A 119,901-nucleotide genomic window follows, 5' to 3' on the forward strand; every position below is an offset into this window, starting at 1 on the left:
GGTAATTGAGATGATAGTTGAATAATAACATAAGAACAGGTGAAGTCTAAAGAAATTTTAGAAAACCTGATAAAGTAAGAAAACATCTGTTTGCTGGCATCTGAATGTTAGAGAGACACCAAGACATGTGGGCCAAGTTCTGGAGAGAAGGGAAACACAGACACAAGTTTGACATTTGGTGCAGTTTTCTCCTTGGGGCATTTGCTGATTGAAATCTTACAGCCTAGCAGCTGAAAAGCCAAGGGGTTCAAAAGACTCTAACGACAAAAGCCAAACGTCAAGAGCCATTTTACATTGATAAAAAGCATTTTAACGATGTAGAAGCAGAAAATGAAAAGAAAGAACTTTGCATTAAAAGTTTAGGGAGATCTTTGTGGTATATTAGTGAACTTATTTGTGGAAATTTACCCATGTACATTGTGTTGGAGAGGCACCGAGAGTTCAAGAATTCTCACAATTTGAGTACACAATTGCCTGACATGTAGGCATGGTGGCAGTCATTTACATAGCAATGATTTGGAGGATGTTGTGTTAGTCAGCTCTTGCTGTGATAATGCTTTGGAACAACTTGCACTAAACTCAGTTACATAAACAAGAATTTATTTTTCTTGGACCTATGGGCTAGCTGCAGTGGCTCTCTTTTAGACCTCTAGATGGCTGGTTCTGCTCCGTGTTGTGGGTCAGTTTGAGGTCTGTCACACACATCTGCTTCTGGAGCCCAAGTGTGAGGCTGCAGCTCCCAGGCCCTGTCTTCTCACAAAGTTCACTGAAACATAAGTGGTGAGTCCAACCGCACCAGCCCATTTAAGGCCTCTGCTGCTCATTTAAGGCCATCATGTCTTCTCACACTTCATTGGCCAAAACATGTTACAGATCTAAGCTGTATTGAGAATATGTGTATTTGTTTAAAGTTGGGTGCTCTCACAGAAGAATATTGCATTTTGGATAGTGTTACCTGAGCATTTTCATTGGCATTTGCAAACGTGATAAACGTTGTGTGCCCGTTTTCACCTTTGAGAACTTTTTGAATTTGTGGGACCATTTCTATGGGAAAAGAGGAAGGTACACTTTAGAACTCAACGCTAGTTATGGTATTGTTGGGAGAAGAATTAATGAGATAAGGTCAATACAAATGAAAGATTTGGGATTCACATATTCATCATTAACATTAGCATTCTACAGAACATTCCTGGAGAATTGTGATGCTTGCTTTATGTGATTTCTATCATAAATCGTTATAATTTGACCAAGCCACTTCAGTAAAACATACATCATACAGTACATCGCATTTTAGTTTTTCCTACCACTCCACAACTTATCATCAATACTGTACCATAACACAGAAACAGAAACAGAAACTGAGTGAATTCATTGTTAGCAGACGGGCTTCACAAGCAATACTAGTGGAAGTTCTTCAAATGATAGCAGACAGTAACTCAAGCCATAAAAACAAAAAAAAGAATGCTGACTAGAGCAGTTGTGTAGGGAATTATAAAAGGTAATGTAATTTCAAATTTCTTCTCCTTTCTTCTCTTAACTAAGTTAAAAAGTAAGTGCATAAACAATATGACTATATTTGGATTGTTCTGTGTATAACATAAAGAAATATCATATATTTGATGATATGGCAGAAAGAACGCAGTGAGAACAAAGCTGTATTAGAATAAAAATGACAGTAGATCATAAGCTGAATCCGCAGGAAGAAAGGAAGAGAACCAGAATTGGTAAATAGATTAACCCAACAAACTCAAAAATATTTATTTGCTCTACTTTCTTCTCTAAGCTCCTTTAAAAAATAAGCTTGTGAGAAGTAATCATTATGATAATATGTTGTAAAGTATGTAACATGTATAAATGGAATGGAAAACAAAAAAGAGGGGAAGGCATACAGCTCTCTAAAAGTACAGTTTCTGTTTCTCACTGAAATGAAGCTAGTAAAAATCTGAAGAGATTCTGAGATGTATTACATAAGCCCTAGCGCAGCCATTACTCAAGCAATGTGGTTAAAAATCATTAAAGGAATTACATATGACAGTAGAAAATATCTACTTACTATAAAAGGAAAATGGAGGAACAACAATAACAAAAAAACAAAAACATGAGACGTAGAAAACCAAAGGTAAAATGATAGACATAAATAAATCCTACCATATCAATAATAAAAACTAAATGTAAATGAGTAGCAAATCGTAGAGACAGGAAGTAGATTAGTGGTTGCCTAGAGCTGAGAGGGTTGAGGAGAATGAAAAAACCTTGTTAATGTGTAATGGGATTTTTGTGAGGGGACAGAAATCTAAAATTGGATTGTTGTGATGGTTACACAAGTCTTTTAGTGGTTACACTGAGACCCACTGAATTGTATACATTAGAGTGTTGAAATTATGGTATGTAAATTACATCCCAATAAAGCTGTTAAAATTATGATGATTTTATATTTATAAATTTGAAAATTCATCCAAAATGACAAATTCTTTAAAAATGCAAGCTAACAAGACTAACCCAAGAAAGAGAAAATATCTAAAAAACCTATATCTACTCCAAAAGTTGTTTGTACAATTAAGTACCTTTACAGAAAATGATTTCCAGGGATAAATGGCTTTCCAATAAATTCTTCCAAATATTTAGGGAAGAAATATTGGTAATCTTACATAAAAATCTTCCAGGAAACAGAAAAGTATATATTGCTCAAAATATTTATAAGGCCAACATAAGCTTCAGATCAAAACTAAAAAGAATATTACAAGAATAGAATCACAGGCCAGTTTCTCTTTTGAACATGCATACAAAATGTGTAAACAGAAGCACAAACTGTATCCATGATATGTAAAACAATCATATATCACAATCATAGTAGTTTTATTCTTGTAATGCAAGGTTGGTTTAATATTCAAACATGAAGCTGATCCCAAGAATGAATTAGATTGGAAGAAAAAGTCATTTAGAACAGAAGTCTTGGGAATTCCCTGCTGGTCCAGTGGTTAGAACTTGGCGCTTTCACTGCTGGGGCCCTGGGATCCAATTCCCGGTCAGGGAACTAAGATCCTGCAAGTCATGAGGCAGAGCCCCGAAAACAAACAAAAAGTAAAAAAGAAGTTTTAACCAGGAGAAGCACAAGATCGAATAAGCATAACAGATAACACCTTATGAAAAGTAGGTGAAAATGACGGAATATTCTAAAATTTTAAAACAAAAAGAAAGTTTTAAAGATTCAAGAGGATGTGACAAATATTGTACGTAGGAAAAATATAAAATAAAATAAAATATACAGATGATGGGACCCCAAAAGTCCAGATGCCCATGTGCTGTCTCTGAAGATTCTCATTCAATGGGTGCTAGATTTCCTCTATGTTTAAAAACCTACAGGTGTTTTAAAGCAGAAACTTAACACATCATTGTAAAGCAATTATACTCCAATAAAGATGTTAAAAAACAACAAAACAAACCCACTGGTGATTCTGATACGATTCACAGACAATGTGAAGCTTCTGCTTTACAGGAAATAATACCAGATTATTTTGTTATTTTATAGTTCTATTAACAGGTTGTACTATTGATGGATATGTCTGATGTCAAAATGCACTCCCCACTAGGGAGAAAAAAGGAACTAATAGTCTCTACTGCTACTTGGTGGCAGCATGCATGTATTGCAAGGGCAATTATTGTAGGAATCCAAATTAGTGGAAGATTTTAGAATTGGAAGACTACATACAGATCACCTAGTCAAGCTTCCAACTATTATAGTTGTAAAAACTAAGGCCCATATAAATGAAATGATTTATCTCCAAAGAGCGTTAGTGAAAGAGTCTGAAATAAAAAAATCTCTGAACTTTTAATTTAGTGCTGTTTTTATTAATCTCAAGTATTAGCTTAAACTTCAGTGTGACAGATTTGGGACTGAATTCTTGCTCAGATTTACTGATTACGTGCCTTTTAGTAAGTTCCTAAAACACTTTAAAAAAATAGATTTATTTATTTTTGGCTGCGTGCCTCTTCCTTGCTAGGCGCGGGCTTTCTCTAGTTGGGGTGAGTGGGGGCTACTCTTTGTTACGGTGCACGGGCTTCTCATTGTGGTGGCTTCTCTTTGTTGCTGAGCACAGGGTCTAGGTGTGTGGACTTCAGTAGTTGTGGTTCATGGACTCTAGAGCACAGGCTCAGTAGTTGTGGCACATGATCTTAGTTGCTCCGTGGCATGTGGGATCTTCCTGGACTAGGGCTCAAACCCGTGTCCCCCGCACTGGCAGGCAGATTCTGAACCACTGCGCCACCAGGGAAGCCCTACTCAAACACTTTTAACTTCGCTTTTCACATATGTAAAATGGTGAGCCTTGACTGATATAGAATATGAGATAACCTAGAACTGTTCTTAACACATACATGTAGTTAAAATTTGGGGGCTCTCATTCCTCTTAAACAGCCTCTATCCTCTTACAATGAAAGTGTCTTTCAGCTAGCAAAGCACCCCAGAGCTGACCACATTCGCCCAAGAGATATAGGATTCTTTTTCTTACTGGGGTTCTTTATACCTGATATTTGAACTGCACTGAAAACATGAACATCTCTTGTTTATACTGTATTAATGGATTTCATAGATGAATTTTAAAAAGTAGTATGCAGGAATTCAGCTGCCTTACTCTCAAGAAATATAATTCGATAGGGATGGCTAGAATGATAAACAGTGTTTGGACAGGGAGTCCATATTGGATGTGATCTACCTGTACTCCCGTTCGTCTATTAAGAATAAATAGAATCCTTTCAAAATCTCTTTTAAAGGGCAGTTATTTCCTTCTGACTCATTGAAGTTACCTGCAAGAAAAAGACAGTCTCCTGAATCCTTGTTTAAAAGGCTTTTAAGATAAAGCAGATAATTTTTTGCAACATTTCCCAAACTTTTCATAATCCAATTGGCTGAGGCTTCTCAACGATTATCGTTTCACAACAATATCTCCATTTTCACCTTCTTTAAATGAATTGGCCTCATAGATGTGCCATTAAAACAGAGCTTCACTCTCAACACTTTTTTTTTTTTTTTTTTTTTTTGCGGTACGCGGGCCTCTCACTGTTGTGGCCTCTCCCGTTGCGGAGCACAGGCTCCGGAGGCGCAGGCTCAGCGGCCATGGCTCACGGGCCCAGCCGCTCCGCAGCATGTGGGACCTTCCCGGGCCAGGACAGGAACCCGTGTCCCCTGCATCGGCAGGCAGACTCTCAACCACTGCGCCACCAGGAAAGCCCTCAACATATTTTAAATTTTGTATTCAAACAGTATGAAGAAAACAGGATCAGAGAATTCAGCCATAAAAGTGAATGGATTACTGATACATGCTACATCATGGATGCAACTAAGTGAAAGAAGTTGGCACGAAAGGCTTCACATTGTATGGTTCCATTTATACAAAATGTCCAGCAGTGGCAAATCCATACACACGGAAAATATTATACATTAGTGTTTGCCAGGGGTTTGGAACAGAGGGAAACAGGGAATGACTCCTTAAAATGGGTGTATGTTTCCTCCTTGGGGTGATGAAAATGTGTTGCAGCTAGGCAGTGGTGACAGTTTCACAGCATCGTGACAGTACTAACTTCCCCTGAATGGTACAGTGAATTGTAAAATGATCAAAATGGTGAATTTTGTGTTATGTTCATTTTACTCCAATAAAAAGGAGAGTTAGGGAAAGACTTCGAGTTTGGGAAAGTAAGGTGAACTGGTCCAGAAGAAGACAGCTCTACTATTCAGTTTTCTCTCAGCTCTCCCAGTGCATTAATCCTCAGCAAAAAGTAGCCTGAACTTGTAGATGACAGTCATTCAACAGAGTCCAGGGAAAAGTAAATAAACTAAAACCCAGCTCTTCTTCTTTAGGACATCTATGACAGGTTACCTTCCTGCTCAGCCACATGGACATTCATGAGGACGTTTCCATTTAGGTGTCCTCTACTCCAGTACTTTACTCACAGCACATTCACACACGTAGGCAACAACATCCCTTAATTCGATGGAATCTGCTGTGCTGGTTATGATCAGTCTCATGAAAAGAAAAGGGAAAGAGGAAAAAGCCTCCACATTGACTTGGTGGTCTTGACGAAATGGATGCAGAAGACAGCTTGAGTGTCAAACTGGAAACTTTTATTTTCCTTTTCCTTTTCTTTTTATCTTTCCTCTCAGGTCTTCTGCCCACTTCCCACCCCCTTCTTTCCAACAGGAAAGACACTAATCAGATGCAGTTTTTTGTTTTTCGTAAAACAACTATTGCTTTGGCTTTCTGGTTGTTTGGTGAACATTATTGTTTTTACTGCCAAATGAGCTTCGGTGGTTGATGTAGGGGGTATCTTGGGAACTTAACTTTTTCAAGTTTAGGAGGATAGTCTTTTTTGTTTGAATTGGCTTTTACTGAGTGCTTCAAGGTTTGCTCTTGGCTCTGATGGGGGACTGAAGAGCACTGTGTTTCCTTTGAGGTTGCAATAAATAAAGGATCCCATGTCCTCCTGGGCACTTTTTGTTGATTTTGCTGTGTCTGCTCTCTAATAGCCAAATGCAGATTCCAGGAAAATGACATATAAATGAATATAAGCAATCTAATATTTTTAGAATTTTCTTTTGCCATACTCTTGGTCTTATTCTACTTGTAGCAGATGGCTTTAAAGAGCACTAGCTATGTATATATTAAATATAATATGAATATACCAATATTAAATATTATAATGATGTATAAAGGTAATATACTAATATATATATTAATGTATAACAATTATGTATTATATTCATATATATTTTTGTCTAGCATATATTATATACAAAATTTTGAGTAATGAAATGTAATTATATGATTAATATGTTTATAATATTAATATGATATATCCTGTAATATTGATTATAAAACAATTCTATCATAATATATAAATATATAATAATTATTGTCTGATATACTACACTAGTTAATATATTCTATGTAACACAATATATAATGTATTAGTATAAGACAATTGTATTATGTAATATAAATATAATAACATATATAAAACTATATATATTTTAATGATACATTACACATACGAGTATGTATAGCTATTTATAATTATATTTACGTAGGAATCTGTTCATCTTAACAACTGATGTAAAAATATGCCATATTTTCTTTTTTTTGAGTTGTCCAACTTTATTTTTTTAACATCTTTATTGGAGTATAACTGTTTTACAATGGTGTGTTAGTTTCTCCTTTACAACAAAGTGAATCAGTTATACATATACATATGTTCCCATATCTCTTCCCTCTTGCGTCACCCTCCCTCCCACCCTCCCTATCCCATCCCTCTAGGTGGTCACAAAGCACAGAGGTGAACTCCCTGTGCTATGCGGCAGCTTCCCACTAGCTATCTAATTTACATTTGGTAGTGTATATATGTCCATGCCACTCTCTCACTTCGTCACAGCTTACCCTTTCCCCTCCCCATATCCTCAAATCCATGCTCTAGTAGGTCTGTGTTTTATTCCAGTCCTATCACTAATCTCTTCATGACACTTTTTTTCTTAGATTCCATATATATGTGTTAGCATACGGTATTTGTTTTTCTCCTTCTGACTTCACTCTGTATGACAGACTCCAGGTCTATCCAACTCATTATAAATAACTCAGATTCATTTCTTTTTATGGCTGAGTAATATTCCATTGTATATATGTGCCACATCTTTATCCATTCGTCTGTTGATGGACACTTAGGTTGCTTCCATGTCCTCGCTATCGTAAATAGAGCTGCAGTGAACATTTTGGTACATGACTCTTTTTGAATTATGGTTTTCTCAGGGTATATGCCCAGTAGTGGGATTGCGGGGTCGTATGGTTGTTCTATTTGTAGTTTTTTAAGGAACCTCCATACTGTTCTCCATAGTGGCTGTATCAGTGTACATTCCCACCAGCAGTGCAAGAGTGTTCCCTTTTCTCCACACCCTCTCCAGCATTTATTTATTTATTTATTTATTTTTGCATTATGCAGGCGTCTCACTGTTGTGGCCTCTCCCTCTGCAGAGCAACAGGCACTGGATGCGCAGGCTCAGCGGCCATGGCTCACAGGCCTAGCCGCTCTGCGGCATGTGGGATCTTCCCGGATTGGGGCACGAACACACGTCCCCTGCATCGTCAGGCGGACTCTCAACCACTGCGCCACCAGGGAAGCCCTGCATTTATTTTTTCTAGAGTTTTTCATGATGGCCATTCTGACTGGTGTGAGATGATACCTCATTGTAGTTTTGATTTGCATTTCTCTAATTATTAATGATGTTGAGCATTCTTTCATGTGTTTGTTGGCAATCTGTATATCTTCTTCGGAGAAATGTCTATTTAGTTCTGCCCATTTTTGGATTGGGTTGTTTGTTTTTTTGTTGTTATTGAGCTGCATGAGTTGCTTATAAATTTTGGATATTAATCTTTTGTCAGTTGCTTCATTTGCAAATATTTTCTCCCATTCTGAGGGTTGTCTTTTGGTCTTGTTTATGATATCTTTTGCTGTGCAAAAGCTTTTAAGTTTCATTAGGTGCCATTTGTTTATTTTTGTTTTTATTTCCATTTCTGTAGGAGATGGGTCAAAAAGGATCTTGCTGTGATTTATGTCATAGAGTGTTCTGCCTATGTTTTCCTCTAAGAGTTTGATAGTGTCTGGCCTTACATTTAGGTCTTTAACGCATTTTGCGTTTATTTTTGTGTATGGTGTTAGGGAGTGTTCTAAATTCATACTTCTACAGGTACCTGTCCAGTTTTCCCAGCACCACTTATTGGTGTCTTTTCTCCACTGTATATCCTTCCATCCTTTATCAAAGATAAGGTGACCATATGTGTGTGGGTTTATCTCTGGGCTTTCTATCCTGTTACGTTGATCTATATCTCTGTTTTTGTGCCAGTACCATACTGTCTTGATTATTGTAGCCTTGTAGTCTAGTCTGAACTCAGGGATCCTGATTCCTCCAGCTCCATTTTTCGGTCTCAAGATTGCTTTGGCAATTCGGGGTCTTTTGTTTTTCCATACAAACTGTGAAATTTTTTGTTCTAGTTCTGTAAAAAATGCCAGTGGTAATTTGATAGGGATTGCATTGAATCTGTAGATTGCTTTGGGTAGTAGAGTCATTTTCACAATGTTGATTCTTCCAATCCAAGAACATGGTATATTTCTCCACCTATTTGTATCATCTTTAATTTCTTTCATCAGTGTCTTATAATTTTCTGCATACAAGTCTTTTGTCTCCTTAGGTAGGTTTATTCCTAGATATTTTATTCCCTTTGTTGCAATGGTAAATGGGAGTGTTTTCTTAATTTCACTCTCAGATTTTTCATCATTAGTGTATAAGAATGCCAGAGATTTCTGTGCATTAATTTTGTATCCTGCTACTTTACCAAATTCATTGATTACCTCTAGTACTTTACTGGTAGCATCCTTAGTATTCTCTATGTATAATATCATGTCATCTGCAAACAGTGACAGCTTTACTTCTTCTTTTCCTATTTGGATTCCTTTTATTTCTTTATTTTCTCTGATTGCTGTGGCTCGAACTTGCAAAACTAGGTTGAATAAGAGTGGTGAGAGTGGGCAACCTTGTCTTGTTCCTGATCTTAGTGGAAATGGTTTCAGTTTTTCACCATTGAGAACAATGCTGGCTGTGGGTTTGTCATATATGGCCTTTATTATGTTGAGGAAAGTTCCCTCTATGCCTACTTTCTGCAGGTTTTTTATCATAAATGGGTGTTGAATTTTGTCAAAAGCTTTCTCTGCATCTATTGAGATGATCATTTGGTTTTTCTCCTTCAGTTTGTTGATATGGTGTCTCACATTGATTGATTTGCATATATTGAAGAATCCTTGCATTCCTGGAATAAACCCCACTTGTTCATGGTGTATGATCCTTTTACTGTGCTGTTGGATTCTGTTTGCTAGTATTTTGTTGAGGATTTTTGCATCTACGTTCATCAGTGATATTGGCCTGTAGTTTTCTTTCTTTGTGACGTGTTTGTCTGGTTTTGGTATCAGGCTGATGGTGGCCTCATAGAATGAGTTTGGGAGTGTTCCTCCCTCTGCTATCTTTTGGAAGAGTGTGAGAAGGATAGCTGTTAGCTCTTCTCTATGTGTTTGAGAGAATTCACTTGTGAAGCCATGTGGTCCTGGGCTTTTGTTTGTTGGAAGATTTTTAATCACAGTTTCAATTTCAGTGCTTCTGATTGGTCTGTTCATATTTTCTATTTCTTCCTGGTTCAGTCTCGGCAGCTCGTACATTTCTAAGAATTTGTCTATTTCTTCCAGGTTGTCCATTTTATTGGCATACGGTTGCTTGTAGTAATCTCTAATACTCTTTTGTATTTCTGCAGTGTCAGTTGTTACATCTCCTTTTTCATTTCTAATTCTATTGATTTGAGTCTTCTCCCTTTTTTTCTTGATGAGTCTGGCTAATGGTTTATCAATTTTATTTATCTTCTCAAAGAACTAGCTTTTAGTTTGATTGATCTTTGCTATTGTTTCCTTCACTTCTTTTTCATTTATTTCTGATCTGATCTTTATGATTTCTTTCCTTCTGCTAAATTTGGGGGTTTTTTGTTCTTCTTTCTCTAATTGCTTTAGGTGCAAAGTTAGGTTGTTTATTCGAGATGTTTCCTGTTTCTTAAGGTAGGATTGTATTGCTATAAACTTCCCTTAGAACTGCTTTTGCTGTATCCCATAGGTTTTGGGTTGTTGTGTCTCCATTGTCATTTGTTTCTAAGTATTTTTGATTTCCTCTTTGATTTCTTCAGTGATCACTTCGTTATTAAGTAGTGTATTGTTTAGCCTCCATGTGTTTGTATTTTTTACAGATCTTTTCCCTTAATTGATATCTAGTCTCATAGCATTGTGGTCGGAAAATATACTTGATACGATTTCAGTTTTCTTAAATTTACCAAGGCTAGCTTTGTGACCCAATACATGATCTATCCTGGAGAATGTTCCATGAGCACTTGAGAGAAATGTGTATTCTGTTGTTTTGGGATGCTATGTCCTATAAATATCAATTAAGTCCATCTTGTGTAATGTATCATTTAAAGCTTGTGTTTCCTTATTTATTTTCATTTTGGATGATCTGTCCATTGGTGACAGTGGGGTGTTAAAGTCCCCTACTATGATTGTGTTACTGTCGATTTCCCCTTTTATGGCTGTTAGTATTTGCCTTATCTACTGAGGTGCTCCTATGTTGGGTGCATAAATATTTACAATTGTTATATCTTCTTCATGGATCGATCCCTTGATCATTATGTAGTGTCCTTCTTTGTCTCTTGTAATGGTTTTTATTTTAAAGTCTATTTTGTCTGATATGATAATTGCTACTCCAGCTTTCTTCTGATTTCCATTTGCATGGAATATCTTTTTCCATCCCCTCACTTTCAGTCTGTATGTGTCCCTAGGTCTAAAGTGGGTCTTTTGTAGACAGCATATATATGAGTCTTGTTCTTGTATCCATGCAGCCACTCTGTGTCTTTTGGTGGGAGCATTTATCCATTTACACTTAAGGTAATTATCGATATGTATGTTCCTATTCCCATTTTCTTTATTTTTTTGGATCTTTTCCTTCTCTTGTGTTTGTTGCCTAGAGAAGTTCCTTTAGCATTTGCTGTAAAGCGGTTTGGTGGTGCTGAACTCTCTCAGCTTTTGCTTGTTTGTTAAGGTTTTAATTTCTCCATCAAATCTGAATGAGATTCTTGCTGGGTAGAGTAATGTTGGTTGCAGTTTTTTTTTCCTTCATCACTTTAAATATATCCTGCAACTCCCTTCTGGCTTGTAGAGTTTCTGCTGAAAGATCAGATGTTAACCTTATGGGGTTTCCCTTGTGTGTTATTTGTTGTTTTTCCCTTGCTGCTTTTTATATGTTTCCTTTGTATTTAATTTTTGACAGTTTGATTATTATGTGTCTTGGCGTGTTTATCCTTGGGTTTATCCTGTATGGGACTCTCTGTGCTTCCTGGACTTGATTGACTATATCCTTTCCTGTACTAGGGAAGTTTTCAACTATAATCACTTCAAATATTTTCTCAGTCCCTTTCTTTCTCTCTTCTTCTTCTGGGACCCCTATAATTCGAATGTTGGTGCATTTAATGTTGTCCAAGAGGTCTCTGAGACTCTCCTCAGTTCTTTTCATTCTTTTTTCTTTATTCTGCCATGCAGTAGTTATTTCCACTATTTTATCTTCCAGGTCACTTATCCATTCTTCTGCCTCAGTTATTCTGCTCTTGATCCCATCTAGAGTATTTTTAATTTCATTTATTGTGTTGCTCATCATTGCTTGCTTCCTCTTTATTTCTTCTAGGTCCTTGTTAAATGTTTCTTGAAATTTGTCTATTCTATTTCCAAGATTTTGGATCGTCTTTACTATCATTATTCTGAATTCTTTTTCAGGTAGACTGCGTATTTCCTCTTCATTTGTTAGGTCTGCTGGGTTTTTACCTTGCTCCTTCATCTGCTATGTGTTTTTCTGTCTTCTCATTTTGCTTATCTTACTGTGTTTGGGGTCTCCTTTTTGCAGGCTGCAGGCTCGTAGTTCCCATTGTTTTTGGTGGCTGTCCCCAGTGGCTAAGGTTGGTTCAGTGGGTTGAGTAGGTTTCCTGGTTGGGGGGACTAGTGGCTCTGTTCTGGTGAATGAGCCTGGATCTTGTCTTTTGGGTGGGCAGGTCCATGTCTGGTGGTGTGTTTGGGGATGTTGGTAGCCTTATTATGATTTTAGGCAGCCTCTCTGCTAACGGATGGGGCTGTAGGCTTGTCTTGCTTTTTGTTGGGCATAGGGTGTCCAGCACTGTTCGTTGCTGGTCCTTGAGTGAAGCTGGGTCTTGGTGTTGAGATGGAGATCTCTGGGAGATTTTCGCCATTTGACATTGCGTGGAGCTGGGAGGTCTCTTGTGGACCAGTGTTCTGAGGTTGGTTCTCCCACTTCAGAGACACAGCCCTGATGCCTGCCTGGAGCACCAAGAGCCTTTAATCCACATGGCTCAAAATAAAAGGGAGAAGAAATAGAAAGGAAAGAAAGAAAGGAAGGAAGGAAGAAAGGAGGGAAGAAAGAAAGGAAGGGAGGAAGAAAGGAAGGAAGGGAGAAAGGAAGAAAGCAAGAAAGGAAGGAAGAGAGGAAGAAAGGGAGGAAGAGAGGAAGGAAGGGAGGAAGAAAGGGAGGAAGGAAGAGAGGAAGGAAGGAAGAAAGGAGGGAAGAAAGGAAGCAAGACAGGAAGAAGACAAAATAAAGTAGGATAAAATATAGTTATTAAAATAAAAAATACTTATTATGAAGAAAAATTTCTATTAAAAAAAAACAGGTCGGTTTAACCCTAGGACAAATGGTGAAAGCAAAGCTATACGGACAAAATCTCACACAGCAGCACACACATACACACTCACAAAAAGAAAAAAGGGGAAAATAATAGTATATCTTGCTCCCAAAGTCCACCTCCTCAACGTGGGCTATTTCGCTGTCTATTCAGGTTTTCCACAGATGCAGGGCACTTCAAGTTGATTGTGGAGTTTTATCCGCTGCTTCTGAGGCTGCTGGGAGAGACCTCCCCCTCTCCTCTGTGTTCGCACAGCTCCTGGGGTTCCGCTTTGGACGTGGCCCCCGCCTCGGCCCGTAGGTCGTCCGAGGGCGTCTGCCCTTTGCTTAGACAGGACGGGGTTAAAGGAGCAGCTGATTCGGGGGCTCTGGCACAGGCCGGGGGGGAGGGAGGGGCACGGATGCGGGGCGAGCCCGCGGCGGCAGAGACCGGCGTGACGCTGCACCGGCCCGAGGCGCGCCGCGCGTCCTGCCGGGAAAGCTGTCCCTGGATCCCGGGACCCTCGCAGTGGCGGGCTGCATGGGATCCCGGGAGGGGTGGTGTGCAGAGTGACCTGTGCTCGCACACAGGCCTCTTGGTGGCGGGAGCAGCAACCCTAGCGTCCCACACCCGTCTCTGTTGTCCGTGCCGACAGCCGCCGCTCGCGCCCGTTTCTGGAGCTCCTTTACGCGGTGCCCTTAATCCCCTCTCCTCTCGCACCAGGAAACAAAGAGGCAAGAAAAAGTCTCTTTTCTCTTTGGTAGCTCCGCGCCAGTTTCTGGAGCTCCTTTAAGAGGCGTGCTTAAACCCCTCTCCTTGCGCCCCAGGAAGCAAAGAGGCAAGAAAAGGTCTCTTGTCTCTTCGGCAGCTCCAGACTTCAACCGGACTCCCCCCCGGCCAGCCGTGGCGCACTAACCCCTTCAGGCTGTCTTCACTCTGCCAACTCCAGACCTTTCCCTGGGATCCGACTGAAGCCCGAGCCTCAGCTCCCAGCCCCCGCCCGCCCCGGCGGGTGAGCAGACAAGTCTCTCAGGCTGGTGAGTGCCGGTCGGCATCGATCCTCTGTGCGGGAATCTCCCCGCTTTGCCCTCCGCACCCTGTGGCTGCGCTCTCCTCCGCGGCTCCGGAGCTTCCCCCTCAGCCACCCGCAGTCTCCGCCCGCAAAGGGGCTTCTAGTGTGTGGAAACCTTTCCTCCTTCACGGCTCCCTCCCACTGGTGCAGGTCCCGTCCCTATTCTTTGTCTCTGTTTGTTCTTTTTTTCTTTTGCCCTACCCAGGTAGGTGGAGACTTTCTTGCCTCTTGGGAGGTCTGAGGTCTTCTGCCAGCGTTCGGTGGGTGTTCTATAGGAGAAGTTCCACGTGTAGATGTATTTCTGATGTATCTGTGAGGAGGAAAGTGATGTCTGCATCTTACTCTTCCGCCATCTTCTCGCACCCCTGCAATATTTTCAATCAAATGGGCCTTAACCTCACTACCTACACATAACTACTTTTATAATCTTGAACCCTAACTCATGCTTACATATCTCTCAACCTGCTTTTCTACACATGCATGTATACACACATTTATACACGATATATATGTATACTACCAGTTTTCAGTTCAATGTATATAAATATATAATATATACAATTGTATTCCTGTGTATGTATACAAATATAAATCAGAGGTATGTGTATAGGTATGTATTTCATATGTTTATATAAATATATCATACATATAATGTATGTGTAAATAAATACATGACTATATACATACATACACAGAAATATACTTATATAAACAAAAGGGACCTAAATAAACATAGTTCTCTGAGAATAAAACTAGTTATGTCTCACTGTCTCAATAACAGTTTATAGTTTTCTACTGTATGTGCTTCTATAATTGTTATGAACTATTCCCATTTGTTGAATGTTAAGTTGTTTTATTTTTTTTGCCATTATTAATGAAGCTTTGAAGAATACGGTGGTCAAGATTACTTGAAAAACTCTCCTAAAAGAAAAGGGTTAGGTATGCGAGGTTAAATGTACACAACATATTTTTAAGTGTGTGGTTGATTTTTGAAGTGTGCAGTAGAAATTTCCAGGACCCATGAAAGAAGGGTGGTACATGTGTGAGAGTTCTAGCTATATTAAGAGTGGATTGAAGATCTTGATAGCTTACAACAGAAGCTGAAAATCCTGTTTTTATGGAGCCCAATGGCAAATATTTTAGGCTGTGTGGACCCAAGAGGCAAAATTGAGGATATTATTTAGGTACTTAGGTAACCATTTAAAATGTTACCAGTTAAAATGTGAAAATAATTCATAGCTCATAGGCCATAAAAAATAGGCAGCTGTCTGGATTTGGAATACAGGCCATAGTTTAATGACACACCTGACACAGAGACTTGTTTTTAAATGGCCATGACCACATGGGAGGCAGGAGATAAGACTCCATCCCTACTAGATGGGATGTTAGAACTAAACCTATCTATCCCTAGCTTCACCTTTAATGAAAGGGTGTGCTGGGAGAAAAAATATCTGCTTGCAAAGGGAGACTAAGACCAAATTCTCTTGGCCTCCGCTCTGGGTAGGAAACAGGTAGGAAATCTTGAGAATTCTGAACCCCAGATCTGTGTTCACAGTGTTTGGGTTGCAAATTTATTTGCGGTCTTGTGAGCAAAAGCTAAGAAGTTAACTTAAAATGCTCCCAAATCAGTGGTATTCCAAACACAAAACTAAACCCTTTCTGGAGAGGTAGACCTTCAACACAGGCCTATAATGTTCCCACAGATAAAGTTTAGCTCAAGGTGAGCTCATGATCTAAATGTACACAATAATGAAGAAATCAGCTACAATGGGAGAGAATCAGCAAAAGCAATCAATACCAGAATTAGATTCCCAAGGCCATCCATCAGATGTTGGAATCATCAGGTGCAAGTCAGAAAATATACATACAACTAGAACTGAAACAAGGAACAAGGATCGAAGGTCGTGTAATACAGCAGATTAATCATGGAGAGGAGTGCTGTTTTTTAATATATGGTAGATTAGATTTTCTGCCTAATTATATAAGTACATTTATCTTAAAAAACACATTATTTTGAAGTCTTATTGGCTGTAAAATAAGTTAAGGGTATTTCAAAGGGCTTCTCTCCAAAGAAAAGGGAGAAGTAGCAAAACACAGAAATTCTAGGGGAAAAATGTCAATAGATACATTGCTATAGGGTGAACTAAGCCTTCGGCCAGCAACAATGGGGAGGAGCTGACCCTTAGATACTTACAACTAAGCTGACATTTTCAAAAAGGTTCAACTATTTATAACTAAAAAGATTTCTTAAAATGAGTAACCAAGGGTTTCAATTGACATCACAATAGCAAAACAATAAACCCTGACAACAAAGAAAAATAGATAATAAAGATATGAGCAGAACTTAATAAAACAGAAAAGAGTATAAAATTGAGGTGATTTAGTAAGTCAAAAGAATATTCTTTGAAAAGATTTTAAAAACACACTTTGATTAAGCAAAACAAAGCATAAGTAAATAATATGCAGAAATAATCAGGAAAATGTGATAGCAGAGAGTACAAACAGAAAATCTATGAAATGTCAGTAAATTTGAACACTTCTGTAAAGTGGACAATTTCCTAGCTCCTAAAGTTTACCAAAACTGCCACAAGAGGAAATTTATAGCTGGAGTTCTTTCACCAGTAAAGCAATTAAGTCAATAGTTTACAGTCTTTCACCCAGAAAATACCAGACCCAGCCTGATCATTTGGGAGGTGAATTCTATCAAACTTCTATTAAACAGATAACATCACTAATAACAAAGAAAAACTTCTAGAGAGTAGCGAAGGAAGAATGCTCCTTTATTCATCTTATGAAGCCTATATAATCCTAATACTGAAAATACATTAGGACTGTAAGGAAAAAGAAATTTACAGGTCAAATTTACTTGTAAATATAAAAGCAAAAATTTTAGACTATGATATTAGCTACCCAAGTTCACTAGAGTAAGAAAAAGCATGAGCAAGTTAGGTCATGCAATGAATGAAAAGATAGTTTAATGTCAAGAATATATATGAATAGATTGAAATGACCACATTTTATTTCCTTCATCTGTCTCTTTAAAAGATTGATAAGTACTTATATTGACCTCTCTTGTACTAGGCACTGAGCTAAGTCACTTACATATTTACTCCTTTAAACCTTCTATCATCCCTGGGGGAAAGTTCTATTTAGCTTCCATTTCTTAGCTAAGACTCTAACCCCCAGGAAAGTAAAGCAACATTTGTAAGTTTTTGTGGATGGTCAGTGATGGGACCAGTACAGGAACATCCAAAGTCTATGCTTGGAAACAGTGCCCCATGTTGACACTCACATTACAGATGAAAGGAAAGGAACCATGCACTTGCCATATAGATTAAATCTCACATGACAGGTGAAAGGAAAGGAACCATGCACTTGTATTATAGATTAATATCCACGTAACAGGTTAAAGGACAAAGAAACATATGCTTCTCTAAAAAGTTGTCAAGAAAGCATATCCATTTGTAAATATATTTCCCAATTTCTTTTGCTTGTTTTCTGACCTTTGTAGTGCATTTTGCCATGAGGAAAAATTTAATTCTTATATAATTAAATGTATCCTTTTTTCTTTGTATCTTTTTATTTATTTATTTTGTGGTACGTGGGCCGCTCTCGTTGCGGAGCACAGGCTCCGGAGGCGCAGGCTCAGCGGCCATGGCTTCCGGGCCCAGCCGCTCCGAGGCATGTGGGATCTTCCTGGACTGGGGCACGAACCCGCATCCCCTGCATCGGCAGGCGGACTCTCAACCACTGCGCCACCAGGGAAGCCCCTCTTTATATCTTAGAAAGGTATTCCTCATGAATAATTTATTTCAAGTCTCCCAGGTTTCTGATACTTTTACAGTTTCATTATTTTTTAACTTTTAACTAGTTGCTCTATCTAGAAGTTAGTAATGATAGGCATATCTTCCCACTTGTGTTGAATAATTTTTGCTACTGATCCAAAATGTGAATTTTATTTTAATCCCAATTCCGTTATGCTCTTGCATCTAATTTTAAGATGCTTCCTATTCCACTGGTTGTTTTGTCTATCTGAAACAAAATGCTACCTTAACTATAATGTAATTATAATAAATGTAATTAGTAAACATAATACAATATATAATAAATTACATAATATAAAATAACAAAATACAATTTACCATATCACGAGGTCAAAGGAGAGCAGAACTGTACAATCACTTGAAATATCCCCCAAAAGATATTTTATAAAATTCAATATTCATTGGTAATTTAAAAGAAAGAGTAAAATAGGGATTGGTGAATGCTTCCAAAATAAGAAGAAATTATATGTCTAAAAGAGAAAGAGGTAAATGATAAACTTTAGTAACACTGGCAATAAATGCAGGACAAGATGAAGATGCCTGATATAATGTTAAAGAAAAACTATTATGTAACATTGTTTTTGCAGCACTGATGAGTTCAGTGAAAAGAGAATCTCATAGGAAAGAGTATCTCGTTCTTCTTAATGTCTGTACACTTGTCCATTGCATGAACATAACAGCTTATTTAACCAATATGTTACTGATCTGCATCTGGATTTCTAGGTTTTCATGGAATTTTATTATGCACAATTGTTTCAAACACTAGGACTTCCTCTTATGTTTATATCTTTTGAAAGAAACAATATCTCCACAGATGATTCATCTGTGCTGGCTGCTAGCTGACTTTGTGTACTTCTCAGTTCTTCCCTTTACCTTCCTAGTCAATATGAAAACGGAAGGCAAGAAGGTCTCCTGTTCAGATACTGTAAAGATAGATCTTGGTGATACAGTCTTGGTGGTAAAGGCTAAAAGTATCAACCCAGAACAAGTGTTTTTCCAGCTGTAACTATGCGTGATTCCCTTAGCTTGATTCCGTAGAGGATGTAAGACAAGACTGTAGAATCTGCCGTCAAAGTGCTTCCAGTAGGATGAGCTAAGTCAACTGTGGAGCTGTATCTAATTCAAGACAAAATATAAGGTCTCCTTTTCTCTCCTAGCAAAACTTGGTGGAGTGAATGTAGAAGTCACTGTGTGCTTTTAATTAAAGGATCACAGTAAATATTGTATTGGAAGGTGATTATTCTGGTCTCTTTGTGGAGATGAATTGGAAATTGTCTAGAAGAAGGAAAATTAGGTTAACCAAAGTGAAACTTGTAAATAATTGAGCATTAATTAAGTATCTGTGGTCTCTGTTTCTCTTTGATCATAATTTCTCCCAATTTGTAGACCTCTTTGATACCTGATTAATCGTTGTCAAAGATTCAGTTAACAATGATTATTGCTGTGTATTAGGTTTTGCCTGGGCCCTGCAGAAACTATCCTACATTACCAGCTATGGTTGTCACTTGATTTCCTCACAGAGAACAATCAGAACTCCTTGTCTTAAGTGGCTTGGAATGTGAAACTAGTTAGTCTCTTAGATATTGTTAGAGGACCCTACAGAGCCCTCTGGTGAAAGTTTGGAAAACATCGGGCTTCTTAAAATTGATTCTTGTAGTGCTTTAGGAAAGATCACTGAACCAAAAGAATGACGGTGTTTCTGGCTCTGTTGTTAGCATTCTCCATGGAAACATTGCTGAAGCTTCTGGACTCAATTTCCTTCCCCATGTGTGAATGTCACTGAAAATATCCAACTCCATTCTATCCCCATATAACTTCAGAAACTAAGCAAAATGAACACTCAAAATTCATTTCAAATAATAAAATGAATATATAACATAGAATGGAACTGGGAAAATACCTGGTTTAAATTCTGGAAAGTACCAACTATACAGTTCTGGATAAGTTGCTTAATCTTGCTTAGTCTAATTTAATGCCCATCTCAAAGGATGTTATGAAGATTAATTTAATATCTTTGTATAACGTACAGTGTTATGTAATGTCTTCTTGTTTCTCTTGAGTAAATTCATTTCCTTAAGCAACTCACCGTAAACAATAGTTACTTACTTGCTTAAATTACTCTTCTATTATCAGCTGAATTGTGTCCTGCTCAAGTAAATATGTGGAAGTCTTAACCCCCAATACCTCGTAATAGGACTGTATTTGGAGATAAGGCCCTTCAATAGGGAATTGAAAGAAAATGAGGCCAAATGGGTGGGCGCTAATCCAATATGACTGGTGTCCTTATAAAAAGACAATATTAGGACACAGCCATGCACAGAGAGAAGACCATGTGAAGACAAAAGGAAAACATGGCAACTACAAACCAAGAAGAGATAGCTCAGAAGAAATCCATCCTGTTGACACCTTATCTCAGATGTCTAGCCTCTAGACCTGTGAGTAAGTAAATTTCTGTTGTTTAACCTCCTCAGTCTCTGGTACTTTGTCATGGCAGCTCTAGGAAACGAATACAACTTTCTATGGCCTCCTTGTCTCAAGTTGAAAGTTCAATATTTGGCATCATAGCTAGGAAACAAAAATATCATCTACATTCCTTGTTATAGTCTTTCTTCCCCATTCTCATTGCTAGTAATTTCCATATTTGGGTCTGTTTTCTGTATGTTGTAAACAGAACGTTACGCTCATCTCTAGTCTTACTGCTAATATACAATAAATGTGCAGATACTGAATAGATTTTGGAGAGTGCAACCTATAGTTGGTACATGTGTGGATGTGTGTATATTTATATAATTTATACTTTTTCTCTATTTTCTTCCTTTGGTGTGAGCTAGGATTCTCTGCTTTTGTGACTAGTACTCCTGAATACTAATCCCTGAATTTAATTCACCAAAAATTGTCAAAAATAATCATAATATGGGGAAAGAGAGAGTGATAGATGGAGAAGAACAAACAATCAGGCAAGGGCAGTACTGTGAATTATTGGGGTCTTATTAATGAGATTATGTTAGTCTAGAGGAAATGACCGTAAATATCATCAGTGAGCCCAGTTGGTCTTTACTGACTGCTAGACATATCCCTGAGTTCTGTTCTTAGACTCCAACTGTATGATTACTACTGCCTGAAAGTATTATTTCAACAACTAAAGTCACTTAATGGAAAAGGAATATGCCTTTAGAGAATCAACAGTAATTTTTCTGTCTGATTAAAAAGCAATGCTGACTGTCTGGAAACCTCAGTCATATTTGTAAGCAGGAAAGCATTGGCTATTAAAAGTGGGTGGTGTAAGACTTACTAGAGCATAGACTTGAGGATATGGGGAGGGGGAAGGGTGGGCTGTGACCAACTGAGAGAGTGGCAGGGACATATATACACTATCAAATGTAAATTAGATAGCTAGTGGGAAGCTGCCGCGTAGCACAGGGAGATCACCTCTGTGCTTTGTGACCACCTAGAGGGGTGGGATAGGGAGGGTGGGAGAGAGGGTGATGCAAGAAGGAAGAGATATGGGAACATACGTATATGTATAACTGATACACTTTGTTGTAAAGGAAAAACTAACACACTATTGTAAAACAATTATACTCCAATAAAGATGTTTAAAAAAAAAAAGTGGGTGGTGTAAAGAGATGAGCAGAAACTTTGGCGATAGGTGTACTTGGATTTAATTCTCACTTCTGCCACTTGGCTGCTGGATAGCTTTAGGCAAGTTTCATACCTCCCTGAAATTCACTTAATTCAGTCTGTAAAATGGCATAATAACTTATTATAGCATCCTTTTAGGAATTTTAAATCAGTTATTGAAATAAAAGTACACAATGTATAGACAACTATGGATTCCTCACTAGGTGTTTGACCTTTCGTTTCTCCAGTATCCCACCCCCATCAAATAAAGAAAAATACTTTTTAAAATTTATGAATATTTCCTTGTTCTAAAGTTAAAGCCATAACAATAAAAATAATCAAATGGCCTACTATCATACCATTAGATGAACAAAAAAATAGGTGTTCATGAGAGTTCCAAATTAGAATACAAGTTTTCATTAGGCATCTGTTTATGTATGCTATTGTGCTCTTTACAATAAATAATTAAATTTAAAAGACTTAATTCCTCACTTTTAAGACTCTATTAGTTTACAAATTACATATTGACCTACGCTAAATTTCATACCGACCCATGCTAATGAATTCAGTACAGAAAACAAAAAACACTGCACTCAAGCAAACTACATATATATGGATGACTTCAATGCATTTCTATCCTACCGTGTCTCATACAGCATTGTGGTAACTCACCAGAATACACACAATCAAATATAATGGGAAAAGTGCATAATATAAACAGGGCCAAGGAAACATAGACAGAAGATGAAGAAAAGATGAGCGAAATGTGAACAGGAGGAAGTGTAGTTAATCGAGTTTTATGTTTTGACTTTAAGATTCTCTGTGTAGGGCTTCCCTGGTAGCGCAGTGGTTGAGAATCCGCCTGCCGATGCAGGAGACACGGGTTCGTGCCCTGGTCTGGGAAGATCCCACATGCCGCGGAGCAACTAAGCCCGTGAGCCATGGCCACTGAGCCTGTGCGTCCGGAGCCTGTGCTCCGCAACGGGAGAGGCCACAACAGTGAGAGGCCCGCATACCGCAAAAAAAAAAAAAAAAAAAAAAAAAAAAAAAAAAAAAAAAAAAGATTCTCTGTGTAGGGACTTCCCTGGTGGCACAGTGGTTGGGAATCCGCCTGCCAGTGCAGGGGACATGGGTTCAAGCCCTGGTCCGGGAAGATCCCACATGCCATGGAGCAACTAAGCGTGTGTGCCACAACTACTGAGCCTGTGCTCTAGGGCCCATGAGCCACAACTACTGAAGCCCGCGTGCCACAAGTACTGAAGCCCCAGTGCCGAGAGCCCATGCCCCACAACAAGAGAAGCCACAGCAATGAGGAGCCTGCACACCACCACGAAGAGTAACCCCTGCTCGCCCCAACTAGAGAAAGCCCGTGTGCAGCACCAAAGACCCAACACAGCCAAAAATAAATAAATTTATCTAAAAAAAGATTCTCTGTGGATAAAACAATCTGTAAATAATTGGTTACAAAGCCACATTATTTGAAGTTGCCAGGCTGCACATTAACAGTCTGATGCAAAGGGACAGCACAGGAAAACTATTCAAAGATAAAGATTTTTAAATCTTTGCAGTTTGAAACATTTTAGAGCAAGTATAATGAGCTTGACACACATTTCAACACTCAACATGTTAATCACATGGTCAATGTATGTCTCAAAGTCATTGGAAATAGTTGCTGTCTCTGTCCCTGATATCTAAAACTGATCTCTGATGTGTAAAACTCAGGAGGTATTGATATCCACTTTTTGGCATCTGAACAGGAAACAAAGCTCTTTCGCAGTGATACTACAGAATGAAGTAAATGCAAAAGGATACAAAAGACAAAGTACTGAGGGAATGTATTAACAAAAGGAATCAAACTAAATTTTGGTGACCTGAGGCCTACGATTGTACACACTCCATGGAAATACCCCAGCCTAAATACTGGTATAGGAGGAAGGGTACTGCAAAGCCCATCACAGTATAATACTTTTAAATGTCTCTTTCAAGGTTGGCTCCACTCAACACTGAGTATAGGAAATCTTCCCATCAGGCAGAAACACCAGCTGCCCAATGATTGACCAAGGAATTAACACACTAATGAATAAACGATGCTAATTTATTTCTATCCCTGACAACAGGAAACAGCACACACTCTGTGTCAATGGTATGTCCTCTTTCCCACTTCTCTAAATGGTGAATTATGTTTTTTCCTTTATTGCTTTATATCATGTGTGGCAGGCATGATGGGAAATGGCTACCAATGGTTCTGTTATTGATTTCTACCTTCATTTCACTGTGGCTAAAGAAGATACTTTGTATGATTTCCATTTCTTAAAAATGTATTGGTACTTGTATTGTGGCCTAACATATGGTCTATCCTGGAGAATGTTCCATGTGTACTTGAGAAAAATGTGTATTCTTCTGCTGTTGAGTGGAGTGATCTATATATGGCTGTTAGGTTTAGTTGGTTAAATGTGTTATTCAGTCCCCCTACCTCTCTACTGATCTTCTGTCTAGATGTGTTATCCATTATTGAAAGCAAGGTATTGATCTCCAACTATTATTTTAGAGCTATCTAGTTCTTCCTTCAATTCTGTCAATGTTTGCTTCACATATTTGGGGGTTGTTTGGTACATATATGTTTATAGTTGTTATATCTTCTTGATAGATTGAACTTGTTATCAACGTACAGTGGCCTCCTTATCCTCTGGTGATAGTTTTTGATTTAAAGTTTCTTTTGTGTGATATTAACATAGCCATCCCAGATCTGTCTTCCTTCCTTCCTTCCTTCCTTCTTTCCTTTCTCTCTCTCTCTTTCTTTCTTTCTTTTTTGTTACTATTGGCATGGGATATTTTATTCTATGCTTTAACTTTCAACCAACTTGTGTCTTTAGAAATCAAGCGAGTTTTTTGTGGACAGCATATACTTGGATTATGGTTGTTTTTAAACTCCTTTCTGCCAATGTTTATCTTTTTATTGGAGAGCTTAATCCACTTACTTTTTCAAAAATTACTGATGAGGAAGAACTTAAATCTTTCTGTTTCCTGCTTGTTTTCTGTATGTCATATGCATTTTTTGCCCCTCATTTACTCCATGACCGACTTCTTCTGTGCTTAGCCGATTTTCTTGTAGTGAACTCTTGATTCCCTTTTCATTTCTTTTTGCATATAGTCTATTGATATTTTCTTTGTGGTTATCAAGAAGACTACATTTACCATTCTAAAGTTAAAACAATATAATTTGAATTGAAACCAATTTCAATAGCACACAGAAACTCTGTTGCTCTACAGTTCCATTTCTCCTCTTTACGTTATTGTTGTCAAAAAATACACCTTTATACTTTGTGAGCCCAATAACATGGGTTTATGATTATTTTATGCATTTGTTTTCTCAATCATGTAAGAAATAAAAAGTAGAGTTACAAGCCAGTAACACAATACTGGCTTTAGTGTTTGCCCATGTATTTATCTTTACTGGAGATTTCTATTTCTTTATACAGCTTCGAGTTGCTGTCTAATGTCCTTTCATTTCAACCTGAAGGTTCAATTGAGCATTTCTCCTAGGGCAGTGGTAGGAAGTTGTAAAACAACCGTCCTCAGCTTCTGTTCATCCGGGAATATGTTAATTTCTCCCTAAGTTTTGAAACCAGTTTGACCAAATATACAATTCTTGGTGGACAGCTTTTTTCTTTCAGCACTTTAATATGTCTGGCCTTTTGCTTCTGTGGTTTCAGATAGGAAATTAGCTATTAATCTTTTTGAGGATCCCTGTTTTGCAACAAATTTCCTTTTTCTTTCTCCTCTGGGAGAAAAGATTCTTTCTCTGTCTTTTGGCTTCTGAGAGTGTGATGATACTGTTTCTTGTTGTGGGGTTCTTTGAGTTTCTCTTTGTCCTGAAATCAGCCAAAGATTTCCAGTAACCAAACACATACTGAACCAGGGAAGAGGCAATTTGAAAATGGCAGGAAAGCTTTGTGGCATTTTTATTTGCCCTTGCCCCATCCACTGTTAGTGTAGTGATGGTCTTAAAGTGGTGGAGTCTTAATGCAATGACAGTCTTAAAATAGCAGCAGACCATTCCTAGTATGGGACCCTCAATCCTGCTTCCGGAGGGAGCAGAAGAGACCGTACTCTCAGATTATTATGTGTATCTGTTCTCACCTGTCTGGGAGCTACCTGAAGGACTGACACAAGATGCTTATCTCTGTCTTACCTAACTTGGAACACAGTCTGGAAAAGCAGCGGTCATTGCTCAAAAAAAGTGCAAGGTGAACTAACAAAGCACAGATGGCTGGGGCAGAAGACCGTGCATTGAAATACAATAGACCACATAAGATCCAGGAGCAAAAGTTGGGGGAGATTCTTTGGGAAATTAGAACATACAAAAAGTACACATGTGTCCAGAGAGATTAAGAAAGCCACATGCATACTCAAGATAAGAGGCATGTTCTGAAAACACCAGAGGAGTCTCTAAGCTTTTACCATGGGCTGAGCCCTGAACTCAATGCAGGTCAGCTAAATGTTGAAGAAGTGATCCAGCAATCTGCACAATGGGAAGAGGTGTGTGCCTTTGAGTGTGCATGTGGATGTGCTTGTGTATATTTGTTTTTGTTTGTTTTAGGTGCAGGAATTCAAGGAAATCTCTGTCAAAACATTAGCTAAGCATGAACGAAAGGAACAGAGACTTCAGTGCCTACATACGATAAGGAATTCAATCATTGCAAAAATAGTTTGGAAAGGTCTCTAAACAAACAGACTACTACAGACTTCAACAATCAAAAGCCCAGAAAACCCTGGGAAAGTGGGAGAATCTGATTTCCATAGACACCACATTATAATATTTGAAAGGCAAATTTTCAACCAAAAAAATCACAAGGTATACAAAGACATGGAAAGTATAGTCCATTGAAGAAAACAAATTAATTGATGAAACCATCCCTAAGGAAGCCCAGACTTTTCTGCATTGCATATTCTTGCCTCCTTTGTCATAGATTCATTGACCATAAGTGCATGGGTTTCTTCCTGGGCTCTCTATTCTGTTCCAGTGATCAATGTTTTTGTGCCAGTACCATACTGTTTTGATTACTGTAGGTTTGTAGCACAGTCTGAAGCCAGGGAGCATGATTCCTCCAGTTGTGTTCTTCTTTCTCAAGACTGTTTTAGCTATTCAGGATCTTTTGTGTTTCCATACAAAGTTTAAAATTATTTGTTCTAGGTCTGTGGAAAATGCCCTTGATATTTTGATACAGACTGCATTGAATCCATAGATTTCCTTGGGTATGATGGTTATTTTAACAATATTAATTCTTCCAATCTGTGACCATGGTATATCTTTCCAGCTGTTAGTGTCATCTTTAATTTCTTTTATCAGTGTCGTATAGTTTCCTGGGTACAGGTCTTTTACCTCCTTAGCCAGGTTTATTCTTATGTATTTTATTCTTCTGCATGCAATTGTAAATGGGATTGTTTCCTTAATTTCTCTTTCTGATAGTTCACCGTTAGTGTATAGAAATACAGTAGATTTCTATATATTAATTTTGTATCCTGCAAATTTACCAAGTTCGTTTTTGAGCTCTAATAGTTTTTTGATGGTGTCTTTTGGATTTTTATGTATCATGCCATCTGCAAACAGTGACAGTTTTACTTTTTCCTTTTCATTTTGGAGTCCTTTAACTTATTTATTTATTTTTGTCTGATTCCTGTGGCTAGGACTTCCAAAGCTACGTTCAATAAAAGTGGTGGTGAAAAAAAAAAAAAAGTGGTGAGAGTGGGCATCCTTGACTTGTTCCTGATCTTAGGGGAAATGCTTTCAGCTTTTCACCATTGAGTATGTTAGCTATGGGCTTATCATATATGGCCTTTATTATGTTGCGGTATGTTCCCTCTATGCCCACTTTCTGGAGAGTTTTTACCATGAATGGATATGGAATTTTTTTTCAAAAGCATTTTCTGCATCTATTGAGATGATCATATGGTTTTCAGTCTTCCATTTGTTACTGTGATGATAAGAGACCTAAGACAGCTACACAGGCTAAGTGACCTTTCCTTCCCTGAATGGGTAGGTATCCTTGTTCTACCTTCTAATTGAGTTAGTATCTAAGTAAAGAACTGCCAGGTGTCATTTAGTTCACACTACACTGCTGTGGCAATATAGAAATGAATTTGCCTAAATCATTTGGCTTTTCTAAATTATAGTAAATGAATATACTGAATGAATACTTCAACTTAAGGCAATGTTCTTAAAAACATATTAATGTAGGCACTTCAGCGAAGAATTGAAAACTAAACAAAAAATTCAGGTAAAGGTTGAAACAAAAGTACACTCAGTTGTATCCAGTTTCCTCTTGTAAATCTCTCTTTTTAATTTGTTTTTTATCTGTTTTGATTTTGGTGGTTTTTTTTGGTTTTTTTGCGTTACATGGGCCTCTCGATGTTGTGGCCTCTCCTGTGGCAGAGCACAGGCTCCAGACGCACAGGCTCAGTGGCCATGGCTCACGGGTCCAGCCGCTCCACGGCATGTGGGATCTTCCTGGACCAGGACACAAACCCATGTCCTCTGCGTCGGCAGGCAGACTCGCAACCAGTGCACCACCAGGGAAGCCCTCTCTTTTTAATTTGAGTGGACAGTCAATTGAGAATATCTGACTTGGGGCTAAGGAAATCTAAGTCTTCTTGGCCACACTGTATTCTCTTATGTCATTTAATAAAGACACCAGTTGGGTTGCTGAAAAAATAGTGGGAAAAATGAATCCCTCACATCCAAAGGGCAGCTCTTGACAATATGTGGATTGTTGTGGTTGTTTTGCTCTTCTGCCCTCAGAAGTTCTAATCTTAACCTTAGCCCCTCATGGAGAGAGACTTTTTAAACCAGTTCCCACATTACTCTTCATGTGACTGATGAAAAGAGAAACCCAACACTTTTCCTGTGCTTTCAACCAGTTATCTTCTTCAAAAATCTGTTTGGATTGTTTTACCTTAATCTTGCCTGGCAAGGGACTTATGGGAAGGTTCGTATTGTTTGAAAGTTTGGTGCCAGTATCTGCAAAGAAAGAAGAAAGTAAAGAAGGAAAGATGTGTTTATCAAACACATCCCAATAGTGAAGGTGTGAAAGCACCTTTTGAAAAAGTTCACCTGTCAGAGTTTAGCTGTATTATTACATTTTATTTCATTCATTGAAAATAAATAATTATCAATGAATCCTTGCTAGATTTTCTAGTTTCCCAAAGTTCCCTGTATTCACATTCTAAGAGGAAAAATGGTATTTTACTTCACTGCTCTCCACCTTATATTATTTATAATCACTGCTCATGACCTCTTCCTTCAAAGAAACGTGATCCTGAGAAGTGTCCTTTGTTTGTCTTTGTGGAATAAGTGATGGGGATTCATCCTGGAGACCTGTGAGATGTTTAAAATGTGGCATAATGAAACTAGGATAGAGAGTTCTGGAAAGATCTGGAAAGATGGCTGGTAGAGTGTGGCCAGACGTGGGAGAAGAGAGACGTACAGAGAGAGGGAGAGGAAATTTTTAGAGGGAGAAAATTAAACAAATAATTAAATAAGTTTTGTTGTGTGGTGTGGGATGCAAGCCTTTCTCTCCCCCTTTCCTTCACAATCTCTTTGTTAAAGACTGTGTTTTTCAGTAGTTTTGCTAAGATAGGATTTGCCGTTTTGTTTGGATACTGAGAATGGACCCATGGAAACAGTTACGTTTGGGTTATCTCTGACTATCTTTAATGAAGAACATAAATGTTGGCCACACTATCTATGCACATGCTATCACCATGCCTTTTTTGTGCTCTGTTCCTATATCTGAGTCCTCTTCTTTCTTTAAGGTCAATCTCAAATCTCATCTGAAAGGTACATTTATTGATAGATTCAACCCATAATGAACTGTCCCTTCTTTGTCCTCCTTAGGCTCTGATTATTTATAAGAACTCATTTTTGAACTTAGAAACTGTCCAACATGATATATTACTTATTTCCTCAGCATATGTTATATCCTCAACACAGTTATAAGCTTTTGTGGGTCTGGGATCATACATTCTGTAATTTTTCTCAGTACTTAACACTTACTTTGATAAAAAGCGCATTCATTCATCTAAGCATCATTTATTGAGTGTTAATTAAATATCTCAACTCAGTAAATATTGTTTGAATGAATGCATATGTGAATGAGGGAGTCTGCAATAGGTAGCCTAATGGAACCGCCCAATGTGAAAAAAACAAAAACATAAACACAGAAGCACGCCAAAAAGTGGACCAGGACTTTCTGTAAACTATCCTGCTTTTTGTTGGATGATGCCATGAAAATCAAGATGCTCCTGAAAGGTCTTAATAGCTGACCAAGAATAGGAAACAATTGAAATTCTCTCAGGCTTATTCAACCCTATCACTGGACACATTTATACCTCTCAGGAATGTTATTCAAAGAAGAGATTAATAAAGCTTTGATAGATGAGTTGATAAACCTCTAAATATGTAAATCTTCGTTTCCTCCTAGGTTTTCTCTATTTTGGGTTTCCAAAAGATTTAAATAAACCACAGGATAATTAAAAATTAGACATTATCTTTCTTCCCTTCACATTTTTTGATGGTAAACACCTTTTTATTTTCTCCATAGTGCTGCCCAGTTTCCACCAGTACAGTTCTGAAGTGAATTTTGCTCTGGATGGTGGGATATATAAGATGTAAATGAATTGTTTGTATATGTTTTAGAATTCTTCAAAAGGGCCTGGCCATGGAAATGCATTGAATATTACTTAAATAACTCAAGTAACTTCCTCAGAATTATTATTCTATTCTGGTTAGGATACTATCTGCTCTGGTTTGTTAAAATTTCCCTTCAGAGTGGTTTTAATTTTCTTTCTGATAGGGTCCTAGGATTTATTGCCACAGCCATCCTGCATCTGTTTTTCTTTGAATTACTCTCCTTGCAGTTTCTGATCCATACAGGGCCCTACAGGTTAGTGACAAGCTGGCCATCACAACTCTGGGAAGGACAGGCCTACTTTTCAGAGGTGTTGATGTTTTCTGTACCTGAAGGGTTTAAAGAGATATCAGTCTTCCTCACCACCTCCCTTGGCCCTCTTAATGGACTAAGCAGTTCCTCATGAACTTTCTGTAGGATATCTGTACCAACTTCTCAATATTGTTCCTTCCTGAGTCTAAATTCCTGGCCTCAAGGTAATGTGAGATTTCTAGCTCCAGCCCCTATTTACGTAAGGCCTATACTAAGGAACAGAACCCATAGACATCAGTCCGCTCTTATTTCTCTAGATTTAAGTTCTCTGTTACTTTCTGAAACATGCAGGTGTTCCTTTCTTTCTTTTAATCTCAGCTATGTGCTTTTCACTTTTTCAAAATTCACCCAGAGTTTACATGTGTCTCCAGTAAGAGTACATTGAATTGAGCTTAGTCTGCTATTCTACTGGCATATTAGAGATCCAAATAATTTGCTACTTAACTGGATTCAATTACCTGTATATTTCAGGCATCTGAAACTCACCATGTTCCCAATTTCCCTCCTTATTGTTAGTAATTTTCTTGGGAATCTGGATGACATTACATGGAATAAAGTTAGTGAGTGGCCCAGGAATGCCTGACAGTTTGTTTGTCAGAGTGGCCAGGGAAAGTGAAGCAAGGAAGAAAACCAAATGCAAAACAGAATCACATTATTATGGCTGAGTTTAGTCCCAAGATTCCATGCAGAGCTGTGTGTAGAGCTGGGTTGGGTTATAAATTATGCCAGAGCTCTAGGTGGGGCTGACACCATCTCGTGCCAAGCTCTCAGTTCTGGGCTAATGTCATCTCTGGTCCGCTCTATGGAGTGGAAACTTTGGAGAAATGGTCAATGTGTTCCACGGTGTAGGAAGAGGGAAACTGGGAACATGACTTTCTAAATTGTGGTTAGTAATTCTAAATTACTAACCACTGTAAATGTGCCTTGAACTGTGTTTTTTAATTTGACCAGTCAGATCAATGACTTTCCTCTTGAATGAAATGCTGCTATGTATATGAGCAGAAAAACAAAACTGTTGTAAGGAATAGATAGCTAGTGGGAAGCAGCCGCATAGCATGGGGAGATCAGCTGGGTGCTTTGTGACCACCTAGAGGGGTGGGATGGGGAGGGTGGGAGGGAGGGAGATGCAAGAGGGAAGAGATATGGGGACATATGTATACGTATAACTGATTTACTTTGTTATAAAGCAGAAACTATCACACCATTGTAAAGCAATTATACTCCAATAAAGATGTTTAAAAAACTGGTAGAAAGAGATAGAGAGACCGGGAGTCTTATTTTCCCACCAATTAACTTTTCCTCTGACCATGCATGACCTTCCCTTTGAGTCTCCTCGACCTTGAGGATGATCGCAACCCCTTGGGTTGGGTGATGGCAACCCCATGTTCGCTAGAACCTCTGTAGTTAACTTTGATTTTTCCCACTCTGTCTATCCATCCCATGTGTGCAGTCAGACATTTGATCTTGGACTTTTACTGACAAAATATGCTTGAATATTAGCATTTCTTTTCACTCCCACTGCTACTGCTATTGTCACTGCCTTAACTAGGGCTTTATCTTTAAGTTCTTTATATAAATATATAAATGTCTATATATAAATAAAATACACAAGTAAATAAAATATAATATTATTTCTGATGGTTTTAAAGTTTTTTCTTGATAAAGACTTTTCCTGATAAAGATACACAGTATCTTATATAAATATTTTTGTATTATCTGTTCTTTTCTTAAAATTTTTGTCATATGATTCTATCTCTTGGTATGTCTAGAACTTTTTGATTGAAGGCTGTCTATTTTATTTGGCATTTTTTGTTTTTCTCAGTGGAAACGTTGTTTTGCTTCAAAATATTTTATTTTACCTGGAAGTAACAAATCTTCAAAGTACAATTTTTTTAATGCATTCAAATATCAATACTATAGGTGTCACAAAATCTAGAAAAATGACATTTAAAAATTAACTACTGGGCTTCCCTGCTGGCGCAGTGGTTGAGAGTCCACCTGCCGATACAGGGGACACGGGTTCCCAGTCTGGGAAGATCCCACAGGCTGCGGAGCGGCTGGGCCCGTGAGCCGTGGCCGCTGAGCCTGCGCATCTGGAGCCTGTGCTCTGCAACGGGAGAGGCCACAACAGTGAGAGGCCCGCATACCGCACAAAACAAAAAAAAGTTAACTACTGCCAGATGTGTCTGTATAAAACTTTTCCCCACTCTTTTAGCTATAAATTCTTTTACTGCCTCCTCATATGACAATTTATGTATTTTAGAAATAAAATTTTAAGAAATAAACTTTGTAGTTTATAGACATAGGTTACTTTTAACATGGTTGATTAGAATTTTCTTTTAGTTATTAATAGTTTAAAAAAGTTTATTTCAGCTTCACAATTTATTATTGATAATGTCACATTAATTTTCATTGTTAACTTTGAGAAAATCTCTATGGACTACTTCCTCATAAATATTTACTATTATAAATGCATTACTGATTTCAGTACTGCTATAGGTTTGTGCATTACAGGAATTCTGATAAAATACTCATTCACACCATTCCATTACACACATTACTGATGGAGTCTATTCTTTTATTTATTTAATTATTTATGGCTGTGTTGGATCTTGGTTGCTGTGTGCGGGCTTTCTCTAGTTGCAGTGAGTGGGGGCTAGTCTTTGTTGTGGTGCACAGGCTTCTCACTGAGGTGGCTTCTCTTGTTGAAGAGCACGCGCTCTAGGCATTCAGGCTTCAGTAATTGTGGCTCACAGGCTCAGGAGTTGTGGCTCACGGGCTCTAGAGCGCAGGCTCTGTAGTTGTGGCGCACGGGCTTAGTTGCTCCGCGGCATGTGGGATCTTCCCGGACCAGGGCTCGAACCCGTGTCCCCTGCATTGGCAGGCGACTTCTTAACCACTGTGCCACCAGGGAAGCCCCTGGAGTATATTCTTGACAGAAGAAAATTTCCGTTTTGACGAAGCATTGATGAGAACTGAATCTTTGACTTCTCTTTCACATGCCTAATGATTGAAATAATTTTCCACAGAAAAGCTTCTGGTTTTATACTTTTCAGTTCTTTTTTTTTTCTTCAAATGCACATGCTTTCAGAGCTGTGAAGTGCAAGACATGGCTGTACTGTAAGGTGGTTTTTGTCCTTATGCTTCTGTGTCTTGCGCTAGTTAAGTCAGTCGAGTAGTCAGTAAGAGTACTGGAAGTTATTCCTGTAATGGGATAGTATATAGTCAATGACATATGGTGGTGTCTGAAAATCACATAATAGCCTCACTTAAAACATCTCTTTAGCCAGATTTCAAAAAAGCCTGTGGCCATTCCAATATGATCCAACGTAGCTGAATATGATAGAAGAAAGATTGGCAAAGAAAGAGACGCTGGTCTTACCTGATGGAAGTTAAAATATCTCACTTCTGACAATTTTGCAAAAACCTATAATTACATGAACTAATTTCTAGGGTTCTTCATAGGACCTAAAAAGCAACCCATAGAGTTGTGGAACAATAATAGAAGCTACTGTAATGAGAAGCCCATGCACCGCAACAAAGAGTAGCCCCCGCTCACCGCAACTAGAGAAAAGCCGCACGCAGCACTGAAGACCCAACGCAGACAAAATAAAAGTAAATAAATAGGGGCTTCCCTGGTGGCTCAGTGGTTGAGAGTCCGCCTGCCGACGCAGGGGACACGGGTTCATGCCCCGGTACGGGAAGATCCCACATGCCGCGGAGTGGCTGGGCCCATGAGCCATGGCCGCTGAGCCTGTGCGTCCGCAGCCTGTGTTCCGCAACGGGAGAGGCCACAGTGGTGAGAGGCCTGCGTACCACACACAAGAAAGTAAATAAATTTATTTTTAAAAAAGTAATACTCAGGTTTGAGGCATGAGAAATATGAGGAGAAATTAGCTAATGTTTTCACAAGTTTATAAATATCAAGCTCAGTCTCTAAGATTTTAGCATTATATACAATATCGGTTACTTATTACTGGTTTGGGAAGGCCAATTTAAAATTTTTGATCTTACTGTATTGAAATTCACGGCCCTAATGTTTTCCACATTGACTATATGAATGATGAAGAAAATTCAATCATCTATTTCATTTCCAACTGGACAGAAAACACAATTTTAAAAAGTGTTTGGACTACTACTGACTTTTGATTTCTTCTAAGGCAAGTGTATAGGTAATTTTTATTCCCTGAATAGGAGAAAATATGGTGGAAGAAGGCAGGGTTAAGAATTAAGATTTCAAGACCGTGAGAGGTAGATGGCCAACCCAGAGTTCCTAAGGTTCGGTGCCTGTAACTGTTGCCGCTGCTTAAGCCTGTCAAAGCAGTGGTATGGCTGCTGCCCTCGTATTTGCTCCCTCTAGAAACACTCTTGCCAGTAGTGGCGGCAGCGGGACTCAGTGATCCCCTTTTCTCTCTCCCTCCAGAAGCTCCAGATGGCGTCTTCCGTGGGCAACGTGGCCGACAGCACAGAGCCAAGGAAACTAACCTTCCAAGGGTTAGCTGAGTTGGCACATCGAGAATATCAGGCGGGAGATTTTGAGGCAGCTGAGAGATACTGCATGCAGCTCTGGAGACAAGAGCCAGACAATACTGATGTACTTTTATTACTTTCATCTATACACTTCCAGTGTCGAAGTCTGGACAGATCTGCCCACTTTAGTACTCTGGCAATCAAACAGAACCCTCTTCTGGCAGAAGCCTATTCGAATTTGGGGAATGTGTACAGAGAAGGAAGGCAGTTGCAGGAAGCAATTGAGCATTACCGGTATGCAGTGCATCTCAAGCCAGATTTCATCGATGGTTATATTAACCTGGCAGCCGCTTTGGTAGCAGCAGGTGACTTGGAAGGGGCAGCACAAGCTTACGTCTCTGCTCTTCAGTGCAATCCTGATTTGTACTGTGTTCTCAGTGACCTGGGGAACCTGCTCAAAGCCCTGGGTCGCTTGGAAGAAGCCAAGGCATGTTATCTGAAAGCAATTGAGACGCAACCGAACTTTGCAGTAACTTGGAGTAATCTTGGCTGTGTTTTCAATGCACAAGGGGAGATTTGGCTTGCAATTCATCACTTTGAAAAGGCTGTCACCCTTGACCCCCATTTTCTGGATGCTTATATCAATTTAGGAAATGTCTTCAAAGAGGCACGGATTTTTGACAGAGCTGTGGCAGCTTACCTTTTTGCTCTAAGCTTGAGCCCAAATCATGCAGGGGTACATGGCAACCTGGCTTATGCATACTATGAGCAAGGCCTGATAGATCTGGCAATAGACACCTACAGGCGAGCTATTGAATTGCAACCCCATTTCCCTGATGCTTACTGCAACCTAGCCAACGCTCTCAAAGAGAAGGGCAGTGGTGCCGAAGCAGAAGATTGTTATAATACAGCTCTCGGGCTGTGCCCCACCCATGCAGACTCTCTGAATAACCTAGCCAATATCAAAAGAGAACAGGGAAACATTGAAGAGGCACTTCGCTTGTATCATAAAGCCTTAGAAGTCTTCCCAGAGTTTGCTGTTGCCCATTCAAATTTAGCAAGTGTATTGAAGCAGCAGGGACAACTGCAGGAAGCTCTGATGCATTATCAGGAGGCTATTCGAATCAGTCCTACCTTTTCTGAGGCCTACTATAATATGGGGAACACTCTAATGGAGATGCAGGATGTCCAGGGAGCCTTGCAGTGTTATATTCGTGCCATTCAGATTAACCCTGCATTTGTGGATGCCCACAGCAATCTGGCTGCCATTCACAAGGATTCATGGAATATTCCAGAAGCAATTGCTTCTTATCGCACCGCTCTGAAGCTTCAACCTGATTTACCTGACGCTTATTGTAATTTGGCTCATTGCCTGCAGCTTGTCTGTGATTGGACAGACTATGATGAGCGAATGAAGAAGTTGGTCGGCATTGTGGCTGACCAGTTAGAGAAGAACAGGTTGCCTTCCGTGCAACCTCATCATAGTATGCTGTATCCTCTTTCTCATGGCTTCAGAAAGGCTATTGCTGAGAGGCATGGGAACGCCTGCTTGGATAATATAAATGTCCTTCACAAACCACCGTATGAACATCCAAAAGACTTGCGGCTCAGTGGTGGCCGACTGCGTGTAGGATACGTGAGTTCTGACTTTGGGAATCATCCTACTTCTCATCTTATGCAGTCTATTCCAGGCATGCACAACTCTGACAAATTTGAGGTATTCTGTTATGCCCTGAGCCCAGATGATGGCACAAACTTCCGAGTGAAGGTGATGTCAGAAGCCCATCATTTCATTGATCTTTCTCAGATTCCATGCGATGGAAAAGCAGCTGATCGCATCCATCAAGATGGTATACACATCCTTGTAAATATGAATGGTTATACCAGGGGTGCTCGAAATGAACTCTTTGCTCTCAGGCCAGCTCCTATTCAGGCAATGTGGCTGGGGTACCCTGGGACTAGTGGCGCGCTTTTCATGGATTATATCATCACTGATCAGGAAACTTCACCTGCTGAAGTTGCTGAGCAGTATTCTGAGAAACTGGCTTATATGCCCCGTACTTTCTTTATTGGTGATCACGCTAATATGTTCCCTCACCTGAAGAAAAAAGCGGTCATCGATTTTAAGTCCAATGGGCACATTTATGACAATCGGATTGTGCTGAATGGCATCGACCTCAAAGCATTTCTTGATAGTCTACCAGATGTGAAAGTAGTCAAGATGAAATGTCCTGATGGAGAAGACAACACAGACAGCAGTAATACGGCTCTTAATATGCCTGTCATTTCTATGAATTCTATTGCAGAAGCAGTTATTGACATGATTAACAGAGGACAAATTCAGATAACAATTAATGGATTCAGTATTAGCAATGGACTGGCAACTCCCCAGATCAACAATAAGGCTGCCACTGGAGAGGAGGTACCCCGTACCATTATTGTAACCACACGTTCTCAGTACGGGTTACCGGAAGATGCCATTGTGTACTGTAACTTTAATCAGTTATATAAAATTGACCCACCTACTTTGCAGATGTGGGCAAGTATTCTGAAGCGTGTTCCCAATAGTGTACTGTGGCTGTTGCGTTTTCCAGCAGTAGGAGAACCTAATATTCAATGGTACGCACAAAATCTGGGCCTTCCCCAGAACCGTATCATCTTTTCACCTGTTGCTCCTAAAGAGGAACATGTTCGCAGAGGCCAGCTGGCTGATGTCTGCTTGGACACTCCACTCTGTAATGGACACACCACAGGGATGGATGTCCTTTGGGCAGGGACACCCATGGTGACTATGCCAGGAGAGACTCTCGCTTCCCGAGTTGCAGCTTCCCAGCTCACTTGTTTAGGCTGTCCTGAGCTTATTGCTAAAAATAGACAAGACTATGAAGACATAGCTGTGAAACTGGGAACTGACCTAGAATACCTGAAGAAAATTCGTGGCAAATTCTGGAAGCAGAGAATATCTAGCCCTCTGTTCAACACCAAACAATACACAATGGAACTAGAGCAGCTCTATCTACAGATGTGGGAGCATTATGCAGCTGGCAACAAACCTGATCACATGATGAAGCCTGTTGAAGTCACTGAGTCGGCCTAAATAATGACTGTGTGCATGGGAGAATTACCCCTGTACGTCAGCCTCAACGTTCTGGGGGAAAGGGAACTACTTTTTACTTCTCTGTACAACTTTTTACTTCTCTGTGCAACACCCATGTTGCACATGGGTGACAGACAATGATAAGAAATAGCACAGCCAGCCTTGCTTCCTGCATGATCATGATAGGGAGAGACACAAGAGATGCGAAGCTGCTGTTCCACAAGGAGTCTCCAGAGAACTTTGCAGCAGCCAGCTGTTGCGTAAGTCTGGGAGGTCTCATCTCCCTTGGTCTTCCATGGGATGGATGGTAAGTGTGGAAGGGAGATAGAGATTGCCCAGCCATTTGTGATTATCAGGGATTGATCGAGTCTTCTGAATTATTATTTTTTCTTATATTTTGGGTATTGGAGCTTTTAAAAATGTTTGGTTTCAGGTATTTTTCTTCATGTGAAGTGTATATGATTCTCTTGAGATAAGGTTTTAAGCTAAAATATTCCTTGTTTTAGTTTCTGAGCTCTACAGATAAATGGGGACTTTGCTGGTGTAGTCTTTTTATAGGTTTTATAAACCACTTGAGCCTAGATCAGTGATTTTAGTGTCTGACATAATGTTTGGAACTATCAGTGCTCTGTTGGTTTCTAGATGATGGCTTAAATTCTTTTTCTGGTCCGTTTCCTTCTTCCCTTCTCCCCACGCTAAAAATTGTCCTGTAACTTGGCTAACAAAAAAACAAGTCTCATTCAAAACCTCCCAGAGTGTTTCTCTTAAACACAACGTGTGGTGCCAAGTGAAGAATCTTAGGAGTGATGAGTAATTATGAAGGGCGCAGTGGTGGTATTGTCACCGATGATAATAATAATGGATTTTGGGCCTAGAGTTTTGACCTGTTTCACCAGTGTTTTACCGTTGACTGCCCCTCTATGCTGCCTCCAAAAGTGACAGTGTGTGGTAAGATTTTTACTTTCATTTCTAAAGTTTGTCTTTTTTAATTGAGTCCTGTTCTTCCTTTGTCGTTCAGCAGAAATGAAATCCCAAGTAAGTATAAGTATTCAACTATTTGATCGGTAAGTCACAGTTATCTCCAGTACATTAAATAACTGGCACCAAAAAACATGTTATAGGTAAAAAGCTCTGAAGGACCAGCTATGTATATGATAATTATGTTTCAGAACTTTTAGGGTATTATATATAATAACTTGTCTTCTGGACGTGGTCTTGAAGTCTTTATGGATTCAGCCTCAGTAGTAGCAAACTGCACTGCTACTTGGTTTGGAGTACAAATTAGGCTTTAGCCCTCCTGGACGTTGAGTTTTTGGTATTGAAAACCATAGGAATGAAATTATTGTATTTCAACAAAGATCGAGGGCTTGAGGCTTAAACAAGCCAACATATGAATATATGTTTTTGTCTTGCTGTACTGCACATATGCTGTCTGGTAACCGATACTTTTTCTGCTAGTATTGCGCAAGATTATGTCTTTCCAAGGCGCTGAGGCAGTGCACCTGTTCTGTAGTTGCAGCTGTTGCCTGAATGTATCCTAGCTGACAAATTATTGATTAATCAGAACTTGAATCTCTGAAAGATTTGTACTGGGAACCAAAATCTGAGCAAGGAGTCTCAAATGTAATTCTTAAACAGAATTACATGTTAATGAGCCATTTAACAGTGTAAATCAAGGAACATCAGTGTAGGGATTTCTTTTAATTTATTTTTTACCTGCTTGAAATATCAGTTAAAGGTTGCCAGCTTGGTTGCAGATGAACGGACGTTTGAAGTTCACCAAACTACTTAATGTGGAATAGAATAATAGGCTTCCAGCGCCCTCAAGGCTGTGACCTTGCAGCCATTTTACACAGCACATCATCCTCCTATAGGGATGAACCTTTCCCCTGGCCCGAAAAGTAGCCGCTCTGGTTGAAGCTTTGCTTATTTTAACAGGGTTTTGTTTCCAGGTAACATGTCTGTGGAAGACTTAATTCTGCATAGAGATATAGATATTACTGGAAACTAATTGTTTTTTCTATTATACTCTGCTTTATCCAAAAAGTAAAACATTTAAATTGTGCTCCCGAAATTCAGATGTTGTCTTGCAATCTTTAAACAATACATGAATGATTTGCCCTTAAAAAAAAGAATTAAGCAGTTAAGCTGTTGGTCCCAAATCGGACAAATTATCCTTATACCTCCTGTCAATTTGGTTAACAGAGACTGTTATTTTATTAATCCTTATGATCCCGTGATTCTTTCATGTTTCAGGGCACAGCAGGTGAGAGAGTGGATTTGTTAAGCTGGGTGGGTTTATCCTTCTGTTATGTGTTCATTCAGTTTTATGTTCATCTACTTATTGTACACATACGGCAATAGAAGCTGCTAAAGCAATCATTGCTATTCTGCAAAACAACAAGGCACAGAAGCAGATGTCTTATTTCTGAGATTTCTCCTCCCAGGATTATGATGATTAAAGATCCTTTCCCCCCACTCCCTGGAGAGGACAAGGGGCTGCTCGCTGGAGGTTTCTTAATGACTTGGGGAAAGGCTCAGATAACCCCCCATTATGGTAATCCACCCCAGGGACAAACCACACAAGAATATTATGAATTTATTTTATTTTTCTATCCTTGCAAAGGTAATACTCAGCTCATTAGAAAATGAAAACTATACTGTCAAATTTCAGAATTACATGGATGAAGAAAATCACCAAAGCGGCATCATATCACGTGCGTTATAGTTGTACTGACTATACTGACTATATTAACTATATTGTGTTAACAATATATTGTATCCCTATATATTGCAAAGGCAAAATGCTGTAACTTATTTCAGAGAAAATACTTATGTTGGCAGACCCCAAATTGTACATTGTAGACGGGTCCTAGGAAAAGATTTAATTCATAGTGGACAAGACGTGAGCTTCTGTTTTCAGCCACGTGCTATTTCAAGAATTAAACATCATGAATAATACAGGATATAAGAGGAATGGTCTAAAGAAGGAAAAGCACATTTTGATTAGGAAAGAGAATTTAAGGCTTAAGTCTTTTTTTTTAAGGAAAACTGCCTTTTTACTATGAGATAAGAAAATTGTTTCCTTCTTTTCTTCCTTGCTTTCTTCTTCTTCTTCTTTTTAACCTTTTAAAAAAATTTTTGGATATTTGACCTCTAAGCTGAGATGACTGAAAATGCCTCCTCTGGGCGTCAACTTTTTGAAAGACTTTTTCCCCCTCCCTAAGGGCTATTTGCCTCTTGGAGGCATTGTCTACATTAGTCACCAAGAGGCAAGCATTTGTCCTTGCACGAAATGCTGACATCTCCTGATAAGAGGGAAGCTGCAAAGTAGAAGAATTGAAGGTCAATATGTTGATATTGGTCCCAAGCGCATTGATGTACATTTGTGAATTGGGGAAGGGGAGTGAAGCTTGAGAGTGGGCCAGTGGGGAGGGGTAAATATTTTGTGATGCTGTCTACCTATGGGCTTAGAAAGTTTACAGCTGCATTAGGAGGACAAGCATTACCATTAGCATGAAAAGCAGGGCAGACCTCAGTTGCAAAAGCTTCTAGCCATACACATAGGGCAATACGTAAATGATACACCTTATTGCATTCACCCACTCACCCTCCCCTGTTCACGCTAGTTGGAAATTTCAATCCATTTCAGAGAAGTACTACAACTATCAATCATTTTCCCTGGCACGAATCTTCCAGGAAGAAGAAAATGAAATACACCTAGCCACGGAGCTCACGCACTAGCCCATGTGTCTTAGATTTAATATCTGATCGCTAGCTGGCTTGAAGCCAAGAGGTGGTTCACAAAGTTGCTGCACATTAGAATCACCTGGGGGCCTCTGAGACCTCCCCGTGCCAGGCTCCTCCCTACACCTCCTGAATCAAAATCTCTGGGGCTGGGACCCAGACGCCAATGTTTTTCTTAAAAGCTCTTTAGGGAGTTCAAATGAGCAGCAAAGCTTGAGAACCAGCCCAATGAGGGGAACAAACTGATTTCACACAGATAAAGTGGGGCAATTCATATGTTAAGAGAACGTGAATATATACGTATATATATATATATATATATATATTTCTTTTTTTCTCCTAATTCTGTTTGTGTTTCAAATAGGCTGTTTTTTTCTTCTGCAAAAAGCTTTATTGTTTCCATTTGGTCCAAGGCTTGGGAGAGGGCTCCAGGGCGGTTACAAAGCTGCCTCGTGGCTGCAGAGCGGGGCTTCAGGCGGAAGCTCTGACGCCAGAGGGGCTCCTCAGAGGCCGCTGGACTTCAGAGACTCCTGTTTGTGCTCGAGGGTGAGCCTTTCAAAGAGATGCTCGCCCAGCACAGCCTGCGGACCAGCCAGCCAGCGGAGCTTGGTCAGGTAGGTGGTCGCCCATCTTCTTGATGAGTTTCACCTGCTCCTCCAGGAAGCGGCTCTCCAGGAAGTCACAGAGGTGGGAGTCCGCGCGGGCAGAGCCCAGGGCGCGCAGATCCCATAGTGCCTGGTTCAGGTTCTTCTCCCTAAGAATGGCGGCTTCCACAGCGTCCTGGGTTCTACCCCGCTCATGTTGAGAAGGCTTCTGCGCATCCTGGAAGAGGGCGCGGCCGCAGCACTGGTTTTGCATTTTCAAGAGGCGCTGGGCGCCCTCGCACTCCTCCTCAGCCAGTTGGCGCCAAATGTGGCCCACACTGTCCAGAGTCCCATTGCTGCTGTCGAAACAGAAGCTCAAAGAGAGGTAAGTGTCCACAGATGCAGGCTGAACAGGCGGTGGACGGCGGCCTCCACCTCGATGGAATAATTCTGAGGAAGCTGGGAACTTGTGGTTGATCAGTGACAAGGATTTAAGCTCACAAAACGGTGCTGGCCTGTCCTGGAGGCTGAGCATAGGTGAGTGGCTGATTCTAAAGGTTGCGACTGGAAGAAAGGTAGGAGGGTGGTCGGGGGCTGGAGCAAGGAGCGTCCCTGGGTCTGTTCATTGCAAACACCGTTGAAGCAAAAGACAGCTGTGCAGGACCGCCGAGCGCACTGCCTCCAATAGGCTTCGATATAAATGAACAAGAAGTCCAAGCAAGGACAAAACTTACCCTTCCCCCCACCAGAATAGCTGGCGATACTAGAATCTAGATCTGGGGAGGGATTCTTCCGTTACTTTCTTAACATTCCAAGCCAGTAGAGCAGTGGTTCTCAAAGTATGGTCCCCTTGTAAGCAAGCAGTACCCTATGGGGCCTTCCTAGGACAGACCCATCCCCCATCTCCTCTGCTGTAGTTCCTCTCTGAAGTACTCAGACAATAGTATCTCAGGCATATTTCTTGGGTTTTCAGATGCTAAAAACCACCACCGAATGGAAGAAATTAACTCCTTGATGATCATGAGCACGTAGCCCCCAGACCTTCTGGCACCTAAGGATGGATAATGTTACCTGCCCTGTGGCCTCAACATCAACCAGTCAGAGGATTGTGCACGAGGTAATCACATTCCCTGGGACGTCCCTCCCTCACCTGGCCTTTAAAAATCCTTTGCTGAAATCCTTTGGCGATTTCAGGGTTTTTTGGAACACGGGCCAACCCCTCTCCTTGCTCGATCCTGCAACAAACCTGTCTCTGCTCCACACTCCAACCTTTAGGTATGTTGGGCCTCCCTGTGCTTCAGACACACGAACCTGCATTCGGTGACAACCTGACCAGCTTTAGCAGCGTCCCCTGATAATGTGTTCGATATTCCAGTTGAAGGGCCCTGTCCCAGCCCTATGGAATCAGCAACTCTGGTGGGGCTCAGTGATCTCTGTTATAACAGGCCCTCCAGATGATTTTTCTTCACCTTAAAGTTTGAACATATCTGCATTGTCAGCTGGCCAAAGCGTCCACCAGCAGGGGAAGGGGAGCGGCGCCTGGAAAAGATCGGGACCAGCCAAGGCAAGTCCAGCAGCATGTGCCGTGGTAGTAACGGAGAACGCCTTTGCTCCACTGGTTGGCACAGACTAGTATCTGGGAGCACTGGCAGGGTTATGGAGGATGCTTTACATGTCAATGTAGAGTGACCGCTGTCCTGGTTTGCCAGGGACTTCCCTGTGTGAGCACTTAAAATCTCATCCCGGCAAAGCCCTTAGCCCTGGGTTTGAAAAACGTAGGCAATAACATGAAATTTAGGGGAAACACGATCTAGGTTTTGGGCAAGTCACAAGTGCTAATTAAAGCTAAGCAAGGATGGACAACATCTAGCCTTCTTTGCCCCTTTGCGGGGAGGTAAATCTGATTGGGTGAAAGGACTTATTGTTAAGAAATCTTTGTGGAAACATCCCCTTCTGCTTAGTCCGCTGGTTCTCAGTTCTGGCTAGACATTGGCGTCGTCTGGGGAGATTTAAAATGATTTTATTGGTCTAGGATGACCAACCGTCGGTGTGAGGGTTTGTAAAAAGTGCTTCAGATGATTCTAATGTGCAGCCAAATTTAGGGGCCACCGCTTAAGCTTTTGAGCCGCTGCTACATATTTTCACCTCATCTTCCTGTGAGAGTATCCAACAGTAGCTGAGGTTTGTGTTGTTTTCTTTTTCTTTTTTTCACTGTCTTATTATAAGATTTACTGTCTTAAATAAGATTGAATGTACAGAAAATCCTGCTAGTCCTTCTGGTATAGCTGGATACTTAGAATAATAGCGCTAAGATATATACCATTTAACTATTGTGACTGGCCTTTTTAAAATCAACATCTGCATTGAATTCGTAGGATCCCTTTTGAAGTTGTCATGTTGGGGAGCTATACCTCTGATCTGCTGCCATTGCTAAATATCTGGACACCTCTTATTAGGAATTGCTTTTAAAAATCTTTAGGGATTAAAACCAAGATTGCTGTATTATTTGTCCTGGGACCACAAAAACCTCACAAAGTTCCCCCACTGTACCTTCTACCCCCATCTCTAAGCCTTGGCAACTTCTTATTTGTTCTCCATCGCCACAGTTTTGTTATTTTAAGAATAATAAGTAAACATAATCATCAATTACTTAATCTTCAGAGATTGGCCTTTAAAATTTTTCCCTCGGCATCATTCCCTTGAAGTTCATTTCAATTTTTGCCTATATTAATAATTTGTTCCTTTTTGTTGCTCGGTAGTATTCTATCGTAAGATTTTATCATATCACATATTGTTTCCACATTCATCCATTGAAAGACATTTGGGTAGTTGCCAGTTTTTGGCTATTAAAAATAAAACTGCTAGGAACATTTCTATGTAAGTTTCTGTGGGAACTTCATTAAGTTTTTGTTTCTTTTGGATAAATGCTCAAGAGTACAATTACTGCGTTGTAGGGTGAATCTACTTTTAGGATGAAAAGAGACTGTCAAGCTGTTTCTCAGAGTGGCTAAACCATTTTATTTTTCCACCAGTGATGTAATTTTTCTACGTACTCGCCAGCATTTGATATTGTCACTATACTTTAATTTTAGTTATTCTCTGATATGTCATTATGGTCTTAATTTGCATTTCCCTAATGGCTAATGATGTTGAACATCTTTTCATGTGCTCCTTTGCCATGTGTATATTCTCTTCCATGAAATGTCTGTTCCTGTCTTCTGCCTATTTTCTAGTTGGATGTTTTTAAGTTGTTTGGAGAGTTCTTTGTATATGACATATATGTATATGACAAATGACTTTGTATACAAGTCATTTGTCTCATATGGGATTTTCAAATATGTTTTCCCACTGTGTAATTTGAGTTTTCATCCACTTAAAAGGATCTTCTAGGAAGCATTTTTAACTCATTTTGATGAGATCCAGTTTATCAGTTTTTGCTTTTATTGATCATACTTTCCGTGTCAAGTCTAAGAATTATTCACCTAGTTCTAGATGCCAAAGATTTTCTCCTTTTTTTCCCTAAAAATGTCCTGCTTTTACATTTACGATTATGATCCACTTTGATTTAGTTGTTGTGTAAGGTGTGGAGGTTTAGGTTAAGGTTCATTTTTTGTTTGTCTGTTTTTGTTGAGGGATATCCAACTGTTTCAGTACCATTTTTTGAAAAGTCTATTCTTTCTTGATAGCTTTTGCACTGCTGTCAAAAACAAGTTAAATGTATTTATGTCAGTCTATTTCTGGGTTCTCTATTCCATTCCATTGATCTATGTATCTACCCTCCATCATTACTGCAAAATCTTGAAATTGGGTAGGTTAATTCCTCCCATTTGAATCTTCCTTTACAAATTGTTTTAGCTATTCTTCAGCCTCTTCTTACTATATAAATCTTAGAATAAGCTTGTCTATATCCACAGAAACCTTGAGGGCATTTAAAGAGTAATTGTGTTAAGCCTCTTAACTTGGGGAGAATTGACATCTTCATTACGTTGTGTTTTCTAATCCATGAACAAGGTATGTCTCCCTATTTGTTTGGGACTTTTCAATTTTTCTTCATCAGCATTTTGTAATTTTCAGTATACAGGTCCTATAAATGTCTTATTGGGCTTATTATTTAAGTATTTATTTAGGTCAATTGTAAATGGCATCACATATTTTTATTTAAGCTTCTACACATTTGTTATTAATATATAATTTGATAAAATTCTGTTGATTTTGTACTCTAAAACATTGACAAACTAATATTATTTCTCAAGCTTTTTGTGTGTTCTTTGGCATTTTCTCCATTTAGATTTTCATCTCATCTTCAGATAGAGACATTTTTACTTTTCCTTAATCAATATAATAGGATATATTACTATTCAACATTCAGTAGGATATATTCCTTCCTATTTTACATAGTAGGAATAGTCCTTTTTTCTTTTAAATAAACTTTTTAAAACTTTAACTTTTAAATTTATGTATTTATTTATTTATTTTTGCTTTATTTTCTTACTAGACCCTCCAGTAATATATTTAATAAAAGTGGTGAGAGCAGATATCGGTGCCTTGTTTCTGATCTGACAGAGAAAGCATTCAGTCTTTCACAGTTAAATATTATGTTGGTATAGGTTGTTTGTAGGTCATCTCTATGAGTTTCAAACTATTCCTAGTTTGCTTGGAGTTTTTTTTCTTCTTTCTTTAAAATCATGAATGGGATTGGAGTTTGTCAAATGCTTTCTCTGCATTAATGGATAGGCTCACATGACTTTTCCCCCTTAATCTATAGGATATGGTGGATTACACTGTTTGATTTTCAAATACTTAACCAACTTTGCATAACTGGAATAAATACCACTTGATCATGGTATATTATTCTCTTTATATATTTCTGGATTTAATTTACTAATATTTGGATGAGGATTTTTGCAGCCAATTCATAAAAAATATTGGTCCGTAGTTTTCTTCTTTCTATACTATCCCTGTCTGGTTTTGGTATCAAGGTAATACTGGCTTCATAAAATTAATTAGGAACTGTTCCCTCTACTTCTGTCTTTTATCTACTCATGTAAAATTGGTGTTAATTCTTTAAGTCTTGGGTAAAAGTGAAACATCTAAGCCTGCATATTTCTTTTGGGAGTCTTTTTTTTAAACATCTTTATTGGAGTATAACTGTTTTACAATAGTGTGTTAGTTTTTCCTTTACAACAAAGTGAATCAGTTATACATATACATATGTTCCCATATCTCTTCCCTCTTGCATCACCCTCTCTCCCACCCTCCCTATCCCACCCCTCTAGGTGGTCACAAAGCACAGAGGTGATCTCTTTTGGGAGTTTTTAAATGAAAAATCAGTGTTTCAAATGGTTACAGGAAAATTGAGATTATCTATTTCATCTTGGCTGAGTTTTGGTAGTTTGGGGTGTAGAAGCATTGGTCCATTTCATCTACATTTTTGAATATATAGTGTAGACTTGTTCATAATAACTTGTCCCTTATTAACCTGCACGATATGTCATGGTATCCCTGGTTGCATTTCTGATATATGTGATTTGTGCCATCTCTCTTTTTATCTTTATCAGTCTTGCTAGATGTTTATTGATTAGATTGTTTATTTCAAAGAACCAGCCTTTTGTTTCACTGATTTTCCCCTCTATTTCGATGTTTTCAGTTTCATGGATTTCTGTCTCATCTTTATTATTTCCTTCTTTCTGCTTGTTGAGTGTTTTTCCTCTTCCTTTTATACTATTTTAATATAGAAAATTAGATTATTGCTTTGAAATATTTCCTTTCCCAATTTAGTGCTATAGACTCCTCTTTCAGCATTGCTTTCACTTCATTCCACAAACTTTGATCTGTTATATCTCCATTTTCTTTTATTCTATGCATTAAATAATTTTTCCTTGATGCTGTCTTTTTCACCCAGGAGCTATGTGGAATTGTGATGTTTAGCTTTCATGTGATTGAAGATTTTCCTGTTGTCTTTCTGTTACTGATTTGTAGTCTGATTCCATTATGGCTAGAGAACATACTCTCTCTGATTTTAATTCTTTTAAATCTACTCATGTTTTTTATCGCCCAGTATATGGTATATGAGTGACTGTTCCACGGACACTTGAATATGTATTCTGTTCTTATTGAGTGTGTTCTTCAAACATCAGTTATATCCTGCTGATTGACAATGTTTTCATTTTTTCCATATCCTTGCTGATTTTTCTCTCTGATAGTTCTATAAATTGCTGTGTTGAAGTGTCAAATAATAATTGTGGATTTAAAATTTTCTCCTTTTACCTTTTTCAGTGTTTGCTTCATGTATTTTGAAGTTCTGTTGTTTGGTGCACACACATTTAGTATCACTAGGTCATCTAGGTGGATTATTCCTGTTATCTTCATGTAATGACCCTCTGCCCCGAATAATTTCCTTTGCTCTGAAATCTACTTTATCTGATATCAATATAGCCATTCCTGCTTTTTCTGATTAACGTTCACATGATATATCATTTTCATCCTTTTACTTTGAACTACCTATATCATGATGTTTAAAGTAAGCTTATTATAGACAGTATATAGTTGCAACATGCTTGTGATTTTTTAATCTACTCTTCCAATCTCTGTCTTTGATTTGGTTATTTGGATCATTTACAGTTAATGTAATTATTGCTATGTTAAAGATTAGGTCTACCATTTTATTTTTTGTTTTGTCTTTTACATTAGTTTCTCAATCCTGTCTTTTTCTTATTTTGCCTTCTTGTGGGTGACTTAAACATTTTTTAGTAAGTCCATTTTAACTTAATTTATTTATAATCATTTGTGTATGCTGTTTGCATAGTTTTCTTAGTGCTTGCTTTTGGCATTACACTATACATATGTAACTTATCATAGCCTACTGGAATCAGTGTTTTATTACTTCAAGTGAAGTTTCAAAATTTTACTTCCCTTTAGGTCTCTTAATATTCCCCAGGGTTTTTTTTCTGTTTTTTTTTTTTTTTTTTTTTTTTTTTTTTCTGGTACGCGGCCTCTCACTGTTGTGGCTTCTCCCATTGTGGAGCACAGGCTCCGGACACGCAGGCTTAGCGGCCATGGCTCATGGTCCCAGCTGCTCGCCGGCATGTGGGATCTTCCCGGACCGGGGCACGAACCCGTATCCCCTGCATCTGCAGGCAGACTCTCAACCACTGCGCCACCAGGGAAGCCCCCTGGCAGGCGGATTCTTAACCACTGTGCCACCAGGGAAGTCCCTGGATTTCAGCTTTGAACTGCTCTCTCTGGGAAAGATTTGCTCTTTGTACAGTTATTCTAACAGTTCATCCACTCCTCAGTATTCAATAGGAGCCGTGGACATTGCTTAGAAAGACAAAACTTCATTGAAGACCTTCAGAATGGTCCCATCAGAAAGTAAGTTGCATATTATATGTGATATTTGTGGTTAGGAAGATCTATTCTTATATCATTTAAGTTGCACATATCCCTTCTTCTTGTACCTTGTTTACTTGCTCGAGGAAACCTAAACAAATAGGAATGGGGGGGGCGGATGGAATTGTTATTTTCACGGGCCAAAATATAGTCCTAAATTGGCTACTGAATTTGCAGACCAGTAATATTTTGTGGAAACATGCTGTTTGAGGAATCGGGATTCCAGTGTATCCAGAACAAGTGGCTTTGAAGACTCAGAGCACATGATGGAACCAGTTCACACAGCTAATAAGTCTGTTAACCAAGGACCGAAGTATAACCTACCTCGGACCCCAGGTTACCTAACATCTCGGCATTTCCATACCCAGACCCAAGGTTTGCAGCAATCAGAAAGGTATCTCTGCTTTCCCTTTTTCTAGAATTGAAATAGAAATTAATACTATAAATTAGTGCAAACACATTATACTGTGAAGAACTGGTGTTTTCTTGCTGATCAGTGTCAACCAGGAGGTATTGTATGTTCCATAGTTTGCATTTAGGGCTGGAAAATCAAGTATAGGAGGGGGAATAGGTGATTTTTCAAGGGCAGTTGGGAAGAGGACTTAGAAATTTTCATTGATTCTTAAACTTAGTTTAAACCAATAATTTGATGTGAGTGTCAGAAAGGATCTTACATTCTTAGGCTGCATTAATAGTGGTATAGTCTTCAGAATAAAGAAGGTTGCTTTATTTAAAGAGTAAATACAAATTATAGGGAAAATGGTAAAATTCCAGTAGAGAAACTTGCAAAGGGGTTGAACACATAAATCACAAACATACTTTTACTTGGGAAACAGGAAAAACCTCAATACAATTAAAACAACAACAGTGTTTGCTATTTGGCTATTAATTTAGCAAGTGTTTGACAAGGTAGTCCAGTGTATTGATTGTCCGGCTGGACCTGGGTGTGCATCCTGGCTCTGCTGTTCACCCTGTACGTGGTCTTGAGTAAGATCTCTAAATTCCTATTTTCTTACCAGTTAGATGGGAATGTTAATAATATTATAAGTAAAATTTAATAACATATACCTTGGGATTGTTGTTGATTATTACATGAGTTAATAAAGTACTTTAGCACATTGTAAACTTTCAGTTTTCAAAAAGATGTTTGGCATTTTTAGCAGATGTAAACATTTCAAACAGGTGTTGCTTATGTTGCCAGGGGCACTGAAAAATGATATAGCCCTTTTGAAACATAACTGTAATAGCCATAAAAATGTTCATACCTAGTAATTCTGCCATGAGGTTACAGAAATACTTAAAAATATGGAAAAATCTACATGCATTTAATCATTCAGCACATTCCTCAAACTCCCTACTATGTATCAGACCCTGGACTAGGGGCTTCGGATACAGTTGTATATGTTCTGGGATGTTAATCCCAGCATTTTTTACAGTAGTGGAAAAATTGGTAGCAGTTTGCATTTCTAACAATGAAGAATAGCTAAGTAAATTATTATATCCATAGTATGATATTTTATAAAGCCATTGAAAATGATAGCTTACTTATTATGATAAGTGAAAATAATAGGTTATGATTCAGCAGTCTAAAAAAGATGCTAGGGGGAAAAAGACCAAAAGTAAATATTAACCAGTTTACTTAGATTAAGTGGGATTGAGGGGTTTTGGGGGGTGTTTACTTTTCTCAGATTTCCAAATTTTCTTTTGTATGATTATATTAGATTTACTGATGTTGCTTTTGAGACAATTAAATTTTAACTTTCCAAGTTTGTTGCATGTGCCATGGTTAGAATTTCTACATGTTATAATTAATTTATATATGTATTTAGTTACAAAGTGAAAGTAGGCTCCTGGTTTCAAAAATAAATAGCTTATTCTGTTTCCTGTCAACCTTGCCACACTTGGAGAGAATGTATCTGATTAGAATAGTATGCGCATTTATCTCTATAGGGAAAGGTGGAAAGGCTTCTGGGAACCTACAGTGTGCCGAGGCATTGTGGTGGGTAACTGAAGTATAGCATCTTAATTTACCTTCAAAACAATCCATGAAGATGGAAGGTATTATTAGCTCTATTTTATAAAGAACTACAAAATCCAAAATTAAGCAATTTTATCTGCTAAAATCACACAGGTAGAAAACAGTAGAACCAGAGTATCTATGTATAATTTTATAAAGCTTATTATGTATATTGATTAAAACGAATAATGGTGTATTACTTTTGTTTAAGAAAATTTTCACAGAATCAGAACATTTACCAGAGAGGCCATGTTCCTCCTCCTGGTCCCCACGGAGAGGACCGTTTACACAGGAGGTACTCTTGGAATGTAAAGCCAAATGCCAGTCAAGCAGCTGAGAACAGAAGGTGGTATCCTGGCGGTTACTACAGACTACCCTATCCGACCTCTTATAGACGGACCAAGTGACACAAGCCTACCGTGGAAATCTATCTAGAGACAGAACAGGACTGAAGACAGCCAGAGTGACTTTTTATAAGATCAGGTCAAATGAGGTTTATAATCTATTTTAGTGCTCCCTTATGTGTTCGAGCTTAAGGAAAACTTATATTGATACTTAGCTCCGCTGATAAATTTGCAGTATTTCCAACAGTGAAGGAAATAATCTGTCATTCCGGTCTTAAATTTTTTTAAAGGAGGATGATATTTTAGAACTGATAAAAAGTAATAAAGGGCATCCCTTGTAAATTATTTTTAAAAATTCTATCTTCCTCTTTTGGTGTATTTCCTTCTGAATAGACTTGTAATGTTAGTGTGTGTGTGTGCAGAAAATTTTTAGTGTTTTTGTCATGTTCTGCTTTACCCAATCATCAGGGTATCTTCACCCCTCCCAAAAAAACTGTTCAAGATTTCTATTAAAATCTACCTAGGAGATAATCTCTTTAGAACCTAATCACTATTTGTAATTAGTTGTAGTATTTTTGTGATTAGACATTTCTTTCTTTCTTTTGGCAGCCTATTGTTGGATTTGACCAATTTCCTTTCACTGAATTGTCAGATATGCCATCTAACACTGGATAAACTTTTAGGGATTGATTGTCAATTGAGCAGGAGAGACCAATTGACAAACGTAAATGCTCAATGCTGGGTAATTTACCTGGCGGGGTAATTGTTACCAACTGGGTGGAGCTACTCAGAAAACTTGAAAACTTCTGTAGACTATAAAGGTTGCTTGATGAACAGAATAGGGTGCGACATTTGAAGCCTGGAATATCTGGGGAGACCTGCATGGCTCCTCGTGTTGTTGCTTCTTTGGTGAACGTAACCTGCTGCAGTCTTTCTCCACTTGCCTCTCACAGCGGAATGGTGCCTTGACCTTGACTTTTTCTAAGTTGCCCCTTCTGCTAGTTTACCTCTGGAACACACAGCTGGATCACGTGGGAGCTGTTCATTATTTTTAGTTGCAGAGGAAGCCAGAAACCTTTGTTTGCTCAAGAAAGGGTCTAACTGTCATGACATCATAAGCCTTGGTAAATATTTGATGAATACTTGGGCAAGTTGGCTTCATTGTTTGAGTCTCTGATTTTGAAGCGTTGTATCATGGAAAGTCTGATACTGCATATGATAGTTGTTTTCTCTGTTCTGTGTTATAAATGAACATCCTGCGGAACCTGACCCTGAGGAAGTGCTCTAACTCAGCTACTCCCTGGTCTGTGTCTGATGGGCTCAGTCAGGTTGCTACCTTTCATCTAGGTGGTGGCTCAGAAAGTTTTTTTCTGCCCGCCACATTTAACAGAGATACAAGAGTTCTTCTTGCCAGAAGGCTGCTCTGTGGAATTGTTCCTTCACATACATCGTGAACTCTCCCTTGGAAAGATAGTGGAGCAGCAAGACAACTGGTGAGGCAAAAAAAAAAAAAGCGCCACCAGGGACAGGCATGGGAGTCCAGCTAATCGAATAGTTTTAAGGAGTTCCTTGGCAAGCAGTTTCTGAGGAGGACTTTGCCAGCACAAGTGTCATCTTAAGCACTGCCACCTTTGAAAACCTTCTTTGATCGTGTTGTCCTCTCTGTCCCCATCCCATTTCATTTATCAACACAGCTTATTGAAAACCAGTCTCTGTTTGCCATCTCGTGTCTCATTTGCTCTTCAGCACACTGTGTTTCTGGCTTCTGCTCACGTCACACCACTGAAAGTCCTCTGGCTAAAGGGACGAGAAACCTTTGTGAAAGGTCTTTAGTGGTCTGTGTAAGCTTTTAAATTTTTTATTTTTATTTAAAAAAAACACAGGTTAAGTATTGGGTTGGCCCAAAAGTTTGTTTGGGTTTTTCCGCAGGATGCTACGGAAAACCCAAACGAACTTTTGGGCCAACCCAACAGTTTAAAATGCAAATAGTTCTACCGAGATTTCTGTGAAAAAGAGTAGTCTTCCCATCAGCACCCCTGCCCTATCCCCTGATTGTCACTCCCCAGGGCAATCACTTTAAGTAGTTTTGCATTATTTTCTACCCAAAGGCAACCACTTTAAGTATTTTAGCATTATTTTCTAATATTTGCCTCCATATTTAAATACTAGGCTTATATTACCACGTCTTGATTTTTCAGTTTCTGATACTATCTATTGACTTCCTACCGTGGAAGATGAGAATTTAGCTCTTTCCCATCATCTGTCCACGTACACACTTCTGTTCCCCTCATCTTTTCAGGATAGTTATTTCCCAACTTTTGGTGAAATCAGTATTCTAAGTTTATGTTATTTGCTAGGTAAGTATCATTCACCTCTGAACCATCGTGTACGAGTATGTCTCCATTCTTTACACCGTTTTGTCCCCTTCAGTTTTGTTTGCGTCTTTTCCTCTGAACCTATCACTAATCATCCTCCAAACCTCTAACACCACTGTCACATTTCTCAGTGTGGATAGGGTAAATACATCAGATGCTTTTTTGTTTGAAATCTTTCCTGGATTGATTGGACTTGTTCTTGACCTGTTCTAGGTTGGGCACTGTTTTTAGTGTGCCAGGGCTGCCATAAAAAAGTACCACAGACTGGATGGCTTACATAACAGATGTTTATTTTCTCACAGTACTGGAGGCCAGAAGTCCAAGATCAAGGTGTTGGCAGGGCTGGTTTCTTCTGAGGCCTCTCTCCTTGGCTTGTAAATGGCCACCTTCTCCCTTGGTCTTCACATGGTCTTCCCTCTGTGTCTACGTGCAGATTTCCTTTTCTTATAAGGATACCAGTCATAGTGGATTAGTGCCCACCCTAATGACCTCATCTAAACTTACCTCTTTAAAGATGCCATCTCCAAGTACGGTCACATTCTGAAGTCCAGGTGGTTAGGATAACTTCAACATATGACTTCCGCAGGAGCACAGTTCAACATGTGACAGGCACGTCGGTTGTTTTCTACACCTGAGCCGTAGCTCTTGCCCTGAGATTTCTCTTTGCCTTCACCCTGCTCCTTTCTTATGCCTCTCTTCTGTGTCCTGGATCCACAGCGGCTGCGTTCATGGTTTACTTCCCTCTTTGGTGGAGCATATCCTTCCATGGTTTCCCAAGGATTAATGGGATGTAAATTTTTGAGGCTTTTGCATGTCTGAAACGGGTTTATTTTATTCTTCCACTGCACTAGTAGTTTGATAGACTGTACAATTGTAGGTAAGCACTTTAAAATGCATTTATTCATTGTTTTCCAGAGTTCATTGTTGCCGTTTGAAGCCTTGTGCTATTCCGATTCCAGAACTTTTATTTGTGACCTGTAATTTTTCTTTCTGCAACTTTAGGATCTCTGTTTCAGGTGTCCTGAAAGTTCATGATATGACTTAGTGTGGGTATTTTTTAAATTCATAATGCTAGATACTAAGTGAGGTCTTCCAGTCTGGCAGGCTATGTGCATCAGTTCTGGGAAATTTTCTTTTCGCTTTATCTTTTCTATTTTCTTTTTGGGGAACTTCTATTAGTTGACGATTGGATTTTCTGAAATGTACCTCTAAGTTAATTATATTTTTTCTTTTATTTTCCAGTTTTAATCTTTCCTTTCTTTTTTTAAATCACAAAAATTTTCTCAGATTTCCACCCTTCTGTTGATTATTTAGGTTTTCTGCTAGATATTATATACATATTTCTTCTATATATTTTTTAAAATAAATTTATGTATTTATTTAATGTTGGCTGCATTGGGTCTTTGTTGCTGCACGCGGGCTTTCTCTAGTTGCAGGGAGCGGGGGCTCCTCCTCATTGCACCACGTGGGCTTCTCATTGTGGTGGCTTCTCTTGTTGCTGAGCACGGGCTCTAGGGCACGAGGGCCTCAGTAGTTGTGGCCCATGGGCCTCAGTAGTTGTGGCTCGTGGGCTCTAGAGCGCAGGCTCAATAGTTGTGGTGCACGGGCTTAGTTGCTCCACGGCATGTGGGATCTTCACGGACCAGAGCTCAAACCCATGTCTCCTGCATTGGCAGGCGGATTCTTAACCACTTGCCACCAGGGAGGTCCCCTGCTATATGTTTTTAATCCCCAAGAGCTAGCTCTTCTTTTCGCAATGTTTTTTCCCAGGCATTTCATTTTTTATTTTTTTTAATGAATGCATTATCTTGTCTCTCTCTAAAGTTATCAATTTTTAAGTTTCTTTGGTTCCCTGTCAGCTGTTTTTGTGTTGTCCTGTTTGTTGATGCCTTTCTCTCCTTTTAGATGTGATCTTGAAATATCTGGTGATCTTTGCCTGTCATTTAGTACTTAAGATTGAGGCACTCAGGGCTGATGGAAGTGTATGGTAGACTTGTAGTAAGGTGCTCAGTCACCTTGACTTTTTGTTTAGTTTCCCCTTGCTGCACACAATGAGGTTTTATTTTTCTCCATCCTGAGAGTTAATATCTTTGACATTTTTATTGCTCTCTCTCGCTCTCTCTCTCTGTGTTTGTGTCTGTGTGTGTGTGTGTCTACCATTCATCATCCCTCCCATTCTCTTGTGTTCTTAATGTTTAGGTGTCTTATCTTCTTGGTAGGGTTTGAGTAAAGCGTAGAGATATAGACATGAGTTCAGTCTAGCCAGTGTAATGAGACTTTGCCAATTAAATTGGTTTTGGGTTTAACCTCAGTCTGGTAAGCTTGATTTTTATGCATCATGTCCCAGGAGTGCAGGCCATTCAGTGCCCTAAGTCATGATTTGGACCCACAAAATCAACTACACACACTCCTGCTCTGGAGGTAGGCCCTATCTAGATCCTGTCTGAACCACCTTTCTAATGTAATTCTAACCACTGCCCCAGAATTATGTCCTAAAACAAGCTCATTAATGTTATTCCCCTGTTGGAAACCTTTAATGGCTTACAGCCTTCAGAATCCATTTCCAACTCCTTGTCAGGGCCCTGTGTGATCTGACTCCCAGCTGAGTTTTCAAAGCCTCTGCCGTGTTCCACTCCATGCTTCAGTGTGCCGGCCATTTCTTGACCACAACATTATACATGTTTATGCCGCAGTATCTTTGTCTTTCAGGTTGTTCCCTTGGCTACAATGGCTCTCCTATAGCCTCTGTGCACAAATCATTCTTGAAGCCCCCTCTCCTCAGTAAAGCCTTCTCTCCCAACCCTACCCCCCTACTGAATTACTCCTTTTTCTACAAGGTACCGTGTATCACTATTTAGCATTTATTTCATTCATAGCTCCTGTTATGGGAAACACAGCTTCTAAGAATGGTCTCAGATTCCCTCAACCTCCTCCCCCTCCCTGAAGGTGCCATCTGCCCCCTGGACCACACTCCCCTGTTTTGCCTTTGCCAGCAAACCTAATTAGCACTCTCTGAGCTGACTAGAGCCCAGGTGAAACTCCGGGCCTCCATACCAAGCCCTCTCCATTCTCAGCCATCCCTCCATGTTAGAGTTGGAGGAAATGCTACATATCAGGCCACAACTCTGGCTTTCTGAGCTGCTAGAGAAGGGTGAGATGATGAACAGAAGTGTAGAGGAGTTGTCTCCCATGGAAGGAGCCTTGATTGATTAATGAAATGCATAAGACAGGAGGAAGCCTGGCAGCAAATTCCCGCTTCTTTCTCCCTTCTGTGGATTACTCTCAGGAATGGTTTTTCCTTTCAAGCCTCCCAAAGTAAGTCCAGCTTGCTGAGTGAACATATATACCAAACAACCTGTGTGTCTTTTTGTCTCATTGTGAAGCCTGTTCCCCACCCTCACAACTCTGTTCTTACATACAACCCCCCCAAAATACCAGCATTTTAATCCTTGCCTCAGGCTCTGCATTCTAGAAGACCTCTGCAAGACAAATGTAACACATTTAAAATTCATAAATGTAGGGACATCCCTGGTGGCGCAGGGTTTGAGACTCCGCCTGCTGATGCAGGGGACATGGGTTCATGCCCCGGTCCGGGAACATCCCACATGCCGTGGATCGGCTGGGCCCGTGAGCCATGGCCACTGAGCCTGTGCATCCGGAACCTGTGCTCCGCGACGGGAGAGGCCACAACAGTGAGAGGCCCGCATACCACAAAAAAAGAAAAGAAAAAAAAAGTAAAAAATATTGAAAGATTTTCAATCAATCTAATCTGCCTAATCAACCTTCGAAAATATTCTATCAACTTATACTCCACTCACAGTGAAACATTTATTGGGTTTCCATTATGTGCCTGGTATGCTGGAGGTTGACAGTATGTATTTACATTTTACACAATACCAAAAAAAGCCTGAGAGAGATAAGAGTGGAGCTCAAGTATAACATTTGCTCACAGTATCAGGCATAGTGATCTGTACCCGTTAGAAAAACTGTGAATCCTGCCTCAAATGGAACAGCAAAGAACAGCATGTCCTACAGTAGGTCTGAAGGTATAATAGCATACTAAATTCCATTGTTATTTATAATAGGAAATGTTTTCTGTTAGTTTTACTTTTTAGTTTCTAATTTCTGAAAGTATCTTACATACACGGTTAGTAACCTTCACAACCATTTGAGCTGGGTAAACGGAGTCAGGAATGTCACAATTATTGAATGAATGAATGAATGAGTAAAAAGATCACTAGCTTTAGTGTATCTGGGACAGTCATAGTCTAACCAAGTTTCAATCCACAAGCATTTATTTACAATTCTGAAAACTTCCACATAATTACAAATGGGACAATATTAGTAAATTACTATTTGGATAAAGAAAAGATACATGCTAGCTCAACAAAGTTTACAAACTTACAATTAGGCACATTCAATTTGGTGCTAAGTCATATAATATTCTTTTGCAATTTATGAAAAATATCCAATAGGCATGTAATGGTCAAAAAGTACAAATGATACAAATATCTACACAAATGACAATGTACAAATTGTGACATAAATCTATCAGAAACTAGAAAATCTGTGTTGGTCTTATAGTTCCAGCTTGCTAAAAGATACAGGCTTTGGGTGGGAGCACAAAAAAATCAAGACCTGGCCATAACAAGGTTTCCAGAAAGTATGGGAACTAGCATAGAGTAGGCCTCTGGATGGGAGTGGGTCCAACATGAGATATAACAATGCCTTCATGGGTATGTAGTATGCTGGGATGGAAAATATAGGAGGAAGGCATATTTGGAGAATCAGACAGCTAAGTTTTTGACACTAACAAAATCGACCAGTATCTGATACGGCATCAGGACACATGCAAGGGTTTGAGGGATTCCAGTATTTAATTAAATCAAAATGTGACAATGGGAAGAATTAAGGACAGCCTCAGGGGTAGATGAACTGGCTATGTTACACCAAGCCAGGTCTCGGTTAACTTGATGGGTTCAAAATGCAGAAAGTGGGTATACCGGACAAGACAATACCCTAACTATAAGAATAAAGGTTTAGGTCAGGGTAGAGCTTGATGTTCCTAAGTGTTGAAATAGAGCTCTGTAGTTTCTTCCTCCTACATGTAAGATTCTTTTAGAGGTTAAGATGAGGCTGAGCCTGCAAGCTAAAGTTAAATGGCTGGAACTAGGGAGAGAAAATAGGTTACATAGGCTTGGAACCAAGGAAAGCTTAACTAAGGGTTTGCCTACATCGAATTGAATGTTGGAACTGAGTATTTTAATAGGCAAACATTTGAGTGATACCAAAATTTGTCATACCACACTTGCCCCAATCTCACACCACCCACCCTAACCTGCAGTAGCTATGGGTCCCTTGATGTCCATGGAAATATAGAGAAAAGAGACACTGATCTGGCTTGCAGGTATTTAGTAAGTTGTTAGCCTCAGGTCACATAGTAGTATCATGTAAATAGGCCTTCTGAAGTAGGAAGCTTAGGGGAAAAACCCTGAGAAAAACTTAAAAGCTTAAGCCACATCTCTATACTACAACACCTTTCACAATTTCTTCTCAGATAAGCATCATCCCCATCAGGGAAAAAACTCATATCTCATAATAGGAAAAACAGGCCTAAAAATTAAATGTGTGTCTTTGGAGGTCCCATCTATGGGATATCTTCCTGGTACTGGAAAAGTCCCCAGAAAGATCAATCTTTGCACCCCTGAAAGCTGACCACCAAGGAAAATGACTACATCCATAGATTTCCTCCCTCAAACCAGCTTACCTCACATATAAATCATTAGCAACTCAGCCCTTACTGACACTATCACAGTCACAAGCGTGGTGAGGGAGAAAAGCACTAACCAGGGCAACTAAAACAGAGGCAATCCAGGCCAAGTTGGGCTGATGGCACATATCAGCTCCTTACGCTTGGGAGCATAATGCGACTCACCACGATGCCTTTTTCACAGACCCTCTTTAAAGTTTCTCCACAAAATTCAACAGGTCAAGTTAGTTCATGATGCGTCAAGATAAGCCATCGTCAAGAGAAAAACATGCAGTATGTCTTACAATGTTGGAGTGCTTAAAAATATGACAAGGAAATAACCCTGTAGACAAAACCAGAGCATTTAGAAAAATCTGTATTTTACAAACATACCAGTGAATGCTATCAATAAGGTAATATGACATAAAACAAAATGAAAAATATATGTAAGACTGTTCTCCTTAGTGTACAGAATTCACGGCAGTTGCTGCACTATCAAGCTACTTAAATATATCTATAACTGTCTGTTCTGGTAATACAAAATGAGGCCAAGTGTGTCAACTTGTTTCCCACAGAAAACAAAAAATCTACATGAATCTCTTTTCTCCTGTGCCCTTTCACCTTACCTGCTCCCAATTCTCCACGAATGTCCTCTTCTTTCTCTAATTATTCTCCTCTTCATTTTGTTTGGCCTTGCACCCAAGCATGCAAGATGGAGAATCCTAGAGGTCTGAGATTCTAGAGTGGCTGTTTGCAAGGGGTAGGAGATTACAGTAACTGCCACACTGTATATACTTCTGTGCAAAGAAAAAGGGACAGTATTTAGAATGTCTCTCACACATAAAAGAGCTGGATGGCAGGATACTTGTGTGGCCCAAGGAACTGGAGGTAGCAAATTATGGGCAAAAGAATTGCAACCAAAGGCTGGAAGAGGAAAGGTTTGCAACCAGCTCTGTTTCCTTGCTCTCTGGTATTTGCTTCCAACGGGCTGAGTGTATTTTGTGAAGCATCAAGCACTGAAAAGAAGACTCCTGCTGCTGGAAGTTGACAGGAAGTAACATCCATGAAGGTAAGAATGCAAGATCTAGGCTTGTCCTAGAAACAATGCCCATAATGAAAAAAAAAAAGAAAGCAGAAGAGAAATGTAAGTCGCAAGTCCCACCGGGCCCAGCCTAGCCCAGCCCAAGGAAGGTAGGAGTCAAGGGGATGAAACTAAAAGAGCCTTGGACCACAACATTCTCCACAAGGTACACTCAACAAACTTCACCCTACTCTTTAACCAAGTTACAGGAAGAGCTTCTTCATCCCTACTTTTGCTCCTGAAAAACTGCTCTAAGTTCACTAATTAGACAGATATGATTTCAGAACAACTGTAATAGTTCAAAGTTGATGGCTCTTTCCTTCCTAAGGATATTAATGATATATATATATATATATATATATAAGTATATGATACATAAAATATAATACTCTGTGGAATATAAGTAACTGTTAATTATATCAATGAACGTCTGTAAGAAATGTTGCAATGATTTCCCTAATGTTAAGAGCCTGGGGGAGGTATATTTGTCTTCTAGGATTTCCGCCCCGGAGCTCAGAAATTTAGGTGTTGTTATAGCTCTCCTACACTCTCTTCACCCAATCCTGCCTTCCTGTTGGGGATCGGACCTCCCTATTGGCTATCTCATACCTTTAAACCGCATGCTTTGTGACATCCCTCTCCTACCAAACCTACTACCACTTGTTAGAGTCTTGGGGTTTCCGTGGAGTTGTTTGTAAATAAATTTGGATCGTCACAAGTGACCAGTGACCAGTAACCAGTGACCTTTGTACTGGACACATGCGCCGTTCAGCTGCAGCCACTCAGACATCCTCTAGTGTTGTCTCCTCATCCCTTGTATCTGCAGTTGATGTTTCCTCTTCTTCTCTGACCATGTCAGGTGAGAAAAGAAACTTTTGAAAGTTTTTCATTACATTTATTTTGCCCCTACATTTAGTAGTGGATTCAAAATAGCATGGAATAATGAGGGAAAGTATTGAACTAGAAGTCTGGAGACCTAAGTTCAGTTTTGATTTTGACATTTACTATCTGTGTGACTTTGGACAAATCACTGACTGTCTCACAAAGCGTGTTTTTTTTCCTTATCTGTTACATTAGAGAATAAAAAGTCAGGGAACAAAGTCAAGGCAGAAGAGAAGCCAATAATTCCCAAGACAAAGCGAAAGAAACACCAAACTGAGCTTACACAAGAGAGCTTTAAAAAGCCTCGAACCTCCCTAGCCACGCGCATGCTGGAGTCTGTGACGGTTTTTCATGCACTGGGGAAGAAGAATGATAAGAAAACTGGGCTCTCTTCCTGTCGGGTCTTGGGAAATTCAATCAACCCTAAAGACCGCCAGCCACCCCCAGCGATCCAGCCATGGCGGCATACCCCACGTGAGGGTCAGGGTCCTGAGAAAACTCAAGGCCAAGCCCAGAAACCAGACAGCAGTGCTGAAAAAGAGTGTCCATCTCCATCCCAGTATGAGCTGCCTCCTCCTGGGAAGGTCAACTGGATGTCTCTGCCTTTTTCTGCCTGGGACAAGCCTCAAGCTCGACCTGCTCCTCAGAGGCCACAGTCTCTGGCCTCACATCGGCCTGCTGTGGCTGACCGTGCCCAGCCTGCTTCTACTAACCCAGCTCAACCTGCTGCAGTGAGTTCACCCCAGCCACCTCCTGCCTCTTTGCCAGGTCCCGCCAAACCAGCTCAGCCAACTGCAACCAACCCAACCCAAGCGGGTTGGACCAACCATACCCAGCCTAGTGTCCGTCCGTCTGCTGCTCCGAGGCCTGCACCGTACAAAACTTCACCTTCCACTTCTCTCCAGCAGGAGCCTCTTCCCCCTGCTCTGACTAAGCACCAGTCCTCACCGGAGCTCCAAACCCCATTTCTATTCCAAGACTTCAGGAAGCACCAAATTCAGTGGAGGCAACCCAATGTTCCTGAGCCAGTAATGTCAACGCCCATCGAACAAGAGCAGAGGCCAGAGCGGGCGGCCATGAAGAGGCGGCTCAACAAGAACGTGAGAATGCTGCCAAATACACCTCTCTGGGGAAACTGACGTTTTTCATTGAGAGGGAAAAAGAAATGGAAATTGCTGACTACTACGGATACGTACAGTAAGAGCTGCTAGGATTGTTGGTGACACCTTGGGTACCAGCTGTTCTTCCATATATAGATAAGATAGGTATAAATTCCTCTATTTATTTTGATATATTTAAAAACAATAAAACTGAAGAAATAAATGTAATAGAATTAATAGATGAGTAATAAACCTTTTGAATTTTGAGATGCTGCTAACTGTGACGTGTATGTTTTTGATGGGGTTAGAATCAAAGTCTGCATGTGAAAGGAAGGACTGAAAGTTGGATGGGAGAAGGAAGGAAACGGGAAGAAAGGGGTAAAAACTGAGGAAAGAGGAAGGAACTTGGCCCAGGGGTAGGAAGGCCAAAAGAGATTTATGGATTTATGAAAGGAAGCAGGAGTGAGGATGAAATGGCAGAAGTAAGCAGGGTCAGAGGTCAGGGTTGAAAGAACAAAATTTGAGTAGAGTTGAAGATGACAGAAGATGAGTCTAGGCTTCCTAGGAGAAACAGAAAAAGTCTCTTGGGGAGGTTGGCCTTAAGTCTCACAACCACCAGATAGGTATTTATGAAAAGAAGAGGTTCAGAACACATCTCTGAAAGGTTTGAGTTGCCTTATGCAGGTGTGACCATAGTGGGGGAATAGGGAAATCTACCAGAGAAGTGGCTCGGGCTCCGAGTTATCCTAGGGGCAGCTGACGACAGGGGCAGAGCCAAGGGAACTGCTGCATCAGGAGGCCCACCAATAGGGCCTGGTATGTACATCACCATGTACTCAACACCTAAGCACCAGGGCAGCCAATGCACTACTCAGTTAATCCTGGCAACAACAGACAAGGTCAGTATTCCTGTGCCACTTCACTTAGAGAGGTGCAGCAGAGCGCTGAGGTCACATCGCATGTGGAGGTACAAGGCCTCAATTGGAGGCCCAAATGCCTCCGAAGTCCTCAGTATTTGCAAGTGCCCGCAGGTGGCCAACCTGGCTTTCAGAGCACAGCATCCTGAGGTTACTGGTGGATGAGATTAAACTTCTGGACGGGCCTAAATATTAAGTTGAGGGGCTTCCTCCATGGACCAGGGCACATGCTGCCTTCTGTAAACATCACCCGCGGCTGAAACGCACGAGAAGAATGCGAGGGAAGCGGCCACTCTCACGGGTGAGAGTGGTGGGGGCACACACACTGGGCAGCCGCTCCAACAGCCACAGGACGCAGGCGCCCAGCGCTTCAGGGGCTCCCTGGGAGGCCTCGTGGGGCAGCTCGAGGGAGTGAGGGTGGGAGAGAGTGGCAGGGGTGGGCGTCAAAAGGAATGCAGTGGGGAGAAGGGAGAGATGGAGACAGTGGATAGTGACTATGGGAAATCTGGCAATTTTCATTTTCAAAATTATTTTTCTGAGATGTCATTCACATGCCATAAAATTCACCTTCTGAAACTGCAAATTCAGTGTCAGTTCGTACATTCACAAGCCTATGCAACCATCAGCGTCATCTAACCCATCACGTTTTCATCACCGGAAAAACAAGCCCCCGTAACCATCAGCAGGCCCTCTTCATCCCATCCTCCTTCAGTCCCTGCAACCATTCATTTGCTTTCTGTCACTACGGTTTTGCCTTTTCTGGACATTTCATGAAATAATACACATATGACCACTGTGTTTGGCTTCTTTCCCTTAACATAATGTTTTCAAGTTTGTCCATGTCGTAGCACGTGTCAGTACTTCATTCCTTTTCATGACTGTATATTTCACATATACACCCCATTTAAAAAATCCATTCCTGCACTGATGGGCATTTGGGGTTTTTTCACTAATAAACTCCATTTATTGAGAGTTTATTCTGTGCCAGGCAGCACCAGGCTAAGTTACTGACCTTATTTCACAGATAAAGAGGCTTGGAGAGTGTGAAGAGTTTGCCCAGGATTAAGAGCTAGCAATTTGGGGAACTGGGGTTTGAACTCAGCGAACTTCAGAGGTAACAGATTCACATGACAGAACATTAGAAAAGGTACATACACAAGACAATTCAATGAAAAGTCACCCTTTTTCCCACTTTCCCCAGCCACACGTTTCCCTCCTCAGAGACATCTGCTTTTGTCATGCTGTGGATCCTTCCAGAGAAATATTTATACCCCAACATGTATGTATCACAATTGATTGACTAATCTGTCCCACTGATTTTAAATGTCACTTTTATGGTATAATAGATTCTTACACCTATTTATATTACTCTTTTCAGAGCTGTCCTATTTTTGCCTGTTTTATGTTTGCCATTTCTATAAAATTCTTTTTATCTTCTTTTTGATTAAATTTTTTTTTCCTTTTCTTGTTTGTTTCTCTTAAGGCATTATCCATTATGTTCATTCACTCGTATTATTTTATTTAATTTATTTAATTAATTTATTTGTTTAGTTTTTGTGTTGTCAGGTATTAGGTGCAGCACGCAGGCTCTTCGTTGCAGTGCATGGGGTCTTCCCTGTGCCTCGTGGGCTCTCTAGTTGTGGCGCGTGGGCTCCAGAGCACGTGGGCTCAGTAGTTGCGGCGTGCAGGCTTACTTGCCCTGCAGCATGTGGGATGTCAGTTTCCCAACCGGGGATCCAACATGTATTCCCTACACTGGAAGACAGATTTTTAACCACTGGACAACCCGGGAAGTACCCACTATGTATTATTATAAATGTAGTCTTCATTTCTGAATTATTTTTCTTTTACTTTGAATTCTATCCTGAGTTCTATCATCTCACCTAATTCTGGTTTATGCTGTTCTTTCATCTTTTTTTATTATGGTAAAATACACATAAAACAAAATGTAGTATTTCAACCATTTTCAAGTATACAATTCAGTGCCATTAAATACATTCACAGTGCTGTGCAAACATCACCACTCTCCAAATTCAAAATAATTATGTCAAAAAAGATTGAGCAGGACCTCAGAAAGATGGAGGCAGCCGCATAGTCTCTGAATCTCTCCAAACCCTTACATGGAAGAAGATCAACTAAAACCAAACACCCATAGGTTGTATTTATCAGCATTTAGCATTTCCAGAACTTTTTCACCATCCCCAACAGAGACTCTATAGCCATTAAACAATAACTTCCCATTCCCTCCTCAATCCATGTTCTTTCAACTTTTGCATTCTTTTTCCTAACATCTTTTAAAAGCCCACTGTGAAATAACAGGTTACAGTTTTGATCTGGTTTGTGGACCTGTCTTTTCCAACTTGATTTTATTGTCTGAAGAGATGCTATTCTGCTCCTTATTCTCTTTTTTCTTTCACTACGTCTGTACGGGATTTGATCCCAATCCTTTCCTGTTATTGATTTTTGGATGAAAAAAGTTTTAAAGCACTTTGAAACGGAGGTATGAGGCCATGTGGAAACACGTTCTTCACGGCTGTTCCATCAATGCTTCAGTTATACTGTTTTGGAATAACTGTTTTCCAGGAGGCACAAACCAGTGGGCTTTATCATTGGACAGAGTGCAGAGAAAGGACCCCACGGAAGCTGATCACCTTAGCAAAAATGATGTAGTTATGATTTCACCCAAGATTGGTCACAAATCAGCCTGGGAAACTCAATGAACCAGAGACAAGGTATAATGCCATCTCTCCTTCTCTCTGCCTCAGCTCTCAAGGATTGGTCACCTACATGTTAGCAGTAATTATTATTTGGTTTCTGTTCATAATTACCATCAGAAGACACAGCACTTATGGGCCCAATTACACAGCCCAGCTACACACCATTCTTCTTCACTGTGGCTTCCTGTCCACCAGCAGGAACTTGATTTATATTTGTTCTCCCTTCACCACAGCCCAGTAATTTTTGTGACTGACTCTCAGTCTCACCAGAATCTGTAGCTCTCACTCTGCCCCAACATCCCACCCCATCATTTGCTCCCTGAAGTGTACTCTAGAAACTTAGGTAAACTGGATATTTTACCATTGTTCACCATCTCTTGTGAAACCAAAAGAAGAGCAGCTTTCTTATGGAATGACGCAGAGCTTGTCAGGATAAAACACCAGTCTGCACGAGAAAGGGAAGAAGAGAATGATGGAAATACTTTCTGGAAAACTATTTTACATGATGTTTTGTTTGTTCCTGGTAAATAAATTGAAATCTTCTAAATGTTCAAACAAAACCTAAACCACTAAATTCAATAATACAGGAATATAACTTTTTTAAAAAAATTCTTTGGCTGCACAGCATGTGGGATCTTAGCTCCCCAACTAGGGATTGAACCCACGCCTGCTGCACTGGAAGTGCAGAGTCTGAAGCACTGGACTACCAGGGAAGTCCCAGGAATAAATCTTTTAAAGGAGAAGTTATAAATCCCTTGGTCATATGAACTGGAGATTTTTAGTAAGAAGTCATGTATTTTAAATGACTTGGAGCTTGAAAGAAAAGAAGGAAGGAAGGAAGAAAGAAAAAGGGACTTCCTTGGTGGTGCAGTGGATATAATATCAAAACTCAGTAAATTAATTTTAAAAATTTAAAAAAGAAAAAAAGCTGAAGTCCACTGACTAATTATTCAGGCTGTTATATCTCGCTATTTCCAGATACATTCCTTTATCAACTTTTGGTAAAAGGTTATGCTATGTCAGGACAAATGAATTACAAACTTTTCTCTTTTTCCAAAATTTGAGAAATTCCCCTACACTTCTACCTTCATATTTTATAAAAAGGGAAAAGTAGTGACAACCCTGATACTTACATTCAATTGCATCATCTGGCCACATGCCTTCTACATCAATCAAATACCTACAAAACAACAAAATTCAAGCCATTTGTAAATAAAAAGAAAAGAAAATCAAGTTTTTGCAAAAATGGTCCAATTTCGCTTTACAAATATAGATATAAAAATCCTAAGAAAATATCAGCACATCTAATCAATAATTATTAAACAATGATATATACCATGACTACAAAAAGGCTTTATTCCAAGGATGCAAGGATAATGCAACTTTAGACAATCTATTAATATAATTATTTACATTAATACAACAATTTAATTAATAAATGAAAGAGAATAAAATACAGGACCAAACTGGCAGATGTTAAAAAGTTATCTGATAACATACAACAGTCAGTTTCAGTCAAAATGCTTTGTACACTCAAAACAGGAGACTTAATATGACAGAGTATTCATCACGAACCAACAAATAACAAAAGACAAATTAGGATCAAGATTAACATCATATCTAAAAAACCCTAGCTAACCAACCATAGGAGCCAGAAGCTTAGGAATCACCGTCACTGACAGCTATTTCTCCCTCACCCTCACCGTCAACCCACCACCAGTGCTAACAGTGATACTGCCTACATACCTCTAGCATCTGTCCACATCTTTCCACCAAAATGACCACCACACCCTGCTCCAAGCCACCATTATGCCCAATTTCTACAAAAGTCTCCTAACTTGTTTCCTCGCTTCCACTCTTTCTCCCCGCAGTGTATTCTCCATTCGGTAGCAAAACAACAGGTTGAAAGTGCAATTGGGTATGTTCCACACACTCACCTTCCACAAGAAAGTTCAATGGTTTTCTATTCCTCTTAAAGTCTGAAACCTTAAACATAAGCCTGCACGATCGAGCTCCTACCCACACTTGCAGCTCCATCATCATGACATGCTCCCCCAACAGCCCCACCTTCCCGGCCAGTTCCTCCCACACAGCATATGCTTTCCTCTTATAGGGTCTTGTGCTATTCCTTATGCTCAGAAATCTCTCCCCAACATCCCTATCTGGTTAATACCGACTCATCCTTCAGATATCAGCTGAAACATCCCTGAATAAACCTTCTCTAAACTCCATGATGAGATCAAATGGTCCCTAAAATATGCTCTCATGGTAGCATGTCCCTCTCCTTGGCACTTGTCAGAGTTGTAATTCGACATGCAGAGTATGATTCTTGACTATCTATTCCCTCTCTGCACTGTTAGAATTCACAAAGGGCAGATCAAGTCTCTTCACTCACAAAATTTCACAAGTCGTTTTGCTAGCACCCAGCACAGTGCTTAACATAACAGATGCTCAATAAGTATTTCCTGCATGAACAACCATAAACTGGTACAGTGTAGCAACATCCACAAAAAGCATAAGGGCATAAACACTTTGATGCAGAAGTCCAATTCTGAGTGAAGTTAACTGAGACAAAGCATATATATTCAAAGATGTTCACACAGGAATATTCATTACTTGGACGTTTTATAACACCAAAAACTTCTGACTTTTATATGTTCATCAATAAGCAAAGGAACAATGCAGCCTTAAAAAAATAAACAAATGAGACCTAATGAAACTTAAAAGCTTTTGCACAGCAAAGGAAACTATAAACAAGACCAAAAGACAACCCTCAGAATAGGAGAAAATATTTGCAAATGAATCAACAAAGGATTAATCTCCCAAATATATAAATAGGTCAGGCAGCTCACTATTAAAAAAACAAACAACCCAATCAAAAAATGGGCAGAAGACCTAAATAGACATTTCTCCAAAGAAGACGTACAGATGGCCAAGAGGCACATGAAAAGCTGCTCAACATCACTCATTATTAAAGTAATGCAAATCAAAACTACAACAAGGTATCACCTCACACCGGTTAGAATGGGCATCATCAGAAAATCTACAAACAACAAATGTTGGAGAGGGTGTGAGGAAAGGGAACCCTCTTGCACTGCTGGTGGGAATGTAAACTGATACAGCCACTATGGAGAACAGTATGGAGGTTACTTAAAAACTAAAAATAGAATTACCATATGATCCAGCAATCCCACTACTGGGCATATACCCAGAGAAAACCATAATTCAAAAAGACATATGCACCCCAATGTTCACTGCAGCACTATTCACAATAGCTAGGTCATGGAAGCAACCTAAATGCCCATCGACAGATGAAAGGACAAAGAAGATGTGGTACATATACACAATGGAATATTACTCAGCGATAAAAAAAGAACGAAATTGGGGCTTCCCTGGTGGCGCAGTGGTTGAGAATCCGGCTGCCGATGCAGGGGACACGGGTTCGTGCCCCAGTCTGGGAGGATCCCTGATGCACAGAGCGGCTGGGCCTGTGAGCCATGGCCGCTGAGTCTGTGCGTCCGAAGCCTGTGCTCCGCAACGGGACAGGCCACAACAGTGAGAGGCCCGCATAGCACACAAAAAAAATGAACGAAATTGGGTCATTTGTAGAGACGTGGATGGACCAAGAGATTGTCATACAGAGTGAAGTAAGTCAGAAAGAGAAAAACAAATATTGTATATTAATGCATATATGTGGAATCTAGAAAAATGGTACAGGTGAACAGGTTTGCAAGGCAGAAAAGAGACACAGATGTAGAGAACAAACGTATGGACACCAAGGGAGGAAAGTGGGGCAGGAAGGGGGTCGGTGGTGGTGAGATGAAATGGAAGATTGGGATTGACATATATACACTAATATGTATAAAATAGATAACTAATAAGAACCTGGGGCTTCTCCGGTGGCGCAGTGGTTGAGAATCCGCCTGCCGATGCAGAGGACACGGGTTCGTGCCCCGGTCCGGGAAGATCCCGCATGCCGTGGAGCAGCTGGGCCCGTGAGCAATGGCCGCTGAGCGTGCGCGTCTGGAGCCTGTGCTCTGCAACGGGACAGGCCACAACAGTGAGAGGCCCGCATACCGCAAAAAAAAGAACCTGCTGTATAAAAAATAAATAAGTTTTAAAAATTCAAAAATAAATAAATAAAATTAATTAGTTAATTAATTATTTTTAAAAAAGAATGAGGTTGGAAGACTGTCAAAACAGCACACAACAGATCACACACTCAAGCCCCGGAAGATGGGGAACTGCCTTAATTCCCCCACTTCGGATCACATCTCCATGCCTCACAAGTCTCAGTCTGACTGGGCTAGCTTTGGCAAGGGGACGGAGCTGGATCAGGAGCCGCTACTGCCATATCTGGATCAAGTTCCAGTTTTGATCTATCATCCAACACCTAGCCAGACATGCCTAGCCACTCAGCTGAGAGGAACAAATTAGGATAGCTCAAAGAATACGCCTCATACAGCATCAGCCTGAAGGAGTTTATGACCCTGGAAGAAATGGATCAGAAGAAAGGATCCGGGGGACTTCCCTGGTGGTGCAGTGGGTAAAGACTCCACACTCCCAAGCAGGGGGCCCGGGTTCATTCCCTGGTCAGGGAACTAGATCCCACAGGCATGCCGCAACTAAGAGTTTGCATGCCACAACTAAGGAGCCCACCGGCTGCAAGTAAGACACGGTGCAAACCAATAAATTAATTAATTAAATAAAACAAATATTTTTTTTAAAGATCTGGGAGTGTGGGATCTGTATGATGGACTTTGTTTATGCAAACCCAATTTGATTACTGCTGTGTATGCAGATCACCTGGGCTGTACAGGTGACTGGCTGATGAGAGCCTTCACATGCCCCTCCTGCATGGAGACAGTTGATGCAGCACTGCTTCTGTCCTACGAGACTAACTGAGCCAGTGTCTCTCACCCGACTTCAAGTGAACCATCATTTTTGGTGGTTTTGATCTTTTGTCGTTGAGCCCAAAGAGCCAGGGACTGGGAATTAAGATCATGCATGAAACTGTCCTAAAAACTCCTGAACAGCTGCAGATGTTGGGGAAAAGTATGTGATCTTTTAGAAATTTAGGGGGAAAAGTAGGATGCTATTTTTATGTAAAGTCTTCACCCAGTGTTTAAAAATATAATTGTATTTAGATCTTGTTATTGCTCCAGTACATTGGAATTGTGTAAAGTGTTACAGCAGCTACATATGTTTCACTCGTGTGTGGAAGATTAGGATAAAGATAGTGGTTGTTTTTCCTAAGTGAGATAACTTTCTTCTTCCCCCTACCCAAATTCTTTTCTGAAGTTACTGGCATTTGGGTCAAGGTTTTATTTAAAGCTACATTTTATAACACTGGCACAAAAAAACTAGTTTTAAGCTTGTTTGCATAGTTCTTTTTTTTAGAATAAACATAGAGCATTTATTTTTTACTTTATAGGAACTCCACAAGTTAAGGTCCCATTGTTCTTTGGCTGTGATTGTTGTTACTATTGAGGTTGCTGTTTTCTGTCTTTGCTGGTTCTTTCTAATCTACCATTTGCCATTATTGGCATATGATCATCTCAGGGTCACAAGATGGCTGCTGTAAAACCAAGAATCATATTCTCACAAAACAAGGAGGGAGCCGAAAAAGAGCCCAAATGCTCATTTACCTAATGCATATTATTTATCTTTTTTCAGAGAAAAATATCATTCTCATAAGCACAATAACAGCCTTCCCCTAATTACTCATTTGCCAAAACAGATTGATATGACCATTCATAAGACAATTCATGGCAAAGAGGGATAGGATAATGATTGTCTCAGCCTAACAAGGATTTATCCACTAAAGCTGAATGCTTCACTCCTCAAAAAATCATAAAGTTCTATGAGCAAGGAAGAACTACTAAGGAACTGTTAAAGCAAACCATTCAGAATTGTTTGTCCAAGACCATATGATTCTTTTTTTCCATTGGAAATGGAATTCATTGCCTTAGGTCTTCTTAAATAGTGTACTCTTACTGTTGGGGCTGGCTCTGTGCTTGAAAACCAGTTTATTTATAACCTGTTACAAGTGCGATATCTACTGGCAGTTAAGAAAGGCAGAATTCAAAGTGATCTCCTAGCTTGTAAGCAAACCGAGATTCATTGTCCCTCTTCTCATGAAAAAATGAGTTACTGTGTCCAGAAACTAACTCTGGTAAACGGGTTTAACATTACCCTTTCTTATGTGTTTCATCTAATCATTTTGGTTGTTAATATGGTGATAATTAAAAGTCAAGGTAAATTTTCAACATTAAGAATTCTGATTTATTGAGCTTGAATTATGCCACCATGCTTATGTAAAAATGAAAGAGGCACCATGGTTAAACTGAGAAAAGTTTCTCAGTTGTAACAATTTTGACTTATTCTTTCCTGTGACCTCCTTCCCTGCTGTCTTGAACCACAGCAAAAGGATACTGCATGTCTTCTTATTGTAGTGCTGAGCTTACTGAAGTCATATACAACACATCTCAGTCTCTGTTTCTTGGAAGGAAAGTCCTACTAGGTGACTGACAATTCTAAGCAGGGAGAATGAAGATAAATGTGTTTCATGTTTTACACACAAACGCAGAATTTGTATAATCACGACTTCACAGTTGTGACCTCAAAAAAGAAGGAATTTCTCCTTTATATTTTTCTTGCAATTAAGGTAAGAGCACTCTGAATCTCTAAGCTTCTGAAGTGTTAGAAGTAGAGATGGTCTAGGAAAGATGGAGTTGTAATGTTTTACCCATTTAGCATGTGTGTATTTTTCCTTATGTACTCGAAGGTGACATATTTGTTCAGCTCAGTGATACTACAGCTAAAAAAATCATTCATTACTACACGGAGAAGCAATCTCAACCTAACTAATCAGAAGTGTTTCTTATTATTTTATATTGAGTTGAATATTTGACTCTTAACACTTTCTTACATACAAAACACAAGTCTCTTGAAGGGTTCTTCATAAGTTCATTATACAAGAATTTAGTATGTCATAAGCACTTAAAGATTTGACATTTAACTGTTCATTAATTTATATCCAACTACATAAAGCAAATTTGGAGGGAAAAATAATAATAAATAAATAAGAATGATGTCTCCAAATATTTTCCTAGGAAGATGTCCACCATATATTAAATTATAAACCAAAATGTCTGAATACTATACCATTCAATCACATGTACAGTCAGTTCTGTATATCCAACGGTTCCATATCCTGCAGATATGGAAGGCCAATTATACTACACCATTTTACATACGGGAGGTGAGCATCCGAGGATTTTGGTATCCATGGGGAGTCCTAAAACCAATCCTCCTGCAGATACCAAGGGAATATCGTATATGCTTACATCTGCATTTTTACATCTGAAAAAATATGTGCTAAATTATTACTGGTGGTCACCTCTGAGTAGGGCGCAAAATTGCCTTCCACTTCATACATTTCTCTGACTCTATTTTTTGCATTCAGCTTACGTTAGCTTACATTTCTATTGGAAACAGAACAATTTAAACATGGTCTGCCTCTTGGGGTTGGCAACTCACCTGCAGATGAGGTAGCCAGTCCTGTTTAAACCATGGGTACAGTGGACACCCATAAGTCTGTCTATAAAACAGGTGTCCCTGATCACCTACCACATGCCCTCACCTCTTCCTCCCGTTTTGTTATTTTCCAATGAATTTAGCACCACTTGACACTCCATATATTTACTTATTTATTTATCTCTCTCCCCCACTAGAACATAAAGTACGTAAGGGAAAGAACTTTGTTCTTTTCCTACTTTCCTACTTCCTAGAACAGTGCCTTCAATTTAGAAGGTGTTATACAAATATTTGCTGAAAATGAATGTATGAATTCTTTGCCCTTTCACACTACCCTCTAGTCAAACCAGAGGCTGCCCCTCCAGAGCACACGTTCAAGCCCTGTGCCTTCTGTACCTGTTCCCAATACCTGGGTTGTCCTTTCCTCATTCCGGCAAAATCCTCTTCCCCCAAACCCAGCTCAAATGATGTCTCCTCGGTAAGGCCTTCCTCGATTTTTCCTCTAGTTTCCTGCTGCACTTGATTCTTTTATGATAAGTAACCCATTTATAGTCACTACATGTTTACCTTTGTAGATAACTGCAAGTTGCTACTGAACAAAGACTTCTAGTCACCTCTGTATCCACGTGCCCTAACAACAAACCTATAAGGCTCTCGGTGTTTACTAAAACAATTTATTTTCTGAGTCTCTACCAATTCTAGGGAGTGGATAGTAGAGTCTCCTCCTCATTATCAGTGAGGCTGGCATCTGTGGGAGGGGCTTAGAGCAGAGGAAACCACCAACGGATCATAACTAAGGTCCTGAGACTGCAATGGCAGAGAGCATGGTGAAGTTAGCCCACTGCATGCAGAACACCCACACACGAGTCAGCATATGCAATGGACTACACTTGGTATAACATGTGAACAATCAAGGTTTACAAACGTGTTCTCAGGCACTCGTAAGGATCTTCTAGCCCACGTGGAACAGACAGAACACACACAAAGGAGCCTGGAGGAAGTAAGAAGTCCAGCAGCTGTACCCTAACATCCTAAGGGGTAACATTTCTGTGACTACAGTTTACACAAATCAGATAATTTGCCTCCTTTCTTGACACCCTGCTTATCACAGGCAAGGACAAGCCTCTCAAGTTTTAAAGCTAAAGTACAGGGAAGATCTGTGTATAGGTCTAAAGATGTTTAAGAGCTAGTACCTGCATTAAGCAACCAGGTTACAGAATGAAAATTTATCTTGAAATTCCAGTGTCTCCTTCTCTCTCTCAACTCCTATCCCCTATCTTCCCACCTCCGTCTCTATTCCTTCTCCCCTACTCCCTGTTTTATGTATATATGTGCATCATTTTATAACTACACGGAATATGTACTGTCTGTCAGGTTTATTTAATAAAGTGCACACTCCTCAGGCTAAATTTAGAAAGAGGACAAGATGAACACCTTCTCCTGTGGGTCACTGGTGTTCCACAGACGAAAGGTTCCTCAGTCTGAAAACACGGCAAATACCATGTTCCTTCTGACAGTTAGATGCTAGAAAAAGGCAGGCGGATCCTTACAATTCAGACGCTATTAAGACCTACTAACAACAGAGTAGATCTTAAAGCAGAAACAAGAAAACACCAGCCTTCTAAGCTCTTCCTGTCTGAAGATACGTACAAGAGGTGGCAGTGTTCTCCCTCACTTGCACCCAAAGGGTAAAAGCAGCAAAAATATCTTAAACACATATGATAACGAAGCCACTCTTCTGGTCCACTCTCTTTTGTTTTGCTTCTAGGGATGTGTCCCACGCCGAACCTTTGCTTTTTCTTTTCTCTTTTATATACGCTAAGAACCTGAGAGGCTTAACCTTTTCTTCCACATCTCAACCAATAAATAAGACAAAAGAACATTTTTATCTTTTTATGTATTTTCCATTCAAATTTTTTAAAAAGAGTAAGTAAGCTACTTCAGTTCATACTTCTCACACAAATCACCTTCCAAACTAAACTAAGTTGTTTGTGACCATAAACAGGAAAAACACCATACCCTATCAGCACCTTCAGACATTTCCACCTTAATGTTACCAAACACAACAGGCCTAATGTCAGAACTATTAAAAATGTTAAAAATCCCCAACCCCACTCAAAATGCATACCAAAGTTCAGGTAAAGGAAAAAAAAACAGAAACAACTCACCATTATCTTTATTTTCTTTCAAAAACCCATTAACAGCACATGGGAATTTAAAAATAGTGTCATCATCTGGCACCTGAAGCCCAATTGTACAAATTCTTAAATAACGAATAGTTTCTGGTAAGTCCTATAAGGCAAAACCATGAAAATATGTATTACTTCATTTGTCAGGAAAGAATAAAAATTTAATTAGAGAAGGCAGAATATAAACCAAGAGAGTACATTAAACTTAATATGTCAGTCATTCTGATGAGAGCCATTTTTTCCAAAGCTGCTTTAACCAGTAAGTATCACTTGATTTTCATTAAAACTGCAGAATGGACAGTTACTAGGCATGCAAAAGGAAAAGCAAATCTATGTGAATGAATGCACATGTAACTCAAAAGGATATAAACAGTTCCACCTACATTTATGTTCTATCTTATATTTCAAGGGCCACAAAGCGGCTGTGATTTAAGTAGAATAGTAGAATAGAGTCAGAAGAACTTGGATTCGAAATAGGAAATAGAGCAAATTTCAGGCATTGTTGAGAACTGGTATTCTCGGGGTGGGAGAAAGTAGACTATCAATAGAAGACACAAAAGGATAAGTGAAAATTCTGTAGTTCTGAATTTAAATGGAAAGTAGCAGTATGTACCTATGACATATTTTATATTAAAAACAAACATACATATCTCCCAGCTCTGACCACTGAAAAAGTCTAGAAACAACTGATGTCATATCAAAAGGACTCAGCAGTCACTGAGAAGCTCCAACTAGCCAAAAACAGGGCCTCATTCAGAATAATAACTGTAATGGAGTCCACGGTGATATGAATAAATACATTTAAAAAGATTGGTCACCACTGGAGGATATTTGTAAATCAACTCATTACTTTGAAAACTGCTAAATAAAAGAAGAGGGCTTCCCTGGTGGTGCAGTGGTTGAGAGTCCACCTGCTGATGCAGGGGACACGGGTTCGTGCCCCGGTCCGGGAAGATCCCACATGCCGCGGAACGACTAGACCCCGTGAGCCATGGCCTCTGAGCCTGCGCGTCGGGAGCCTGTGCTCCGCAACGGGAGGGGCCACCACGGTGAGAGGCCTGCGTACTGGAAAAAAAAAAAAGGGAATTATGCCTCTACAACTGGGCAACCAAGTAGTTGATGAACGGAATCTTCTCCTGATAGAAATATACCCAGCTAATAAGTGAAAAAAGAACAACAGAATTCACCAGTTTTTGAAGCCTCAACTGAATTAATGGATGGAGGTATGAATCATCTGTGACTGCTAATATCACAGAAAGAGACAATTATATGTCTCCATGGAAGAACACATCACCACCTATGAAACTGTCTTGCCAGAACAAAACATGCAAGCTTCATTCTGATCAACAACCAATTTACAGAAAATAAAAGGATGGAAGGTTATGTTAACAACACATGGAATGTAATCAACAAATCTAGATGGGACAAATTACCTGGTTTCTTTAAAGATAAAATTCAAGGAGGAAAAAAAAAAGTGAGAGAGACATGGAGGGAGAACCTATAGATTAACTAAGACCTCAGAGACCTAACAATCAACGGCAAAGTGAGGACCTTATTTGGATCTAATTCAAAATTCTTAAAAACAACTTTTTATGACATTTAGGAGAAAACTGCAAATTTGAGCACTCACTGGGTATGTAATATTAAAAATGATATTAAGGAATACAAGTCCTATATTTTAAATATACATACCAAAAATGTATAGGTGTAATTACATGTTGTCTTGGAGCTGCTTCAAGATACTATGGAATAGGGTGAAACAGGTGGGGGTATAGATAAAATGTGACAGCCATCAGTTGGTAAATATTAAAGCTGGATGAGTTCATGGGTATACAAGGAACATTCACAGTATTTTGTATACTTTTGTAGATGTTTAAAATTTGTGATCATTGTTTAAAAACAAGATGACCCTGTAGAAAACAGTTTGGAAGCGGCTCAAAGGTTGAACGTAGAGCTACCATATGATACAACAACTCTGCTACTACCTACACTGCATATCTAAGAGAACTGAAAGCAGGGATTTGAACAAATATCTGTACACAAATGATCATAGCAGCCTGATTCACAATAATTACACGGTGGCAACAACCCAAGTGTCAATCAACCAATGAATAACAAACTACATTATACACACAGTGGGATTTATTACACCAAAAAAGGAATGGCGTTTTGTTCCATGCTATAAGATGGATGAACCTTGAAGACACTAGGTTTAGTGAAATAAGCCAGACATAGAAGGACAAATATTGTAGATTCCACTTACACGAGGTACCTAGAACAGGCAAATTCATAGAGACAGAAAATGGAATAGAGATTACCAAGGGCTGGTGGGAGGAAAAACGGGGTGCTTACTGTTTGATGGTTACAAAGTTTTTGTTGAGGATGATGTAAAAGTTTTGGTTATACACAGTGGTGATGGTTACACAACACTGTGACTGTAGTTAATGCCACTGAACTGCATATTTATAAATGGTTAAAATAAATAGGATTTACGTATATTTTACCACAATAAAAATAGAGGAATAACTGAGTTGAAATTTCAATTCTTCCTTTTCTGAGAGTCAGTTTCGTCGTCTGTAAAATTAGTAATTGTAGTTGTCTATCCTCTGAGCTTAGTGCAGAGTAAGCACTCAGTAGGAGATATCAGTACTACTTCCACTTCAACAGCAAAGGATTCTTGTGAAGATTAGCTAAGTCAATGGATATGAAACAACTTTCTAAATGGCAAACTGCTATACAAATATTAACAAACATTAGGTGTTACTGTCTCCCAAGGCCATGGAACACGTCAGAAGAAGGATAATTCTTTGGCACTGGTATGTCCTACATGGGCCAAGAGAATATATGGGTTTCTGTACTGTATCAGAAGGTATTAGGAAAAGAAAGCATAAAACTTAGAGAACAATTGTCTTTTACTGTGATGCTTAAACATGCTCAGGCTACTGCTGAAAATAAGTGCTAAAGACATAATGGACATACCTTTCTTTCCTTTCAGGCTACTACTATTCTTACTAAAATTTACTTCATTTTCAAAATATAGAACATGGAAGCTTATAGAATTTCTTAAGCACATCTAGAGTCTACTGCCAAATACGATAGTTCAATTCATATCTTTCATCTCATTTTGAAACAGGAATTAGAAATGTGTATTTAAGGAAACCACTAGCTTCCTGTTTTGAACCCATGAAAGAAGAACAGGATTCACCTTAGCATAAGATGATAAGTACTGAATTACTATGAATTATTACAGTATCAGAAAGAAGGTCATTTTCAATTACGGGTTCCATTTACTTCTGGCTTATAATAGCGGCGAGTATATGTTAAGTCAATAATCAGCCCAATTTCTTCATTCTGTTCTTGGAGTTTGTTAAAAAAGATCCAAGCGGGAAAAACATTTTGGAGCAAGATTCATTTCAAAACTCTGTCAGAAAGAATAAAATAAGAAAGAACATGTGTTTAAAATCCTTTATTATATTATCCATTTATTCAAACCCTGTGATGCTAACATATGAGATTCCAAGTAAAGTTTCCTGCTCTGGAATTTACAAGCGATATTACAATCCTTTCTTCCAGAGAGATTAGACACAAGAAAATAAGCTCACTTCTAGACATTTACTTCTGTTTGTTTATTTCATGTTGGTCTCCTAACCAGACTGTAAACTCCCAGAAGGCAGGGACCACATCAATTTTGCCTACCACTGTATCGCCAGCTCCAAGCAGAGTGCCTGTAAATAGACACATAAACACTTCTTGAATATCTACCTATATGAAGGATGGCTTTCACTGCTAAATATTCTTTTATGTATTTGCCTTATATATGTACTCTGTTCCATTGATCTGTTTGGTTATTCAAGTGCCAGCAACACACTTTTCTTTTTAAATTAGTAGACTACTTTTAGAGCACTTTGAGATTCACAGCAAAACTGAGTAAAAAGCACACAGTTCCCACTTATACCCTCTCTCCTTCACCCCACACAGCCTTCCCCATTATCGACGTGCCATAGCAGTGTGCTTCATTTCTTAGAATTCGTGAACCAACACTGACACGTCATTATCAATCAAAGTCCATAGTTTATTGCATTCATGGTACAAGTACCTGACTATTTCTTTATTTCTAGTATAGTCATCCCCAAACATTTACATACTGAGATACATATTACTTTCTTATAAAGTATTTTCTTCTTTATTTATAGTTAAGGCATTCCATTGGGTTTTTTTTTACACTAAATACAAAAGTAGGCTGTGTTTATCTATGAATTCCATTTCTGGATAGTAAAGGAGGTATTAAAAAGTATTTGCTATAAAAAGGGAAAATGGACTACGACAGGGTTGAGAGCCAGGGCTCTATATGGTGAATTCAGATTTCTGGAAGCATACGGTATTAACTTTCGCTTACCTTTTTTAAAGGAACTTTGAAAGCAATGCAACGAGTTCCAGGGCATCCACTGTCCAACTGGAAGATACTCTTTCCACCTAATAATATATTGTTTGTTAGGCAAATTTTATCTTAGGCTGTCTCCCTGCATAGGATGAACGCGCCTTGAAAATGGATATCATATCCCTCTATACTAGGTCTCTCTCCTCTTTCTGCTTTGCATTGTGCTGCTCCACTTATTCAACCCCCCCCCCAGTAATAACCTATACTTCCCTTGTTCCTGTTTTCCCGTCATGAAAACAGATAAAAGGCAACTAAACAATGCAAAGGTCTCAACAAATAAGGGATATCTAAAACCAGAGACGCCCACAACTTCTGTATCCCTGATAAAACCTAGCCCGGTGTTGACTACTAAGGTATCATGAATACACGCGTGTTGACTGAAATAGTTTAAACTCAATTCTTCCACTTCCCAGTTTATTTTTAGTCCTCATACAAAACCTAATAACAAAATTCCTTAATGCTAGGAATCACAGTGAAAACTAATATCTGAAGTGACTTCTGTAAGATGAGTTAGAACTAAGGTTAATTCAGTGTGTCTGAAGCATAGAAAGTGAGGACAAAAGTGGCACAAGATGGGGCTAGAGAAGCAGAGAAGATTCTAGACCACGCAGAGACTTGAAGGCCAACAGTTGGTTTTCTATTCTCAAAACAATGTTTTGGAGCGATGGTTATGAGCAATGCTCCAACTTGCTGTTAAGGTTTCTTTTGTGAAGAACGGACTGGAAGGAAACAAGAAATATGGACGCTAGTTAGGACCTAATTGCAACCGACAGGCAAGTTCAGTATTAGATGTTGAGGAAGAGTTGACAGATTCAAAAGAAATTCAGGAGATAAACTGAAGCGGGCTTTATGGGGTATGACATGGAGGAAAGGAAGGTCTTAGGGAATTAAAGGGTTTACTGCACACATGAGCAAAGTCTCCAAATTAATCATTTGAACGTACAGAGGTAGATCTCTCAAATGACACCGGTTAGGAAGCAACAGTACGCCCTTTATAATTCCTAGAGACAACACAGATCAACTGTTTTGATTGAAAATTCGGCGGTACCGGTGCGTTTTTTCACTCAAACTTACTTCCAGTTCCTCTTACTCACATTTTCTGTGCCAAAACAACACAGCTTGAGGAATTGAAGGGGATTCTATTTTGGTAATTAAGGAGTGTCCGCAACACTGACAGTCCCATCTTCAAAAGCAGTCCCTCTGCATTTTACCCGAGGAGCAATGACTAGAGCCTCCCTTTTAAAACGATGGGGGCAAATCAGAACATCACACACTGTCGCTTTCAGCTACTGTGAACTGAGCCGCGAGACGACCAAAATCCCCTAGCACAGCACGGACGCGGACGGGGCAGCGCGCGGGGCCAACAGTGACAGGAGACAGCACAAGAGACGAAGCCCAGGCCCTGGGGCTCTGAGCTCTACACGCAACGCCCACGGGCCAAGGCGTATTACCTTTCCGGGATGTCCTTTCCGCCCTTCCTCTTGGCCGATGAACGTCCGGCCGGAAAAGCCGCGATCCTGACTCCAGCGCTCACAGGCATGATGCCACTGGCTCATGTGACCCCCCAAGATGCCGCCCACCCAACGCCACGAATGACAAAGCCGCCAACCCGGCGACCCGGGTGCCAGAACAAGGCCCCGAACCACAGGTGCCTAGGCACAAACACACGCAGCTCGCGGACCGCCTTCTACTGCGCATGCGCCACTTCCAGTCGCGATGACGTCATCACACCGGCCGACTGAGACGTTTGATTAGTAGAGGACTCGGACGCCTGCAATTCCCTGCTAAGCCGGAGGATGGCAGGAGAGGTCTATTAGTTCGTGTGTGTATCCTTCGGAATTCCAGTCATAAGGGACATGGAAAGTTGTCCCACTCTCCCAGATTCTTGTGTGGTTCTTTCAGATATTTCCCAAGTGCTTACATTCACACTTGTTGTATCTTGTATGTAAGTATTTGTACGTAATGGATATCCTGTATTTTATAGAAGAGCAGCATCCTATACATAGTCTACAATCTGTCTTGGATAGTGATTTTCCCAGTCAATTTATGTGTACATCCATTCTATTCTCTTTAATAGCTGCGTAACATTACATAATTTACATGGCCAGTCCAACATTCATGGACTTTTAGTTGTTTTCAGTTGGGGGTTTTTTGTTTGTTTCTGTCCTCTGTTACAGATAGGCTGCAATGTGAACATCTTTATACATGTATATAGCTATATATAAATTTCTAGACATAGAATTTCTGGAATGAAAGAGATGCAAACATAAAATATTGAAAGATTTTCAATCAATCTAATCTGCCTAATCAACATTCGAAAATATTCTATCAACTTATACTCCACTCACAGTGAAACATTTATTGGGTTCCTATTATGTGCCTGGTAGCATTCAGGAGGTTGACAGTATGTATTTACGTTTTACACAATACCAAAAAATGCCTGAGAGAGACAAGAGTGGAGCTAACGTATAACATTTGCTCACAGTATCAGGCACAGTGATCTGTACCTCTTAGAAAAACTATGAATCCTGCCACAAGTGGAACAGCAAAGAACAGCATGTCCTACAGTAGGGTCTGAAGGTATAATAGCATACTAAATTCCATTGTTATTTATAATAGGAAATGTTTTCTGTTAGTTTTACTTTTTAGTTTCTAATTTCTGAAAGTATCATACATACACTGTTAGTAACCTTCACAACCATTTGAGCTGGGTAAACGGAGTCAGGAAGGTCACAATTATTGAATGAGTGAATGAATGAGTAAGAAGGTCACTAGCTTCAACGTATCTGGGACAGTCATCGTCTAACCAAGTTTCAATCCACAAGCATTTATTTACAATTCTGAAAACTTCCACATAATTACAAATGGGACAATATTAGTAAATTACTATTTGGATAAAGAAAAGATACATGTCAGCTCAACAGAGTTTACAAACTTACAATTAGGCACATTCAAGTTGGTGCTAAGTCATATAATATTCTTTTGCAATTTATGAAAAATATCCAATAGGCACGTACTGGCCAAAAAGTACAAATGATACAAATATCTACACACATGACAATGTACAAATTGTGACATAAACCTCTTAGAAACTAGAAAATCTATGTGGGTCTTATAGCCAGCTTGCTAAAAGGTACAGGCTTTGCAGAGGAACGCCAAAAAATCCAGACCTGGCCATAACAGGGTTTCCAGAAAGTATGGGAACTAGCAAAGTGAAGGCCTCTGGATGGGAGTAGGTCCAACATGAGATAAAACAATGCCTTCATGGGTATGTAGTATGCTGGGATGGAAAATATAGGAGCAAAGGATATTTGGAGAATCAGACAGCTAAGTATTTGACACTAACCAAATCTACCAGTATCTGATAGGGCCTCAGGAACCATGCAAAGGTTTGAGGGATTCCAGTATTTAAATCAATCACAATGTCACAATCGGAAGAATTCAGGAGAGCCTCAGGGGTAGATGAACTGGGAATGTTACACCAAGACAGGTCTCGGTTAACCTGATGGGTTCAAAATGCAGGAAGTGGGTATACGGGACAAGACAATACCCTAAGTATCAGAATCAAGGTTTAGGTCAGGGTAGGGCCTGATGTTCCTTAGTGTTGAAATAGAGCTCTTTAGTTTCTTCCTCCTACATGTAAGATTCTTTTAGAGGTTAAGATGATGCTGAGCCTGCAAGCTAAAGTTAAATGGCTGGAACTAGGGAGAGAAAATAGGTTACATAGGCTCGGAACCAGCAAAAACTTAACTAAGGGTTTGCCTAAATCGAATTGAATGTTGGAACTGAATATTTTAACAGGTCAACATTTTACTGATACCAAAATGTGTCTTACCACGCTTCCCCCAATCTCACACCACCCACTCTAACCTGCAGTAGCTATGGGTCCCTTGATTTCCATGGAAGTAGAGAGAAATGAGATACTGATCTGGCTTGCAGGTATTTAGTAAGTTGTTAGCCTCACATCACATACTAGTATCGTGTAAGTACCACCATGGGAAGGGAATTTGATTAGTATAACTTTTAACCTCCCTGCTCTTATATTCACTGACACTGGCTAGGTGAGGTGACCGACTTGACGGGCAAAGTTGGGGAGAATAACTGGCCATGCTTTGCTAAGCTCTTCTTTCCTTCATCTTGGGAGTGAGTCTGGTGATAGGAGACAAAAGTTCTCTGCTCCACTGTGGACACGCCCCTCTCACATGGGTTTGCCTGGAACCAACTTGCTGCAACAAAGTGGGTAAGTCTGGATAATTCTAGAATTCAGTTGACAGACTCACTTGGCTGTCTCATGAAACCCCCTTTTCCCACATGGGCTCTAACAGTCAAAAGTGACATAGTGTGTGGGCTCCAGTGCAAAATGAAAATAGAGCACCTCTTGTTCAAACTGCAAACAAAAAGTGTTGTTGAAAGTATTTGCACTGGGGTGCATAGTGTACTCCCCAAATTCATGTTCACCTGGAACCTGTCAATGTGCCCAAGTAAAGTCTCTTTTCAGATAGAATCGAGATAAGATGACATCATGCTAGATTAGGGTGAGCCCTAAATGGGTTCTGTGGGTTGTTCTCTCTTCTCTTTTTCATATATGTCATCTTTTTCAGCAGAAGTCTTTGGCTAATATTGGGAAGTAACACGAGTAAGAAAGGATATGATAAGATTCCTTGGACATTCTTGTTTCTTAAAACACAACTGCTTTCTTTCTGTGTTAGCAGTAAGTTCAGATTCAAATGGAAAGCATGGCCTCGCGAAGCTGTTAACACCTTGACTTAGTCTTGGATGTGACCAGTAGCACAGAATTCTGGTGGAACTCAGTAAGACTCCAAATGGGTACCATGGGGCTTCCCTGGTGGCGCAGTGGTTGAGAATCCGCCTGCCGATGCAGGAGACACGGGTTCGTGCCCTGGTCCGGGAAGATCCCACATGCCGCGGCGCAACTGAGCCCGTGAGCCATGGCCGCTGGGCCTGTGCGTCCGGAGCCTGTGCTCCGCAACGGGAGAGGCCACAACAGTGAGAGGCCCGCATACCGCAAAAAAAAAAAAAAAAAAAAAAAAAAAAAAAAAAAAAAAAAAAAAAAAAAAAAACAAATGGGTACCAAATAAGCATGTCATGGAAAGCACACCATAAGCAGGGTAAAAACTAGATGTGAATACGGCAGCTGGAATTGTGGTAGACACACACATATTGCACATGTCTCCTCTGCTCATGGGTATATTTTATTCTCCCGTAAACTTTACTTTCAAAACGTAAGTTCAAAGATAAAATCATCAAGAATTTCAAGACAGAAATAGCAGAGCATGAAACCAAGCAAGCGTGGGGCCCTCCTGAGCATGGTTCATGCCGGACTTGATCAACTGGTAAAAGAGCCCAGGCTCTGAGATACCCACACCATGTCAGTGACAGATGTCCAAGCTACAGATATTGAAGGAGCCCTCAATGCCACCCAGGCACTGAAAGCCCTGTCACTGAGACTGAACCAAAATGTAAATGTAGGAGGAAAATTTATGGACTTTTAGGACTTTGGATTTTTAACCCACAATAACAAGGACACTTCATTTGCAAAGAAAGTGTGAGGTCTTCAAGCTTGCTTTGGTTTTGGAGGGTCCTTTGTGGTTACATATCAAGTTTGGAGTCGTTTCTTTTATTTCTGCAAAAAATAGGGGATTTTGATAGGCATAGCATTAAATCTGTAGGTAGCTTTGTGTAATATGGACATTTAAACAATAGTTCATGAACATGGGATGTCTTTCCATTGATTTATGTCTTCCTTAATTTCTTTCAATAACGCTGTGGTTTTCAGTGTACAAGTCTATCATGTCTTTGGTTAAGCTTCTTCCTAAGTATTTTATTCTTTTTGATGCTATTGTAAATGGAATTGTTCTCCTAATTTCTTTTTCGGATGGTTCATTGTTAATGTGCAGAAATGCAAGTGATGCGTATATGTTGATTTCATATTCTGCAAACAAACTTTGCTAAGTTGTTTTATTAGTTCTAATAAATTTTTGTGAAATATTTAGCATTTTCTACATCTTTTTCAATAGTTTCCCTTTCAGCCTAAGTGTACCCTTAAATCTAGGGGACATTTTGACCTCCATCTTAGGCTTGCATCTTAATTCTCAACTTATTCAGAGTCTTAGTTAGTTAGTGTTCTCCTTATTGTTTGCCACTTTGAAGAATCCAACATAATGTTCTATTCAAGGTGAGACCTCTTTTCTCTTCCACCTCTGAACCTGAATATCACTTATTACTTACTTCATTCTCTTAGAACTTAGCATTCCAAGTTTAAATGGTGATCTTTCTTAAAGGAGGTCCATATGCTCACCGAATTCAAGACCTCTGGTGAGTTGTGTCAAGTGTGGAGGAATCATATTAACTTGTTGGCTGTTAGCCCCCCTGGAAACATTTCTAAAGTGGCATTTGAGCTTGATATTCAGATTTATTGGACACCACATTAAAGAGTTTAACAGAATAAGAATAGGCTGGTCTTTCCTAAAGCAGAGTTTATCCAAAGGTGACCTTGTAGCCACCTGCATCAGGCTGATCCTCGTTGAGTCATGGAGTGCCCTCAGCCCCCCTAAACTGTAAACTCCTTATAGACAAGAATTATGTTTTATAGCTCTTGTTCCCCTTCCCTATACCTAAACATGCCTGGAATAGAAGATGCCTCTACCAACAGGTGTTGCTTTATTTTAAACTACATTAAGTACACATGTATATGTTCATTTCCCTCTGGGAAAGGAGGCTACATTCCACAGCATTCAAATATAAAGCCTTTAAACTTCCTTGAACCCATAGATATATAAATAGTTGCATAACTATCCTCCCTCGATACTACTCTAAGATGATCAAATCAAAGTATGGTCATTAATTGTTCTTCATTGCAAACAGATAATAAGCAAAGTGAAAGGAACTTCTTCCACCAAAGTAAAGGCCAAAGTTCAAAAAGTCAAATTAATATGGGATTTGTTACTATTTTAAATTCTAAAGAACACTGACAAGAAATATCACAGTGCTGGTTGCTATTATCATCTTTTCATTTTCCATTGCAGTTGTTTATATTATCTTCATGGGATTTCACTGAAGTTATCAAGGTTTCTTAAGAGTCAAATTAAAAATCAAAATCCCTTGAAATGCCAATACAAAGAAAAATGAGTCAGAACGTGAAAAAATGTTTTAGAAAAGCTGTCAACATATATTCTGTGCTCATTTCTCTTTTTGAGAGGAGTTCCATCTTATTCACAACCACAAGTACAATAGACTGAATAAAACACAACCCCATCACTCAATGGTGATTAAAAAAATGGAAAGACAAGCTGGTTCCAGAAAATTCCTCTATTTATTCCTAGTATCTTGTTCATCTGGCCAGAAAGAGCATTTTGAATTATTCTCTACATTTTTGTATTTTATTTTACAATAATTTGCTTATTTATCTCAATGTAAATATTAAAAACACATTAGAAATATTTGGCATTTGACTCTTCCTATCTATTTCCTTAATGTTTCCTTTGTGTCCTATGATCATCTTTTGGGATAGACAGGACATACCACTCTCATACTCCCCAGACTCAACAGCGCCATACACATGCAAAATACCTTGTGGGGATGTGTTAACATACACTTGGTTGAGGCAGGCAGGCTATAGAAGACATCGTGTTTACACCTCAATATTTTCAGTGTTTTTGGACAGTAACCCTAGTTTGAGTGCAAGTTCCATCGATTTATCAAATGCATTTCAGGTATACCTAGGTATGTCCAGTAAAATGGTAAGGCTATATTACTGGGAGACTATTTACATGAGCAAGTGAAAAGAAATCAGTGAAAGAATATATTATAACCAAGAGTCAGATATAAGAAGTCAATCAAATAGAACGTAGATCCCAGAAACATATCCACACATATAAGGACAATTGATTTTTCGACAGAGCTGCAAAGCCAATTTTGAGGAGAAAGGATAGTCTTCTTGAGAAATGCTGCTGGAAGCATGTAGGACATGGATATTGTGTCTAGATAGCCATATGCAAAAGTATGAACTTTGATCCCTACTTCCCACCATTTCTAAGCTCTTCCATTACTGAAAAATAACCAATTTCTAAGATGCAGAAGGGTTGTTAAACATACACTTAGCACAGACCCCAGTCCCACTCCTGAGTATTTTCTCAAGTGAGGTAAAACCCAAGTTCACATGGAAACCTGCCCTGGGATATTTACAGCAGCTTGATTCCTGATCCCCTCAAAACTGGAAACATCCCACAAGTCCTGCCACCCGCAGGCGAATGGACAAACAGAAAATGGAATACAACACAGCCAGAAAAGTGAGTGGCGTCTCATACCTGCAACAACAGGGATGATGGACTTCCCTGGTGGTCCAGTGGCTAAGACTCTGCGCTCCCAATGCAGGGGGCCCGGGGTCCATCCCTGCTCAGGGAACTAGATCCCGCACACCGCAATTAAAAGATACTGCACACGGCAATGAAGATCCCATGTGCCGCAACTAAGACCCGGCACAGCCAAGTAAATAACTAAATAAATAAATACTTAAAACAACAACAACAACAACAAACCAACCAGGCATGAATCTCGCATAGGTTTTGCTGAGCCAAAGCAGCCAGAATCAAAACGCTACGTGCTGTTGTTCCCTTTACCCGACTTTCTGGAAAAGCCAAAACCTTAGGGACAGAGAGGAGATTAGCGGCCAAGAGGCTAGAGGCAAGCTGGCGCCAAAGGGCAGCAAATGGGATGACAGGATTGCTCTGCCACCTGACGACGATCATCTGTCAAAACTGCTACAACTGTGAACAAGTGAACTATGCTTCACGGCTACGAAGGATAAACAAATGATTACATTTTGAAAAATGCGCCGGCCAGCCAACCCATACATGACAAGTGCAGTAAGAGGGGCGGGGAGGCGAGGCGAGTGGATCAGCTGGAGTTCTGACGGTTCTCCCCACTTTCAGTTTACCTCCCCTGGGATGTCTCCGCGCCCTGCCCACTGCTCAGACCGCTCACCCGGGCCACCCGGAGTTACCCAACCGGAACAGCCAGAGCCCAGGCTCAGCCGCGCCTCCGGGCACAGGAAGAGCAAAATAGAACGCGCCAGTGCGCAGTGGCGGGCTGGAAACCCTCAGACCTCAGATAACTGCGGAGAACCAGGGCCCAGAGTCAACATAGGCTCCCAGGCGGTCCCAGCGTCCCGACCCCGCCCACGGCTGCGACACAGTTTCCACAACCTAACACACACGGAGCCCGCGCGAGGGGCGGGACGCGCGGGCTTCCCCGCCGGGTCCCCTGGAGGCCGGTCCCCTGCAGGCCAAGCGCACCAAAGGGCGCTACAAACGCGCCGGCCCAAGGCGCCCGCTGCGCTTTCCCTCCCGAAGGTGGGCTGCGGGGCCCAAGCGTAAACCCTGAGACAAGAACACGCGCACCACGCCGCCACCGGGGACGAGACGCCGGTGCCCACCTGGCCGGACACCCTGCATTTCTGGAATCACCGGACGCCTGTGTAAATTTCCGTTTGGCATGTCATTTTCCAAAGGCCACTCAAGATCACAGGGACAGGGGCTTCCCTGGTGGCGCAGTGGTTGAGAATCCGCCTGCCGATGCAGGGGACACGGGTTCGTGCCCTGGTCCGGGAAGATCCCACATGCCGCGGAGCAACTAAGCCCGTGAGCCATGGCCGCTAGGCCTGCGCGTCCGGAGCCTGTGCTCCGCAATGGGAGAGGCCACAACAGTGAGAGGCCCGCATACCGCAAAAAAAAAAAAAAAAAAAAAAAAAAAAAAAGATCACAGGGACAAAATGCCTAACTAAAACAAAACAAAAACACAAAAAACTGGAGAGAGGGAGGAAAGCGTGTCCTCAAAAATTAAAAAAAAAAAAAAAAACAAAAAACTAAGCACGTTGACAGCGCCAAGAATAAACTACCAGGAAAAACAAAGCCTACATGTCAGATCATAAAGTACAGAAGGGTCACCCCGCCGGCAGTCCAGGACCAGGGTCCCCAGGCCTGCAGAGCCAACAGGAGCCAGGCTCGGGCGGCCCTCGGAAGCGGGGGGTCCCCGCGGCCGAGTCCGCGCCCCCGGCCGGCGCCGGCTCCCCTCTGCCCACCCTGCACGCGGGGGCTGCAAGCGGCCGCGGAGAACCACGGCGGGGCAGGAAGGGGGGCTCCAAAGAGGGTCTGGCGACTTGACTCGCTCCGTTTCTCGGTGGGCTCAGCGCGTGCCCTGGGGGAAGAGGGGCGGGGGTCCCGGAGGAGGGGACGGGCGGCACTTACGTACACCGGCAGTGGCCACGGGCACACGGCGGGCTCGGTCCCCACGGGCGACTACAGCCTCAGCTCCAGCTTCTCTGCCATGTCTTCGCGCGCGGCCCCCGCACCGTGCTAGTCTGGCGGTAGGAAGAGGGCCGCGGCGCCGCTGACGGAGGCGGGGCAGAAGGGCGGGCGGGCGGGAGGCTGACGGGAGGGGGCCTGGCCTGGGCCTTAGCCGCCACCGCCGCCGCGCTCCCGTCCGGCCCCCGGCTCACTCCTTGTGGTCACAGGCCCGGGGCCTCCAGCGCTGCCGCGAACTCGGGCCGGCGTGAGGCGAGCACAATGAGCCGAGGGCCTGGATGAACCACTCGCGGCGCGCGCGCCCCGCCCCGTGGACTCGCCCGCTCTCACGCACGCACGCACGTCTTCGGCTGCCCCCGGCCACCCCCACCGGCCCGAGACCCCTCGGGGCCTGGAGTGGCGGGTTCGACTCCCGCCCTTGACGTACCGTGACCCCGCCCCCGGCCCCAAAATAAGACTATAATTCCTCATTAAATATGACAGCCGGAATCCCGGCGTCTGTTCACAAAAATGCCGTGTATTTAGCCTGTGCTACGCACCAGACCCTGGACGCTCAGTACTGGCAAAAAAGGAAATGCCCTGCCCTCATGGCACTGCCATTTTAACTGGAATAGTAGTGACAATGGTCAAGGGAGAAAATAAAGTGTCATCATCAGCACGGCGATGGTTAATCTCATGTGCGCACTGCGTGGGGCCCCGGCAAACACAAACATTATTCCAGATGTGGCCAGGAAGGTATTTTTCAGAAGAGATTCACACTGAAATTGGTCCTCTTTGCGAAAAGGAGATTGTCAATGTCTCGGCGTGGGTGGGCCTCGTGCATCAGTTGAAGGACGGGAGAGAAAAATGAGGTTCCATAGGAAGAGGGTGCTGTTCCTCCAGTGGGCTTGGGACATCAGCTCTTCCCTGTGTCTCCAGCCCAGAGTCCTGCCCTGACTTGCCTGCCTCAAGGTCACATGAGTCCACTCCTTAAAACAAAATTATATATGTAAAAATACTGAATATATACAAGCCTATTAATCTGTATATGTGTATACATGTTATATATATATGTATACACATGTTTATATGTGCATGCGTTTGTAGTATATGTGTACTATATACAGTATACATACAAGCCTATATATTTGTGTGTATATATTGTATACATGTATGTGTATATATATAGTATACATATTATAAATGTGAACATGCTGTATATATACACACACCCATATATTGATATATGGGTGTGTGAATATATACAGTATATGTACACTGATATGTATGTATACAGTGTATATTTATATATAGGTGTGTCTATATGTTGTATACCTGTATGTGCATATGTCATATAGGTATTATATGTATATATTATGTACTATATATATACACACTTGCGTATGTATTTATATGTGTACGTACAGGCGCATATGTCCATATAGGTGTGTATGTGTGGGTATATATTGTATATATGTATGTGTACATATCTTATATATATGTATGTATATATATGATGAATTTATATATACAGTACATGTATATTTTTATGCTATATGCTTTTATATGTAGATGTGAATGTGTCTATATGTATGTACATGCATGTATTGTGTATATTATGTGTATATATGTATAGTGTATGTATATACACACCTAAATAACTTTGTATGTGTATATGTGTATGATATACATGTACCTAGGTGTGTATATTGCATGTTATATGTATGTGTGCATCCTGTATATATACAAACTATGCATTTTATATGTGTGTACGTATGGTGTATATGTATGTGTGTATTGTATATATTATGTGTGTATACATACTGTATATATACAAACTATGCATTATACATATGTGTATGTATGTGTGTATTGTATACACTATATGTGTATGTGTGTATGCATACTGCATATATACACAGCTGTACATTTTTGTATGCGTGTACATATGTACGTGTGTGTGTGTGTGTGTATACACACACACACCCTATGGATTCTGGTTGTCTGGGGAACCCTCACTGATACGGACACTTATGACAATTGAGCACCTGCTCTTTGCCAGTCAGGGAGCCAAACGCTTGTCCTTTCGGTGTCTCCCTTAAGTGTCACAAGTCCAGGGAGGGAAGGTGATGCCGCTCCTACCAGTTGAGGTGCCTCAGGGTCAGAGAGGTGCACAGGGCAGGGGGCTGGAGCCTGGTGGAGCCCAGGTGGAGTTCTAGCAACGGTACAGCCTAGCAGTCCCACTTCCCCGGGTGCTTCTTACAAAAACACTGAAGGAGAGACGGGGTCTGAAAGAGGGGATGAGGAGGCTTCTGTGGGTCCGCAAGCCCAGACCAAGGCTGACTCGTCAAGGGTGCTAGAGGTCAGGACTGGTTACCCTGGTGGAGGTGGGGTTACACAGAGCCATTCACATTCTGAAAAAGTATCCATTCTGCTCTTGTTTGTATGCTTACCCCCTCCCCCAAATCTTTAAAAAACAGATCCTCTTGGTTCCTGGGAGCACACAAGGGGAAGCTGTGTGTGAGGGGGTATGACCCAGGGGACAGGGAGGATAGGCCCCCCACTCGTCGGGCCAGGAGTGGCTCAGCTTTGTGAGCTAAGGATGGCCCGCGAGGTCCCAGAGAGAAGGGTCCCTGCTCTGTGCACCCCATTCCCAGACTGAGAAGCCCAGAGCCACCCCCCCACACACACACACACCAGGGAGGAGAGCCAGTCACCCTGGCTCCCAGTCTCCCGCTCCAAGGCTCCCGGCACTAGGAGCTATTTTCAGCGTTCGTGCCCTAGGACATGGCCAGAGCTACTGTCTCTGGAAACTCTCTGTCTGTCTCTCACCCGCCCTCCCTCTCTCCCTCCTCCACCTCTTCCCCTCCTGATCCAGATCCAGCTGTCCTCCCCTCCACCCTGCATTTCTACACAGGATGGCTCACAGACAGCTGCTCCCACCCGCCACCATTCGATGGATGTCACAGCAAGCCCTGGGGACTTCCCTGGAGGTCCAGTGATTAAGACTCCAAGCTCCCACTGCAGGGGGCGCAGGTTCCATCCCTGGTCAGGGAGATAAGATCCCACATGCCGCACAGCATGGCCCCAAGAATAAATGAATAAAAAATAAAGTTATAGTGATGAAACAGCCCTAGTGGTGCAAGGATGGGATGCATAGCTCTATGGTATAAAGCATAAAGGTCCAGAAACAGATATATGAGCACTTGATATGACAGAAAGTGGGGAAATTAAGGACTTTTCAATAAATGGCATTAGGACAATTGCATATCCATGTGGGAAAAAGTAAATGAGAAAAAAGAAAAAAGCAAGCCCTGGTCAGGTGTGACCTTGGGCCCAGGGCCATTGACACACGTTATCCTGTGCGATGTCCTTCCTTAGACTCCTCCCTCCCTCCTGTGTCACTGTCACTTCCTCCAGAACCTTCCTGGACTCCCCTACACAAGCCCGGGGTGTGCCCTCCTCACCCGCCCTGGATCACCAGAATTCCAATCCCCGGCCCACCCTTCCCCGCCAGGTAAAGAACTGTCCCTGGTCAGCAAGACCGTAGAGGTCATTGGCCCTTGCTATTGCAGTTGGTATTGTTACTGTGTTTAGAGAGGGTGACCCACACCCGCCCCCAGTTTGCCCAGGACTGCTCAGGTTTGAGCGCTGGAACTCTGGGGAAACCCTCAGTCCCCGGGAACCCCAGAACGCTGGTCAGCCTATTTAGGACGGACCTTTCACTTGATCTCCCAACCCCCAAGAACCAGAAAGGGAACCTCTCCGCTCCTTCCATTGTAACCTTCATTCATCCATCCACTCATCCCTTTATTCAACTCCTTTATTCAGCAAGTATTTAGGAAGCATCTACTACACAGCAGACACTCTTCTAGGTGCTGGGGATGGAACAGCATCCCTGTCCTCAAAGAGCTCACGTTCTAGCGAGGGCAGCAGTCAACTGAGGTGTGATTTATCACATGCGGATGATGTCTCGGAGACCACTGCAGGGCAGGGTAGGTGGGGAGGGAAGGGGCAGTTCTAAATGCAGGTGCTGACGGGATTGGGGCAGACCTTGCCCTGGGCCAGGCTGGTTGCTTCAACACAGCTGTCCTTCCCCAGGGCCATCCTGCCCCCGCCTCACCCAGTTCTTCGGTGATGTCTGGGGAAAATCTGTGCTTGTCACAACTGGCGGGGAGGGGCCCCTGGAATAAAATGGGTGGGGCCAGGGATGCTGCTGAACCCCACACAGTGCCCAGGAGGGGCCCCCAGCAGAGGATGACCTGCCCCGAATAACCCCAGTGCTGTGGGGGAGACCCTGCACTAATAGTATCCAGACCCGCTAGTGCCCCTAGATTCCTGCACACTCAGGGACTCGAACCGGGTCACCTCTGTATCCCGAGGTGACCTAGAGTGGGGCAGCCAGGAGGGCTGAGATGAGTATCGGGGGGTGAAATGACAAATCTCTGCCCACTCTCCCCACTGCACCCCAGGGGCGATGGCCTCTATCTCCTCCCTGTGCAGGTAGCTTTTCCCTCAGCCATTTCTTCTTGTCAAGGTCCCTGTCGCAGGTTGGGTTCCCCGAAGATGACGTTGAGAGCAAGGATTGGAGTGCAGGTGATCGATGTGAGACTTGCAGAGAACATATACAGCTGCCATAGGGTCCCGCAATTCCACTCCTGGGCAGAGATCCGGAGAAAACTCTAATTAAAAAATATACATACACCCCTGGGATTTCCCTGGAGGTCCAGTGGTTACGACTCCGTGTTTCCAGTGCAGGGGGCATGGGTTCCATCTCTGGTCAGGGAACTAAGATCCCACATGCCTTGTGACAACGAAAGAAAGAAAGAGAGAGAGAGAGAGAGAGAGAGAGAGAGAGAGAGAGAGAGAGAGAGAGAGAGAGAGAGAGAGAGAGAGAGAGAGGGAGGGAGGGGAGGGAGGGAGGGAGGGAGGGGGAGGGAGGGAGGGAGGGAGGGAGGGAGGGAGGGAGAAAGAAAGAGAGAGAGAGAAAGAAAGAAAGAAAGCAAGAGAGAAAGAAAGAAAGAAAGAAAGAAAGAAAGAAAGAAAGAAAGAAAGAAAGAAAGAAAGAAAGAAAGAAAGAAAGAAAGAAAGAAAGAAAGAAAAAGATAGAAGGAAGGAAGGAAAGAAGAAAGAAAGAAAGGGAAAGAGAAAGAAAAAAGAAAGAAAAGATATATGCACCCCAATGTTCATTGCAGCACTATTTACAATAGCCAAGACGTGGAAGCTACTTAAGTGTCCACTGATGGATGAATGGATAAAGAAGATGTGGTACATATATACAATGGAATATTATTCAGCCATAAAAAGAATGAAATAATGCTATTTGCAGCAACGTGGATGGACCTAGATATTATCTTACGAAGTGAAGTCAGAAGAGAAAGACAAATATCATATGATCTCACTTATATGTGAAATCTAAAATACGACACAAATGAACTCGTCTATGAAACAAAAACAGATTCACAGACATAGAGAACAGACTTGTGGTTGCCAAGGGGGAGAAAGAGTGAGGGAGGGTTGGATTGGGAGTTTGGGGTTAGCAGGTGCAAAGTATTAAATATAGGATGGATAAACTACAAGGTCCTACTGTCTAGCACAGGGAACTCTATTCAATATCCTGTGATAAGCCATAATGGAAAAGAAAAAAAGGTTTATTTATAGGTTCCATCCCTAACTGAGCTGGCCCATCCCCTCCCATGGTTCTAAGTGCAGCCCAGGGCTGCAGACTTCCCACCATGGTCTGCAGCTCCAGAGCAAGCCACCTGCAAACCAGCCACATCTTCCCAGGGGCTGGCAACTCTCCTTTGCTACTGATTCCAAGACACATCCAGAGAGCAAAAATGTGACCATGAAAAGAAACTCAGGCGTGTTCAAATCAGGGAAATCACTTTCTTATCTCTGTTTAGTACTCGCTTAATTTTAGAATAGCTTAGAGTCACAAAGAAGTTGCACAGATCTGTACAGCGTGTACAGAGTGCCGTGGACCCCGACCCAGTACCCCTATTTCCAACATGTTAGTACGTTAGTACGACATGTTTATCCAACTAAGGAATCAAGATGGATACATTATTATTAACTAAAGTCCACACCTTATTAGAATTTCCCTAGTTTTCCCCTAACATCTTTTTTCTCTCCCAGTCTCCTCTGGGCTATGACATTTCTCAGATGAGCCTGGGTTTTGATACCTTGAAAGTTTGGAGGAGGACTGGTCAGGTATTTGGTCCCGCAATTTGTTTGTCTCTTTATTTTATGATGTTTTTCTTATGGTTGGTCTGGAGTTATGGGGTTTGGGGTGGAAGATTCAGACAGAGATAAAAATACCATTCTCCTCAGGTCACATCAAGGATACACACCATCAACGGGACTTGTGACAAACGATTTTACTCGTGATCACCTGGCCAGTATCATCTTTTTTTTTTTTTTTTTTGCTGCGTTCAGTTTTCGTTGCTGCACGCGGGCTTTCTCTAGTTGTGGCGAGCGGGGGCTCCTCTTCGTTGTGGGCACATGCTTCTCATTAGGGCGGCTTCTTTTGTTTCAGAGCACGGACTCTAGACGTGTGGGCTTCTGTAGTTGTGACATGGGGGCTCAGTAGTTGTGGCTCCCAGGATCTAGAGCGCAGGCTCAGTAGTTGTGGCCCACGGGCTTAGTTGATCTGCGGCACGTGGGATCTTCCCAGACCAGGGCTTGAACCTGTATCCCCTGCATTGGCAGGTGGATTCTTTTCTTTTTTTCTTTTAGAACCAAAACTTTAATCCCAAGGATTCTCACAAAACATATTACAAATGACAGCATGAAAAAAAATATTGCACAGTAATGCAAAATTCAGCTCTACAAGTTACTCTTAATCTGGCAGGACATTGGTATATTGATCATCTCAATTTCCAAAAAATATTCCAAAGAGCTATATATTCATGTACAGCAATCACAGAGGGGACTTGTGACCTAATTCAACGGTCTTGGACAACATCGGCTGCATCTCGGGGATCTTCACATTCAACAAGTGCGAAGCTGGGAGGGTTTTTAGCAACGCACACACTGCAGAGTGGTCCATAATAGCCTAAAGCTCATTCGAACTCAGTCTTCTTACCACTGTTTCCAAGATTCCCTACATAAACTTTACAGTCCAACGGACAGGAATCACGATGCAAGACGCTCGTGCCTCCTGGGTTTCACGGGCCACAGGGTGATCCCGGGCCTCCAGAATCTGGCAGCTGAATCTGCTCCCACAAGCTGTCCTGTGGGGATGCTTTTCCCCCTTTGTGTCCAGCCCAGGGCCCTGCTGTCTTGGCCCGGCCTCCTGGGCAAGAGGGTGAACCCCAGCTCCCAGGAGCAGACACTCAGAGCCCTGGTGACCGGACTCACGGGGATGGGGCACAGCTGGACATGTGTGGCTAGCCTGGTGGTGTTTGGCCCTGTGTGCAGTTCCGGTTCCAGCTGAGAAAGTGCCTCGCTGTGTTATTTTCTTCTGGTTGTGTAAGGATCCCAGGTGTCATTTGATTGAAATGTAGATGGTGTATTCTTTCTCTCTTTTCTCCCTGCTTCCTCTCCTCCGTCTCTCCCTCCCTGGCTCCCTGTCTCTCTCTGCCTCTCCCTCTCCCTCCCCCCCTCCCTCTCTGTCTCTCCCTCTGTCTCTCCCTCTTTTCTCTCCCACTTCCCTCTCCCTCTCCCTCTCTTTCTCTCTCCCTCTCCCTCTTGCCTCTCCCTCTCCATGTCCCTCTCCCTTTCCCTCTTTCTTCTCCCTCTTTCCCTCTCCCTCTTCCCTTTCCTTCTCTCCATGTCACTCTCTCCCTGTCCCTGTTTCCCTGTCCCTCTTTCCCTGTTCTGCTCTCCCTCTATTTTGTTCCCTTTCCCTCTCCCCCTCCCTCTCCTACTCTCTCTCCCTCTCCCTCCACCTCCTTCCCTCTCCATAGAGGGAAGGAGGTGGAGGGAGAGGGAGAGGGATAGAGGGAGGGGGAGAGGGAGAGAGGGATAGATAGAGGGAGCAAAAGACGTCTCTCCCTCCCTCCCTCCCTCTCTCCCTCTCCCTCCACCTCCTTCCCTCTTTAGAGAGGGAAGGAGGTGGAGGGAGAGGGGGATAGGGAGAGGAAGAGAGAGGAGGGAGAGGGAGAGAGGGATAGAGGGAGGGAGCGAAAGATGACTCTCCCTCCCTCCATCTCTCCCTCTCTCCCTCCCTCTTTCCCTTTCCCTCCCTCCATCTCCCTCAATCTCTCCATCTCCCTCACTACCTCCAAGAGAGGGAGAGATGGAGGGAGAGGCAGAGACAAGGGAGAGGGAGAGAGGGAGAGGGAGAGGGAGGGGGGAGAGAGGGAGAGAGAGGTCTCTTCCTCCCTCCCTCTCCCTCTCTCCTCCTTCTCTCCCTCACCCTCTACCTCCCTCCATCACTTCCCCTCCTTCTCACTTTCCCTCCATCTCCCTCTCCCTCTGTAACTGTTAGTTAATTATATTAATGAACATCTGTAAGAAATGTTGCAATGATTTCCCTAATGTGAGAGCCTGGGGAAGGTAAATCTGTCTTCTAGGATTTCCTACCCGGAGCTCAGAAATTTAGGTGTTGTTTTAGCTCTCCTACACTCTCTTCACCCAATCCCACCTTCCTGTTGGGGATCGGACCTCCCTATTAGCTATCTCATACCTGTAAACTGCCTGCTTTGTGACATCGTTCTCCTACCTAACCTACTACCACTTGGTAGACTCTAGGGGTTTCCATGGAGTTGTTTGTAAACAAATTTGCATCATCACAAGTGACCAGTGACCAGTAACCAGTGACCTTTGGACTGGACACATGTGCCGTTCAGCTGCAGCCACTCAGACATCCTCTAGTGTTGTCTCCTCATCTCTTGTATCTGCAGTTTATGTTTCCTCTTCTTCTCTGACCATGGCAGGTAAGAAAAGAAACTTTTTTGTGTGTGTGTGGTACACGGACCTCTCACTGTTGTGGCCTCTCCCGTTGCGGAGCACAGGCTCCGGACGCGCAGGCCCAGTGGCCATGGCTCACGGGCGTAGTTGCTCCGTGGCATGTGGGATCTTCCCGGACCAGGGCACGAACCCGTGTCCCCTGCATCGGCAGGCAGACTCTCAACCACTGCGCCACCAGGGAAGCCCAAGAAAAGAAACTTTATAAAGTTTTTCATTAGATTTATTTTGCCCCTAAATTTAGTAGTAGATTCAAAGTAGCACGGAATAATGAGGGAGACTATTGAACTAGAATTCCGGAGACCTAAGTTCAGTTTTACTTTGACATTTACTATCTGTGTGACTTTGGACAAATCACTGACTGTCTCACAAAGCGTGTTTTTTTCCTTATCTGTTACATTAGAGAATAAAAAGTCAGGGAACAAAGTCAAGGCAGAAGAGAAGCCAACAATTCCCAAGACGAAGCGAAAGAAACACCAAACTGAGCTTATCCAAGAGAACTTTAAAAAGCCTCGAACCGCCCTAGCCACGCGCATGCTGGAGTCTGTGACAGTTTTTCACGCACTGGGGAAGAAGAATGATAAGAAAACTGGGCTCTCTTCCTGTCGGGTCTTGGGAAATTCAATCAACCCTAAAGACCGCCAGCCACCCCCAGCGATCCAGCCATGGCGGCATACCCCACGTGAGGGTCAGGGTCCTGAGAAAACTCAAGGCCAAGCCCAGAAACCAGACAGCAGTGCTGAAAAAGAGTGTCCATCTCCATCCCAGTATGAGCTGCCTCCTCCTGGGAAGGTCAACTGGATGCCTCTGCCTTTTTCTGCCTGGGACAAGCCTCAAGCTCGACCTGCTCCTCGGAGGCCACAGTCTCTGGCCTCACATCGGCCTGCTGTGGCTGACCGTGCCCAGCCTGCTTCTACTAACCCAGCTCAACCTGCTGCAGTGAGTTCACCCCAGCCACCTCCTGCCTCTTTGCCAGGTCCCGCCAAACCAGCTCAGCCAACTGCGACCAACCCAACCCAAGCAGGTTGGACCGACCATACCCAGCCTAGTGTCCGTCCGTCTGCTGCTCCGAGGCCTGCACCGTACAAAACTTCACCTTCCACTTCTCTCCAGCGGGAGCCTGTTCCCCCTGCTCTGACTAAGCGCCAGTCCCCACCGGAGCTCCAAACCCCATTTCTATTCCAAGACTTCAGGAAGCACCAAATACAATGGAGGCAACCCAATGTTCCTGAGCCAGTAATGTCAAAGCCCATCGAACAAGAGCAGAGGCCAGAGAGGGAGGCCATGAAGAGGCGGGCTCAACAAGAACGTGAGAATGCTGCCAAATACACCTCTCTGGGGAAACTGATGTTTTTCACTGAGAGGGAAAAAGAAATGGAAATTGCTGACTACTACGGATACGTACAGTAAGAGCTGCTAGGATTGTTGGTGCCACCTTGGGTACCAGCTGTTCTTCCATATATAGATAAGATAGGTATAAATTTCTCTATTTATTTTGATATATTTAAAAACAATTAAACTGAAGAAATAAATGTAATAGGATTAATAGATGAGTAATAAACCTTTTGAATTTTGAGATGCTGCCAACTGTGACATGGTTTTGTTTTGATGGGGCTGGAATCAAAGTCTGCATGTGAAAGGAAGGACTGAAAGTTGGATGGGAGAAGGAAGGAAATGGGAGGAAAGGGGTGAAAACTGAGGAAAGAGGAAGGAACTTGGCCCAGGGCTAGGAAGGCCAAGAGATTTATGGATTTATGAAAGGAAGCAGGAGTGAGGATGAAATGGCAGAAGTAAAAAGCAGGGTCAGAGGTCAGGGTTGAAAGAACAAAATTTGAGTAGAGTTGAAGATGACAGAAGATGAGTCTAGGTTTCCTAGGAGAAACAGAAAAAGTCTCTTGGGGAGGTTGGCCTTAAGTCTCACAACCACCAGATAGGTATGTATGGAAAGAAGAGGTTCAGGACACATCTCTGAAAGGTTTGAGTTGCCTTATGCAGGTGTGACCATAGTGGGGGAATAGGGAAATCTACCAGAGAGGTGTCTAGGGCTCCGAGTTATCCTAGGGGCAGCTGACGACAGGGGCAGAGCCAAGGGAACTGCTGCATCAGGAGGCCCACCAATAGGGCCTGGTATGTACATCACCATGTACTCAACACCTAAGCACCAGGGCAGCCAATGCACTACTCAGTTAATCCTGGCAACAACAGGCAAGGTCAGTATTCCTGTGCCACTTCACTTGGAGAGGTGCAGCAGAGGGCTGAGGTCACATCACATGTGGAGGTACAAGGCCTCAATTGGAGGCTCAAATGCCTCCGAAGTCCTCAGTATTTGCAAGTGCCCGCAGGTGGCCAACCTGGCTTTCAGAGCACAGCATCCTGAGGTTACTGGTGGATGAGATTAAACTTCTGGACGGGCCTAAATATTAAGTTGAGGGGCTTCCTCCATGGACCAGGGCACATGCTGCCTTCTGTAAACATCACCAGCAGCTGAAACGCACGAGAAAAATGCGAGGGAAGCGGCCACTCTCACGGGTGAGAGTGGTGGGGGCACACACACTGGGCAGCCGCTCCAACAGCCACAGGATGCAGGCGCCCAGTGTTTCAGGGGCTCCCTGGGAGGCCTCGTGGGGCAGCTCGAGGGAGTGAGGGTGGGAGAGAGCGACAGTGGTGGGCGTCAAAAGGAATGCAGTGGGGAGAAAGGAGAGATGGAGACAGTGGATAGTGACTATGGGAATTCTGGCAATTTTCATTTTCAAAATTATTTTTCTGAGATGTCATTCACATGCCATAAAATTCACCTTCTGAAAATGCAAATTCAGTGTCATTTCGTACATTCACAAGCCTATGCAACCATCAGCGTCATCTAACCCATCACGTTTTCATCACCCTAAAAAGAAGCCCCCGTAACCATCAGCAGGCCCTCTTCATCCCCTCCTCCTTCAGTCCCTGCAACCATTCATTTGCTTTCTGTCACTACGGTTTTGCCTTTTCTGGACATTTCATGAAATAATACACATATGACCACTGTGTTTGGCTTCTTTCCCTTAACATAATGTTTTCAAGTTCGTCCATGTCATAGCATGTGTCAGTACTTCATTCCTCTTCATGACTGTGTATTTCACATATACACCCCATTTAAAAAATCCATTCCTGCACTGATGGGCATTTGGGGTTTTTTCACTAATAACCTCCATTTATTGAGAGTTTATTCTGTGCCAGGCAGCACCAGGCTAAGTTACTGACCTTATTTCACAGATAAAGAGGCTTGGAGAGTGTGAAGAGTTTGCCCAGGATTAAGAGCTAGCAATTTGGAGAACTGGGGTTTGAACTCAGCGAACTTCAGAGGTAACAGATTCACACGACAGAACATTAGAAAAGGTACATACACAAGACAATTCAATGAAAAGTCACCCTTTTTCCCACTTTCCCCAGCCACACGTTTCCCTCCTCAGAGACATCTGCTTTTGTCGTGCTGTGGATCCTTCCAGAGAAATATTTATACCCTAACATGTATGTATCACAATTCATTGACTAATCTGTCCCACTGATTTTAAATGTCACTTTTATGGTATAATAGATTCTTACACCTATTTATATTACTCTTTTCAGAGCTGTCCTATTTTTGCCTGTTTTATGTTTGCCATTTCTATAAAATTCTTTTTATCTTCTTTTAGATTAAATTTTTTTTCCTTTTCTTGTTTGTTTCTCTTAAGGCATTATCCATTATGTTCATTCACTCGTATTATTTTATTTAATTTATTTATTTAATTTATTTGTTTAGTTTTTGTGGTGTCAGGTATTAGGTGCAGCACGCAGGCTCTTCGTTGCAGTGCATGGGGTCTTCCCTGTGCCTCGTGGGCTCTCTAGTTGTGGCGCGTGGGCTCCAGAGCACGTGGGCTCAGTAGTTACGGCGTGCGGGCTTACTTGCCGTGCAGCATGTGGGATGTCAGTTCCCCAACCAGGGATCGAACGTGTATTCCCTGCACTGGAAGACAGATTTTTAACCACTGGACAACCAGGGAAGTACCCACTCTTGTATTATTTTAAATGTAGTCTTCATTTCTGAATTATTTTTCTTTTATTTTGAATTCTGTCCTGAGTTCTATCATCTTACCTAATTCTGGTTTATGCTGTTCTTTCATCTTTTTATTATGGTAAAATACACATAAAACAAAATGTAGTATTTCAACCATTTTCAAGTATACAATTCAGTGACATTAAATACATTCACAATGCTGTGCAAACATCACCACTCTCCAAATTCAAAATAATTATGTCAGAAAAGATTGAGCAGGACCTCAGAAAGATGGAGGCAGCCGCACAGTCTCTGAATCTCTCCAAACCCTGACATGGAAGAAGATCAACTAAAACCAAACACCCATAGGTGGCATTTATCAGCATTTACCATTTCCAGAACTTTTTCACCATCCCCAACAGGGACTCTATAGCCATTAAACAATAACTTCCCATTCCCTCCTCAATCCATGTTCTTTCAACTTTTGCATTCTTTTTCCTAACATCTTTTAAAAGCCCACTGTGAAATACCAGGTTACAGTTTTGATCTGGTTTGTGGACCTGTCTTTTCCAACTTGATTTTATTGTCTGAAGAGATGCTATTCTGCTCCTTATTCTCTTTTTTCTTTCACTACGTCTGTACGGGATTTGATCCCAATCCTTTCCTGTTATTGATTTTTGGATGAAAAAAGTTTTAAAGCACTTTGAAACAGAGGTGTGAGGCCATGTGGAAACACGTTCTTCATGGCTGTTCCATCAATGCTTCAGTTATACTGTTTTGGAATAACTGTTTTCCAGGAGGCACAAACCAGTGGGCTTTATCATTGGACAGAGTGCAGAGAAAGGACCCCATGAAAGCTGATCACCTTAGCAAAAATGATTTAGTTAGGATTTCACCCAAGATTGGTCACAAATCAGCCTGGGAAACTCAATGAACCAGAGACAAGGTATAATGCCGTCTCTCCTTCTCTCTGCCTCAGCTCTCAAGGATTGGTCACCTACATGTTATTAGGAATTATTATTTGGTTTCTGTTCATAATTACCATCAGAAGTCACAGCACTTATGGGCCCAATTACACAGCCCAGCTACACACCATTCTTCTTCACTGTGGCTTCCTGTCCACCAGCAGGAACTTGATTTATATTTGTTCTCCCTTCACCACAGCCCAGGAATTTTTGTGACTGACTCTCAGTCTCACCAGAATCTGTAGCTCTCACTCTGTCCCAACATCCCACCCCATCATTTGCTCACCGAAGTGTACTCAAGAAATTTAGGTAAACTGGATATTTTACCATTGTTCACCATCTCTTATGAAACCAGAAGAAGAGCAGCTTTCTTATGGAACGACGCAGAACTTGTAAAGATAAAACACCAGTCTGCACGAGAAAGGGAAGAAGAGAATGATGGAAATACTTTCTGGAAAACTATTTTTACATGATGTTTTGTTTGTTCCTGGTAAATAAACTGAAATCTTCTAAATATTCAAACAAAACCTAAACCACTAAATTCAATAATACAGTAATATAACTTTTTTAAAAAAATTTCTTTGGCTGCACAGCATGTGGGACCTTAGCTCCCCAACTAGGGATTGAACCCACGCCTGCTGCACTGGAAGTGCAGAGTCTGAACCACTGGACCACCAGGGAAGTCCCAGGAATAAATCTTTTAAAGGAGAAGTTATAAATCCCTTGCTTATATGAACTGGAGACTTTTAGTAAGAAGTCATGTATTTAAAATGACTTGCAGCTTGAAAGAAAGGAAGGAAGGAAGGAAGCAAGAAAAAGGGACTTCCTTGGTGGTGCAGTGGATATAATATCAAAACTCAGTAAATTAATTTAAAAAATTTATGAAAGAAAAACAAGCTGAAATCCACTGACTAATTATTCAGGCTGTTATATCTCGCTATTTCCAGATACATTCCTTTATCAACTTTTGGTAAAAGGTTATGCTATGTCAGGACAAATGAATTACAAACTTTTCTCTTTTTCCAAAATTTGAGAAATTCTCCTACACTTCTACCTTCATATTTTATAAAAAGGGAAAAGTAGTGACAACCCTGATACTTACATTCAATTGCATCATCTGGCCACATGCCTTCTACATCAATCAAATATCTACAAAACAACAAAATTCAAGTCATTTGTAAATAAAAAGAAAAGAAAATCAAGTTTTTGCAAAAATGGTCCAATTTCACTTTACAAATATAGATATAAAAATCCTAAGAAAATATCAGCACATCTAATCAATAATTATTAAAGAATGATATATACCATGACTACAAAAAGGCTTTATTCCAAGGATGCAAGGATAATGCAAGTTTAGAAAATCTATTAATATAATTATTTACATTAATACAACAATTTAATTAATAAATGAAAGAGAATAAAATACAGGACCAAACTGGCAGGTGTTAAAAAGTTATCTGATAACATACAACAGTCAGTTTCAGTCAAAATGCTTTGTACACTCAAAACAGGAGACTTAATATGACAGAGTATTCATCACGAACCAACAAATAACAAAAGACAAATTAGGATCAAGATTAACAGCATATCCAAAAAACCCTATCTAACCAACCATAGGAGCCAGAAGCTTAGGAATTACCATCACTGACAGCTATTTCTCCCTCACCCTCACCGTCAACCCACCACCAGTGCTAACAATGATACTGCCTACATACCTCTAGCATCTGTCCACATCTTTCCACCAAAATGACCACCACACCCTGGTCCAAGCCACCATTATGCCCAATTTCTACAAAAGTCTCCTAACTTGTTTCCTCGCTTCCACTCTTTCTCCCCGCAGTGTATTCTCCACTCGGTAGCAAAACAATAGGTTGAAAGTGCAATTGGGTATGTTCCACACACTCACCTTCCACAAGAAAGTTCAATGGTTTTCTATTCCTCTTAAAGTATGAAACCTTAAACATAAGCCTGCACGATCGAGCTCCTACCCACACTTGCAGCTCCATCATCATGACATGCTCCCCCAACAGCCCCACCATCCCGGCCACTTCCTCCCACACAGCATATGCTTTCCTCTTATAGGGTCTTGTGCTATTCCTTATGCTCAGAAATCTCTCCCCAACATCCCTATCTGGTTAATACCAACTCATCCTTCAGATATCAGCTGAAACATCCCTGAATAAACCTTCTCTAAACTCCATGATGAGATCAAAAGCTCCCTAAAATATGCTCTCATGGTACCATGTCCCTATCCTTGGCACTTGTCAGAGTTGTAATTCGACATGCAGAGTATGATTCTTGACTATCTATTCCCTCTCTGCACTGTTAGAATTCACAAAGGGCAGGTCAAGTCTCTTCACTCACAGAATTTCACAAGTCGTTTTGCTAGCACCCAGAACAGTGCTTAAACATAACAGATGCTCCATAAGTATTTCCTGCATGAACAACCATAAATTGGTACAGTGTAGCAACATCCACAAAAAGCATAAGGGCATAAACTCTTTGATGCAGAAGTCCAATTCTGAGTGAAGTTAACTGAGACAAAGCATATATATTCAAAGATGTTCACACAGGAATGTTCACTACTTGGACGTTTTATAATATCAAAAACTTCTGACTTTTATATGCTCATCAATAACCAAAGGAACAATGCAGCCTTAAAAAATAAACAAATGAGACCTAATGAAACTTAAAAGCTTTTGCACAGCAGAGGAAACTATGACCAAGACCACAAGACAACCCTCAGAATGGGAGAAAATATTTGCAAATGAATCAACAAAGGAATAATCTCCCAAATATATAAATAGGTCATGCATCTCACTATTAAAAAAACAAACAACCCAATCAAAAAATGGGCAGAAGACCTAACTAGACATTTCTCCAAAGAAGACATACAGATGGCCAAGAGGCACATGAAAAGCTGCTCAAAATCACTCAGTATTAAAGTAATGCAAATCAAAAATACAATGAGGTATCACCTCACACCAGTTAGAATGGGCATCATCAGAAAATCTACAAACAACAAATGCTGGTGAGGGTGTGAGAAAAGGGAACCCTCTTGCACTGCTGGTGGGAATGCTAAAAATAGAATTACCATATGATCCAGCAATCCCACTACTGGGCATATACCCAGAGAAAACCATAATTCAAAAAGACATATGCACCCCAATGTTCACTGCAGCACTATTCACAATAGCTAGGTCATGGAAGCAACCTAAATGCCCATCGACAGATGAAAGGACAAAGAAGATGTGGTACATATACACAATGGAATATTACTCAGCGATAAAAAAGAACGAAATTGGGGCTTCCCTGGTGGTGCAGTGGTTGAGAATCCGCCTGCCGATGCAGGGGACACGGGTTCGTGCCCCAGTCTGGGAGGATCCCTGATGCACAGAGCAGCTGGGCCTGTGAGCCATGGCCGCTGAGTCTGTGCGTCCGGAGCCTGTGCTCCGCAGCGGGACAGGCCACAACAGTAAGAGGCCCGCATACCACAAAAAAAAGAGAATGAAATTGGGTCATTTGTAGAGACGTGGATGGACCTAGAGACTGTCATACAGAGTAAAGTAAGTCAGAAAGAGAAAAAAATATTGTATATTAATGCATATATGTGGAATCTAGAAAAATGGTACAGGTGAACCGGTTTGCAAGGCAGAAAAGAGACTCAGATGTAGAGAACAAACGTATGGACACCAAGGGGGGGAAAGTGGGGCAGGGCGGGGGTCGGTGGTGGTGAGATGAAATGGGAGATTGGGATTGACATATATACACCAATATGTATGAAATAGATAACTAATAAGAACCTGCTGTATAAAAATAAATAAGTTTTAAAAATTCAAAAATAAATAAATAAAATTAATTCATTAATTAATTATTTTTTAAAAAAGAATGAGGTTGGAAGACTGTCAAAACAGCACACAACAGATCACACACTCAAGCCCCGGAAGATGGGGAACTGCCTTAATTCCCCCACTTCGGATCACATCTCCATGCCTCACAAGTCTCAGTCTGACTGGGCTAGCTTTGGCAAGAGGACGGAGCTGGATCAGGAGCCGCTGCTGCCATATCTGGATCAAGTTCCAGTTTTGGTCTATCATCCAACACCTAGCCAGACATGCCCAGCCACTCAGATGAGAGGAACAAATTAGGATAGCTCAAAGGATAGGCTTCGTACAGCATCAGCCTGAAGGAGTTTGTGACCCTGGAAGAAATGGATCAGAAGAAAGGATCCGGGGGACTTCCCTGGTGGTGCAGTGGGTAAAGACTCCACACTCCCAAGCAGGGGGCCCGGGTTCATTCCCTGGTCAGGGAACTAGATCCCACAGGCATGCCGCAACTAAGAGTTTGCATGCCACAACTAAGGAGCCCACCGGCTGCAAGTAAGACACGGTGCAAACCAATAAATTAATTAATTAAATAAAACAAATATTTTTTAAAAAGATCTGGGAGTGTGGGATCTGTATGATGGACTTTGTTTATGCAAACCCAATTGGATTACTGCTGTGTATGCAGATCACCTGGGCTGTACAGGTGACTGGCTGATGAGACCCTTCACGTGCCCCTCCTGCATGGAGACAGTTGATGCAGCACTGCTTCTGTCCTACGAGACTAACTGAGCCAGTGTCTCTCACCTGACTTCAAGTGAACCATCATTTGTGGTGGTTTTGATCTTTTGTCGTTGAGCCCAAGGAGCCACGGATTGGGAATTAAGATCATGCATGAAAGTTTCCTAAAAATTCCTGAACGGCTGCCGACGTTGGGGATAAGTACGTGATCTTTTAGAAATTTAGGGGGAAAAGTAGGATGCTATTTCTATGTAAAGCCATCACCCAGTGTTTAAAAATATAACTGTATTTAGATATTGTTATTTCTCCAGTACATAGGAATTGTGTAAATTGTTACAGGAGCTACATATATTTCACTTGTGTGTCGAAGATTAGGATAAAGATAGTGGTTGTTTTTCCTAAGTGAGATAACGTTCTTCTTCCCCCTACCCAAATTCTTTTCTGAAGTTACTGGCATTTGGGTCAAGGTTTTATTTAAAGCTACATTTTACAACACTGGCACAAAAAAACTAGTTTTAAGCTTGTTTGCATAGTTCTTTTTTTTTAGAATAAACATAGAGCATTTATTTTTTACTTTATAGGAACTCCACAAGTTAAGGTCCCATTGTTCTTTGGCTGTGATTGTTGTTACTATTGAGGTTGCTGTTTTCTGTCTTTGCTGGTTCTTTCTAATCTACCATTTGCCATTATTGGCATATGATCATCTCAGGGTCACAAGATGGCTGCTGTAAAACCAAGAATCATATTCTCAAAAAACAAGGAGTGAGCAGAAAAAGAGCCCAAATGCTCATTTACCTAATGCATATTATTTATCTTTTTTCAGAGAAAAATATCATTCTCATAAGCACAATAACAGCCTTCCCCTAATTACTCATTTGCCAAAACAGATTGATATGACCATTCATAAGACAATTCATGGCAAAGAGGGATAGAATAATGATTGTCTCAGCCTAACAAGGATTTATCCACTAAAGCTGAATGCTTCACTCCTCAAAAAATCATAAAGTTCTATGAGCAGGGAAGAACTACTAAGGGACTGTTAAGTAAACCATTCAGAATTGTTTGTCCAAGACCATATGATTCTTTTTTTCCATTGGAAATGGAATTCATTGCCTTAGGTCTTCTTAAATAGTGTTCTCTTACTGTTGGGGCTGGCTCTGTGCTTGATAACCAGTTCATTTATAACCTGTTACAAGTGCGATATCTACTGGCAGTTAAGAAAGGCAGAATTCAAAGTGATCTCCTACCTTGTAAGCAAACTGAGATTCAAGGTTCCTCTTCTCATTAAAAAATGAGTAAATGTGTCCAGAAACTAACTCTAGTAAATGGGGATTTAACATTACCCTTTCTTATGTGTTTCATCTAATCATTTTGGTTGTTAATATGGTGATAATTAAAAGTCAAGGTAAATTTTCAACATTAAAAATTCTGATTTATTGAGCTTGAATTATGCCACCATGCTTATGTAAAAATGAAAGAGGCACCATGGTTAAACTGAGAAAAGTTTCTCAGTTGTAACAATTTTGACTTATTCTTTCCTGTGACCTCCTTCCCTGTTGTCTTGAACCACAGCAAAAGGATACTGCATGTTTTCTTATTGTAGTGCTGAGGTTACGGAAGTCCTATAAAACACATCTCAGTCTCTGTTTCTTGGAAGGAAAGTCCTGCTAGTTGACAGACAATTCTAAGCAGGGAGAATGAAGATAAATGTGTTTCATGTTTTGCACACAAATGCAGAATTTGTATAATCACGACTTCACAGTTGTGATCTCAAAAAAGAAGGAATTTCTCCTTTATATTTTTCTTGCAATTAACGTAAGAACACTCTGAATCTCTAAGCTTCTGAAGTGTTAGAAGTAGAGATGGTCTAGGAAAGATGGAGTTGTAATGTTTTACCCATTTAGCATGTGTTTATTTTTCCTTATGTACTCGAAGGTGACATATTTGTTCAGCCCAGTGATACTACAGCTAAAAAATCTTTCATTACTACAAGGAGAAGCAATCTCAACCTAACAAATCAGAAGTGTTTCTTATTATTTTATATTGACTTGAATATTTAACTCAACACTTTTCTACATACAAAACACAAGTCTCTTGAAGGGTTCTTCATAAGTTCATTATACAAGAATTTAGTATGTCATAAGCACTTAAACATTTGACGTTTAATTGTAGTAGTATGCATGTTGGTTAATTTTCTTATGACCCCATGATGAGTTTGAGAAAAACTCAAAGAATTAGAATATCTGGTTCTATTAAATCCTTACATGTATCTTGCTGAAATTTTTGTTCATTAATTTAAATCCAACTACATAAAGCAAATTTAGAGGGAAAAATAATAATAAATAAATAATAACATCTCCAAATATTTTCCTAGGAAGCTGTCCACCATATATTAAATTATAAACCAAAATGTCTGAATACTATACCATTGAATCACATGTACAGTCAGTTCTGTATATCCAACGGTTCCATATCCTGCAGATATGGAAGGACAATTATACTACACCATTTTACATACGGTAAAATGAGCATCTGAGGATTTTGGCATCCATGGGGAGTCCTAAAACCAATCCCGCTGCAGATAACAAGGGACCATCATATATGCTTACATCTGCATTTTTACGTCTGAAAACATATGTGCTAAATTATTACTGGTGGCAACCTCTGAGTAGGGGGCAAAATTGCCTTCCACTTCATACATTTCTCTGACTGCAGTTTTTGCATTCAGCTTACATTAGCTTGCATTACTATTGTAAACAGAACAATTTAAACATGGTCTGCCTCTTGGGGCTGGCAACTCACCTGCAGATGAGGTAGCCAGTCCTGTTTAAACCATGGGTACAGCGGACACCCATAAGTCTGTCTATAAAACAGGTGTCCCTGATCACCTACCACATTCCCTCACCTCTTCATCATGTTGTGTTATTTTCCAATGAATTTAGCACCACTTGACACTCCATATATTTACTTATTTATTTATCTCTCTCCCCCACTAGAACGTAAAGTATGTAAGGGCAAGAACTTTGTTCTTTTCCTACTTCCTAGAACAGTGCCTTCAACTTAGAAGGTGTTATACAAATATTTGCTGAAAATGAATGTATGAATTCTTTGCCCTTTCACACTACACTCTAGTCACACTAGAGGCTGCCCCTCCAGAGCACAAGTTCAAGCCCTGTGCCTTTAGTACCTTTTCCCAATACCTGGGCTGTCCTTTCCTCATTCAGGCAAAATCCTCTTCCCCCAAGCCCAGTTCAAATGATGTCTCCTCGGTCAGGCCTTCCTCGATTTTTCCTCTATTTTCCTGCTGCACTTGATTCTTTTATTATAATTAACCCACTTTATAGTCACTACATGTTTACCTTCCTAGATAACTGTAAGTTGCTACTGAACAAAGACTTCTAGTCACCTCTGTATCCACGTGCCCTAACAACAAACCTATAAGCCTCTCGGTGTTTACTAAAACAATTTATTTTCTGAGTCTCTACCAATTCTAGGGAGTGGATAGTAGAGTCTCCTCCTCTTTATCAGTGAGCCTGGCATCTGTGGGAGGGGCTTAGAGCAGAGGAAACCACCAACGGATCATAACTAAGGTCCTGAGACTGCAATGGCAGAGAGCATGGTGAAGTTAGCCCACTGCATGCAGAACACCCACACATGAGTCAGCATATGCAATGGACTACATTTGGTATAACATGTGAACAATCAAGGTTTACAAATGTGTTCTCATGCACTCGTAAGGATCGTCTAGCCCACGTGGAACAGACAGAACACACACAAACGAGCCTGGAGGAAGTGAGAGGGCCAGCAGCTGCACCCTAACATCTTAAGGGGTAACATTTCTGTGACTACAGTTTACACAAATTAGATAATTTGCCTCCTTTCTTGACACCCTGCTTATCACGGGCAAGGACAAGCCTCTCAAGTTTTAAAGCTAAAGTACAGGGAAGATCTGTGTATAGGTCTTAAGATGTTTAAGAGCTAGTACCTGCATTAAGCATCCAGGTTATAGAATGAAAATTTATCTTGAAATTCCAGTCTCTCCTTCTCTCTCTCATCGCCGATCCCCTATCTTCCCACCTCCATCTCTATTCCTTCTCCCCTACACCCTGTTTTATGTATATATGTGCATCATTTTATATATACATGGAATATTTACTGTCTGTCAGGTTTATTTAATAAAGTGCACACTCCTCAGGCTAAATTTAGAAAGAGGACAAGATGAACACCTTCTCCTGTGGGTCACTGGTGTTCCAAAGACGAAAGATTCCTCAGTCTTAAAACACAGCAAATACCATGTTCCTTCTGACAGTTAGATGCTAGAAAAAGGCAGGCGGAGCCTTACAATTCAGACAGTATTAAGACCCACTATCAACAGAGTAGATCTTAAAGCAGAAACAAGAAAACACCAGCCTTTGCAGCTCTTCCTCTCTGAAGATACGGACAAGAGGTGGTAGTGTTCTCCCTCACTTGCACCCAAAGGGTAAAAGCAGCAAAAATATCTTAAACACATGATAAGGAAGCCACTCTACTGGTCCACTCTCTTTTGTTTTGCTTCTACGGATCTGTCCCACTCTGAACCTTTGCTTTTTCTTTTCTCTTTTATATACGCTAAGAACCTGAGAGGCTTAACCTTTTCTTCCACATCTCAACCAATAAATAGGACAAAAGAACATGTTTATCTTTTTATGTATTTTCCATTCAATTTTTTTTAAAAAAAGGTAAGTAAGCTACTTCAGTTCATATTTCCACAAAAATCACTTTCCAAACTAAACTAAATTATTTGTGACCATAAACAGGAAAAACACCATACCCTATCAGCACCATCAGACATTTCCACCTTAATGTTACCAAACACAACAGGCCTAATGTCAGAACTATTAAAAATGTTAAAAATCCCCAACCCCACTCAAAATGCATACCAAAGTTCAGGTAAAGAAAAAAAAAAACAGAAACAACTCACCATTATCTTTATTTTCTTTCAAAAACCCATTAATAGCACATGGGAATTTAAAAATTGTGTCATCATCTGGCACCTGAAGCCCAATTGTACAAATTCTTAAATAACGAATAGTTTCTGGTAAGTCCTATAAGGCAAAACCATGAAAATATGTATTACTTCATTTGTCAGGAAAGAATAAAAATTTAATTAGAGAAGGCAGAATATAAACCAAGAGAGTACATTAAACTTAATATGTCAGTCATTCTGATGAGAGCCATTTTTTCCAAAGCTGCTTTAACCAGTAAGTATCACTTGATTTTCATTAAAACTGCAGAATGGACAGTTACTAGGCATGCAAAAGGAAAAGCAAATCTATGTGAATGAATGCACATGTAACTCAAAAGGATATAAACAGTTCCACCTACATTTATGTTCTATCTTATATTTCAAGGGCCACAAAGCGGCTGTGATTTAAGTAGAATAGTACAATAGAGTCTGAAGAACTTGGATTCAAATTAGGAAATAGAGCAAATTTCAGGCATTGTTGAGAACTGGTATTCTCGGGGTGGGAGAAAGTAGACTATCAATAGAAGACAGAAAAGGATAAGTAAAAATTCTGTAGTTCTGAATTTAAATGGAAAGTAGCAGTACGAACCTATGCCATATTTTATATTGAAAACAAACATACATATCTCCCAGCTCTGACCACTGAAAAAGTCTAAAAACAACTGATGTCATATCAAAAGGACTCAGGAGTCACTGAGAAGCTCCAACTAGCCAAAAACAGGGCCTCATTTAGAATAATAACTGTAACGGAGTCCACGGTGATATGAATAAATAAATTTTTAAAAATTGGTCATCACTGGAGGATATTTGTGAATCAACTCATTATTTTGAAAACTGTTAAATAAAAGAAGAGAGCTTCCCTGGTGGTGCAGTGGTTGAGAGTCCGCCTGCCGATGCGGGGGACACGAGTTCGTGCCCCGGTCCGGGGAGATCCCACGTGCCATGGAGCGGCTAGGCTCGGGAGCCATCGCCGCTGAGCCTGCGCGTCTGGAGCCTGCGCTCCGCAACGGGAGAGGCCACAGCAGTGAGAGGCCAACGTACCGAAAAAAAAAAAAAAAAAACAGAGTCATGTACCAAGAGGTTCATTGCAGCTCTATTTACGATAGCCAGGACATGGAAGCAACCTAAGTGTCCATCAAGAGATGAATGGATAAAGATGTGGCACATATATACAATGGAATATTACTCAGCCATAAAAAGAAATGAAACTGAGTTATTTTTAATGAGGTGGATGGACCTGGAGTCTGTCATACATAGCGAAGTAAGCCAGAAGGAGAAAAACAAATACCGTATGCTAACACATATATGGAATCTAAGAAAAAAAATGTCATGAAGAGACTACTGGTAGAACGGGAATAAAACACAGACCCAATAGAGCATGGACTTGAGGATATGGGGAGGTGGAAGGGTAAGCTGTGACAAAGTGAGAGAGTGGCATGGACATACATACACTACCAAATGTAAATTAGATAGCTAGTGGGAAGCTGCCGCATAGCACATGGAGATCATCTCTGTGCTTTGTGACCACCTAGAGGGCTGGGATAGGGAGGGTGGGAAAGAGGGTGATGCAAGAGGGAAGAGATATTGGATCATATGTATATGTATAACTGATTCACTTTATTATAAAGCAGAAACTAACACACCATTGTAAAGCAATTAGAGTCCAATAAAGATGTTAAAAAAAGAATATATGCAACTCGTAGAGACAGTTTACAAGCAAAATAAAACCTATCAGAAAAATGAGGCTTTACAAAAAAAAAAATCCTATCACAACAGTATCATGCCAAAAGCTAAGCATATATATTAAAAGTTCAATATTTTCAATTTTAGAATTGACCTCCAAGCCACAAAACCTCACTAAGAGATTCCGCAAAAGCACTTGCACCCAGGTCACCCATGAGCGTGTCTTAGTTCAGAGTGATGCACCTCAAACCAGCCATACAGTCAAGATCAGATCTCCTGGAAGGAAAACTCTCAGCCCAGGTGTCTGCATGCCTTCTGGTGGTCTGATACTTCACAGATTTCACGGGATGAAATTAAGATGCTTGAATAAGGAAACAGGGTGTGCCTACTGAGTATGGCTTATTACATCAGAGAATCACACACACACACATATCAAGCATATATGGCAGGGGAATCAAGCTGAGAAATTAAACAGTCATTCTGGCTTACGAGTCCAGTGACCCAGATTCTAGTCCATCAGTGATTAGATTCCAGCCACTGGATGACCTGTTTCTGAACAGTTATGTAAAGCTGGACAACTCAATGACAGTCTAGGAATTATTTTCCTTAGCTTCTAAGTCAGGGAATGGGTCCTAAATTCTATGATTGCTGAGGCTCTAAATGTCATCATTCTGTCCTCCAATGGTCTCCAAACACCTGACTGGGTAGGGTAACCCATAAGAAAACTTTTTAATATGCATCTTATTTATTAACAAATTATATACACAAAGTTCTATACATATAATGTATGTATATTATAAACCACACAGATATTTTTAAAATGATACAAAGGCAAATAAGTTCTAATGTTTTCTTTTCCTAAATCTAAGACATTTTATTATTATTATTATTATTATTAAATATTTATTTATTTATTTATTTGGCTGTGTCGGATCTTTAGTTGCGGCATGCCAGATCTTTTATTTGTGGCATGCGGGCTCTTAGTTATGGCATGCATGTAGGATCCAGTTCCTTGAGCAGGGATCAAACACGGGCCCCCTGCACTGGGAGCGCAGAGCCTTAACTGTTGGACCACCAGGGAAGTCCAAGGCATTATTTTTAAAACTGTATTACCAAACGGATCTCACATGCTACCTAGGGTATGCACACAGACTTTAGAGGCCTGGACTATGCACAGCCAGTTTGATGTGCCTTGGGAAAATAACCGTTTCACATTTCACCACAAGTCTTGTCTTAAAGACATTCAATTCTTTATATTCATAAAATAAATTTTGGTATTAGGGAACACTGAGTTTAAATGAAAAAACTCCAATCACATTCTTGAGAAAATAAAGGACTTAAAGTGCCTTTGACACTCTAAAACGAAAATTATGAGTGTCATTTTTCTATTAACAGTAACTTCTAAAAGCTCCAAGCAAAAATAACAGCAATCACTTACACATTAGTGATTGCTAATAACAGCAATCAATGACTGTAATTAATTACTGTAATAAATCAAAAACTATTTATACAAATTAGTTCACTTAAGCCTCATAATGAGGCACAGAGGTTAAGTGACTGGTTCATGGTCACTAGCTATGAAATGGGAGAAAGGGAACTGGAACCTAGGCCATTTGGCTTTGGCACCCGTGTTCTTGACTGTTTTCAATCCCAGGGGTCAACGGACTTGCCCTCTATAGGATCAAAGAATTTTTCAATTTTTAAAATCTAAATTTAAACATTTCCAGCTTTGTGGGCTATACAGTTTCTGTTGCAACTACGCAACCCCACTGGCGTAGGGTGAAGGTAGTCATAGCTACCATGTAAACAACGGGTGCCACTATGTTCCAAAAACACTTTCTTTACCAGGTGACAGGCTGGATCTGGCCCACCAGCCATAGTTCGCCTATCCCTGATCTGCACCATCAAACTATTAAAAAGGCTTCGTGTCAAATTATTAAATAACTTTAGGCCTAAATACAGTCATTATAACCACTGTAAAGTTGTTAAGGCATTATTTAAAAAACTATATTTACAAATTGCTGATGTAGTGATTTTTATTAGCTTATAAACTACAGCAGCTGGTAAACACTTGATTCATTTAAGTCTTGAAGACTAGAATGGCATAATTTTTCACAGTATCACAATCAACGTTTTCAGTAAATAAAAATACATAAAAATATTATTATGTATTATATATTAAATCTCTTATTTCTAAAATTAAGTGGACTATCTTTACTAAATGGTAGAATACCAAACTGAAAACTGGTCATATTCTTTCAACAAAATGAAAGCTGCACTCACATGTGCCAAAAGACAAAAATTAACTGCCATCTGTATCAATATATTAATGTGCTTCAATCACATATGTTTTCATGAAAGTTCAAACATAAAAAAATCACCTTTAAGTTCTTGGCCATGTGATCTGCTCCCTGCCATGTCACATTACACCCCATGAAGTTTACTGTCTTCAGAGAGATAGAGTTCTTTACACCTTTGCAAATAACTAAAAGGGAAACACACACACACACACACAATAAGATGAAGAGCCTATACATTTGTCAATCTTGATTTATTTGCTTTTCTTGAGTCTATTGGAGGTTTATAGCCACATTCATAAAATCATTAACTACAGTCTTCCCTAATAGGTAACTGATGAACAGATGCATTCTACAATTGTCAGTAACAAAGTGTTATTCCAGTTAACAGCAGCAGTTTAATTGTATTTAGATATTAAACCTGAATACACTGAATACTGCAAACTTTATTCCCAACCACTCAGTAAAACACTACATACCTTTTGAGACATAGGAAAAAAAAAGAAAAACCTAAAAATCTGAAGACTCTTCCTATTTTCATTTCCAATGATACTTCCCAATCTTGATGATCAATCAGTGATTTAAATGTCAACTATAAACCCAGTATTTTATCAGCTGCTATGCAGTATACTAGAGCCATAGAAGAGAGAGGACCTCAAACCCTCTGCTCCCTCAAATTGAAAGGCAGGCTTCCTGACCCCTCCAGACCACTACTGGACA

The 119,901-nt window shown here is 40.7% G+C and overlaps 2 long non-coding RNA genes and 2 pseudogenes across 6 annotated transcripts; 3 read left to right on the plus strand and 1 right to left on the minus strand.

Moving 5' to 3' along the window:
- Positions 1 to 33,369: 33,369 nt before the first annotated feature.
- LOC136794077 (uncharacterized) lies at positions 33,370 to 92,187 on the minus strand. Of its 5 annotated transcripts, XR_010840341.1 has the most exons (8): positions 82,892 to 83,133; positions 81,399 to 81,475; positions 80,208 to 80,423; positions 76,982 to 77,105; positions 71,160 to 71,369; positions 68,408 to 68,454; positions 67,636 to 67,719; positions 33,370 to 34,009 (listed from the first exon to the last, which is right to left on the minus strand). It is a non-coding gene; the product is annotated as an uncharacterized lncRNA (long non-coding RNA). The 5 variants fall into 5 exon arrangements; XR_010840342.1 differs by lacking the exons at positions 33,370 to 34,009; positions 82,892 to 83,133 and adding an exon at positions 91,710 to 92,187 and having other exon boundaries at positions 65,929 to 67,719; XR_010840343.1 differs by lacking the exons at positions 33,370 to 34,009; positions 82,892 to 83,133 and adding an exon at positions 91,706 to 92,141 and having other exon boundaries at positions 65,929 to 67,719.
- LOC131755445 (UDP-N-acetylglucosamine--peptide N-acetylglucosaminyltransferase 110 kDa subunit pseudogene) lies at positions 35,238 to 40,400 on the plus strand (annotated as a pseudogene).
- On the plus strand, positions 40,401 to 53,051 carry LOC131755469 (uncharacterized). Its single transcript, XR_010840373.1, has 5 exons — positions 40,401 to 43,820; positions 44,079 to 44,267; positions 49,999 to 50,074; positions 50,270 to 50,486; positions 52,321 to 53,051. It is a non-coding gene; the product is annotated as an uncharacterized lncRNA (long non-coding RNA).
- On the plus strand, positions 71,511 to 72,179 carry LOC131755475 (RING finger protein 11-like; annotated as a pseudogene).
- Positions 92,188 to 119,901: the final 27,714 nt, after the last annotated feature.

The sequence above is a fragment of the Kogia breviceps genome, chromosome 4 (assembly GCF_026419965.1).
Source record: "Kogia breviceps isolate mKogBre1 chromosome 4, mKogBre1 haplotype 1, whole genome shotgun sequence".
In the NCBI taxonomy this organism is placed as follows: Eukaryota; Metazoa; Chordata; class Mammalia; order Artiodactyla; family Physeteridae; genus Kogia; species Kogia breviceps.